Below are 144,179 nucleotides of genomic sequence, written 5' to 3' on the forward strand. Positions count from 1 at the left end.
AATAACCCTTGCAAGAGCATGAAGCCAATATATCAGGACTGACTTAGTACCAGACCAGACCCTCCTACAAACAGTGTAAATGACAATACTACAGAAGGGATGAAAAAAGTAGCTGGAGACTCATGTCCTGGAAGATGGAAAGTGCTGAGGTGCTTCCATTGTCTGGTACAAGTCAATATGGTCACTGGTGGTCTTGGGATGTAAGGTGTATTAAATTTGCGGAGACCATAACGTTGGGAGAAACTGTTGAGTATTTCGGAGGAAGTATGCTGGTAGACGGACTTAGAATTCAAAAATATTTTGAATATTGCCCAGCTGTTGGGCATCACCCTTTACGAAAGATGTGGCCCACACAGAGTGTGATGATACAGAGCCTAGAGGGAAGCAGTGGGAACATCCACTAGCCTAGAAAACATGACCTGTAAGGAAAGAGCAAACAGATTGGTCTTGTTTAAAATAAAGAAGAAAGGACTTCAGGGACACACAGGATACAAATTTCACATGTGACCAACCTCAGCTCCAAATACTAGGACAAAAGACAAAAACCTTCAAAGCTGCAGTGTGCCACAGGAAAGGAGCAGGAGACATCAAGGGCATCATGGAGGCCTTCAGGCCCAGTGCTTACAGGGTACTTTTTAGGTGTGAATGCAAAGATTATCCTGACAAATAGGCCATGTTCCATGCAACTCACACATTAGAAGAACTCTTAACAGCCTTGCCAGCCTCACCTTAAGAGTGTAGGGACTCCTTCTGGGCACAAATCTAGCAAATGATTTAATTTTGACATATGAGCAAGGTACATGAGCCAGGCATCTGAGAAACAAAGACCTTAAAATTAAGAAAATTCAGGTCCAAGTTACACATCAAATGGTGAAAAAAATCCTTTTGGCTTTACAAACAACCAGCAATATAAATATAAAATGAAGTTCTACCACACTTACAATGCATTGAACTAATTTACAAGTATTAAATAACACATCCTAGAACACATCTTTTTAGCAGTCTTTGCATTGGCATTGTGCAAGCACTGTTGGTGATACACAGATCCCTCCTCAATTTCACTGAACTGGGGAGACTCCAAAGTTATAACAAAAGCTCTCATTGTTAGTTTTTAAGTGTGTGAGCTCCACCTCAACCCCTTTCTAATATGCTACTATGCTCCTGCTCCCGTAGTCCTCAGTAATAGCAATGTCTACCAGCTTTGTGATGGTCACACACTTCGTAACCACACATACACTCCTTACACCCAACACCACCAGTGATCTTGCCTCCAGACTGGTCCCTGAGGTGCACCTCAGACAGCCTGCCTCTTTCAGTATCTTGGCTTCCCTTTAGCAATTTCCATACCCACTGGTGACCCATACTTGTAGCTGTCTGCTCCATGTTAAGTCATTTTCTCTGAAGGACTCTATTAAATGTGTAGCATAATCCAGACAGATTTGCTTCACTGCATTTGCTTTTGCCTCAGGAATCACTTACCTTATCAAAGATCTTGTTAGTCTGACATGATCTAGCTTTGATCAACCATACTGTAGTTGAACCCATTTTTCACTTACCTCTAAGACTTTCCTCAGTCAAACTAAGGGGGCATGGAGTTGCTGTTCCCCTCACTCCCTCCGCCTTTTTATTGGAGAGGTTTCCTATTCTCCAGTAATAGTGCTTCGCCTCCAACTTGCTCCAGTCATTGAAGACGTTGCTCAGGACTTGAAAAGATAGCTCCCAATTCTTTCAACATTTGGGGTGCAGTTTTCCTGGGCCTGTCACAAGAAACAGCCGAAGTTATGCTTCCACTTCACATCTACTACTGTCATTATGTTACCTCACTTCCATTAAGTTCTCTGCCAATACACTCCTATAAATAATGTTTTGATTGTGAACTGAGGCAATGTATTCATTCAAGATTTGGAGCAGCCTCAATCTTCATCCCATCCCTGGCATTTATTGACCACACATCTTCCTTTTTTGAATCGTTTTTATTTACATAGTTGAAGCATTCTTTGCTGTCCTTTTCTTTACAACATCTGGCTTGGCTAGATTTTTATCCATTCTTTCTTGCTGGTTCTGCGGTTTCTAACCCTGCAAATTGTAGCTCTCCTATTTCCTCTCCTGTAGGTTCACTCACTACTTTAATATCCTCTTTCAGGCAGTTACTTATCGACTTGGTCTACAGCTGTTCTTGACCTATTCCAACCTCTTTTAGGGGATGAAAGTGCTATATGGGATTTTTCATTTTGGATTTAAAGTAAGTCCGTGATTCTTCGACATTCAAATGCTTGAGTTTTTAGGTCCAGGCAGCCTCATCAATCATTTTTCCATAGTTTCTTGATGTTTGCCCTCTGATATCCAGGACTATAGGACCGGATCTATAACTGATTCTCCTGAAATTTGCAGTAAAAACCATGAGTCATTCATCAAAGGTTATTTTATGTAATAAAATTATTTTTAAAAGGATTTATAATATCCTTTCTCTTTACTGAAAAGAATTCTAGAGCAGCTTCCCTTTGGGCTGTTTTTTCTGTTTGGTGGCTGCTGGTAGAAAAAGTTTATTGCCTATCACACCCAAGAACACATGCTGCATGTGGTATTTGTTTTCCAAACTGTCTGGGGAATTAAAGTCTTCCCCAACCCTCCCTGTTATTTAGTGTTGATGGAAATCTCTACCCATAGCCATCCCTGAACCTGAGGGACTATACTAGATTTGGGGGCTTTTTTATAACTCTTATCAATGGTCAATTTCAAAGAAATGTTTTATTTGTACCATCACCTTTTCTGTCTTCTCAATCTATTACTTCATTAATTTCTATTAATAATTAGTACAAATACTACCTCTATCCTCATTTTTCTCTTTTCTTCAGCCCCTCCAGGTTAGAGGACGGAAAGAGAAAAAAAGTGACTTTGTGGTTGGCCTTAGCTCCTGGCTTGCTTGGCTTCATAGGTAAGGAGCGGTACCTGAGAAAGTTGTCTCTTTCCATCTAACCATTCTCTGGGGAAATCAGCCAACAGCCAAAGAAGTTAAATACATATAGCTGTATATATTTAGAGGTTTGAGCAAAAGAAAAACAAGAATGTTAAATAGAATTGTGTTTGTTGTAAGTGGGAGAACACACCTTAGTGTAACCAAAGCGCTTGGCAGCCTGTCAAAAATACTGTCCACAAAAAAACGTTCTTGTGTTCTCTGCTATGGGGAAGTCCTGCAGAAGGAACAGCAGGCACCAAAACAGCACAGCGGCTGTCGGCTGTTTCTTCTCAGTTGTTCCCAGACTCTTCCAGGCAGAAGTCACACATCCCCGCAGTCAGTAGGACTAGAAGCAGCAGTTAGCAGTTCCTGGGTAGCAGCAGGACGAGCGGCAGGATCTGCTGTGGTAATGAAAACCGAGACAGGAGGAGAGAGCTGGTGAGGTTGAGAAATTGATAGACACCACGTAAGAGAAAGAATAGCCCTACAGTATCGCTTGACTATTGCCACTGCCTGTCTTAGCCTATGCCTCCCTTAACCTCTGTCTTCAAGATGTCTGGTTTTGTTCTTAATTTTATTAATATTTTCATTTGGTGTGGTATTTTATTTCTGACTGATATTGATCTTTTAAAAAAAAGGGAAGAGGAAAGCTGAAAGTCTGATAATTCTGATCTCCACCAGGTGACCAATTGGTCCCCTGCCATCGGCCAACAACAAATCAAGAAGCGAAGCCAAGCCTGGGAGACAGGTAGAACATCTAAAGAATTAAGTTTTTGACCGCTGCCCTAATAAAGACCTAGTCCATGCCCCCCGCTCAAAGGTCAGCCTGGAAATGAGTGCGGGTGGTCCTGAGGAGAAAGGTGCCGAGCCGAAATACAAGGAGAGGCCAGAAGGCAGTGAGGGAACGGACCTGCACCCGCCGGACTTTGTCCCACGTCTTACTTTTTTGGCCAGAGCTGGGTGAGTTTTCACCCGGGGAAGGCGAGGTGATGGCGGCCGAGGGACCCCCGTCCCGCCCTCGGGGTCCCTAAGGCAGCTCGCCCTTTTTCGGTCAAGACACACAGCGCCCGGGCCGCTCCGTTGTCCACGGGCCGTCGAAGGGGGTCCACGGGCACCGGCTGAGGCGGCTTAGCCGGCGGGGGGGTGAGCGAGGGCGGCAGGGCTGAGGCACGGCGCCCGCCGGAGCCCCCCCGTTCCCCGCCTCAGGGCTGTGGCGACCGCCGCCCTCAGCCGTTAACGGTCGCCGCCGTGTCTCGCCCCGCCTCCGCCCCCCCGCGGGGGCGGGCCCGCCGGGCCGCCCGTAACCCCCGCGGGCAGCGGCGGGCTGAGGCGCGGAGACGATCGTGGAAGGTGATGGCGGCTCCGGCGGCCGCCCCCGGGGTGTCGGGTCCGCTGAACGTGCTGGATCCCACAGGTGAGCTCCGCCACCTGCCCCGCCGTAACTTCCCGGCCCCGCCGAGGGCCTCAGCCCCGGGACGGGGGGCTGAGAGCGGGGGGGAGCGGGAACGGGGGTGCGGAGGGGTTGGGACGGGGGGGATTTTTGGTCGCTGACTGAAAACGGGCACTCGCAGGGCTGGAGGCGGGGTGGGGGGGTCAGCAGGGTGAGGGGCAGCCCGTGGCCGTGGCCGGGGCCGGGCCGGGCCGTGGTGGGCAGCGGCAGAGGCAGCCGGTGCCCTTCGTCTTGTTCGTGGTGTTTTAGCAACTCCCTGGTAAAGCGAAGTCCTGCTTTGTAGCGCCAGGCTACGTCCTGAAAACTAAAAAAAACAACAACCCAACCGTGTGGGAAAGCGAGGACAGGTGTTGCGTTATTCCAGGGGCATTCATTAAAGTCGAGGGGGAACGGGACTTGGTGCGAGGGATTGCTCTGTGTAGCGTTGGAATGGGTAAACTGGGACTTTGCTGTCTACCCAAGGATCTTAACAGCCGGTTATAAACCGGATTCGGTCTTAATTCTTTTTGTCTTAAACTTGGAAGAAAAATGGTGTCGGTGTCGGAAAGATGTGCTGTAGCTTCAAAGTGTTTTCAGGTAATCAGCAGAAAAAGAATCATCTGTCTGTGTGCTAGCTTTAAACTAGTGATTAGCTGCTCATTAAATTATTTATTAGTGAAACAATTGCTGCCAAAGCGATGAAGTCATAGTGATACTGCATGATATCACTTACTATAGCTATACTACATAGTATAGCAGTGTCTGTGGTTTTGGGGTTTTGTTCTGTTTGTTGGGGTTTTGGTGTGTTTTTTTTTTTGTAATAGAATTGTAAAAAAGCAATGTTTCCTGTGGTCTTGAATATATAACACACTCATGGATTCTTGCTCAACAAATTCATAATAAAGATAAGGGACAGGCCTGATAAAAGCTGCTATCTTGTGACTTGAAACGAATGCTGTTGCATCTGGTTTAATTAGTTCAGCACTCTGGACAAGTCAAGCATTTAATCAGAAAAGGGAAAGTAATCACCAGTAGCAGGTGTGAATATCTCTTTTAAGCATCTCAGTCCATCACATTTAATTTTGGGAGGCAATGTAGGATTAATTCAATTTCACTGGCATGAACCATTTTTGAAAATACACAATGAAAAGTGTAGCCAAGAGGGAGATGGCACTGAAGTGAGCACTGCAGTAATTAAAAATTATTAATTTAGCTCCAAAGATCTTCCTTTAAATATTTTCTCGATAGCAGCAAAGCAGCAGATACCTTTGATACTATATTCCTCTGTCTATGGTGAATTTCTGCTTAAATTATCTTCTTATATATGGTTAATGCCATTCTCTGAAATGTGTCACAAGTTTTAGTAGTATTCATTAGGTAATAAAAATGCACTGTTCTTTCTGCTACAAAACTTTCCTTCCTTATCTTTTCTCACATCAGGATGCTAATATACATTGGTCTGGGACATTATTTGAAGTAACTGTTTCTGTTTAGATCACCTTAACTAGATCAAAGAGGAAGGTATGAAATTGTGTGGTGCTAATATTCAGCAAATGTGATTGTGATCCCAGCAAATTGCTGCATCCTGCAGTGATTCTTTCCTTGCCAAAAATCATTCCACACTTTTTAACAGGCTTTATGATGTCTGAAGCTGGATTTTAAAAGGAGTCGTGAAGTTAGCAAAGTATAGTTGCCTTGGTCTAATTTTTTTGAGTTAAATTGCAGATCGTATGCAAGCTTTCCAAGGTTGAGAGATGCTGTTTCACTCTATTCTTTCTTTCCCGTGACCATTGGACGCATTCCATACCATGGACACATTTAATCACTAATTTGGTTTGTTCTCCTTTTAAACTCACCCTTTGCTTCTTTCAAATCCAGACCCTGCCGTTCATCATTAGATCCACCACTTTGCATTCTACCTATACCCTCCCCACAAAACCATTCCTTTTCCATAGTCTTCTACAAATTGAATTTATCCCCCAGCCATCGTGAACAGAGCATTGTAAATATAATTTTGTTTTGTGCAACTGATGAACGGACAAAAGATTTTGCTGAGTCCAGCAGAGCTTGGTCTTCAGCAGGCACTTTTTCTTTTTACTCTCTGGGGGATGTTCTCAATTTCTCTCCTCACGGGCCTTTCTGTCCCAAGGAGGCAGCAGTCTAGTGTCTCTCCTCCTTGTCCTGACAGCATTCTCTTCCCTTCCATTGGGGTAGCAGGGCTGAGTGGCTCAAGCAGGTACTTTGCCTGACAGATGTTTAGCAAGCAAAGCAGAGAGCTTTTCTGGGACTGTTCCTTTTTGTGCACAATTTAAGTCTATGCCAGGCAGAGCACAAGCCAGTGATGTGGAAGCAGCATTACCTCTCTAATTTATCTCCCAGTTTTTACTGTAGTGCCCATTGCTGCAGTATCAAAACTCAGTTACTACTTTGCTGGCCAAAACTGCTGAAGAATATTGCCAATAGAAGGTAATAGCATGTTCACACCCTCTGCTGACCCCAGCTCAAGCTAATGCTAATAAGAGTATGACAAGAAGATTTCTTTCTACATGCTTGATATTTGTTAGGCTAGAGATAAGAATTTGAAGCTATAACTAAATTGGAGTAAGGTCCAGACTAAGAGTTTATAATGTTCACACTGAATCATTGTTAAAGAAGTTGAAGGGGATAAATGTCAAAATTATTCTGAGAGTCACTTCAGTAGTAAAAAATTGGAAAGTCAATAGCCTACACGAGCTGTTCCCTGCACTGCAGGAACATTGGCGTTGGAAGAAAATCCAACCTAGAACTACTGACAGCAACATTTCCTCTGCTCTTAATTTAACCGCTCTTCTTGTATGTGGTCAGCCTTTGGTCCAAGCCCTGCCACAGAGGCTGTCAGGGAAGAAGGCTGGGCCAGCCCCTCTGTCTGTGCTGTGGACAGGGCTCCTGAGGGAACAGTCTGGCACTAGGCTTTGGCTGGTAGGTACATTAAAAACAGATCCAAAAAGCTGCATGGCAACTGCTACAAACAGCAGTAAACAAAGACTCAAAAAATCTTGGGAGCCAACGTGACCAAAATAGCAGAAGGGAGCTAATAGTAGGAACCCTTTGCAGCTGTAGCCTTTTTCATCTGAAGACATTATGCTGCTTTACAAATATTACTTAGGCCTTACGATATGCTGGTGAATTATATGCATGTAATTATACACATTTTGATAGCTACAGCAAAGATTTTTATTGGTGTGACTAAGGAAGCCCAGCCAGCCAGAGCAAAAAACCAATTTAGACCTGATTTCTACCCATCTTCTCTGAGCATGTGGCAATCTTTGAGAACAAGGTCTTGCGTGTGTGTCGTGTGTGTCTGAAACCAGGACAGTGTGCTGGTCTCTGCTCCAGAAAGGGCTTTTCTGTGCTCCTGCCTGTAAGTCATCTTTCCTAAGGGTGGACTTTATAGCTAACTACATGTGGTTATGAGAGTTTCCAAACTGGAGTATGAAAAAGAAGAGATATGATTGAATATTTGCCTCTGATTTGAGATGCAGGTGGTAAAAGATCAATGAATGTGGGAACTGAAGGGTATCACATACGTAAATGCCTCCTGGCACATGTAAATTTCAAAGCCAAAATGTAATTCAGTTCAAAAAATGACCCTATAAATAATGACATCCTTTTCTGTTTTATCTCACTGAATCCACATCCGATTTACTCCAATTACAAATAAGAGCATGCTTTTCCTAAGACATTTTCTGGCAAACTGAGTCTGGGCAATCAAACTCATATCTTTCTTTTTTGCACATCATTATTTATAACCAAAACTCTGGAGGGCAGGTTGGACCCTTAGTTTATCTCCATGCAATCTGATTAACCTTTGCCAGTACAGGTGTTGTTACTTGGAGAAAAATGTGGAAGCTTGGCTCCTCACACACTTTTCGTAAAAGCATTCAGTGGTTTCAGAAACACTTGGCTGAGGAGCATCTGTCCCATTGGCTTTCAGAAGATCTGTGTTCCTACGTCCCTTTAGAGTATGTCTGCGTTGCAGCTGCAGTTCCGTAACAGTGGATATGAGTGCACATACCCAAGCCACCTTTAGTCTAGCTGTCTTGACTATCATCAAACCATAGAATCATAGAATAATTCAGGTGGGAAGGTACCTCAGGGAGTTGCTAGTCCAACCTCCTGCTCAAAACAGGGTTAACTATGAGGTCAGACCAGGTTGCTCAGTGCTTTTTCTGGTTGAATCTTGAAAACCTCCAAGGATGGAGATAACACAGCCTCTTTGGGCAATCTGTTCCAATGCTTGACTGTCTTCATGTTGAATTTTTTTCTCCTTGTACCCAGTCTGAAACAATTCTTGTATTTCAGTTTATGTCCACTGTCTTTTGTCCTCCTGCTGTGCACCACTATGAAAAGCCTCAGTCTGTCCACTTGACAATCACCTCATAGGCACTGGAAGACTTCTACTAGCCCTGCCAAAAGCCATCTCATCTCCAAGCTGAGCAAGCCCTCTTCCCTCAGCCTATTCTCATATGGCAAGTGCGCCAGTGCCTGACCTTCTTTGGGGTCCTCTGTTGAATTCACTACAGTTAATTGATGTATTTCCTGTACTGGGGGCCCAAACCTGGGTGTAATATTATATGTGGTCTAAAAAGTGCTGAACAGAGGGGCGTAGTTACTCCTCTGATCTACTAATGATGCTCCCGTTACTACAGCCCAGGATGGTGTTGCCAGGGCACGCTGCTGGTTCATGTTCAGCTCATTGCCCACCAACACCCCCACGTCCTTTTCAGCAGAGCTACTCCCCAGCCTGGCAGTCCCTTCCCTGTATCATTGCAAGGTGTTGTTCCTTCCTTTGCTCAGGACTTTGCAGCTGTCTGTTGGATTCTGTAAGGTTTCTGCTGTCCCATTTTTCTAGCCTGCCTAGATGGCTGTGAATGGCAATACCCTCCAGGGCACTGAGTGGCCCCCCCCAGTTTTGTGTCATCTTCCAGCTTGATGAGCAGGCACGCTACCACTTTAACTAAGCCATTGATGAATACATTAAATGGGACAAGTCCCAAGACAGACTCCCATCATACTCCACTTGTTACTGGCCTCCAGGTAGAGTACAGAGTTAATGGATATTAGCTCCCTCTGAACCCAATAATCCAGCTAATTTTTTAACCATCTGCTTGTCCACCTGTCCAGGCCGTGACATTCCAGCTGGGTTATGAGAATGTTGTGGGATACCATGTTAAAAACCTTGCTAGATTTAAGGTAAAAGACATCCACTGCTCCACAAGGCCAGTCGTTATGTCAGAGCAGGCAGCTGGGTTGGTGAGACGTGATTTGGCTCTGGTAAATCCATGCTGACTGTTGCCAATCACTTTTTCCTTATGTGCCCAGAAATGTCTTACAAGAGGATTTGCTCCACATTTTTGGTCCCAGCCTCCCAGGAACCAAAGTGAAGTTGGCTGGCTTGTAATTCCCCAAATCATCATATTTGCCTTTCTTCAGTTATTGGGGATTCCCAAATCTCCATGACTTTTCGAAGATTATAGTGTGGTGAGGACATCAGATGTTATTTAAAATCTGGTAGATATGTTGAATGAATAATTTCTGGTTTTGGGACGAGCAGCTGATTTGTGGAGTTACAAGTCTGAAGTCTGCTTTCCCCTCTTGGCCATGTGAACTGGCTTCATTGAAAGAACTGCCTTTAATCCCGTATGCTTGGTGAAGAACTGATTGATAATGAAGAACCTCTCCGTTTCCATCTCCCCAGTGACCCTCCATGGATTAGCAGGGAATTGCTGGAGGCAGGCAGCTGGGGCACAGGCTGGAGGGATGTCTGGAGAGTCTTATGAATTATTTCTTGAGCTTCAGCAGGAAGACTTTGTACATGCAGGTGAAAGAGACTTGCGTAAGCTCAATAGATTATATTTGTCTTCAGTAAAGTTGCTTGCATTTCATACTAAAAGACTGGACTCATTTTGGCTGGTTGTTCTACTGGAGAAAGGTTGGCAAACATGCATATTTTTATTATAAATGCACTTATTTATTAATTGAAATTATTTGACTTGGTTTGCAAACGTCACTAATCTAGCCTGGCTTTTGAACTTGTAAACGTTTAACTGAGTTACCTGACTTTAAATTGGCCACGTAACTCAAGTGACTCATTGCACATGGCTTCTGCTCACTTTTTGACTTTCCTGCATTTCCCCTGCTTTTGCTTACAGCAGCGCCCTCAGAGCCTGATCCACACAAGGCTGCCTTCCCTTCTCACCGAGGGCTGTTGCCTCCAGTATTCAGTGCAACACCACAGCCTCTGCCTCATCCCGAGACCGCACACGCAGGTAGCTTTGTGAGGCTGCATTGGGCAGAGACGTTAGCCCCGTGCTGTGGACGGGTTGTGCTCTGGCTGGAGCTCTGTGCTGCCCGGTTGCAGCCTAGGGTAGCACGGCATCGCATCGCCCAGTGCTCCGGGGGTGATCCTGCCCACTCTTGCCTTGCCTTTCAAAGCAAAAACACCAGAAAGGGGGACCACAGTTCGATTCATTTGGGTGCCTTTTGTTAGCTAGGGTGATGCATCGATTGCTGGTTTTAAATAAGCCTTACGTAAATCTGTGCTATGGGCTGGGGCTCTGGTGTTAGTAACCTGTGGTTGCAGCTCAGATATGCAACCACGACAAGGTAAAGTGGCTTGAAGCAGGCTGAAAGCAGTAGGTGAGCCTGCTGTTTTTCACGTTTGGGTATCTGAATCCAAATCCCAGTGAGACTGAATGTATTTCACTGAGCAGCTACTGCTTAAAAAGGTAGGCCCATGTATCGTTACCTAATCAACTATATTACAGCTTTGCTTCAGAGGTACAGATTGGTTTGCTTGCCCTAGTAAATATGAAGAGCACATTCGTTTTCATGACAGCATGCAGAGCTTCTGCTAATCTTGTCTAAAATAGAAATTTGAAATGTTCTGTCCAGGTAGAGCCAAACTGGCACTTCACACAGGTAAGCGATTAAGGCCTGCAGGATTAAGGATGTGAGCGATACTTAATTATAAATGTTACTGAAGACAAGGCATAATTATCATTGTCACTAACTTTCAGTTCAGCTTAATAAAAACTCATCTCTTGCACGTACCCAGTGTGTGTGCATTACGCTGTGCTAAGCTCTAGCTAACTCTGTGGTTTTTAATTCCCTCTGTTGTCTGCCAGCTCTTTTCCTTAGAGAGAGAACAACAACGGGTTAACAACAACAAAGATTAACAAAAGAAAATCTTCCATAATTTTATATTTGTTTTACCATGATTGCAATTAAGAGCTTCCTTTTTTTCTTCTCCCTACTCCCTACAGGACAATTTGCAAAAAGGAAGAAGACTTCGCTTTGGTTCACAGTCTCTCTGCTGGTAGTGTCTGTTTTCATACTGACCGTAGGTCTGGCAGCTACCACAAGAACAGAAAATGTTACCGTGGGAGGCTACTACCCAGGCATCGTTGTGAGTAAAGAAACCTATTTTAGATTATTGGGTACAACCAGAAAAATGATTATCAGCTGGATACGGGAAGCTTTGATTGATTAAAACAACAACAAAAAAAGAAAGTTCAGTCCTGTTGCATTTTACAGGAGACAGATACTCCTTTGTTTTGTTCTAGTTCTAGTGTGTGATAAGGTAGGGGGGTAAGCTCTGTTTTTCTGAAGTGCCCCAAAGGGGAGGCTGTTGGGGGCACAAGGGGTCCCTGCACAGCAGTTTGCTGGGCTCAGGGGCCCCTGTGAGAACCTGTGCTTGACTTCCCACTGATCTCTCTTAAGTGTGGACATGTAAGTGACTGGACAGTAGGCATGGGATAGCTTTAAACGACCTTTTAGAGGTTTACTACTTTGACAGCACAAAGAGCCACTCTGCTCTCATGTCCCTGTGCCAGGAGTTCTGCTGGGTCCATTGCAGGGAAAGCCCTGCGGATGGGCGAAGCTTCTCCCTGGAGCCTGCCTAGCATCCCCTTGTGTGGTCTTGTTGCTGGTCCTCTTGTACGAGATCCCCTTCCGAGATCCTTAGTCTTGTTTTTGCCTTGGGAACAGACCGCTTAAACATGTTCCTGCACTGGGCACAAGGTTTGAGTTGTGTCACCTTCGCCCCGGGGTGCCTCTGTGACTTCTGGGGAAGGGTAGCCCAGCCAGACCCTTGCCGGTTCAACCCCCGTGGCCCTTTTTGGTCTCAGAAGAAGAAGAGATCAGTCATATCCAAAAGCGTGGAAACCCCTGGAGTAAAAAAATTTTTTGAAATACCTGGGCTGAGATTTAAAAAAGAGGAGTATGGGCAGTAAATAGAGGAAAGCCTGTCTGCCTTGTTTGGTTCTCCCCGAACCAGACAAGAGGAGGCAGAGGGTGCAAGGTGAAGAAACAAACTCATGTACTTAGACTTAGGCACCTCCTTAGGTATGGCTCCACCACTACCAAAATGTGTTGTAAGGTACCGTTATTTCTTGTTCTCTATGGAATGAAATGCCCAGAGAAGAGAGATATGTATCTTTTAATACTGTGCATACATTTTGCATTGCCATTAATAATTTGTGAGTTAGAACTGTTCCTCCTAAGCAAGTCCTCTTACATCTTAGTGTCATGCTGAGAACAGGTCTTTCAGAAAGATAATATGGGGATAATGATCTGTAAGGAGTGGTGTTTTAAAAATAGAACAAAAAGTAGTTCCAGGAATAAAATGTTAAAAGAATGAATTTTCCTTTCCTTAAGCTAAAATGGTACATTAATACTGGTAAAGGTCTCTTCTTCTTCCATAATTTGAATTAAAATCTTTTAGAAGACCATATTATCTGCATTCATTCCCTAGAAAGAAGTTTCATTTTTAAACTGTTGTCTTTAATAAGTGTAATATGTGATAAACCCATGTGCATGAAACAGGTTATTTCAGCATTTAGTTTCTTTTAGGAATAACACAATGTCTGTTCACTCAGCTGAAAAATATGATCTACTAAAATATTTTCTTTTAAATCTTGGAGTCATTAATAACCAGATAGAATAGCTAGACTTTATCACAACACTTTGAAAACAAAACCTTTATTAATAATTTTCCCCCTCAAAAGATTGTTAGAGCTAAAGAGTGTTAATAAAAGTCAGAATTCTTTTTGTGCACGTGTGATGATGGATTATTGAAGTAACTGAGAAGAAAGAGTGACGGGTAATTGTCAGTGTAAACTTCATTAGTACACTAAGTAGCCCAAACGTTTAGCAAGAGTTAAAGGTGCTACACAAACCTTGCATGATGTCTTGCCAAAAGCCTAGTCAGAGGTGTATGACAGCATTGCCGTGTTCCTGCCCCATTGCCATTGCCAGGGGTTATTGTCTCCAGTGCAGCGTTGGCAGATGGACCATGGGGTGGCCTCTCCTCCACCTCTGCGCAAAGTCAGCCACCTCTTTCAGAATGAGCTGAATAACCCTCAAAAGGTGCGTCTCTTCTCCGCTGACAGTAGAGGGAGCTTAGAAAACCAACATAGCACTGATCCCAAACTTTTAGATACCTAAAGGTAGGGGAGGGAAGTCAACACTACATATTTAACTGTTGGACTTGAAGAAAAGAAAGATTATGAGGACAGACAGTGTTAATTACAATTAAAAATAAGGTCTAGTTCTCATAGAATTCAGCTGTCAATTATTAACTTTGGAGCTGGTAGGTGAGATCTAAATCTCTGCTGACCTTAGGTAAGGGATTTTGGTCTTAAAAGCCATGCAGAATTAGAGCCTACCTTGCAAACACCTACAAATGTGAATAAGACTATCCACTTGCATAGATTTACTTGCATCTAGAAGCATTTGCAGAGCAGGTCTTCAGGGCTAGATCCATAATATATTTTGTGCTTCTACTTGGTTCCCACTGGCTTCAAGAGAATTTCTCTGCATATGTGGTCACTTGTCATTCATTTTGGAAAAAGCTTTTTTCTAAATACATCTTTATAGTGCTAAGTATCATCTGCATTTATGCATCCAAAGTAATTGAACATAAGATATTTCTGTGTGTAGATGAGTTAGTATAGTGTTCCCCTTTGGAAGGTGTCTGCATTTAGTAGATTACTCCTTTATCATCGGTTTGGGTTTAGGGCTGTCTTTGTGGAACAGGCTGCAAAGCCAGAATTGGAGCTTCTTCAGCATCACTTCCTTATAAATATTGTTTATACTTAAATATTTAATGTAACTTCTCTATGACTACTGCTTGTATTATTTTCATTTGCTATTTTTATAATCTTTCAACCAGGAGTCTACAGGGTCCAATTGTCCCCGTCACCATACTGACCTGGACTCCCAGAGTTCCTAACCCAAACAGCCTATTGTCTAAACAGACAAAAAAAGCAGCGCATATGGCCCTAAACCAATCTTAGCAACGCCATGGCTTACATCGTGATCTCTATCTTTGGTTCTGCTCCTTCTGATTTAATTGCTATTGTTCATGTTTGCTCCTTTTTTCTTCACATGGATAATATTACTCCGCTCTGTGTCCCCTGCATCAGCCATAAATGGGGCTTTATAGATTGTTCCCATTGGGATGAAAAATGGGGCTTGGAACCAGTTGTCATTTTGATGCAGTTATCTTAATTTACAAAGTTGCTGTCCCCTGAACAGAGTGTCCTTGCTCACAGTTCCAAGTCTCTCTCCTATTCGGCTGTCAGCATGGATGCACTTGCATGCTCTTTCTTTTTCAAAGTCTCTGCTTTTAGTCCTTGTGCCTCCCTTTCACATAAATCTTCCCAAAGCACTCTACAGCAAATCTCCTTTCCCTGCATTTGCTTTCCTGAGAGGGAGTGACAGATTCCTGTTGTGATACTGAGTAAAGTGCTTGCAGGAGATTTGCTTTCTGCTGTGAGCGGTTGTGCATAACAGCAAGGAGTTCACGGGCATTGCTCAAGCCCTTGACTGGGACACGTAGTCCTTAAAAACTTAACTTGTGCTTGGAGGAGAGGATTCAGAGACCTTGTTCCAGAAAGGGGCTTGGATTCCTTAGCAGAAATGTCATGTCCCATCCATGGGGTGGGTTGGCTGGAAGGTGAGGGGGGCACTGGGGCTGTGCCTGGGCAGGGTCAGCCCTAGTGAAGAGGGGAGCAAGGAGCGTGGAAGTGATGGGGGATTGAGACTGAGGTGCCCACAGGGCAGCATGTGGCCAGGTAAGACGAGGAGGGAGCTGACACCTGCACTCCAGCTCCAGCTGCTTCTGAGACTGTGACCAGCTACATCTCAGCTGTGTGGCACCAAGGAGACCCTTTTCTCCAAACCCATGTGAGCCCAGTGGGAGTCCTGATGCCAGGAAGGGCTGATGAAAGGCTGGTCTCACCTGTTGCCACTTTACCTTGTGTTAACCACAAATCCAAGGAGTTTCTACCTCTCCAAACCTTCATGGGCCCATCGTAAGGAGGGGGCTTTTCCTGCCAGCCTGGTGTTGTAGCAGCACTGGTAGGAACAGTAAGGCCAGCTTACTCCAGCATTCCTTTCTTCCCTCTCTCCTGGGGCTGTTGGTGCTGCAGCTGTCCCATGTTGAAGCTAACTGTACTGGTCCTTCTGGCATTTTAGCAAGGACTTTTTCTGGGATGTGTGGTAGTGTTCAGTCATTAAAATCAAACAAACCCAACCCTAAGGGTTTGAACTTGAGTCGCTTGCCTGGCAGCAACATATCCATTTTTTGAGGAAAACTCTTTGTCTGTCATTGCCTAAAGCTTTGCAATTTTCCAGAAGAATGATGTATGGGCTAAATGTAAGTGTTCTTTTCTCCTACTTTGTGTAATTTTCACTTTATAGTGTGTAAAGCTATACATGACTGTGGTAACAGTAGCCAAGTTATAGAAGCATATGTCTATACAGACTTTTCCTTACTACATGACAACTTGTGCTCTGAAATATCGAAGAGCTGCAGTTCTGGTCATTCCTCTTTATGTTATATAATTTATGTCCAGCAGTAATTTCCACCCTTTCCCCTGACCCACCCCAGTTAGCCCGTCTGTATGATACATCAGCTCAGATATCACTGTAATGCATTGGTATGTTGACCAAATAAGCTGACCTCATGCATTTCTGTTGGTTTTGTTCTTTGCCTTAGCTTGGCTTTGGATCTTTCCTAGGGATTGTTGGCATCCACCTGGTAGAGAACAGAAGACAAATGGTAAGTAACAGCCCTTTATGTTTTCATTTTTTCGTATCAGAATGTCTTAAAACCATGAAAAGCAGGGATTTCCAGTTGACTTAAAACTGCTGCGTCTCCCTCAAAGTGTTAGTCATTAGTTTCACCATTTCTGAGAAGTTTCAGAGAAGCATGAATTGGGCAGTGACTCCTTCTGTACAAGGGAAGGAATGGTTTGACTTCTGACAGAAGCAGCCTGCTTTTTTATACTTTTTTTTTTTTACTGAATTACTTTCCTTCTGGTTTAGTGAGTTGACTCAACCCAGGGCAGGATCAGGTGAGTGCCAGAGCTTGGCCAGGACCATGTAGCTGTGAAAAGGATGGGGAGAGAGACAAAATGCATGGGTTTGCCAGTTTGGGCAGCAATGAGCCACACAATCAGCTCGACTGGAACAGGTGATCGCATCTTGTGCTAGAAGTTTAAGTCAGGAACACTTTCTTGAAACTGTATGCGTTAAAAAAGAAGAAAAAAACCCAGAGCTCTTGCTATCAAGATTCCCTGGCTAGGTCAGACAGGATCTGACGACACTGTGTGGTTTGATTTTAGATTTAGCTTGGCTTTGCAAACCCCTTGCTTTTATTTTTGTGAGGAAGTCATAGAAAGTCCTTGGGACATCTGGGTAAAGGAAGGTGTGCAGGACTGGATTTGTGGAAAGTCTTACACTTTTCTGGCTCTCAGCAAAAAATAGCAGTGTCCTAGTTGAATAACAGCATGTCCAATGTGCACTTTACAGTAGACTGATTATAGCCAAGCATCATGAAATACGATTCATTTCATAATGCAGAGCCTTCACTGGTATAAATCAAGAGTGGTGTTAAGCTCAGAGGAGGAAATGGTGGATTTGCCTTGCTTTTTACTAACAAGCAACTACTTTACTTACAAGTAGTCTGTCGTGATTTCCTGTTTTCTTCTTCGTAAATGCAGTCTTGTTCTCACTATTTGTAGGCAAACTTCTTTCATAGTATCACTTCTTTTGCATTGCTTTTAAGTTTCAGTGATGTATTTGGAAGTATTCCCCTGCTTTTAACTTCTGTTTCTAGCTGGTTTTCCCACAGGAATGAATTTATAAAGCCATGATGTTTGTCCATGTCTTTCTGTTTCCCATTCCATTTTTTGAACATGTGACCAATTTCAGGTGAAGTCAGCAGGGAGGTAGAGACTTCAAAGGTGTGCAATTCCTTCAAGTTTCATGAAAGTTCACAGGTGGGTAGAGGAGAGAATTAGGAATTAGTTCCCCCATGGTGGTAAAGGCTGCAATGTCAGCTTACCTCTTATTAAACACTAGAGAATCCAAATGCGACATGACCTGTTGAGGCAAAAATCTGCAGCAGGCCAGGCCTCATTAGTTTTGCTACTAACAAAACAGCTTATTTGTTTTTAAGAACTATTGCCCCTGATTTCTATATCAGAGACCAGGATGAACAGCAGGTTTCAAGTTGCAGACTCGGTGGTGGGCAGATGAAAATAGCTTTGTCTTCCATAGCATTCATGCTACTTTACTAACAGGCATAACATTTTGGGGTTGTTTTATCGTTCTGTTTTCCTCTAATCTGCCTCTTAGTTTTCTATCGCTTCTGTCTTTAGCAGAAAGTAAAATGGCTGAAAAAGATGTAAGGTGGGTAAGCAGCAGTTAAACCAACGTGTTGTGTCATTTACACAAGGACTGTGGAGAAATAAGTGTCCAGTATGTTTGGTATTAAGTGCCTGTTTGCATTTCCCAGCATGGAACAAGGAAAACTACTTTCTGCTAATAATACTTCGCGATGATCTGGCTGTTGAAAGATTGGGTTTCTGGGTAACAGACCAAGAAAATAACTAGAAATTTAATTATGCTTCTTGCCTTGAGTACCATCCACAGCAGGCTAAGCCTTGTAACACTGTCTTTGCTAAGGCCGAGCCGCTTGTTTTCAAACATTATGGAAATGAGATTGAAAGGGTTTATGTCATACTACAACTGACGGCAGTAATTATTCCTTGGGATGTAACTGAGTATATTCGATTGAAAGGGTTTAGGGCAGCTTTAACAAATTTGCAGCCCTCGATAAGATTATAAAGACTTATATAAGCACAGAAACGTAACAGAAATGTCATATTCCTGTAACTAAAAATTCTATGCATTGCAGCAGGACGAAAGGTGTTGGGAAGGAAGAGAAATTGCTTCTATTTTAACTGGACTTCCTTTGAGCAGTTACTGCAATGTAATCTGAGTTTAACCCAGTATAGCTCTGACAATTGTCTGGCCCCTGTAATGACTCAGTACTTCGTTTTTGTTTTTTTTGAATTAAGAAAGAATGTAGATTCAATTACAGTCAAAAAAAATCTATTTTAAATTGACCTTTCCTCTGTAAATCTGTTTCTCTCTTTGTCTTGAAGTTCTATTTCCTTGTGACCTATCCTCTGTAAGCCCAGATTTATTCCTGGTTGATGAAATGCTAAGTGCAATACGAAATACGTAATGATTAGCAGAACTAGTACAGCAAAATCCCAGCACTCAATAAATGCGAGCATGGGGTTTGAGAAAGAACAAAAGCACAGTTAGGCAGAGTGGACAATGGTTTGTTCTTAAAACACAACATTAATAATCTTGCACCTCTTTGACCTCGTTCTTGGCATCCCAGGGCCCGCAGTGGGAGTTCAATGTGCTGACCAAGGTATAACCCTTAATTCAAAGGAACTGCTGCTTGCAGAAGCAAGCTTTGCCTCATTGACTAGCATGATTTCCCTTCAGCTCTTAGCATTTGTGCTTGGCTCTGCTATGCAGAACTTGGCACCAGCAGAACAAAATTTCCCTTTGACTAAAGATTTGCACTGATTTGGGATGTTTCTAACTGGCAAACAGCAGAAATGGAAGAATAATATGTTGCTGTCCCTTTTTGCCTCTCTTGCCCCCTGCAAAGCAGGTCATGGATTGAAAAACAGAGTATAGCTGTAAGTTGTTTTGTTCTGAAGGCACATTTAGTCCAGCCAGATGGGTAGAAAGTGTGATACTGCTTGAATCAAATGAGTTTGATAGTAGGACATGAAGTGTCCTTGCTTGTTTGCTTGCTTTCAAACTCGTCTTATTACAGTACAAAGTATTTCCAATTAGAAAACAAGATGCTGAAATTGCACACAGAGGTGGGGAAGGCGGGGTGCGCGGGGGGTTCATGGCAGCAGAGCTGAGCTGAGAGCAGTAAGTAGTGCTGAGGGAATGTTGTAAGAGGTTTCTCTTCAGATAAATGTGGAGGTGGCATGAGCTAGCACCCAGAACGAAGCGTTCTCCAAATGTGCAATGTCGATAAGACACCATATATGTAGTTTTAGCTAACCTGATGGATAAACCAAGCACTGGCTCACAGTTTCCGCTCACACATCTTTCCAATGCCAGTCTCATCAAGCCGTCCTGTTCACAAGACTGAAAATGAGCATGCTGAAACTATTGCGCCTACAAGAGCGATTGGGAGATGCAACTGGGAGATGCAAGGGCATCAAAATAACTGTCAGGGTTTTGCACATTTGCAATATCACAATGCTGCCTGCAAGAGCTCTTGGTAGGGTCGTGGGAGTCACCTTGACAGCAGCACAGCTACGGCAGAGAGCGGCGAAGGCAAAAGCGGCGTGGGAGGAGGTACAGGAGCGTAAAGGACATGGAGAGGATGTGGAGGGGTCAGAGAAGCAGGAGCGAGCCCTCAGGAGGTGTGAGTTGGCGCAAACCTCGGCACCGCTCACGATGAAGACCATTGTCTGCAGCAGGTCTGAGACGTGAATTCATCCTCTGCTGAGTCTTGCATGTTTTTTTCTCATGCTAACACACAGTTAATTTTCTTGCTGACATGTCTAGGACATACTCAGATATAAATCTAATGCTCAGCTGGCTCAATCTGGTCCTTGACTTGTTCAGAGAGAGGGTTGTAGTGATTTTAGCTGAGGAGACGTTGCTTCTAACAAAAGCAGAATTTGAAAACATGAGGGAGGTTAAAACATGGAGCTCTGCACACAAACAGAAGAGGCAAAGCTATTTCTTCTGACTTCTCAAGGAATGCTAAGTTTAGGTGCCTTAATATGGTTGCTTCCCAATCTCTGTCAACAATAGATTTCCAATTAAGTGCTGAAAAGCAACTATAGCAAAGTTGGAGAAACAAAGCAATAATTTCCTCTTCTGTTTATAATTGATAGAGATCCCTGACAATGCATGCGTTCCTATGCTGCATTGAGATGTATGTGAGGTAGTATTTCAATATTATCTCTGATTATTTTCTTGCCACTAGACTTTGCATCTGTTTCAGAAGAAAAGCTTTTTTAAAGGAGTAACATGTGTAAGCCAGTTTTCAGAAGAGCCAAACCTCTTTCACTTTTCAAAAGTGATATATCTTGTAAATAGATTATGTCCATCAGAAAATGCCCACTGGACATTTTGTGTAAAGGTGTGGTTATTAATATGTACACCAAAAAAAGATACTTACACATATACCTACTCTGCTCTTTTCAAACATATTGTGCTTCATCTACTTTTCATGCAAATGGAACATCCTGGAAGAAACTGGCTTTAGTGCAGATTTTGATCAAAGATGCTAATTGCTGATAGATTGCATATTGCATATTAAGCTAATTAAAGCAGCTTGTTTACATAAAGAGAAAAACCATTGAAATTCTGTAGATCTCCTGAGACTGTCTTTGATGTTCCTGCACAAATAAATGGAAGAAGTCTTTACTGTAGTGCAGGGGAAATGCAGATAATGTAAAGGCAATCTTTGTCATTACCAAGGTATTATTTCTCCTGTAAACTCAAGCTTCTGAGAAAGTCAACAGCCCTTCTTTTTTTTAGCGATTTTTTTTGTCTTGTTTGTATTTCACATAGTTCAGAGAAAAACAATTAATGCTGATGTACAAATGATAATAATACAACAAATTAGCAATCATCCTTGTCTTGTTTAGCACCTTTAAAAAAATTAAAAGACCTACTGCTATCTTTTCAGTTGTAAATGCACACTAGATTTTGTGGTGTGATCTAACTGCACATTTCAGAGACAGACAAGGAGATTTATATAAAGATAATCAGTATAGGTTGACACTGACCCTTGCATGAGCTGGAGCGTGGCTTTTCTTTAGGTATCTGCATTCCTTTCCAAATATAATAGTATCTTATTAGCTGGCAAGATCCAGCAGCTTATTCTTTGACAGCATCTTCCTGCTCTCTTACACCTAGCTCTTAGACCTCTGTAAGGAGGTGCCCTTTGGAAGCATCTTGTTCTCTCCTTAGGTTCTGGAAGGAGCCTTGAAGGGTGATTTAGCCTAGACTCTGGAGTTTTAGATAGCTAAGTGTGGCAAGAAGAATCCTGTGTTAAGTGACAATTATATTTCTCTTCTATAATATTGAGGAGATTACAAAAGATATCATACCATAACGCTGCCCAGTTTTGAGTTTAGAGCAGAGCAGCCCATGTATAGACTGTCCAGTCTCCTTTTGTGCGATAAACATGGTGCAGTCTTGGGTATTACCTGCCTTATTTGGCAGGAACCAGCTTTGTGACCCCTTTTAAATCCTTTTTGGGAAGGATTTTGAATGTGGTCCATCCATGGTAGGTCTGGGAAATCTGTGTTATTTCTTGTAATGCAGGAGAATATTCAGCAAAGTCATGGATAGAAGTGAGATGGATAACAGGAGATGTTTTGAAGGCTCAGTTATTCCAGCTGAAGAGGAGGAGGACAAGTATATATCTGTGGGTATGAAAGGACCATCCAAAGTGAAGGCAAGTGAAATTAAAAGAAGGAAGTTTTATGGTCAATAAAAATGTAAATAGCTGAAAAGTTGTTTATAATTCATTTTACTTAGTATAGTATTATGAGAGACATTTTGCTGTTATATATTCCATGAATGAAGGACTGAGTAAAATATTTTGGAATTTTTTTGATGCAGTTCTTTGACATTTATAATAAATATAAATACCCACTGACACAGAGAGGTCTTCCTTTCTCCTCTTCCCTCCTTTCCTCCTTCCTCTATCTTGCTGACTCCTTCTTCTCCTCTTCCTTGCCCCAGCCAAAAGTACTTTCCACTGGATTAGTGAGTTAAAAGGTTCATAGCCAAGTGAGCATCAGACATAGCAAAAGTGACTGATGGGGCTGCATCACTGAGAGCAGAGAGGAGTCTGTGGGAGGAGGGAACAAGACTTGTCCCTTTTGCTAGGAATAAAGTGTTATATCAATTCGCTATGCCGTGAAACCATCGTCTAAGTGCTGTCAGTGAGTTACATGCCTGAAGTTAGTATAAATTTCCCCACAGTGTCTTGAGAATTTTGAAGTTCAGGGACTCAAAGACAAAAATAGATGCTCTCACTGTGTGAATTACCAAAGGAAGTGTGGGGGATGTTTCAGCTCTTCTCTGCCTAGTTCCTTATGGATCAGCATTTCATGTCACTTATCTGCAGGTGTATGCTTTCAGATTTTACCAGTGCAGATTCATCAGCTAGTCATGCAAATATTTATTTATATGTAAATATTATAATACATAAACGTACTATGATATTATAACCATAGAATATATAACATGTAATATGTGTTTACAGATATATATATACACACGTATTTACAGCTGACATGTGCTGGCAAATACCTGGTATAATGACAAAAAAGCCTATGCCACTGACACTATGTCTTTATTTGCAAAGTGCTTGTTGCACTCTTTATAGATGCATCTTCCAAGATGGTTTAGCTAGTAAAGCTGTAATGGGAAGCACAGTCAGGTCTGTAGTATTCTTCCTGTTCTGTCATCAGGGCTGTGTCTGTCTAGGCTACCTAGAGAGATGCCCCCAAGTATTTCTAGCTGCAGCCTAGCACAGTAGTTCTTTCCCTCACATACAACCCTGTGCTGGTCTGTTGGTTGTACCAGTCCCAGGTCTTACCCATCCCAGGTTCCCCAGCTTGTGACCCAACACAGCATTAGCTCAGTCTCAGATAAGAAACTACCATGTTTTCACTGTTATCGTTGGTAGAAAGAAATGGAAAATTTATTACAAAGGAAAAAATTTAGGAAAGAGAGACTTCAGCTCCTATTTGGAGAGCTTTCTGGGCAACCAGAATGGCTTCAGTTTGCTTCTGGAAGCTGAAATTCTATAGAAACAGAAGGGAGATACATACATACATATGTATGAAAATATGCATGCACTAGCACAGCTTATTTTTGATACTCCAATCTTTAAAGGCTGGCACTGTTCTTTTGAATCAGAGACTCAAGCCACCAATTCAATTGAAGTCCTCCATCTTATTAAGTGGAAGTCTTTGGGGATCTGGTTCCTTTAAGATCTGTGCTTGGAAACAGCACACAGAATTAAGTACATAACAGGACACTTTTTAACAGCCAGTTTGTTTTCTTTTGCTGTTTATGTAATGAAAGCATTAGTGTCACACAGCTGAAAACAAAAGTAAACTTTATGATCTGTGAAATGTGTTTGTGGAACAATAAAGAAATCGATGACTCTCCCTAGCAAGCAGGAGCAGGGCATAAAAAGTCTCAGTAAGGAATCTGGGATAAGCGCTCCTGTGTGCATGCTGGGGAAGGTGAGGTGGGGTGTGCCCTATGAAAAGGACAGGCAGTTTCTGATCCTCTTGTTGAATAATGAAATAAAATTAAACAGATGAGTATCCCTCTTGGCCAGATACAATCTTCCAGATTCTGCAGGTAGAACTTCACTACATGAAACCTTGTAATTTAATTGTAATGCATTTCTGATAAAGAGCATGTGTGTCTTGAGAAACCAATGCAGTCACTGTACCGTGAAAGAGGGTTTGTAAAGGCACTAACAGACTTTGGTGTAAAAAAAGTTTCTGCTGCTAAAACAGTGCCAGCTGTAGTAGTCTTGATCTATGTCAATTCCACCATTTTTTATCAGGAAGCATAAACTTTTATGACACATGGTATGCAGTTTATTTCTGGTTTATTGTTCTCATACTGCTCTGAACAGCTACCTCTGTTTAAGTGGTGAAATGAGCTTGTTCCATTTTAATCAATAAACGACCATCCGTGAAAGGAGGTATGTGATGGGTTCCTATAATGTCAGCACTGCTGATCAGTGAATCTAAATTCGTTTCACTTTTGTCCCCTTTCCTTTTAATGCTGTATTTAGTTTTTGCTTCTTGACTGTATTTGATATCCTTAACTCTGTAATCGTTTTTAACCATTCTTAGATAAGTGCTTTTGTTGATGTTTACAAGGGGGAATTCTTACCAGTTTGAAGTGCCTACTGGACTAAAGCTTGCCTAGGCTCGTTCCAAAACCTTTAGTATGTCTCCAGCTGTGAAATCCAGCTGATTTTTAATTTTTTTTCTGTATAACATCACTCCGTCTTCATCAAATCCCAGGCATCCTTCTTTCCTTTCACATTACTCCCCTCCCTCCTTTGCAAGTCCCAGGCAAATGATGAAGGAGAGTTCTGAAGTGGAGAAGAGAAAGCACGCATTAGAGCAGCCAACATAAAGGGAATGAAAGAAGTATTGACAAGAGTTGGTTTTGGCAGCACAGATACTTCCTTATCTAGGCTCCCTCTATAGCCAGTGGAAAAAAAGACAAATACCATCAGAAGGTAATTCATCCCATTCTACAGTAGGTGTAGAAGGTATCTGGAAGTGTCTGGCTCTCCGTTGACTACAGAGGAGCACAGATAACCACCTGAGACAAATACATATATTTTAAGTAGCTGGAGTTACATATGATGAAATCTACCCCTTAGGAGAATTTTCTTAGCAGCTTCACCACATACAGAACACCACAATCCAGCAGCCTGGATAAGAACTACTGCTTCACTTTGGATGGAGCACCACAGTATTCCTGTTTCAGAAATACATTCTGACACTTCACACCCTGTACTTCTACAGAGCGGAGCCTAGCTGGTTCCCGAATACAGACCCATCTGCTTTGTGAAGGTGTGTTGTTCCTGTTTTTGGTATCCCCCAGTCTAAACTTATATCTGCACAAATTAATCAAGTCATGAGGATATAATACCAAATGCTCCAATAATTTTGGTCTGAAAAGTCATCTGGAATCAGTTAATGTGATTTGCCATAGAATATGGCAACACAGCCCCCATGAAATAAAAAGCTAAAGACTACACAGATGTAAAATGAATGAAAATGAATGAAAAAGTACATTGCCAAAAGGCAGCTCTTGAAACAAAGCAGTACTTTGGCGGTGCCAGGAGGAAGGGGTTTGATCATATAGTCCGCGCTCTATTTAATGGGCTGAAAGAAAAGTAGAGGAACTATTTAAACAAATCTCTTTACAAGCAGCTAAAACATGGGTGGAGCAGAGCATAGTATTGCACCTGCTCCGACTAGAGAGGGTCAGTCATTAGGGCGGTTGTATCAGCTCAGACTAGGGAGAAAATACAGCAGTGCTCTTTGAACGAGCTGAGTGAAGCTGAGATGCACTGCTGCTAGAAGGAAGTCGGTCACGGTGGTAATGGTTACTGGGATATGAACAGGGGTCCTCAGATGCTGTGGGAGCTTGAAAGGGCACCAATAATAAAACTAACCCTGCCCCAGGAAATTTAAAAAATTGACCTTTTTAGGTTGCCTTCTGTTTCTTGTCTTGGAACATGTGAACCAAGGACAGTTCAGTCCTTCTCCCAGTGTTGTTTTAGTAACATCTGCTGGGCTCCAGTGGCTGGAACTCTAAGACTCTCCCAGACTACCAAGAGACCTGCTAGTGCATCATCAGTGGTGATGTTTTTAACTGAGTCAAGACAAGTGTTTACTCATCAGTGAATGAATTGTCTTGAATTTAATATGTGTTCATTTACACATATATCAAATTTGTTCCCTGATTGCAGTGTAATGGTGACTCCAGTTTTGAAGTCTAAGTGCACAGAAACTGCTTGATACAGAAGATCGGTCATTCCAGTAAAGATTTGCTTGTAAAACAATTTGAAATAATTTTCTGGCTGATTTAAGTCTGGTACTGTAGCTGATATTAGATTACGAGAGAAGAAGGAATATATCAATCAGGTAACCCTTCTCAATAACTTTGTTTCATGTTTCATAATGCCTATTGATTTAATTCCCACCACTCTTTCATTGCTTGAAGATAAAAATACAGGAAAATTCATCTTTATTTCACATAGCATCTTTCACAGAAACTGTATCTTCAAATGCTTTAGCAGGTTAGAAGAAAAGACAAGATAAATTACAGGAAGAGTATTGCAAAGTGGATTGGTATAAATTAAGGATTAATGCTCCAGAGAGCGTTTCTAGAGGGTGAAATCAACTGAGAGCCCTAGACTAGGCAGCTATCAGAGTTAACATACAAGGTTTTTATTTGGACAGTACAATGTTAAGGCAAAATGTTTCCTTGCCACTTTAGTAGGTAACTGGAGTTGCAAAAGAGATAAGCTGCTGTACTCGCCACCTGTGAGAACGGCACAGCCGCTGCTGGCTGGCAGGGAGCAGGGAAGGAGGACGGGAGAGATGCTCCATGCGTGGATGGCTGGGGAAGCCTGGGGAGGAGCTTAACAACAGGGGTACTAAGGGGCAGTTTTGAACCATGGGCTTTCATGTCCTAAAAAGAAATGGCAAGCAAAGATGGCTGTGTGAGCCACCTCCTTTTGTGGGAGCCAGCACACAACCCTGGGCGTGTGTCGATATGATCGGATGCTGATTTCCTCCATTTCCATAAGAAACTGTTGCAGCAAGTGGTGCAAGTAAAGTTGCCAATAACTCAAGCAGTCTGTTTATCTGACCAGTAAAGAAACAGTCCCTGTCCTAAAGATCTCCGTGTGTGCCTGGAGGAGCTGGAGTAAGCAGACTCAGAACCTGTGCTCCCTTTCTTGTCTTAGCTGTGCTGCGTAAGCCCTCTTGGGCTGGGGCAGAGCTGGGACCATTAAGTCACCCTGTTGCACATTTCCTCTCCATGGGCACTTCTGCGGTCCCTTGCCCTTGTGAGCAGCCTAACTGATGAATTACCTGCAAAAGTTGAGCATCAACACCACTGGAAGAGAAAAAGAGAAAGCAATATGCATTAACTATGCCTACATATGATATAAATTAACTGTGAGTATCTAAGGTGTAACAAAAGATATTGCGAATTCTGCCTTTCACCATTCTGCCCTTCAGGATGTGGGGCAAGAAAAAAGAGAAAATTTCTGAATGAAAATCCCATCTTTATTTTGAAAGTGGATTTTGATCTTCTTTTTTCTCCTTGGCATAATAAGTGATACCTCTCCTGTGGTTCCTGTATTCTTTCCCAACCTTTGTTTATCTAATTAATTCTGCCTTTTTATGCATCTGAGGTTGCTTAAATTTCTCATGGGACCTCTCCCCTGCCTCTGTTACACCAACTGGCCTTTTCATGTTGCTATTTTTCCTAATTATCCCTGACACGATACTGGAAAACATCAGACTTCTTCACAGGCAGTAAAAGAAAAGTCTCCTTGACCACAAACAGCAAAACAACCCCAGTGCTTATCATTTATTCATTATGTCTAAAACCTAGCTTTTACTTTGATAATCCCTAGGAGTGCAAATTACATGAAATAGGTGAGATAACCTAATAGTTGCTGTCAGCACTTCTACCTCCATCCCTTCTGTCTCAGCCACGCGGTCTCACCCTCTTGTTTGCACTGGTTCTAGTGCTTGTCTCTCCTTACAGTTACCTGATTTAACTCCGTTGGGGGAACAAATAGTTTTCTGCCTAGTGAGTGAATTGCACTGGCTTGCTGTGTATTTGGGCAAGCCCAGGAGCTGGTGTGCAGGGACACACGGCTTTGGGAGAGAGAGCAGGAGAGAGGGCTGGATGGCAGGGAATCAGCCTAAGGAGAGGAGAGCAAGACACCGGTTCAGACGGCAGCGAGCAGCCACGTAGGCTCAGCTCAATGCCCTGAGGTGCTATTAACAACAGCGAGAGGGAATAAAATCTGAATCAAAGATCTGTGTTGTTGCTGATAATATGCAACAACGTATGACTGGACTTGCTGAATTCAACAGTGATGACACTGCGGAAAGGCTGCACGTTTCTAACTTGGTCACTGGATCTAAACACAAGAGTTCATCTAAACATCTGACAGCATCATGTGTGCAGCGTCTCTGTCTGAAGGCCTTCCTCGTAACAGAGATATCTGCTGTGGGCATTTGGCTCTGTTATGAGGTGTATTACAGTCCGAAGGAAGTGTTTATGCATGGGATCCCGGCCCCAGTCCTTGTCTTCCTGAGCTGTACCAAAACTGCTGCTCTTAAAACCAAGAGACATCTTGTGTTTATTTTTCTTCCCTCCTTCATCTGGAAGCCAGTCTAGGAAATTGTTCTTCAGGCATAGGTTGGTCAGTCATAAAAGTCTTTCATCATTACGAATTTGTGCCATCGTAACTAGTGCTATGACTGGAATTGGCATTAATGAATAACGAACATGACATAATCCTATCTCCTGTGGTGTGACAACCCTCCAGCAGAGCCTCAATTACAGCAGTGCTATTACTGAAGAACCAACCTTTGGAAAGAATAAACTGGCAGGCCATAAATTGTGAAGCACATTACCTGGCATAGTGAGAAACCTCCTAATTAGCCCAGCTGTGAAAACCAACATAGTAGGAGCCTTGCCTGAGCTTAATTTTGATCACAGCAGCAAAACTTCTATCCCAAGGGCAGGGGAAAATAGTGGCCATTGTGGGAGGAGAAGGAGCCACACAGGAGAGGACTTTCCAAATTAGAGAAAATAAACTCACAATTAAAAGTACTTTTATACTGTCCCACCTCACAAGACAGGCAGCGTTTAGTTGATAGCAGCATCTGAAATGCAATGCAATGAGTTTGTCTTAGTTTTGCAGGCTGTTGATGTACAGCCCTGCTAAGGTACCATGGTAACAGATGCAGCTCCTGGCTGAGATTGTGCCTGGGGTGGAAAGTCATTCTCTGTTTCGGATTTGTGATATAGTTTTTGTAAAATTCTGCTGTTATGTCTTCAACCTCAGTGTACTGAAAAAGTGCAGCAGATTTATTTAAGCCTATATTAAGTTCTGAGCTTGCAGACATAGGGAAATCAAACAAGTAAAAAGGCCCACAGAATTAAACTGTGTTTTGGGGAATGTAATATTAGGGGCAGCCTACAACAAACCGCCTCATGCATTTCTTTTCCAAAAATGTTTGCTTGAACCTGGGTGGGGATAAAAAGGGCTTTAAAAACCTGTGGCAAAACACATGGCCTTTTGCAAAGCCTTTACTTTCACAGAGCAAAAGGTATTGGATGACAGTGTTTCTCAATTTACATTGATGAGGGTAATTGTGATTCTTCCTCTGCCTGGAAAAAAATCCCAGAGAGATTTGATGAACAGCACAATGCCTGGAGACATTGGAGACTGTGCAACGCAAAAGTAGCCATTTAGCATGAGCAAAATGAGCTTGTTAGATATAATGTAACTTACATCTGATACCAAGGTGATTTCAAAACCAAAAATCCATGCATTTTCCGAAGTCTCCAATCTACTTGGTCTAAATGGAGGGAATGAGGCATCTCACACAGTGTGGCTGCAGCCAAGGTGGCTGCATCAGACTCCCTGTGGGGTCTGGTCTGTGGCCAGCTCTTATCTCCAAAACCACCCCGGGAATCGTTGTGGGAGGCTGTTGGTTGCCAAGTACCTGTGCCCAGTGCATTTCTGACAGCTGAACGGTGTCCGTGGCCACGGGACATCGCCGGGCTCTGTTGCCTTCCTTAGGCTCGCTTGCATGGGAGGGTGACTCAGTGCAGCCGGTGGTGCTGCATGCCTGCTGAAGGACAAGCGGTTCTTTAAGAGAGGTGAATTCTGCAATAAAATGCATGTCTTTACTGAAAGAAGGCAGCATGTAAGAATTTAGCAGTCCAGCCTTTCACCAGTTTTGCATTTTTGAGTGTTTTCATATTTCTGTGACATGACTGAAGATAGATAACAGCTCTTCAGTTAATCCTGGGGGCAAAAGTCCCTCATTGCAAGTGCTCTTTTGCTCTCCCTTTTGCTAAAACACCTCTGTTGAACAACTGGCTTTCGGGTTTGATTGTTAGGCCCACGTGGTACAGTTTTCAGTGTTTAGTAACTGGCTTCATGGTTCCCTTGTAAATAACCAGATTATTGTATTTTGTACCAGAACCAGGAGTAAATGTGTTCTGATAATAACAGCTGTAGAGAAGCCTGGCTGCACAGCAGTGGGACAGCAAGAGCAAAACTGTTTCTTGAACAATTGTTAAAATATATTGTTGTAAATAATGAATAGTTTTCCTGACAAAACATACTGCTTTTAAAAATGGAGATGAGATGATGTGATGGATCAGTATTTATTTTTTTTTTTAAAGTGCTGTTTCTTTTACCTGTCAACAAGAATTCTCTAAGTTTAAATGAACTGCACTGCTTTTCTTTCTTGACAGCACTAGGCTCGTGCACTCACAACTCCAGCAATCACCTACCACTCAGGAAAATTAGTTTTTGAATTTACAACAGCTCTTCATTTGGCTGTCTTGGCTGCAATTTTTAGAAGTAATTAATTTTATACATTGTTTGTGTGTTTCTCACATTCTCAATAAGCAATGGGAGGTTTGAGAGAGAATATAAATCTGTATTTTTATATTAAGGATTTTTTGTGTTGTTCTTGTATTATTACATCTTTTATCATTCGAACACATATATAAGGCAATTTAAGTCATAAGAACCTCTGAGTGTCACATTCTTCCACTTCAGCATTGTAATAAATACTACTTCAGTCAAGAAATTGTCCTCTTAATTTCAAAGGGACTACTGACTGAAGTAGTTGCTAGTAGGCATGGATAAGAACAGCAGACTCTGGCTGACAGCCTTTGACTTGCATGCAACTCCTTGAATGTGTAGATGATCACTAACATGACTGAGGAGTGCAAAGCCAACTCCGTAGCTCCTGTCTATACTACAATTTACTGTGCACCTTTGTATGTGGTCTTTTATAGCTATATGGTGAAACTGAAAGGCCAGCATACTCATTAGGTGATTTAAACTATCTCCATGAGTGGAAAACGTTGGTTTGGGGATTGTAGATCATCGATAAGTTGCTCATGTGTGAAATGAAAAGCCACCTTGAGGTCAGCTTCCAGTAAATTCATACTGAGCTCAGGGAATGTGGAAACACCTGGCTAAGCCCACTAATTATTTGATTGACTACTATGACTTGAAAAACAAGATAGAGGTATTGGACAATAATGACTTAATCTGAACTTTTAAACACTGCTGCTTTTTCAGATAAAGAGATCAGGGTCTGTAGCAAATGCAGCTGCCACAGGGCAGCACAGCCCACTGGTCTGCAGTGATAGTAGCTCTCTGCAAGGAGCACACAGCCGCCTTGATCTGATGAGTTGCATGCCAAGATCTGCAGACAACCAGATTCCTGAGACATGACCCGCCATACTGGAGAGCCAAGGGATAGCGGAGGTTGAAGGGTGATGCAACGAACAGTGCTTTCTTAGGGTTTCTGCCTCCTTATGGCAGGATGGAGCTGGCTGCAGGGGGAACGGAGCAGGTTCCCAAGAGCAGCCAGTACCATCAGCCTCAGCCGCTTCTGCGTGCCCCTTTCCTCCCCGTGCCGAGGATTCTGATTACACAGCAATCCCTGGGGCAGTGCTGGCTCACCTCTGATTCCATGATCTAAAAGCCATGAGCTGATGAGAGATTAAAAGAGTGGATCAGAAAGCGTTTAAAAGCTGTGATTCTTCTGCTTTTAAGTTGTACTTTTTGCTGGTTCACTGAGAGCTCTTATTTCCAAGTGTTTGATATTGCTTTGACCTGTGTGTCCAATGCTATGGGCTTATATGGCTGTAATTTCTTACTTGTCCTATATACATTTTTTTGAGGAAGTCACCAATGCTGTGTCCCCTGTTGACACTCTTGACATTGTACTGTTCTTAGCCTAACATAAGCTAAAGAGTCTGTTTTTCAAATGGGTTTGTCATGCCTTACAAATTTTACACATGCAAAACCAGTATTTAGATAATGCAGATACGGATTTTGTATAGGCAAAAGGGATATATGAACTGTATGGATGTAATTTTGGTAATCTATACCTGGGCATTTCTGAAATACATGTTGTGAAGGAGCAATTAATGACTAGTAAATAACAAAGAGGTTCCAAATTCTTAACTGAAACCCTGGTCCATGTGCTCTATCAATTAAGGACGCTGTTCTGTAAGTTTTCAAGGGAATTTTTTAATCAGCTGCAGTTATTAACTATAACTTAATACTGCTGTGAATTAAAGTTAACCTATCATATAGGATGTTTCAAAGGGTTCCTCTTGTGACTTTGCATGAGAAATGCCAGAGATGTGAGAGATGTACATTAAATTATATTAAAAATGTAGCCAGAGAGTGCATGTTAGGTTCACCTTATGTCCTGCAGGTACCCACTCATCCAAACTCAAGGTGCAGAGTCCTCAAAGTCACAAACCCCTCTAATCTGAGAGAGGAAGGAGTGACAGCATCTCTCCCTCATCTGATGGCATTGGGGCTAATGAGCCCAAGGGGAGCACCTTGCCAGGCATACACAGGGTCTCTCTTTCAGGACTCAATTCATCCCACCTTGCTCACAGCACTGCATCCTTCAGAGATGCCCTCAAAACAAGCCAGGGTCGTCTCAAGAGTGCGTGCTAACAGCACAATGACTGCTCTCTGATGGAGACGCGTACCAGCGCTTGGCCTTTCCAAGTCCTGTTGCTCTCTTCAGAGTGAATTGGGCAGTAAGCTTGCCACATCTGGGGTTGTGCTAGCCCTGCAGTTGCTGCCAGAGCTGCAGCTGTAGTCATCCTCGGAGATCAAGTGAGGATGCCCAACGTGCACAGCCTTTTCCCCCCCAAGTCCTCTGTACCACCACCACTTGTGCTAGAGCAGTGCTCTAGCGTTGTGCCATCTGCAGTCTTGTTGATAAAGAATTAATGATGCCTAATGAATGAAGCAGCTTGGGAGGTAGAATGAGGTCTGAAGCTACGGCTGGTAGGCTACAGCTGGTACAGCTATCTGTGCTGCAGCTGGGACATGTACTGAGCTCTGCTGTGCTCTGCTGTGCCCACTCTGAGACTGAGGGGCAGGGGCCAAGGCAGCACACCCCAGCCCTTCCAGAGGCACCAGTCCTACACGTCTCTGGTTTTGTTGTGACGTAAGTTATCATAAGCTATTTGGGATGATAAAAGCTTTCTGAGAGTTCACGGGCTAGTTATTAACTTACTACAATGTCTTCATCTGTATGTGTGAACTACTACCACTGTAGTAAAGCCCTAGAGATTGATGCGAGCCAACAGGAACGTGGCTTTTTGCCATGCTCCCTATGGGCACCACTGCTGTTCTATTAAATGAGTTGATTTAGAAGGAATCACCACTGAATTTAATAACTCTTGCAGCTGACCTAATTTTCTCTAGAAAGATTTCAGCTTTTCTAGTAGACTTGATGGTATGTCAACTCAGCATCAAGAATTTCTGCGTTTTTTCTATTGCCTGACTGGCATCCTGCCACACTGAGCTGAAGTAAATTACAGCAGGGGGAACTGTCGTTTAAGAATACTAGAAAAATTAGTGTAATTGTTTTACTTAAAGAATTATATTGAAAGCATTACTCAATCTGTTTTTCTCTTCTCAGTTAGTAGCCTCCATTGTGTTTATCAGCTTTGGCGTGGTAGCAGCGTTCTGTTGTGCAATAGTTGATGGAGTGTTTGCAGCACGACACATAGTAAGTACAGTGATTTTCTGTCATCTTTCATTTTTGGTTACTTATGTAATTTCTAGCAGGAAAGCATTTTCTTTTGGTTTATGTCTAGCAGTATATTAGTTTTTTTCAATAGTTCTTCTTGTTGGAGAAATGTCTTTTGGCAAAAAATTGACAGGAAAGCCCATCATGCTGATACCCAGAGATGGTGCCAACTGTTTATTAATCTCTCAGGGAGTTCCAAATACAGAGGTGATGTAAAATGATGTAATGACAGGCGTGCTAAAATGCATACCTGCTTAGGAAAGGGGAGCCACTCCAGCCACCACCAGCATTTGTTTCCTTTTGCACAAAGGCTTTGTGGGCACAGTAAGGATTTGGAACGCACCAGATGATGATGAGCACCAGAAGTCCCCATGCAATCTTTAGAGGGAAGTAGATTGCAACAGCACAAAGGGAATGTTTTGTTGGAGCAAAGACAGTGGAGGAAGTAGCAGGCTTTGGTTAGAGGTAGTGTGAAGGGGGAACCAGCTGAGTGACAAACAATCCAAATACCTGCCTGCCATCAAGCGGTATGTGGGTCATTTAACCAGAGTGACTAGTATTTCCAGTGTGTCTTCAAAACCCATTCCTCCCTCTTCCCCCCAACCCATTGCCTTCTCTGCTTCAAAAGGACATTTATAGTCATTCACAGCACTGCTGTTGCAGTAGCATTACTAGTAGTTCATTACTGTCTATGAGTGCCTAGGAGTCTTTCTCATGACCTTCTTGTGTGAGCACTAGACAAACTTAGAACAATGTTTTGTTATTTTGGTTCACTGAGTTCAACTTAAAATATTAGACAAAAAGGTTTGATAGAGGAACAAGACAGACTGGGTTGTGGGGTCATTTGAATGTGCCAATTTACATGTTAGATATGTGTTGTTTGCTGCTCTATCTTTTGAGATAGAATACATAAAAATCAATCTAAACCCAACCTTTTAATTGAGCTTTGATTTCCAAAAGCATCAGGAAAGAATTAGCTATATGTTTTGATAGACACTAGAACTCAGATGTACTGTGCTACATAATACAGCAAGTATGATGGTCTATGACTCCCTCACTGCTATGAAATATCATGAGCCTGTTCATCTTTCTGCTTATGTTTGTTGAGGGGCAGCAGAACACCACTGGCATCAGTAGAAGTCTACTTAATTTTCTGTTAGCAAATGCATCAGAATAATTAGGCTTTGGATCACTTGGAGCATAAAGCTGTAAACTGATTTCTTTTTTACTGTTATTGAAGAGGACTCTAAACCAAATGTGGGCTTCAGAACCTCACGTGCATTGCACAAGGAAGAAGACATTTATTGGTATAAAAAACTGAGTTGTGCAATGTGAGCATGAATAAACCCTCTGGATTGTAATCATTTTCTGTGCTATACAGACCCTGCATTGTGCTGAAGTGGCCTGCTTTTACTTAGATTTGCCCTGCTGTTGCTCTGGATGACACCTGGTATAACTTCGTCTCTTATTAGCATAAGCCCAGGGAGCCTTTCCATGGGAGCTGCTTAAAAGAGGAGGGGAGCAGATTCCTATTTAGGTTTCCTCCTCCTGAAAATTTGGAGGTTGTGCCCCAGAAGACCACTGCCACTTATTCCAATACGGGACCAATCTCCTAATTTCCTGGGAACCGGACTTATTTTTGTCCTGCTTTGTTGTGATCATTAGGAAGCGTTCAGATGGCACTTGTACACTTTTACACCTTAGAACTGCAATGCAACCGTGCGGCCACAGCCCCCGCTGCTGAGATTAGACACAGATTCGCCTTCTCTGAGGCGAGTTACTGTGTCAGAGGACAGTCTGTGTGCGCAATCATCTCAAACACAGAGACAGGCATCACCCCTGTTATCTTTCCAGGCGTTTCCTTTGTCAGTTTGCACTCTTCTGGCTTTAAGTTCCTTTCACATGTGTTACTTAGCTATTTTAGAAACGACACTGCTTCCTATCTAAATCAAACAACTATCATATTAGAATATTATTATACCCTTATATCTGAAGAAACAGCATCTCATATGTAATATCTACAGTTTATATTTGCCTCCTCTTTATTGTAGCATAAATAGCTGCGTGGCATTGCTTGCTGTCATGGCATGCCCTTGATGTGTTGTTACAGACTAAAAGGTTCCCTTCCAATTCGAGATATTCTATGATTCTGTGATTCAGTTCATTGCAGTGCTCTGCGGGGAGAAAGTGGCCCAGCGAGTTGTCATAGGAGAGCATCAAGGCACAAAGTCATTGCACTCACCCAAGAAGAAAGCATCTTACAATCTTGGGTGCAGTTCTGTATCTGGTTAAGTCAGTGACTCGGTATAACTGCATCGTCTGTGGAGAGCTGGAGACTGGAAGGGGCTGGCCACCATCCAGCCGTCCCTCAGAGTGCTGGAGATGGACAACCCAATGACATGAATCTGCTTCAGTCACGGCATGACATGCTTCATGGAAATCTGTTTCCAGCTGTTTACATTTGGGCCAAGTTTTGTTTATCACATCTGTCTCTTCTGGTCTCCTTCACGTATTACAGAACAAAGAAATACTTAGTAGTACCACTTGTTGGAAAACTTAATTTGCATGTCAACATGGTCACACTCACTTCATCTTATTCTCCTCCTCTGTCTAATAAGAAGCTTAATAGGATCAGGTGGAGTAAAGGTGTACATCACCTAATTTCTCTGACTGACACACCTGGGGAAATCTGTAGGGGTGGTAGGGTAAGTACACTCCCAATTTGCTTTACAGGAACAGTGGGGTCTTATCAAGAGAAGGTGTGTCGTGCAGATTACGGTGTCATTGCCACTGCATTACATCCCCTTTGCATCATCACTAATTTCCTTCAGGGAGAGCAGTAACACCACGTTCAGTCCCTTCCCCGCAGGCCACTACCAGCCATTTTCAGACCTGTGTTGTGCTGTTGCTCCTTCGGGCACTGCCTTTGGGGGATAACTGCTGGAGAATTGGAGTAAACTGCCCTCTGTTCAGGGAAAGGACAAAATCAGGGCACGTCAGAGCAGGTGCCCAGGTCTGCACTAAAGCCATAAAGTTTTTGTGAGGAGGAGTTGGGCAGCATTCACATTTCTGTCTCCAATATCAGGGCGCTGATACCAAGGCTCCAGGTCCCTTTTCTCCTGGAAGGAGAAGTAGTGGCTGAAGCCAGGCAGGCTTCAGACCAACAACAAATACAACATCCTTCACATCAATTTGGAATAAGAAATGTCTCCTGTTTTTCATTTTATTTTTAACTTCATTTGAGTTGGGAGGGATGTGGAGAGGACAAATCACATTATTATAGATTTTTCTTAGCGTGTGCCTGCTGTGGAATGGAGACTATTACTGTTGCACATTTTCTCCTGCTCTTGTAAAACTGTGGATAGAATAATAAATACTTCCTCTGTTTTATTTTCTTCCTAAAAGAAGGCATAAAATTGACAAGAATTCTTCCAGGAAAGGGATGTATTTCAGAAAAGAGATATTTAAATTATTTAATACTCATTTTAAAACACTTTGCTTAATAGAAAGCTCTGGAGCACAGCACTTATAAAATTAAGAACACTGAAGGAAAAGTAGCTTGATTTGAAAGAGCAGTAGCTTATTTAAAAAATAGTGCAGATGTAATTTACTGTGTAAAGTTAATTTCACCATTGGTCCCTTCAGCTGTGCTTTTCACCTTAAAAAAACCCCAAGCCAGAATCAAATGAAACAAATGAAAGCTGGCATTAATGTGCAGTGTTGTTATTTCAGAAAAATACGGTGATCACAGGAATCCATTATCTGCATTTGTGTTTGCTTGAGACATTTTGTTATTTAGCGGATGAGAACAGCCCAGTTGTGCAACAGCTAACGGAGATCATCCAACAGGCTCCTCTCACCACACAGGCAGACCCCCTGTCCCACCTCACATACCCATTCTCTGCAGGACCCACTACCCTCCTCTCCATGCCTGCAAGCCTTGACCATTGCCGCATGATCCTTAGCTTTGCAGTTATCCCCCAGGCAGAACCTAAAATAATCAGCAGCAAGAAATCCAGTTATGAAGTGAGGAAATTGACTGCAAGAGCTTCCCGAGAAGGTTAGGAAGATGACAGGTAGCAAAAGCAGGGGAAGATATTTTAAGCTGTGGAGACAAATGCTCTGTGTCATCTTTTCACACGCTCAGCTGGGAATCATGGAACATCGGTACTGACACATAGCCAGTCACATTTTCCTGATGTATGGGATAAAAAGAGCCTCGGGTGTGTCTGAAAGCTCTAGGAGAAGCCAAGGGGTCAGGCAGGGGAAGTCCTCTCTGCTTGACTATAAGAACTGCTTTTTGATCTTTTTGAGTAGAGTTCAAACACCACACCCAGGCAGATTTATTAGAGGGGATCCACTAAAAAGAAAAGCAGAGCTGAAGCACTTGGAATAATACCAGTGAGAACACCAGAAGACACAGCAGTGAAATTGCAACTTGGGACTGTTGCCATCATGCTTTCTCTATGCACCTCTTTGGCTTTGTCTTTTCTAAAACAATTCTTCAGGTAGTTCAATGCAGCAATAAATACACCCCTAAGCCTTCTGTTCTCCTCATTGAACAAGCCCAGTTCCTTCAGCCCGTCCTGGTACATCCTGTCCTTCAGTCTTCTGATCACTTAGTGGCCCTTCACTGGTCATACTGTAATTTGTCAAGGTCTTCCTTGTATGGGAGAGACGTTAAAATTGGACACCATACTGAGATGTGGCATCATGAGTGTTCAGCAAAAAGGAATAATCACTTCCTCCAGCCTGCTGCTGATCATTTCCTAATGCAGCCCAGTATGCAGTTGGCCATCACTTTTGCAAAAGCACCCTGCTAACATATGTTTAACTTGTCCACAAACACATCCGTTGTTTTTTTCTTTGCCAAGCTGCTACCGTGTCAGCTTGAACTGTTGCCTGAGGTTATTCCAGCTCAGATGCAGGATTTTACATTCATGCTGTACAAAACCTAACAGAATACAGTCAAAGAATTTAGATTCAGATTCAACTATTTTTAAAGATGCACTAGATTTCTCTTCTAAATTTCTCTCACCAACAGAAAAGAATAAAAAGGTTTGGATGCTCTATTAATTGCCATTTCATTACCATTTTTGGCTTTTTTCTAAGCATGAACTGGGCTGAATTTTCTGTGTTTATAAAGCCTAAGAGTTTGATGATGACCCTTAGGTACCTTATCATTAATTACTGCTACATCGTCTTAGCTGAGGTTTTGTTTTAATGCAGTTTATGGTCAGGCATGAACTTGCTTTAAAGGAAGTGATTTTTAAAAGAGTCTGATTTTATGTGGTGCAATGAAGGGACAGCATAAATCTAGGGATCAGAACTGCTACACATACACCCTGTCCTGTCCCCCTGTGCTTGGAGCTGGGTTCCTCTGCCACGGAGAGCTGCAAGGTCCAGTGAAAAGCTCAGCCAAGAGCTGTGTAACTAAAGTATCTTAGAAGTACTTCCAAGATGTCACTCTGAAATAGTCATTATTTCAGGGGCCTCCTAAAAGCAGCCTCCATGTTTTTTATCTGGGTGGGTGGAATGGACACATCTTTGGATGAATGCTTGGATAGTGTAATGGATGGTGACCCTTCCAAAGATTATAAGCTGCTTACAACTTCTGATTGTGAATGGTGAAGTGACAAATTGGCAGAATAATCAGATGCACTTCAGGTTAGCTTTTAAAGGTAGACAACAGCATGGCTTACTTCATTACTTTATTACTAGCAATTTGAGAAAACACTATGATAAGGTACTGTATTAGGAACTGAAACCTGAATGGACTATGCTAAGGGAAATCATGTTATAAGAGTCTGAGGACAAGAGCATCCTGCTCTGTTGTTTTGCAATTTCAGACCTGTTTTTATACAGATAGACCCTAGTCCATTCAAGAGTTTTCTTAAGTGTCCACAAATAAGAAACTGAGGAAGTGGTTGAATATGAAATGTTGGGAAAACTGGTCCAGAGAAAGGAAAAGATCCATTTATCCATAAGGTTATCCTGCCCAAGATCAATGGGGGTTTGCTCATCTTCACTAGAAAGCACAAACACAAATGGTTGCTTTGTTTGTGGAGATCTGGGGACTTTTTTATTCTTGCTACAGGCTGCCTTGGATCATAGTAGTGAAGTGGCAGAGGAATAAGAGACCGTCTGTAGTTTTTTCATGATGTAGGATAATTCTGTAAACAGTAGTTATTCTGAAAGAGACTAGATCCCAGCTGTAGTGCCTCTGGGATAAAAATGTCTTGCAGTAGCTTTGAAATCATATATTGTATATACACGTGATAAGTGATCTTGTCTGGCTGAAGCATTTTAATATGACTGCATATGTATAGTGGAGAGGCTTCTTGGTGCCTTAGGCATGATATCACTCACTTCAGGCAAAGGTTCAAATTCCATCCTGCCTAAAAGCAGAGACAACATGTTAGATTCTGATTTACAAGAGCAGATTCTCACAAGCTGTTCTCAACACTTAGATATGCAAGAATTGGAACTGATAGAGAGTCAGGCTCCAAACCTGGGCTCCCATTTTGCACTCTTTCTGACTTCATGTCTATATGCCAGCTTTACACTGATGACTGGAGTTCTCAAAACTCACGTAGATGTTAGAGGCATATGTGTATAAGGAAAAGGAGGGTGCTGTGGAAAGGCAGAGTTGCTTGTCCATCATGAGATCTAAAATGAACATCAAACCAGGCAGTGTTAAGTTGTCCCTTGGATTCCTCTTCTCTTGTGCAAAGCCACTTCTGTGTCACATTGATTTAATTTCATTTTCAGCTGATCTAGTTTCTTCCTCTTGATAGCAGTGGCTTAAAGAATTAATTAAAATAAAACATAGCATCAGGCACTAAGCCCTGAAATGAACCTGTAGCTGAACCGGAGGACACTAAAACACTTACCCCTAGCCTGGGATCTTCACCCACATGGTTTAAGTGCAGCTTGTGGACTGCTGAAGTGTATCAGCTGGGTAATTACCTATAGATTTGGGGATTTAGAAACTAAACTTGAGATGTTTGTCTGCTCTTTATGTATGTTAACTCAAAATACTGTTTAGTAAGACAGGCATTATGTAAACTCACGTTCTGGGCAGCATAGAGACATGGCAGTGAGCAAATGGAGTCTTTCATCTGGGGGATGCTGATGCAAATTGAGCACTGGTTGGTACAGCTCAAAAGCTGCTGTGCTAAGTAATATCAAGATGGCAGCCCCCATCCAGTGAACAAATAACTACATTATAAAACTGCAGTCCCAGCCAACCCTGGCAAAAAATAGTGTGAGTGGGTGTGGGTTTTGGTTCCTTCAGCTTCTCCAAAGGATTCAGATCCATGCTGTTTTGCATTGTACCTTTCTGTGCTACAGAAACCAGATCAGGGAGTTGAGTGCCTCACAGAAACCACGTATAAAATACTCTTAGTTATGTAGTATTTTATGCCTTTAGACTGAGAAGCTGCAAAATCACCATGGCCACTTGGTGCTCTAGCTTCCCTCCCAAGGAGAGAAGCTCCAGAGGAGAACAGGGAAGCTGCAGTAGCACTCTGAGGTTTATCAGCCTTAGCAAACATCAGCGCTTTCAGTGTTTTACGGGTTACAGAGTGCAGGAGAGGTGTCTGCAGTAAAAAAAAATAATTGTGGGATTTTAAATAAGGGTGACTGTCAAAAAGTGGCACCCTCCTTCCCCTGGTTTCACGATTGTGCCTCACGTCTTGTACCAAGGCACAGGAGCCTGCCTAGGGCAGGCTGAAGGGAAAATTCACCCGGAGGGCTTCCCCCCACCACCACCTAAGCTGGCTCCCAGCGGGATTGCCCCATCTAATTTATCTCAGGCAGACAGACAGACAGACAACTGTCGGTGCCAGCTCAAGGCGAGCGGCTGGGGAGGTGTAACTGGGAGCTGGAGGGAATGCAGGACCAGGTCTTGGGGCTGCAGCGGTCACTTGGTTCAGCTGAAAGCCAGCATTGAGCCAAATTAGAAGCAATGAATCCAATGTTGACTGAAACAATCAAACATTATGAGGCCTCTTCTCAGGATGTCAGAAAAGTACAGTCTGAAATGCCATGAAGATCTGATGATTTCTGCTGTAAATGCAGGACCCCAGACAGGGACACCCACCCAGCAGTGAGCTGCAGGTTCCCTGCTGCTTCCCCAGGCCTTGGGCAGAAGAGGCGGGTGCTGCACGTGTGTGCTCAAGAATTGGTGGCAGCATCTGGTGGTTGCACATGCAATGGCCGAGAATGTCAGTCCTCTTCCCATCTTTGAAATTTCTTGTGCAGATTACAGACACTCAGTCAAGAATTGCAGCAGGGGTGCCCAGCAGCTTCGCTGACGACCACTGCATTTTACTACAGGGTGACTTCATAAGCCCATGGCACGTAACATGGCTTATAGTCATGCACCAAAGGCTTGCACACTTCAGGCCAGGTCTCCTAAAAAGCCATTTGAAAATGTTCTGAGCAAGCCTGTTGGCCTTTCCTTTGAAGAAAAAAACAAATAGTTGTATTCCATCTTTAACAAAGTTGTTACCTTGGCGACTGGTGGTAGAAAACACAACTCAAAGAATAAGTAATTTCTCATTGCAATTAAGTTAGCTAGCCTCTCTGGAGAAGAACACTAAATGCATTTTACTTTCTCCATGCTGCTACATGATACAAAATTACAGCTAATTACTTTTAATTCCATTTCCATCCTGTATGACTCATTAATATAATAGCATGCCATAGCATATACCATAAAGGGTTTTTTGGTTGTTTTTTTTTTAGCAGAGTGAGCACTAAACATTTATAACTGAAAACTAGCACTAGTTCAGTAGTGATTTTTATATTGATGGTCCACCGAGGTGAAAAATATTTTATTGATGAACTTCTTAAATATGAAGTTCTTACGTTTGCAAGCAGTGCATTTGGAGCCAATGGTCAACTCTCCCACAGTATTAATACTAGTATTAGGCCTTGCATCTGATGCTGAGATGGGAAGCACAGACTGCATTCCTACGGTACCAATTAATTACAAGAGGGGATTTATTCCTTTTTATGAACTTAATTTAAGAGTTGGAGCAAAAGAGGACTCTTGCAACCAGCTTAAGCCAATCTGCCAAGATTTCTCTTTTGTACTGCAAGATGACCACATTCATGTAACAGTTATGTTCATGCATCCAAATGCAGTTGACTATGCTTTAAATACTCTTCTTTGAACATCACAGTCCAGGTGGTAAAAGAGCTCCTCATGCTGGACAGGTCTCCAGCCTAATTGAGAGCCCTGGAATGAGTTACAGATATCTACAGATGTCTGGTGCTTCCAGACACATCAGAGCCTGGAAGCTCTGCATTGCTGTCTGCTCTGGCACGCAGTCAAAATCACCTCCTTTCAGGTGAAGATCTCCCCCGCAGTAACCGCGGTTACATTGGTGCTGTTGTAAGTTACTGTGGTTTTGTCAGAAGAACCTTCCTGGGCCAAAGGAGGGATTTTTGGATACCTTTTTGCCACGCTAGTATTTTCAGCTGATGCATAAAGAGCAGAGTAGAAAAAAAGGACATCCTAGCTCTAGGATGGAGCCAGTGTGTTTTGGAAAGCAGCAAGTCTAAGGAGGAATGAAACATCAATGTGGTAAAAAATCTGAATGTAAAGTAATCTTCTAAGGAGATACTGTAGCTAATTGAGCTAACATAACCCATGAATTACTGGGTGTCTACTAGCAAGATGAAGCTGGGTTGCCTATAATGACAGGTATTTTGTAAGGTATTAGGGGCCACGTCTACTCTGCTGCTATGAAATAAACTCAAGCATCAGCCCTCTGTCTAATGGTTAGCTGCCACTTCAGCTCAGTTTCAGACCACCCCCACAAGCTCTCTTGAAAACAAATCCGAGCTAGAAGGATAACACTAAGCACGGGGTGGGGGAGAGGTGAGCAGTGTGGATGGGAACATGTGGCCTCAGGACTGGAGGTTGGTCTCTGGCTTTTATTTGGCAATGTAGGTATAGCCTGTGGGACCATTGCTAGATTACTGACTCCAGCTCTGATGTTTCTTTATTATGCTTTGCAAAGGACATTATCAACTTGGAAGGAGTTCAAAGAAACATTTGAAATTTGGAGTGGCACTTTTTAGCAACAGTACTCAGAAGTTTGAGCTATTTTGTTTATCAAAGAAGAGGTTGAGAGGTGAATTGATCTTGGCTTCTCTAAAGTATCTACATACTCAAACATTAACTGGTTACAGAGGGCTTTTAGTCTTTCACACAAAAGCACAAGTAAGTGCAGTGAGTTGAAGTCAATGCTAAACAGATTCAAACCATGAAGCAGACACAGTTTTGACAATGATGAATTAGGGGAACACATTTGTCAAGGGTATGTATTGTTCTCTGTCATTGAAATATTGAAATCCCAAGCTTCTTTTTACACGATCTGAGGAAGCTTATCCAGAAGTTATGAACTTGACACAGATGTCTTGGAGTGAGATTATTTAGCCTATGTTATTCAGAAGGTCATTTTAGAGCAGGGTCTTCAAAGAAAGGTCTTGTGAACTACTTTTATGGTCAGGTGGAAGCTCTATTGCCTCTTGTCAGCTGGTCTCTACGTGTGGTGCCAAGACCTGTTCCCTGCTGGAAAATGTTTAGAGGTTCACAGATTAAAACCAGTTGAAAACCATTTATCAAGATTTCTGATCCAGGTTTGCTGTTCTTCAAATCTGCAAAGGAAATACAATCTTTAACATGATCATAACTGAAATAATATCTCTACTAAAACCACTATTCCTCAGATATCGGATAACTTGCAAGACAACCCAATGATGAATACACTGGATGCATCCAAGGGCTTGTCAGCAAAACTGTCATCTTGCAAATGTTTTCTAGGCTAGAATGCAGAGACAGGGGAGGGCTTCAAGGTGTTTGTCCCCATGAATCTGCAGTCTGATATTCCTCTGTTTCCAGGCAGGTTAAGTACTATGCATACAGCCTGAATATATTGACATTACAGAGGAGCTGGTAGGATGCTTTAGTTTGGTTGCTAGATATTTTCCAGTAAGAAAAATAATGGGAAACCTTTTTTAGGAGAACATCTTAAGATCTGCCCCCTCCAGTTTGCATTGGCAGGGACAAAGCCCACTAGTTATACAGCTCCTTTTTTTTTTTTTTTTTTTACTGAAATTCCTTTCAGGTTTAGCTGAATTGCAAATTCTTTAAAATCCCTTTTTTCTTCCCTGCTGTGACTTGTTTTCCTGAGGGAAAAGGGCTGGTATTGTGCCAACCAAGCAGAAAAGTCTAAACCATTAGGCAGTACACACATTGCATTTGGATGCCAAAGAGTAATTCACACACATTGCATTTGGATGCCAAAGAGTAATTCCCTGGTCGATGGGAAGGAAAAAGAGAGATTCCCAGTTCCTTTCCCAGCAGCACCTCTCTACCTCTACCACAGGATCTCCTTGTGCTGTTGTGCAGCCTCAGGATGGGGGCAGAGATAAGGCTGTCTCAGGTCCCCCGCCACCCCCGGCTCTCCATCTGCACCACTGTGTAGGACAAAAGCCTTCACTGCTGGCAAAAACAAGGACTGGTCCAGCTGCCCCTTGCCCGGTGACACAAACATTGGTCCGTTGGCTTCCCTCGTTGAGATTAACAGCCCACGCTGAGATCCCTCACTAATGTCATCATTTCGGTCACTGAAGCTGCAGTAATGCAGCTTTGAGGTAAAAATTCCTTGAAGATACAGTAGGGAACATCTTACTACAACTGCATGCAATAGGGAGGGAGGAAGACTACTCTTTTATTTTAAATTAGGAGTTTGCACTCTGAGAAAACATTAACCAAATGACCAACATGTTTGAGTATATGAAAGCTAATGGTTAAATGCCACTGCCATTTAATTATATGATCCTGTCTCACAGAGGGGACAAAGTCAATGCACTACAGGGCAGAATTTTTAGTGCATTGGGGTAATAACAAATCTGGCACTTCCAATTTCTTTGGCTCTGAAAATTAAATAATTTTCTTTTAGCTTTGCCTCTACTGTAATTAGATAGGTGAGAACTCCACTGAGTATCCATCAACTCCAGAGACACAGAGGGAAATTATACACATTTTACTTACATTAATAATCATATTATTAGTGTGAGAAATAATATGGGAGGTGAGAAGGGGATCAGGATTTGATCCATGTTTAAAATGACACTGGTATTCTGGTTTCCATAGATTATAGTCTCCTGCATTTGTACATAGAGTATAGCCTTCTATAATCTGCATCTCTTTCCATAGATTATAGTCTTCTGCATCTGTGTGGCTCCTATACATCCAAAAATCAGTTTGGGAGGGGGAGTTTATTTAGCAATGTAGAATAGCAGCTTGGATCAGGGGAGATTTACTGTCTGCTTCCATCTTTAACCTTACTGTACAAAGCACTAGCCACGATGGAATTTATGCAAAGCATACAAAGCAAGTTAATTACAGTTTAATCTTAAGAAAGGTGGGTGACTGGGGCAAAGGGCTTGCAGTCTGCTCTGGAAAACATAATCTACTTCCCTCTGATGTGCTGCCAGCAGAAGATAATTTCCTTCATCGTTTCCCTTTCTCAGGAATGTTTTTAGGCTATCAACAGATGTTTCTGTTCTATAAAAAAGTTTCAAAGCTGCTACACAGATACATAGAGGGGAGAGGGAGTAACCACCTGCAGACTTCAGACTACAGCAAAAATACTTGGCATTTTTTCCATCATTTGTCAAAGGAAAAACAGTGCTTTGAGTTGCCCTGTGCAGAAACTAGTGGAGTAAAAAAAAGGTGCTGTTTATTCACATAGATCTAAATCAGCAAAGCACATAAAAGTCCTTAAATTCTACTAGACTAAAAATTTAGGGTATTTAAGTATGCTGCATTTTGCCCTAGCAAAAGGTTTCAAAAAGCCAATGGTTTTATTTATTTCATCTTTAAGAAGAAACCATGATTAATATGAATAATAATATCATGTAGCAGGAATTCCTCTCTCTGTGAGTGGATGATTATTCAGTCACAAATAATGTCCCTGAAAAAAGTATGTTCCCAGGTATTCAATGAAGTTTTGATTGATGATTATTTATGGCTCTATTAAGAGCTTATTAAAATGTGTTGTACCAGTGTTGACAGATTATGAAATTTCACACTTGTAATATATTTATTTAGTCTTTGATGAGAAATTCCAATTTTGAAAATATATGTTTTTAAGATATCATAGTTCAAAAAAAGTTTTACTGACCTGCCTAGAATTTCCATGGGCGTATGCCTCAATGCAACTCTCTCCCCACTCCCAGCCAGCAGTATATCCAGTGGCTTTTTTGACTCTGGAGCACTGAACGCCATGTGTTTGAACATCTATGATCTGAAATGAATGTAAGCTTCAAAATGACAAGCCAGTGGAGATGGGGAAAAGCTTATTGTACCTGAGCAATCAGGGTATGCATGAATCGGTTCACTAATTGTTTAAACCATCTTAATTTTATAACTCACGTCTTTCCATTCCTCCTAGGGCTTCTCTCATGGACTTTCACTGTCATATTTTGGGGCTTAGTCCTGCAGTCCCTTTGGTTTGGACCAGCCCTGTCAGCCTGGCCTCTGGTGTGCTGTGATGTGTGTTGGTCAGGGTTTTCCCTTTACAGGGATGGTAGGGAGCTTTGATGGCAAATTGCTGGGCATAAACACCTACTTGCTCTGTGTTTTCTGCTCAATAGCTAACATAAAAATTTCATACATAAAGCTGTTATTACATTACTTAGATTATAATGGGGATATTTAAAGGGCCCTGTCAGTGATGTGCCATGCCCTGAAGACTAAAACCAACACTGCAACATTAATTAGGTCTCCAGCATTTTATTTGTATATGTAGATATTCAATATATATTGCTCAACTAGATGCATTTAATGGCAGCCTCTTTTCCTTCTCTTTAATGTAAAATAAATCCAAAAGAGTAAAAAGTAAACCCCCTACATTTCAGTTAGCAGGATATTCAGTATTTCCAAAGTGTAAAGGTTAGTGTCTTGCAAAATGACATTTCTTGCAGTAGTATACTTAAAAGACTTATATATTTCTTATATATTCTGATAGCATTAAGGCAAAAGGGAGGAGGTGGGTTGTATTTCATGTATTTGAGTTACATTACCAGAAACAGAATAAACAGCATTCTTGTGGAAAAGTTAATTACTCACATGGCACAACATCATTATAATCAAGACAGAGCAATCAGTTCATATAACAAACCCTATAATCAAGGTAATGTAATCAATGTAAGTAATCAGCTCTAACAAGCAATTAAATATCTAACTGCATCAAGCAATAACTAAAATTACAGCCTTGAATAATATCAGCTAATTGCATCATTAGAAACTTGCGTAAAAGCCAGTGGTAAATCTAAGTTTTTAACTACGCAAAATAGCTGTTGCAGGTATCATGGGAAGGGCTACAGCCTCATCCTGAGAGACATTAGCTAGCAAAACTTGCCTAAAGAAAAGCAGTCATATTCCAGCGCCGGGCTTGGATTTGCCAGAGATCTGGGCTCTAAGGGCAGGAGTAGGCTTCCTCGCTGGAGCCTTGCGTGGCCCCAACTCCCCAGTACAGCCAGAGCAACTGCCTCTGATGCCATACTGGTTTGCAGCACAGCAGCCCCCAAGCAGGCAGGCACGGTGTCACCCAGCAGCTCTACATACACCTATTTTTTCTTCCTGCCACCACCTACGCTTGCATCAACTGAAGGCACGGGGACTGCTGAGCCTCCATGGGGGTGTGCAGGGGGGTCAGCTCCCCTTTCTTCACTGCAGATGCTGGTGAAGGTTGATGGGCCTCTCCTCCCACCTTCATGCCAGGGAGAGTGTGGACTGAATTCATTGGAAGAAAAAAAACCTATTTGAAGAGGATTTAACTTCCCCTAATAGAACTATGTCCATCTGAGAACAGACCTGTCTTTCCACATCAAGAATAGACCTGTCTGTGCATATCATCTAGCAATGGGGCAGCCCCAGCATCTGGAGGCTTTTCATTTGACTGCAGCAGTACTACCAGCCCAGAAATCTCCCCCAAATAAAGGAGAGTGAGACTGAGGCTACCACTACAAAATATTTTAAATAGAACAAAAATGAATGAGGAAATACAAAGTGAGACAGGTCCATGTATTTGTGTTTTTCAGCCATGACAGTATAGAGGTACTCTTAGTACTTGCTGGTTTGAAAGACCTGAAATGAGTACCTACTGCTCCCAAGCATTAAGAGAAGAGGATTCTGTAGGATCCAGTCTTTCAAATTAAATAGTAAATCTGGTTTGTGAGAGCAAAGAAGTTTTTAAACCATGCCAGCTGGTTTTCCTATTTTCAGCGCTGGAGTTGGGTTATTTCAGCATAGCGGATGAGACATGCAGGGTCCCTAGGCTGAAGCCCAGCATTTCTGGAAAAAGATTAGCTCTTAAATTCATGCAGGGCAGATGGAGAAGCACGAGAAAGGGTAAGTGCTGACTGCAGTCTAGAGTGAAACTCTCAGCATTGTTCTCATGGCATGACCTCACCCAAAGTGTGTAAACAAATACTGTCGGGACTGCCTCCTAAGTATTTAACAAAACTGGGAATGTATTATTTGCACCAGGGGATCACTAATGTATTGTAGTTACAGTAGAGGTATGGCATGGACAGAAGAATCCTGTCTCTCTGTCTCACTCTGCATCACTTTGAAGGTTTGTTCAACTGTACGTTTGGGAACCCTTGACTTTTAAGGCAGGGGCAATACATGTAGAAACTGAATCAACACATGCTAGCCAAGTCTGCAGCGTAGGTCAAAAGAACATGTGAAAACCTAATTCTATGGCTTATACTTTCTCAATGTAGCTTGATAATTAGCGGCTGAATTTTGAAAAAAATGGCAAAGAATTTGAAAACATTCTGTTCCTGATGGTCTGGTCCACTGCAGCCCTTGGCAATAGCATAACCTCAGCGCTAGGCTGCTGCACAGACATAGGACTGTGGGAGTCCAGAAATGGCTTGCTCTTTTTTTTTAGCACTCACCCCTCCAAATCCCAGCCAGCATGCACTGTGCACTCCCTGACAGCCCAGGACATTCTATGTTGTTAGTCAAGGTGATACTCTCAAGAGGACAAAACACAGAAGAAAAAGTAGGAAACAAACACTAGTATCACAGAGGAGGAATATTGCTGAAATGCAGAAATAGAAAGACTTGGAGGCCCACTTGGTGAAGTAAATTAAACTGATGTTCAGATTCAAAAGCTGATGATGAGCTTGGTGGCAACGAGATAAAAGCTGTTAATAACTCTAGAAAAGACTCTCTTGATGCATGGTTAAAATGTGACACAGGTGGGAATTATCACAGAATCATAGAATCATTTAGGTTGGAAAAGACCTTTAAGATCATCAAGTCCAACTGTAAACTTAACATTGCCAAGTCCACCAGTATAGTTCATTTTCTTCCCATAACTGTGCTTTCTCAACTTCCTGAATTTTGAATAAAATTCAGATTTTTTTTTACAATCCCTGTCTTTCAGGCATCAGTCCATAGTGTTCAGGACTTTATTTTCTAGCATCTGGACTTCCTTTCAGGGTCATAGTTTTTTAAAACCTGGGGTTTTGTAGCAACCACAGCATTCCAGATTGCCATCAGCCAAATGCTTACAGCCAATTTATTATGTGTTTTGAGTTTCTTAGTGAATGAGAGAGACGGAGATGCAGTGGCTGGTTCAAGTACCAGCCCCTTTCACATCCCTGACACTGACTGAAAGAGCACATCCACTCAACCCAGTGGAGCAAAGCCAGGAGCTGATGCCTGGCACCCCCATAAGAGCAGTCCCTGGTGTTGAAGGGAGAGGAGAGAAGCCCACCGAGCCCCATACTGGTGGGGGGCAGCCCCAGGGCACTGGCTTGTCCAAGGAGGCACCTTTTCCTGCGGGAGCAGATCCTCCGTCCTGCCCAGAGGCTCCTGCAGTTGAGCAGTGACCCCTCTCTTCCCAGCTGCTCTCTGAAATGCAAAGGTTATGAAGATGCTGCCATTGCTTACAGAAATAATTTTCAATGAGGCATATGAGGAGTGGTATTTTAATAACTATCTGTAAACTATGTGTACAAAAATTTAACATCTTGTGAATTATGGGTAAGGCATTCTGTTGGTCTACCAGGAGGTTAAAGATTTTTTATCAAGCACGAGAGAAGATGCAGGTCTGTAAGAAACTAGCCAGTTTAAAATGGTTATTGTAATTAGTCTATTTTCTTTTCCATTAGTTGATGTGGGTTCAATATTTTGAAATCTGGAATTAGAGAGTTCAGGGGGGTTATTATTTCTGCTCTTTTCTTAAAGTAGTGAGATTATGCAAGATAAATTGTTTTCTGAAAGCCTCTTCAGCTCCAGAAATTGCAAACTGAAAACTGAATTGCATGTTTTGCTGCCAATGGGTAAGAGCCCAAAACAATTGTCAAAAAATCCCACCCTTGTTTCTGATTCCAGAAGGTGTAATCATATGCTTTATGTGAGAGTTGCAAGGCTGGGGAGCAAACAGATGTATAAGATGATGTTTTGTTTCTTAAGGCTGATACCCCCTCACTGCAGTATTGAGCATACTGACCTGTACCTTAGACTCAGGTGTTCCTTTATACCCATCTTGTCACAGCCAATATGGAAGCTGTTCGTAACACTTTAAAAATGCATAATTTTTTTTTGTTTATGAGTGAAAGCACAACGATGTTTGTATTAATCACTCCTATGAATCCCTGGGATCTTCCAGCAGTGGTCTTCCTCAGGAGACAGCCATCTCATTGAGAATGTTGTTGACAAAGACCGAGAAACAGCTCTTGGTCAGAGAGGGACAAGAGTGACAAAAGATCTGTAGCATTTCCTCTCGTTACTTGTACAGGGTGGGATCCAGTCAGCTTCAGCTCAGGTCCCCAGACAGCGATCCAGTCTGCCTGCTTTCCCACACTCCGAATATGTTGGCACCTTCTTTCATGAGATTCTGCTGTCTTTGGTCTGAAAGCTCTTGGGTCTGTATGCTCCCATGTGCTCTCAGATGGTCAGTGTGAGGCAGACACAGATACCTATGCTCCATCTAGAAAAGCATAAAAGCTAGTTGCTAATAACATCTTTTTGTTCATATTTGCACGCGGGCTTTCAGAAAGTTAGCAGAGAGCCTGATCTTGAAGGGAGTGATAATCTCCAGAACACCCAGCTGTTGGAACAAGGCTGAGCTGGCACTGAAGGGTGATGTTTCAGTTTGCTTTTAGGATTAAACTTGAAAAATCTTGGCAGCTCCCTCTTCTATTCATTGCTAGCTATGCTGTAGATGAAAGGGACCTACAAAAGTGTTGTAGGAAGAAAACAGAAAATGAGAAACCTCAAGTTAATGACCCACTAAAACCATTAGTCTGGTTGTGGACTCCTCACTTTTATCTATATTTGTCTTTTACACGTGCACAGGACTGTTCTGGCCAGGCCAACTGGCATGGTGAAGCCCACGTCCTTACTCTTAAAGCCTCTTAGAGTCATAGGCAGCATGGCAATGTCCATATTACTTACTGGGGATGGTTCTTGGCCCATGCTAATTTCCAAACCATACCCAGAAATGATTTTGGAAGAGTGATAGTTTGCCCAGGCCAAAGCCATCACAGGCACAGTTCTAACAATTTAATGGGCTTGATGATCGAGTTTCAGGCCTGGGAACATTCCCTGGCACTGATTATTCTACACTTCTATTGATGCAGCCATGGAAGCTAAGACTAAATAAATACTGTAATTGGAAAAAAATAGCCTTCACTATATAGTTATTTCAATAAATTATTAGCCATGTTTTGTGTCTGTAAAGTATGGCATTAATTTCAGTCAATACATTTTATGCTATATCTCTTGTTTTCAGAAAGTGGATTTACACATAAAGGAGATGGAATTTTCCCTATGTTATCCAAAATATATGTGTTCTCTGAGGAAACAAAAACTGGAATAGAAATATCTACTTTCCATACCTCAGTTAAGAGCCATACAACTTCCTCCCCACAGACATTGTATCAAATCTACCAAAGATACTGTTCAAAGAACACTCTCCTTACACAAATAATGCATTGCAGTGCTCCCACCGTCAAAGAGAATGTGGTTTTTTTATTGTATGCTCTTAAAAGAAAGCAACCAACCCAAACCCCTCTATATTTAGACTGAATTTTCTCTTCCTTGGCATAAAGCCTTCTTTCTTAGCTGTCTGTTCATCACTCCTAGGTTCTAATACACATGCAAGAAAAATACTGAAATAAAAACTGTGCAAGAACAGGGAGAACTACAGATTGCTTTGCAGGGTTCAAGGCTGAGTGGTTCTGATTTGCCTGAAATTAAAGGGAATTACTGGGTGTCCAGATTTTTTTTTTGACACCTATGAAAGTTTTCTAAACTTAGACTGATGGCAATCTGGCTGTATCTGCCCATTAGACACAAACACACTCATACATAATTAGCTAAGAAATTAGCTAAGAAATCATCTTTCCCAGTTCTCAGAAGGATTGAATAAAACCCATCAATTTTTCCTTTACGTCAATAAATAAACCCAAGCATGCAACTACATTTCATACAGAATTCTTCCTCTTTTTGCCAGCCTACTGGTGTTTGTCCTCTGTTTATACCAGCAGAGCTCTAACCAACAGATCTTTCCCACCTGCCCATTTCCAGTTAGAGTTACTCAAAGAAACAGAGAAGGGGAAGGCATTATTTATTATATATTAATATATTAAAATTACACATTAGTGAGAGGTATTGCATAGCTCTGTTCCAATAACAGCAGTTGAGGAAGTTCCTGGTGTCAAAGGATATCAAATTAGTTAAACAGAATATTGTTGCTATATACTTTAAAGCAACTGTTAATAGGTGTAGTATGTAAAAGTAGCTCTGTCTCTACCAGTATTACTATAAGCAATAGAATCGAGTAGAATGACAGACTGGTAGGTATCCTATAGTCGTACAGAGTCTGCAGTGAGCAATATGAAAATATAAAGTATTTTATGAGCAGTCTGTCAGGAATAGTTTTATAGCTTTGAAGTATGTCTCATTTGCCCGTGTTATTAGAGGGCCCTATAAAATCCAATGGGTGTTAATGTGGTGTGACATACTGTTGGATAATTTTTAAACACTTTTTAATGTCTGTGTGGTGCCTTATTCATATAAATGCCTTAGTAGACAGACAGACCAGAGCACCTCTGTGGCATGAAAATCTAATTCAAATGGAAGCTTTTACCAATGCAACCTTTGGCATTCCCCAGTGTACCTCGACTTAAAAGCTGCATGCTTTAGGTGTTGAGTTCTGTGGGTGTCTGGATAACGTCAATGTTATCTAATCTTTGATATTTTTAGACACTTGATCATCACTCATTTATTTTGATTTGGGGTCACCAGACTGATTGCACATACAGATGCATTTAGAAGAACAGACTGAATGCAGAAAGCTGGCTTTACTAGTGCAGCAGGCTTGCTTTTCAAAATTAGGTGCATGAAGGGAAGTCCTCATTTGCTGTGATTGTGCGTGCAGATGTATTAACTGTATTCACCGTGGTCACTTCTATGTCACAGCTCTGACCTTTTTACTGCACAGCAATATGAAGCGATAATAGCTGGTATGGATTAATCAATCACTTCTCTCCCCAGGGAACAGTGCTGCTTCCAGTCACAAGCATACTTGGATGAAAAGCATGTTTGTCTTTTCCCTCAAAGACCAAACCAATAAAAGGACCAATTTCTTTTTTAAGAGGAAGGAGGTGTAAAGGGTAGGAAAGCTGTGTGAGCCAAGAGATCAGGGCCAAGGTGAGGGTCCTCCTGTACTTGTTGGAGGCAGATTAGAGAGCTCTCTCACTGCCTTTGAAAAAATACAGATGTGTCTGAGGGGAGGATCTTAGCATTCTGGACCAGACACAGCCTCGTAGTGTGATGTGGTGGTGTCACTCCTCAGTGACCTGTAGTAAGGGCATGCATGCCCAGAAGGTAAGGTCAGGGAGCATCTGTTTCCAGGTGCTAAGGTATATTTGCTAAATTCAAAACCTATGATACTTTGAGACAACTTGTTAATGTGCTTATACCCTGAGGTAGGGCTGTGACCCTCTTCACAAAATCACAGAGCTGCTGAGGCTGGACGTCATCTCTGGAGATTGTCTACAATACACCCATAGAGTAAAAAAGATTCTTCTTACGTTTGAACGGAATTTCCTGTATTTCAGTTTGTGCTTATTGCCTCTTGTCCTTTTCCTGGCCACCAATGAGAAGAGTCAGGCTCCATCTTCTTTACTTCCCCCATCAGATATTGATACACATTGATAAGGTACACTTCAGCCTTCTCTTGTCCAGGCTGAACAGTCCCAGTTTTGTATCATCTACAGGCTTGTGGAGGGTGCAGTCTACCCATCAGCCAGGTCAGTAATTAAGATGTTAAACAATATTGTCCCTAGTATTGACCCCTGGGGTAGACCACTGTTGAGTGGCCTCCAGCTGGACTTCATGTCACTGATCACACCACCATGATCTCAGCAGTTCTGCCAGCTTTCAGTCCACCTCACTGTCCGTTTATTTAGCCTGTACTTCATCAGCTTGTCTGCGAGAATGAGATCATTGCCTTGTGACTGCACACAAACCTCCAACTGTCTGTTCTCCATGCTGTGTGTGTTAGTGTACAGACACTTCAAAGAGTGCTAAGCAGCCTAGAAAAGGGATGAGTGCTTTCCTTGTGCTGTCCTATGGGTGCTTCATTTTTCCTGTGCATACACTTGAAGTGGGCCCCATTTAGCCCTGTTATGTTGATTATGAGATTTCTCTTGTCCACATCACCCTGTTCACTTCACTTGTCCCATTGGTCCACTATTTCCTCACTTGATTGTTGTTCCTCATCCTGCTCCCCTGTTGCTCCTAATTTAAGGCTCTCATCACCAGTTGACTAGACTGTAGGCAAAAATGCTTTTGCCCTGATTAGTCAGGAGGATCCCATCTCTTCCAAGAAGTCCTTGATCATGAAAGATGCTCTTATGGTCCTAAAAGCCAAATTCCTGTTGCTCACATCAGATGCACAGCCAGTTCTTGACCTCCTGGCTCCGTCCAGCCCTCCTCAAGCCATTTCTCCTCACCAGCAGGATTGAGAACACTTGACCATCGCCCCTTCCAGGATCTTTCAGGATCAAACTGAAACTTGTTATTTTTGTGAATATGATGGACAGTAGTTTTTCATGGATTTGCTCCTCATGGCAGAAAAAGCCATTTCTACTGCTCACGCCCCTTCTCTCTCATTTCATCCCCATGCAACAGATGAAATCAGAGTTGGAGTATAATACTCCATGAAAGAAGGGCAGCACAGCCTTTGGCTGATACTATGCTTGCTGTGCTAGCAGAGAAACTACAATCCTGTTCGTCCTCCCAACCACATCTGTCCCTGGAAGTCATGGCTAAATGCTAATGCTTTCCCAGGCCCATGGAAGAATGTTGTCCTCGTTCAAGACATGGCATGCTGTTTGTGTGGTATTTGCTTTTCCTCTAGAGAAAGAGTTACTGAAGCATTTTTCTTACACTTGTGTAATATAAATAAATATTTTTGGATGCAGGAAGCTAACCTTTCCCTAACCTTTGGGAGTTGGTGTCCAAACTTCCTTGGGTTTGCCAGAGTAATCAGAAAGGCAAACAAGCTGATGGATGAGCTTTATTCATTGACCTGTCTGCATTCCTGCCTAGCTCTGCATTTTAACTGGTTGTGTATTTTGGGTCAGCAGATTTATACAGCGCACACTTCATTATCCAGCAAGCAAAGAATACTCAGAAGTGATCTTAAGTACTGCAGATCTTTCTGCAATTTCTGGGTTATTCCTGAATGGGTCATAAAGGTTTAAAATGCAGTGAAGATGAATCAGCACAGATTTCCGCTAACAACTTAAGTAGCCTTTTGCTTTTAAGTTAGCATGGAAAGAGGGGATGTCAATGGGTGAGTTTGCATCTTCTCTCTTGGAAGTGGTCTGACTGTCATATTGGGGAGTACTTGAGTGCTTTTGAAGGCACAGACCAGGACTAGATAAGTAACAGAAAGTTGAAAAAGGCTTTTTTTGCCAACATAAGTCATTCCCACATTTTGCTCTGGGACAGACATCTGATCACAGAGGACGCTTCAGTCATCAAATCCTCCCTAGGCAAATATGGTCTAGTCCTGAAACTGAGGTATGCAGCCTCTAGCCTTCAAAGTGGCCATTCGCCAAGTTCAGAAACACACATCTTCCATCTGGCCAAGGATATTTCATTGTGTTCTTCCTTTATATCAGCTTGTGGGAACTGTTACAAGCAAAATATGAAATAAGAGCAGTGAATGTATCTTTTGCAGTAAGCATAAATGGAAAATAAGGCAAAAACAAACAGTGGAAATTACTTCCCCTTTATGCCTTCATTTCTTTGTTATTCTTTGTTTTGCTTTTGGGGTTTGAAGTGTGTGTAGTAAGTGGCATGCTTAAAGTATTAGCTATCTTACTTTGTTTTCACTATGGACATTGTTGAAATCCTTTAAAAAGAAAGTCCCATATCTTGAAGACGAATAGCAAAGTAATTCTTTGTGCTGGGTAAGAAACTGTACCATGAAAAAGAGTGGCTGGACCATTCTTATAGAGCAGTACTGTCTGACATCAAGCAAGGAAGTGCTTAAATGCCAGGGGTGATGTCTCCTTAAAAGAGGTGACTGGTACAGAGAAAAATATACATACATAGCTTAGTGGCAGAGTGAGGAAGGAAAATGTAACCCTGAGGAGAGCCATTCTGGAAAGAAAGCCAACATGGGGGTGTGTGAGCCGCTTACCCAAGTGTCTACATTGGCTTCAGCTCCACAGAGCTGTAAGCATCTGGCATGGGGACATGGGACATGGTGCCTTCACGCTTCATCCAGACTCAGTACCTTTTTGGCTATTTTTCTCTTTACAGGAACCCAGACCTTTGTATAACAAAAGGTGCCAGTTTTATTCAAGTGGAATAGGATTCCTATACGATGCCTACCAGACAGAGGTAAACAAACTCACCTCATCGTGTGTTCATTGCTGCTATGCTTTGAGGGGCTGGGGAGGAGGGAGGCATGTGTTTGAGAGCATGTCTGTGCATGTAGGTCACGGGTTGATAGAAACCCGACTGTTTTTTCTCCCACAAGTGACTCCCCGCTTGTCCAAGCCTCTGGTGATTGCAAGTCATTACAACCAGTGAGGTTTTGAGTCATCATCAGTGTTTCTATCCAGTACATTACTCTGAGACTGGAATGTTTCCTAGTCCATCTATACTGTATAATAGCTGTCTGGAATGTATTTGTCACATTGGCATCTTTCTCTTAAGGAGGTTTTTGTAGACTTCAAGTGGAATAGGAAATATCTAAATTAATCCATTTGCATTGTCCAGAAGACTTCAAATCTCCTCTGTATTTATCCAGCACAGGCCAAGAATGTCAGCGGTTTGAATACAGCTTTTTTATTATCTCAATGACATTAACATGGTCGGAAAAGTGCCCATACCCAAATGGCTAGCCTCCTGAGAAGTCCAGATTTAGTTTCTTTTCCTATTTTTCATTTTGTTATTGTGGTAAATTGGTGGGAGTGAAAAGAAAATCAAGCAGAGCAGGATTGAGAACAGCTAAACCCAGATGTCCTTCATCACCATTCCTCCCATGGCTGAGAAACAGTGTATGGGGAATGTTACCATTAATAATTCTAGACAGCTTAGCAAAGTATATTACCAGGGTAAGGAGCTAATACTCCTTAAATCTTGCTGCTAGGGCACCCCATTGTTGATTCCAGAAAATATATGACAAAAATATTTCATTGACCTCCTTGCCTGAAGACCTACCCAGACAAACTTATGATCTGTGACAACACCCTTTCCTGTAAGTTTTAATCCATCCTCTTCTAAAGTGTGCATGCACATTCAGACACAGACATGGCCTGAGAAATGCTTCTGATTCCTGTAATAAGCCTGTAGCTGGTGTCACACTGACCACAACTCCCTGCAGGTGACCCCAGCCTTGGGCTTCTGGCCAGGCAGGCTTCCCCAGCTCTGCAGATTCTGGGAATGTCTAAAGTTGGGCCACCCAGAGCTCCTTGCTCTATTCTGGCAAACCCCCCCCATCTTTTAAAAGTGTAGTTAGTTTGTAATAACATTCTTGTCTGGTTGTCCACTGATCTAGAGTCAGCACGTGCTAATTCCTAGTTAATGATCCGTGGCATTTTAACTTGGCTTTTGCTTTTCCAAAGTTAGCCAGCTAGTGAGCAGGGGACATGCTCTGCGTGTCAGGCAAACACCTAACTAGGAAGGCAGATTGTTTACTCAGTGCAAGTTTCCTTTTGATTGCCATCGCTAGCCTGTGAGTGGTCTCCAGCTCATGCAGTTTGCCTGTTTCAGTTCTTCTCTTTGCTCAAAGCAGAAAGAATTTAATTTTCTTGCAATTATCATGAGGTGAGAACATCTCTTCAATTGGTGCTGAGGGGATAGACAGGCACAAACAGCCAGAACATGAAAAAGCTAAATGTCTGGTCACTGAAATGAAATAATAGATCTTGACATGCAGAATACCCACAAATGGCCTGTTTCCACCACCCTTGCTCACACCACACAGTAATTTGTTTATTTTGGTTTATTCACTGTTCTCCTAAAAAGGAGTGTCTTGCTCTTTGCATGTTTTAAAAATGCAGTGATAAAAATAGACAACTACAGTAACTCCCCTAGCCAATAATGTGTCTTGCAGCTGAGAAGCAGCTAAAAACATGTTTAAGATCTTGCTGATCTCCCTCTTTTGTACCTCTAGCCTTCTGCAGTAAAAAGGGGCAAACTGGCCTTATTGATGCTTGGAGAGGGAAAAACTACTTTTATTTCCTATCAGAAGTGGTCCCCAAAGCCATGCATCAGAACAAACCACCCTTTTAGCAGCCCACTCCATCTTATGAAGCCTTCCGATCCCAATCATGCACGTGTAATGGAAAAAGGGCATTTTAACTATGGAGGTGCTAGCCATTTTGACTGCATACAGAGGGTGAAACCCAAATTCTTCAGTTCCACTCAGTGCAAAAGCACTAGGGCATCCCAACAAAATGGCTGTGGTAGCGGATGCATTGGCACACTCTGCTCCAGGATCAGTTTTCAAACTGCTTTCAGAAGTAGCCAGGTGTGATGTTTCAGGCAGTTCTGAGTGGGATCTTGATTAAGCCGACGCAGTCGTTGATGGTAGCACCCTCCTCTTCTGCAGTAAATTGCAGCTTAGGCTGAGGACGGCTGCAGCTGAATGTGACTTCAGGCCAACAAAGCACTTATGTGAAATTCTGGTAAGTTCAGACACAACAGAACAAGATTGATGAAACGAGGTCCTATCTCAGGGTGAGATATTCTTGTGACAAGTGGATGTACCTGTATCAAGCTGTGAGCTCCATTTCCAGATTGCAACCTAGACTGAGACTGTCCTTTTATAACCTAACTTCCATTTTGGGTTAGAAGAGCTGATTTGTATGAGACACTAACCATAGGTACAGCCTTGTCCTGGGCAGCAAAGCAACCCCAAGGCATCATTTTAACTTCCTTTTAACTTTAGCTTTGTCACCCAACTTCCACTGCTCAAGCAAATCCTGCTAAGGACAAGTGTGGCAAGTCTGACACCAGCTGCAAGATGAACTTTCTCTGGTGCTGAGTGTGTGTGTTTAAGGCTTTGCTTGTTGCTGGGGACAAACACGTGAGGAGTGCAGACTCATCAACAGTGGCAGTTTTCACACTAAAAAGGATGCACAGATCCAGAACTGAGGAGCTGAGAAACATCTGGTTTAACATCTTCTGTGGAGACTATCCCACAGACAAACACATTCATGGCTAAACAGGACTGTCTGACAGAAGCTTTTCTAAAGCAGGCATGTATTCCTAAGCGTACTTCTACTTTTTCATTATGAGGAATTTTCCATTCAATAATACATTTTATTTGCATTTTGCGAACAAAATACTTCTCAGTGGTTACAGTCCACTTTTTTCTATCAAAATAAAAACTATAGAAAGAATGTATTTTCTGACCTGCTAGCTTTTAAAACCTGACAGTTCTCCAGGATTTCAAAGTCAATAAGCTAAAAATCTCAGGGAAAAAAAAAGCCTTACATATAAAATATTTCAATTGGTCTGTAGTGCCAAATAGAAGTGATTAATGCTTACCACACTTAAGGAGTCATTAAAATGATTTCTTGTCTGGATGGAGAGTGGCTTACGTGTGCCTACTTTTATTGTTCTAACATCTGTCCATCCCTGCAATTCCTGCTCACACATATAAACCTTTTCAGTTTTCTATTCAAGAGCCTGCAGCAAATGGCACTTATTTGCTGGAGTGCTTGGATCTTTTCTGAGCAGTTTTGTTTGTGGGTTTGGAGATTGTTCTTCTTGTTGTTGCTAACTATTTCCTTCTTCAGGAGGGTGTTACTGAAAGGAGCGAGCTCCCATTATTGGAAGCTGTTCAGATAAATTGGCTTCTTTGCCCATTTCCCCACTACAATGGAGTGGTATTCTTACCCACTTCAGTGGCTTGCTGTGGTTTATCTCTCAAGACCCATGGTCCCTGCATCACAGCCGTAGGGATCCGCATCTCACAGCTGCAGACTCTGGGTCTCAGCAAAACAGCACCAGGCAGTGCAGCAAAGGGCTTGAAAACTCTGGCAGCCCTGGCTGCAGGTCGCTGCTGGGGACTCTGGGCTCCGTGGGGCAAATGCCCCAAGAGCCTGGGGCTGACGTCCCAAGTGAAAGTCCTGGGAGCTCAGGGATGTCCTTCTGCCCTGCAGTCGTGGATTTTGGAATCTCAGGATCTTTCTGCACAACAGGTAATAAAACCTAACACTGCAGTAGCTGCTTCTTTGTGGTCAGTACGATGATTCATATAACACTGAAACACTGAGAATAAAAGTCAGTCTCTTTTTTTTGGGCAGGTGACATGCTATACCTTAAACAGCAAGTGCCAGCTGAAAGTAAAGAGCAACACGTGCTATTGCTGTGACCTGTACAACTGTGAGAAGTAAGTACCTGTGTGCAGTCAATAGCCTCTGAGAAATCCTTGGCTGTTTGTCCCTCCTTTTAAATGTTGGGGGGGAGCAGGGGGGTGCCCTTAGGCCGGGAGAAGCAACACAAGGGACTTGTATGCTGAGCGATCCAGTTCATCCACGATTGAAGTCCTGATGCCAGCAGAGAAGAGGTCAGGGGTTGCATATTAGTGTTGGCATTATTCCAGTTTCTTTTTCTTTAAATATGGCCAGAAGCTCTTTGCTGTGTGATCAAAATCAACCACTCAGTCATAGCTCTGTCAAGATTTACTGTTGATGTTGTAGTGCAATTTTCCCATTAGATTTAATGAATCCTTTTTTTTCCTAGCAAACTGGGGGAAACTGAATGAATAGGAACATAGGTGTCCATGAGCAGAGATCATGTTGTAGGCATATGCAGAGCTCTTTTGTTACCATAGGCATGGAATTTTGCTAAATTGTCATAGGATAGATACAGAGAGTCTTGTGAGTGTTTTCTGAAGCTGTCCATTTGACTTCATCATTACCAAAGCATGAGATATCAGAAGATAAGAAAGGAAATGTCTGGAAATGCTTACAAAGATCAGCCAAAGGTTAGCACAGGGTTGCCATGCATTAATTTAACAGGAGTTAAAAAGGTGATTAGGAAAACTACATCACAGTAAAGTCCAAGGGTTTATAATGTGGAAGACAGATGAACTAGCACAACTGACTGGCCACCTGGCACACAGAGATTTCAGCTGCAAGCAGCATCATGTCTTGCTGCATACAAGAAACTGGGGAGAATTTCCCAGAGCAGATCTTCTACCTGACTCACCCTCTGCGCACCTCAGTATCATCTTATCATGCACAATCATGCAACCTCTGCAACCCTCTACAGTTCAGTTCACCCACAGTCAGTCTTCTTTCTTTCCCTCTATGTATTTCTCATCTTTCTTCCTTCTTATGTCTCCTCTTTTATTTTGGTTTTGCCTCCTTTTCACATGCTAGCAGCCCTGAATAACCTCAGTCCTCTGTAAACCTTGGCTAGCGTGCTGCCAGACATGAACATTTTAGGTGTAGGGGAATGAGGCTGGCACAATGAGGCTTCTACACAAGGCTTCTGCTCTTGCCCAGATCCTGACTCAACTAGAGAAGCAAAATGAAATCTGGGACTAGAGAGAAGTCCTCTATGCATGCGTATTTCTCATGCACACAAGAGACACAAAGTGAGTGCCATTGTCAGCAATCCACAGTGCACAGCAAGATTTTATGGCACTGGCATGGACAAATCTGGAGTAAAGAAGCAGTCTTGCTGCTCTACAGACTTGGCAATTCCAGTTCGTAGGACAGCTACAGAGAAGTAGGACGAGACACAGTCTCACAAAGTGACTTTGTGTCAGTCATGCAACAGACCGGTACACAGGCAGGATTGCGACTCAGATTTCCTCAGACTCACGGCAGCTGAAGCTAGAGGTTTATTTAGTTAAGCAATGTCTGGGCTCATGATAGGGCTTAAGTGAACTCAACGGTAGTGGATCTGCAGTGCCAGAACCATGCCCCACAACAAATAATTGGACATTTCCAGGAATTGCCGTGCTCGGCTTGGTTCTTCCCAGAAATGTTGTGAGTTTCTCCATGCTGATACCTTCCTCTGCAGAACTTTCCCTAACCACCATCCCCACTTACTGCCCCATGGAGGAACAGAAGAGTGAGCACAAACTTCTCACTTCTGGTTTCCACCATAAGCTGATGGCAATTTCCTAACAGCGCAAAACCAGACTTGGCATTTAAAACATCTTTCCAACTCAAATAGCTGCTCTAGGAGCTCATTAGTGGGCTAGCATTAAGGCAGGTACTGGAAAGAACCACAGGAAACTGTGGTTTCAAATTTTGCAGTAGGGTATTTCTGACTTTCAGCAAGACAATGAGGATTGACTTCACAACATGCCTGATTTACAATAACCGGTGCAATGTAGGAATAGAAACAAAGATTTCTGGATAGTACATTCCATAGTGTAAAGGCACAACTTTATACTGTACTGTTAATTTGGAACCGCATCTGTTAATTTGGAACCACAGACACCATAAACAAATGTAGCCAGCTGGCAAAATCTCCCTTCCTGTGGTTGAATTAATGCTTAAGCAACTTGCCTTTCCCAGTGTTAAAGATGCTAGCAGATTTCCAGGTGAACTGGCAAAACAAGCAGTGTGAAACATGCTTTAGCTGGTAGCTAAATGACAAGGGCAGCATCCATATACCAGGACTATGCCTGTGTTCAGAGACCCTCAGAAAAAAAAAAAAAAGAGTCCCTGCTGGTGCACAACAGCAATCAGCCAAACTAGGGTTGGTATTCGTTGGACTACGTGTCTAATGCTGGCATTAACAGAGCCAGTATTTGTCTACAGTAGAGCTTTCTCCAGTTCATCTGAGCACTCTTTGGTGGGAGCATGGATGAAGTCCTTTGCCAAAGAGGAAAGTAAGCAGGAGGGATTCAGATCTTCTGGTGCTCTGTATTACATGCAAAACCATTCCCACAGCAGTGACGTTGTCTGCATTCCCTTTCAGTTCAGAGCAGTCTGCCAGCTACTATGAATTTCTCGGCGTGAGCGGCTGTCAGGACGTGGTTCACCTCTATAGGCTGCTGTGGTCCTCCACAGTCCTCAACATCATCGGCTTGTTTCTGGGGATTATTACGGCAGCCATTCTTGGGGCATTTAAAGACATGGTAAGGCTCAGTCTTTTGCCTTCTGTGAGGACTTCTGTGCTTGTTGGTGTTATCAAGCGGGTTAAAACCAAGGAAGCGTAAGTGTAAGAAGGAGGCACTTTAAACATGTTGCCTGTGTGATCTGGGAGTCTGGAGTCATATCTTTAGGCTAAGCTGTTGCCAGCTGCTCACAGCTAAGTAGGTCAAGCCTGGTCAAATACATGATTGGAAGGGAAAAAACAGGCGTCTGTTTGAACAGATGCTGGCAATTCACTTAGAGGCTCTTTTTTTCCCTCTAATTCAGCACTATACATGTGGGCCAGCACAGAGTTTGAGGACGCAAATTTGTAGCTAACATGTAAAACTCAAGTCCTAGGTGTGACTATTTAACCTTATGTAGATCTTTTCCCAAGAATGGGGATTAACTCAAGTTTTTATTTAAATGGTTGTAGTCAGGTCACATTAACCTCCTCTTGTTTCCCTAAGGGATGCTATCCTCTAACCGCTCCCTGTGCCGCAGCACCATGTGCTGCTGTGCACCACTGCATTCAGAAGAGGCCGTGTGCTAGGAGGGATTCTGTAATACAGTGCCTCGTCTGCCTACATTTTCTGACATGTTAGAAGGGTTACAGTGCCTCGTCTGCCTACATTTTCTGACATGTTAGAAGGGTTACAGTGCCTCATCTGCCTACATTTTCTGACATGTTAAAAGGGTGAAGTTGCTGTTCCTGGGATTATCACTGTCAGTGGTCATGTTTGCTAAAGCACTGCCTAAAGACCAAGTGGCTTATGATTTACTAGGCACTCAGAAGAGTAGATGGTCCCAGCCCAAAGAGCTTCCAAACTAAATAGGCAGAGGCACGGGGATGGGGGTGAAGTGCAGGAGCTGAAGGGAGCTGTGATAGCAGCACAGGTCATCTTAGATCCATGAGGTTTCTGGTGACTGTTCCAGAGGAGAAAACTAAATGGAAAGACAGGGGAAAGGAAAGAAGAGAGGGATGGAGCAGGGAAGAGAAAGCAAGAGAGACGGGTGAGGTGTGCACTGGGGAGGGGGCAGACTAGAGAGAAGGGGCTGCTCAGAGCTGGCAGCCAGTGAGCCAAGGACCCGGTGAGACTGGAGGCCATCCAGGCCCTGCTCTGACCCCCCAGCATCCCTTAGCAAGCAAGTCCAGGGTATCTACAACATGTGTCGGGTGCTTAAAACCACGTGACAGAGCAGAGCCACATGAATTATTTGAAATTCACCTTTGTTAAGTGTTGCAAAATGCTTGCTGGAAATATCCCTCTCTCTAGCTTAAGGCAAACAAGCACACTGAGCCTTCGCATGTAAGAAATGTGCAGCTGCGCTGTCCTTTATGTGAGGGGACTCTTGCAAGGAGTTGATAACAAATTGCAGCCAGCCAGTGAAGAGTTGCAGCTGCTTGATGGGAAGGAGTGGAAGCAGCTTTCCCAGCTTAATTCATCCCCTCCCTGTGAAAAGAGGAATGGCAGAAGGGGAGCAGAAACGATGACAGTGGGAAACAAGGGGAAGAGCTACATGAGGAGAGGAAGGCAGGAATCATCTACAGTAAGTCCTTGGTAGAACACTACAGCTTTCCAGCGCTGCTAAGTATTTTCCCCTGCCTAGCAGATGGCTGCGAGTGCCTCCACGAAGGGCACCTGTGGGAGTGGCTAGTGCTCCCCTGAGGTGGGGAAGGGTGCAGGGAGCCAGCCGGAGTCCACCTAATCGTCTTACACAAACCGAAGCTTACGTGGGATTTGGGCTGATGCTTCGTAGCAGGGCGAGCTCCCACACCTCTGTGCTGTGCGGCGGTCGTCACTGCACTGCTTGCATGGGAAACCAGGACTAGGAGACGTTCCTGGGAGAACTGGGTTACCCATAGCCTGGCACGTTCCCTTGCTGGGGTGCAGAGCCTGGGTCAAGGATAAAGCTGTGCAAGGAAATTGCAGCAGCTGTAGATGTGCAGCTTCCCCTCAGCTTGGCTAGAGCAAGTCTGTCGGGGCTCCAGCTACAAACCTGATCTGAACAAGCAGTTTAATGTCTCTTCTGCAGCGGGAGGAGAAACAAAACCCTCGCGAGCTTAAGGGAAAGATGAGTTTGTGTCAGTGACCTTAGCACAGGAGCCATGCTATGCTTGTGAAAGTGTTACTAAAGCAGCAATCCAAAATGCAATGATTGCTCCTTGCTCCTGCCTGTGCTTTTCCAGGGTCCTTCTGAGTGACATCCTGGAGCTGGTTTGCTAATCTGCTGCTTGCTTTCGTTATGAAAGGAGTAACTCTTGGGGGAAGACGAGGGCCAAGAAAACATCAAGCTGAAGAGGGAGAGAAGGGGGCATGGGACTGAAATAAGAAAAAATCCCCTTCAAAATGTGCTGGAGAACAATTTTCTTTCTTTCAGGATGTCACCTTTCCACTGAAATGCTCACTGGCATTTTGCAGGGAGAGCTGCAAAGCCCTCTGAAAGGCCTCAGGGCATTGCTCCGAGGTTGGCTTCCAGAAAACACAGAGCCAGGCTGACTAGTGAAACAAAAAAACATCGTGTTTATCTCTGGGGAACGCTGGCAGCCAGAACATGTTACAAAGGGGAGAGTTTGCAAAACAGTGCTGTTGCCTCTAAACCCATCACATTTCCTGGACAGAAAAAAAAAAAAAAAAGTGTTGTTTTGGTTGTTGCGGGTTTTCTTTCTTGTGACAAATTCCCTGCAGACCCTGGCATGCTCCCCGCGGTTTTGCTGCCTGCCAGAGGGCTGTGCTGGCTCAGTGGGAAACATTTCATCCTCTCCTGACCCCCAAGGTGTCAGCTCTCAGTGGCTCCCGTGTCACCCATCTGGCCATCCTCTGTGATCTGTTGGGTGCTGGGGGAGCTGCAGTGGTTGCGATGTACCCTCCTTTTCAGATCTACAGTGTGCTGGGATAGAGGACAGTGGCTAGGCAGCTACCTTAAAGTCACCTTTAACAAAAAGCAGATTAAGATGTAATGTCAACAGAAGTATGTACTTGGAGTATCCAAAATGGTAAGACACTGTGATTATTTCTTACAGAAGACAGAGATGAAGAAATGCATGGAAAACTTCACTTGCTGGTTCTAAGAGTTAATCTAGAAACTGCCTTCCCTGCCCCGGTATTCATCTGGTGACTTGTAGATGTTTTCCTGACACACCTTGCCAAGGAATCCGCCTGCCCTGAGTTTAGGGTTGCATTAATCAGATCTACTGATGGTCCTGGGGGGGGGGGGTTGCTGGCTTTTTTTTGTTCAATTAGTCTCCTGCTTGGAGTCCTCAAGGGAATCTGAACAGATTAAATATCATTCCCTTATCCTCTCTCCCCTTCTCTCACCCTGCTCTAAGAAGGAAAACAAAATGAACTCCTAATTACTGAGCTACTTGCCATGTGTTCCTGTCTTAGCACTCCTGCACCTAAAGGTGCAGTCTGATGTTGAAAGTAGTTGTGGCTCAGAAATAAACACTTTGGCAGCAGCTTGCATGGCCGGGTGGGGGGCGGCCAGAGAGCCCCCACAGCATTACCTGACTTCCCCATGGCTCCCTGGCGGTTCACAGCTCCTTATCTCTTTGACTTGGGTGGTGATTCAGTTTAAAATGTCTCCACCAACCCTTCTATTTTGTGTGATGAAAGCATCTAACCAGCTTCAGTTCCTGCAAATCATTGCTGGCTCCAGGCTGAGACCAGATAGCTTGATAACAAGGTGCTCTGATCAGTGGATTTGGGGTGGGTGACTCCCCAAAACTGTCTTCTAGGACTGTCATGATGTTCATCCTTAGCAATCAGAGAGTGTTGCTGCTGCGGACGGAGAGAACGTAAGAGGACCGAGAGGTTCCTGGGAGAAGGACAGCAGCACCCGAAGGGACCCACACCAGAGAGTTGGTGACAGACGCAGAACAGGCATCTGTGCATCACGCTGGGCAAAAAAGAGCGTTTCTTGCCACCTTTAGGTCCATAGCCAGAAGGATCTGATCACAGCAGGGCCTCCCTCCTCCCAGGACGGGCACTGCCGCTCTGGCCACGGACCTTTGGTCTGAGGCAAGCTCATTAGCTGCTTCTTGAAAGGCAGCATCTCTCTGTTTCTCCCCACCGTATCCACCCAGCCGGGCAGGTAGGAACGTGATGTTTTGAGGAGGGTACCTTGAAGATAAGAGACTTGTCTTCTGCCATGAAATAGGCTCTCTGCTTTCGACCCAGCCTTTCTCTGCGCCAGCTCCTGGGGTGCTAAGTGTCTTCAGAGAGCTAAGGCATAGATAGTCAGGTAACCTCATGGGGTACGTCAGTGACCTAGACGATGTTTTTCTTCTACAGACACAATTAATGTACCTCTTTCTCAATCACAGAGATCTCACGCTATCCCCAGAGGATGCAGTGATTTATGTCTCTCACTGATAAAACTGAAAGGAAATGCCAAAAAAACCCCCCAAACCACCCTGGCTGCTGCTTTCAGCATTTGTTTGGCAACCACCATATTTTATTATTTCAGTAAAAAGAAAATTCCATGCTCTCATGTAGAGGAATCTGCTAACAAAAACAAAGGAGAGAAAAGAAACCACTGGATTTGTCTCACTTTGCAAAACAGAGGGACATGAAAATCTTTCACAGAGCTCTACTGTCCTTCACAAATGGTTATATAGCACAGGGTTTTAGGGTTTAACACAAGCCCCCTTTCACATTTAGCTTTTGCTCTTTTTTTTTTCCTCCCCCAGTTGTATTAGCTGGTTTAATATGAGCTATTACTTCTTCCTGCAAAGCTCCTCTCACATTGCAGTTAAGGGACATGCCGATAAAGCCATGGGATACGATGAAGGATTTTCTGCGGTAGGAATGAGATATGCACGTGGGGGGTGGTATTGGACAGCCAGCAGCGAACTCCATTTCACAAGCGAGAGGGAGCTGTGAAAGAAGAGCAAATGGTCTGGAAAGGGAGACCTTTGTAGATCTGTGTATGAAAGCAGAGGGAAGAGAATGAGGGCATCAGGTAGTTGCTGTTGGAAAGAGTCTGCAGCAGATTGTGAAGGACTGGGTGTTTGGTGCTGGAGTGAATAAGAAGAGGCGGTCAGAGCTACATGCTGTGCTCTTGAGGGTGTCTCGGGTCTGGAGTCCTGCCAGTGCTTCTGTAACTGGTGCTAGGGAAGCACCAGCCGTCTTTTTCCAAGGGAAGAAGATTAAAATAGCTGTGTATTTCTGGTCAGAAAATTCACTGCAGATACACCCTCCTCTCATTCTGTCTGCTCCTTGTTTTCTTGTAGTACTGGTATTGTGCTGGAAAATAGCAAGTTGTTAAATTGCGTAGCTGCTTGTGTTAGGACCAGTTCCTGCTCCAGCCCCTTCTGCACCGTGCTGATAAATTGTTGTCTTCTGTGCTCAACAGGTACCTCTGTCCCAAATTGCTTTCAGTGCTGCGCCTCCTCCTCAGATCCTGTACAATCCTGCCCAGCAGATCCTGACATATGCTGGCTTCTGTCCTTCTGCAGCAGCTATTTCTACGTATCCGTCCTACCCGTTGCCTCTTCAGGTACAGTACAAAACGGCACCCTTCCTCCTTCATCAGAAAAGCATAAGCTGCTACTGAGTACAAACTCTGCAGTGGTAGATCTTGGCTCCTGGGCGTTTGAAACAAGGCAAGGAAGTTGGATCCCAACTCTGGGATGACTTAGTCTGGGCCGAGTGCTCAAAGTCTGTTCTCAGATCTCAGCTTTTCTCTGGTTGTCCTTTGGACTCTGTCTGCTGACCAGGAATCCCAGTGTGGGATTAGAACCGGGCTGCAGCAGTCATGAAGGTGAACACAGCCCCCATGTTGGGCAAGATAAAGCAGCAACAGAGGCACTGAGGAAGCCAAAGGAAGCATCTGATACACACAGGATTTGGCAGAAAAGTTTACACACCTTAGCCCACCTTACTCTTAATATGGAGATAAGTAGACTAGGACTCATCAGACAGAAAGGAGACAAGAAAGGGGAGGAAATAAGATGTCTGTGAAATAGGGAGTGTTTTTACACACCAGAGAAGATTCAAATGCCACAGAATGTTGTGGAAGAGTATAAATGAAGGGTTAGGAACCTCAGCTGCTGTTAAATACAGGGATTCAGGTGTCACTTGCAGCCCAGCAAGTCCCCACATGGCTGCCTGCCACAAGAACCAACGGGGCCTCATCAGAAGATGGAGCCCTTTTTCTTTTAGCTTCCTATAAGCATCTGCTACACGCCACCGCTGGGAGACAGGTACAGAAAGCTGTCAGAGGTGCAGCTTTCTCCCCTTGTGGGAGGGGATGCGACATGAGCTGAGTCAACACTGCTTCGCCTCTTTCAGAAAGATGAGGTGCAAGTCGGGCTCCAAACCTGTGCCACGTCCAGCCAGAGCTGGCCTGGAAAATGCAGGGAGTGGTACTGAGGATGGTGTTTGCTTTTTTTTTTCTGCCCCCAAGTGAGGTGAAGAATGTCGGGTGAGCTGGTAAATAGCTGAATGTACTGGGACCCTAAAGCAATTGTAGGAGTTTAGGGTTTTTAAAGCACAGTAAGACTGTTTTGTTCTGTCCAATGGCTTCTTATACTTTGGCTGTGTAGTGCTAGACCAATAGGTACCACAAGTTTTGCAATACTTGTTAACTGAAAACACTGCGTGTTTAGCATGAAGTAGCTGTGGACCAGCTCCCCACAGCCTCCTGCGCTACATCTGCTCGGGGCCAAGAAGCTACCAGGCACAAGTACTGGGACATGATGATCATCCACACCAGTGAATTGTTAGCATGCTCCTGGTATGGGTTTGGCCCAGACCACCTAACAGTCTCCCAGCAATGCTCAGGAAGGGGTCAGAAGCCGGCAAGGGCAGTTCCCGGTAGGTAGTGCGCATACAGTCACGCTGGTTCGGTGGTAGGAGTTCAGCCGTAGGGATGTGATATGTGCTGTGCCAGTTGGCTTCACAGCCAGAGAACAGTCCTTGGCACATCTTATTTATTAACATAAATGGGGCCAGGCACTTTTGGAGACCATGGGTTGAGAGGAAAAAAAGAATATCTCTTTTTGTTTGCTTTTAGCTGAAAAGCTGTGCTGTTCTGCAGAGTTCAGTTAGCACGTAGCCAAGAGTAGAGAGAGACGGGGATAAAAACAGATGAAAGAAAGCAGTTAAGCTGAAAAGATGCATGTAAGTACTCATGAGGATCAATTGTAACTGTTCAGTCCTGTGTCCACTGAGAAACAGAAATATATCATATTTACCCCAAATTCTTAACTGCATTCCAAAACAGAGTTCTCTTCCTAGATTTCTGCTTTTTCTAAGAAGTGTGTTCATTTGTCTTCTCTCCGTTTCATAACATCCAGAGGCAGACACCACCAGCTGTCCCCAAGCCAGGAGAGGTTAGCAAGAAGCACTGGGCTCCAAAAGGGAAAGCGCTTAATCCTTTTCCTGGGGAGGGGGGGAAGAGGCAAGCCGCCTTTCTGCATGTATGAGCTCACTATGTTGTAGTTTGGAGAGAAGTAATTTCTGCATCAGTATATGAGTTAAAAAATCATAATAACCTTACTCAAAGCTACAAATAGTGAACATTAGGAGCAGGCCAAATTAGGAACAGCCAGAAGCTTAACCCTTATCCGCTTCCATTACTTGAGAGCTGGGGGCTGAATCCATGGGGCTGGAGGTCTTCATGACCCATCTAAGTGCTCCAAGCAGTGCCCAGCTGCTGGATTCAGGCCTTCATAAGCCCTGCTCAACTGGTCCTAGTCCTTAAGGCAACTACGGGCCCTGGGGCTGGGATTCATCTGGCTAAACGCAGGGGCTGTCGGCACGTAGGGATCTAGGGCTGCCTGATCATGAGATCAGGTAGCCACACGGCCTCTGCTGCCGCTCCGGGAGGGTCCAGGTCCTGTAGTCCCCGTGTCACATCTGTGTGGATGTCTGCGATATCCCGTGGCATCCCAAAAGGATTGAATGAATTGAGCTCTAGCTGTCCATAGTGTAGGAGAGCCTGCCTGAGCTGGTCTACCCTTTAAAATCCAGAGAGCGCCACACGTGGATAATCTCAGGCTAAAGATGTACAATATGAGTGCTACGAATGCACCCCAAAGGCCTTTCCACTGACGAGGGGTGGGATTCAGTTGCTACATGTCACTATGTTGTGCGCATAGATATCTACATTCTCGAGCCTTCAACTGAGACACCAAAATCCGAGGCTGAACCCTGTGTCCTAGGGGTGCAGTTCAGTTGCCTAAAGATACGGCTGGCTGATGTGGGCTAAGGTCTACACGAGAGTCACACATACTTCTGGAGCAGCTGGCAGAGGGTGCCCTTGGGCATCTCAAAAGGGATAATGTTTTTGCTTCCACATAGACCAAGATCCACACAAGGGCCCCGAGACACGCTTCTCTTCTCAGCATTCCCTTTGGCTCACCGAAGGTTTGGCTAAACACTGTCCCTAAGCCCCTGCATTTCACGTCGTCCTGTACCTGCCCCCAGCTGGGGCAGGGTCACACGTGCCAGTTCTGTACAACAAAAGGAGCAAAACCTTCTTCATCTAAGAGTTAGGGAAGAAAAAAAGTGGATTGATGCCAGTTAATGAAGTAAAGCAGTTAGCAATCAATTACCAACTAATAACTCTAGTTTGAACCCTCACCCTAACCAGAGGAAATCCACAGCAGTAGTTCTTCCTCCTGGGAACATATCCCACCTTGGCTTAGTCTGGCATGCAACACGCCTAGCCTAAGCGCTGCCCCCACTTGCCTGGACCGGAGCTCCGTTACCTCAAAGACTGTGAACCCGAGTTCAGCTGTGGCTCCCACCATTGAGCACATTCATTCCTAATCTTCTGCTGAATCCAGTCTCTCACTGAATAACTGCTTGCTGGAGGGGCAAACAGTCTTTAAGAAAACCACAACCTGAGCTGGGGGAGTAAACGCTCCTCAGTTCACCTCATGCTTCCTCGTCCACAAGCAGACGTCAGCCAAATGCAAAAAAGAAAGGGTGGTAACAGGAATGCATTTTTGACAAGGATGTAACCAGCATTTCTTTTGTTTACTGTGGCGTGTGCTAACAAAATCACTCATCCCTTACTGGTACAGTTCAGTCACAACCAGTCTTGGGAACAGGCCTGCCAACTGGTCAGGTAAATGATTAGCTGTGCAGGGACTGGTGGTGATGACAGCAGTAAGGGTTGTGCCAGTCATCCCTGCCAGAGGAGAACGCGTTACAGAAGCAATTCCAGGCAGACAGATGGAAACAGTGGCTGCAGTTTGAGGGGGGAGGGAAGCAACAACTCCAAAACAAATAAAAAAACTCCTCAAACCACCCAAAAGCACAGTAACTACGTTTGGAGCTGACTAGCTAGCAGGTCTGTCTGTACCTGCACTGCCTCCTGCAGAGTTAAAGAAGGGCATCACTGACCTTCCTGCCAGGACTCCCCATTCTGTGTCACCCTGTTGTACAAAGGCAGGACAACGTTCTCCTCGCCACGGGGGTCTGACCCACGGCAGCAGCCCCTGCTCACCTGGAGCCCCACAGAGAAGCCAGGCCCCGTGGGCAGGGGTCTGCCAGCTCTGAGATGCCACTGCCCAAGTGCCAGCCCTGGTACTGGCCTTCTAGATGGTGACTATATGAATTTTTTTAGCAGCAGGGAGCAGCACTTACTTGCCCGGATTTTTCATTTCCCTTGAAAAAGATTCATGATTACTACTTTTTGTTTTGTTTTCTTAAATTCCAAGCACTTTAGGCCTGAACCTGCGGGGAGCTGAGCACACCTCTTCTGGTGAAGCCCATGGACTGGCATGTGAGGGGATGAGTGAAATCCTGACCCTATTGAAATCAATGACAAAACTTGGTTTAAAGCAGTGGTAGGATTTTATCCAGAACATTAGTCCCTACATGCATTCTTTTGTTTTAACAAAGTCTGCTTGTTCCTGAACATGGGCTGCTTCCTAAGCTCTATTTTTCATGCCTCTTTCAGCCAAGGCCCCTTTATAGCTGAGACAGCCAAAGTGAAAGACCTACAGGGAGACACATGCCTACCTGTAAAATTTTCTCTTAAGAGGAGTCTGCATTTGGCACAGGAATAAGACCTTGAATTTATGCAAGTATTATAAATGAGATTAATTATACCTGGGATAATTTAAATTTCACAGTGATGCCTGGAAGCGAGCAGCTACACGTAACCTAATCAGCCAGTCAGGTGCAGTGCCTCACCCAGGAAGCCAGAGCATCTTTTCCTGCAGAAATTCCTGTTCTGCTCCATTGCCTAGCTGTATGCGCAATGTCTGTTAGAAGTGACTGGGTTACAGATGGAATCTGTCTTGTTTCACTAGACACCATCATTGCTATACTTAAGCAGGTGCTTTAAAACTAAAGTGAGTGTTGTGCTGCAATACATGGGAAATTTAATCATGGGACTTTTATATAACACGTAGATGGCAAACCCTTAACGCAGGGCTGCAAATCGGGTTGTAATCCTTTACTGAAGAAGGTATTTTTCTTTGTCTCTCTACAGCCTGCCAGCAATTTTCCAGGAACATCATCTACTGACATTTCTTTATCAGAAGAAACTCAGCCTCCATCTCAGTCCAGCTCCAGCTATGGTCTTCCCCCCAATGCTCCAGCCCTCTATACACCAACTTACTACTTGCCTGGAGAAAAGCCTCCACCATATGCACCATAGAAGAAAGAATTGATTTTAGGTAGCTGGTAGGCTTTTCTTTTGTTTTTAAGAAACCTCTGGAAACTGTGCTGTGCAGGCACTAGACTTCCCAAAGAACCCACCGCAGGGTGTGTTACGGCCACTCTGCTTTTACCCGCATCTCACTGTGAGCAGAGCAGAACCCTGGAAAAGGAAGGGCAGGCACGTCACTGGGGGGTGACCAGTCACCGCCCAGTTTGCCCGCAGTCAAATGCAGTGTTGCTTTCTGGCTACCATAAGCATGAGATGTTTCCTTCTCAGTACACTGCCGAATGAATTTTCTTCAAGAGGAGAAATGAAGAAAACACTCTGGATATGTGTTCTGCTTTCATAAATCAGTATAAAGGGGTTCTAGTCTGTGTTGTCCGAGTGGGTAGTTGGGAGCTCTCCGAGTCAATATTCTGGGTAGGAAGAGACCAGGTGTTTGTTTGCTTGTAGCATTTATTTAATAACCCTTTTTGGTGAAAGTGTTGTACCAATAAAAGTGTGGCGATTATTTTACAATAAAATTGACTGTGTATATTTATACTGTACCTAAGGCTGTGTGTATTTGTGAGGACAGGAAAACAAAAGAGAGGAATAGTTCCCTCTTTCAAGTTTCCAACAGAAAGGTTAATTTTGTTGGGACTATTTTATCAGAACTTTGTGCCAGTCTAGTCTGCAAAGTAAAATGTCATGTCAGTGTGCTAAAGGTGCAATTTCCAGCCAGGTATTTTAAGCTGCACTTCAGTGTTCCAATTAATTCCTTTCTAGTCAAAAGAGGACCGCAACCAAAACCATCCTGTGTTAAACTCCAGTTATTTAAACTGATCAAGACCTGATCCAGGCATTTTACAATGACTGAAAGAGAATGGATGAAGAGTCAGAATTCCTTCATATTGTTTTAAAATTTTCTCCTATTGTATAGAGACAAAAATATGTTGACAAGGCTAAGCAGCAATACCTGTCGCACTGCCACTGACAGGAACAAAGTCTTGTCCCCGTTGTGTGCACCCTGCGCCCTCGCTGTGCATCACATTAGCTGGGATCCATCCGTCTTAGCACACGGCTCCGTATTTCGGAGCAGGAGTGGCTACACCAGCATGAAAACCCATCAGACCACAGCATCCCTTCGCTGCATTTTGCTCCTGCAGGAAGGGCAGTGGTGCTGCTTGCTCTATAGATCTTACAGTCTAGACAGCCATGAAGCTATAGAAATTTCCTGAAAGGCCAAAGAGCAAAGCAGAGAAAGGAAGGTATTTCTCATTAACTTTATAAGCAGCTGCTTCATATTATGAAAATATTAAAAAAAACCTAAATAAACAAAACCAGTGTACTTGACAGTTTCCTTTGAAAGGAAGTGACACCATCAGACCAGTTGAAAATAGAACAAAGAATGATCATCCTTTTACATAATACTTTCCACCTTTCAAGAAATTTCTGTCAATTCATGTGTTGTACCTCTATGTATAAAAAGCAGATTCAGTACTAATACACATAAGATCAGAGGTTAATTTATATGGACTGTAAAAGCCATATTTTGTTCAATTAAGAAGGTTTTTCTGAGATGCAAAGTTTTAGGCCAGTGCTGTTAACATCAGTGACAAGGTGCCTTAGGTGAGGTGAGTATATGAACCTGGTTGAGAGAAACAGGAATTGGAGAGGAGACCATTACTGTCCTTTTAAAAATTTAACGCAACCAAAATGCTTAGTTCTTGTGCAAATGCACGCTGTGAAGAGCACAATCGCCCTGATCATGACATAAGTGGAACTACACATTTACTTCTTATTACTTGCTATGAATACAACCAGGGGACCCACCTGCGTTCCTTTTGGGGTTTCAAAGCCCAGAACAGACTTGCTGCCTTTGAGTTGAGCACCTAGACTGCTAACAGAGCAAAAACAAAATCAATGTTTCTCTTGGGTTGAAGCACAGTGACTGAGGAGGAGCGGAGGAATGCTTATCACTTCTTTCCTCTTTTCAGTGGTATACAGAAGCAGCTTCCTCTTCCTCCAGCGTGGTACTGCTGTAGGGTATTAAAAACAATCCAGCTTGACACAAAAGAACCCCCCCTTTTTTGTCATTCTCCAGACTTACAAATTCTGGCTTTCTCTTCTAAACCACACTTTGGGTCAGGGTGCATTGTGGTCTATGCAAAATACCTTCACATACATGCACACATATGCAAAGTCCTGGAGAAATTTTTGCTCTGAATTAGATTGGTTTAGAAAATGGAATTAAAGTCTTATACACATAATATTAAGTCTGAAACTGGAGAGTACCATACTGTACCACAGGATTCACATTTCCAGGATCCAAAATAATTCTGGCCTCATAAAGAGCACCACTTACATTAACACAAAGGTCAGACATGTTTGTGATTCATTTATGCCACATGGTAGTTTTTTGGGATCTACCACAGAAATTATACAAAAATGTCAGACATATAAGACTATTTTGCTAACATGCTTCCTCTGAAAAGAACAAAGTGAAACAGGGTTTGCTTCATCTACTTGGTTTAAAAAATAGGTGTCTTCCAAGTTTGTACTGTTTTCATTAGAGCTACTCCAAGTTGAAAAGATGTGAGATGTGTTTTGGTAAAGGACTAAAATATCCATGAAAAACACACAGAAATATAAACCACTGCAGTGTGGAAGTGCCATTAACCACAGTATCTTCAGGATTCCCGGCTCTCACTGGAGATACTAACTGATGTTTCTTGGCTTCTCCATCACACAAGTTGATCCAGAGTCATCAACTCTAACAGAAAGCACTCTCAGGAATAACATGGTTTCCCTTGCTCAGTAAAAAAAAGCAAAACCATAGAACTACTTCTGGGTTTTCCTACCCAGGCACACTCTGCCGGTAAGGTATTACTGGCTAGTGAGCAACTATCCTTTCAAACTTGCATCTGGTCACACCTGAGCGTAAGAGTCTTTTGACAGGTCCTTCTGTAAGTGTAAATGAGTACGTTGGTTGAAAGCGATAGAGCTCTGGTCTTTTCTGCCCTACTGCATTACTGCTGACTGATTTGGTCACGATATGGAGCTACGATGTCATGCTGTCTAATGGCTAGTAGAGTACCTTCCATTTCTCTGCTAAATAAAGCAGGGATCCTTACCAGGAAATATGTTTGGGATAGTCTTCCCCCTCTTCCATCCTTTCCTCTGGGACCATTATATCTCCACAGCTTGGTGACAGATGTTGTCACACGGGTGGATTATTAGGATAATCTGTCATCTCTGTATTTGATTAGGCAAAACATGGTGTAGAATGACCAGGAACAACTTACAAAAGACCTTGTAGAATTAGACCTTTTCCACATTAACTCTCGGAAGCATGGGGTAACTTTAGCCACCCAGTATTCAGATTTCCACCACAGCATATACCTATCTTTCTCAGTTCATTAATCTGACACAAGACAATGACCAAATAAAGCAGGATTTAAGCGACTCAAAGCAGGCTAGGCAAAGCCCACCCCAACTTCACAAGGACAGCTTAAAAGTTGAATGCATTTTATGGCTCTACAACCTCTCCTGAGTAAACCCCCACGCATATTCTCACCACACTGCAATTTGGCCTGGCTAAATCTCACGGTCTCAAGCCTCTCTGCTCCCACTAAGCTCACAGTGAATGAGCCAACCTAAAAATTAAGCAGCAAAAATATATCATTGCCAGATAATATTCCCCAATTCTTGACACCTCATCATTTGCTTCAGCAGTTATTGACACGAAAGCCATATGGCTTTCAACTTACTGAGTCTTTTCTTCTAATTGTTTCCTGCTGACCCAACTTTGTTTTCTGTTTTCTGTTGACCGAGTTTTTCTAAAGGTCACAACTGAGTCTTCTATCTGTGGTACCAGAAAGAGAAACTCTAGCAGTAAGAATAGCAGCAACCATTTGCTCTCCAGCCCAGAAGATACACAATATTGACATAAGCACGTAAACCCCCCCACCTCCAAACAAAAAACCCAAACCAACCAACAAAAAAAACCCCACTAGTGTAATCTCCACATCGGGCATAGCCTGAGTCATTATCTCCAAATAACAGAATACAGAATAATCTCAGTACAGGTAAATTAAAAACTTGTATGTAAATATTTTATTCTCTCATATTTTGCAAATCAGAAAGCAGTGTTTGGTAATAAAAAATAATACAGAATTATTATTTTTTTCTTCCAGTCCATGCTCATATATTACCAGGTTTTCCACATTACAGATAAAACTGTCTCTTACAGTCTGAAGATAACATTCACTTCCGGTATATTCTGTACTTCTGGCTTATTTAATATTAGTCTTCTGAACTATTTACAAATATATTACAACCTTTAAACCTCAAAGCAAAGGAGTATTTCAATAATCAATCTGACATAAGGATCAGTAGCTCCTACGTAACTTCAGTGTTTAAGAGAAACTATACACGCAGTGCGGTAGGTCTGAATAATTTATATCTTTAAAAAAAAAGAAAAGCATTGAAAGTTTCTGAGTATAAAACTTTCGCATTGCAGTGGTACCTACTGACCCGCCTCGACTGGAGGACAGGAATGTGAGGTGATGTCACTGTGCTTGTAGAGAGCCTCGTCTAAGTCCAGTGCCTTGCTGCTCAGCTTGACGGTCATGCAGCCGTGGTAGGACGCGGTGACCGGAGTGGAAGTGACAGGAACGTCTGTGTGAAAGGGGAGACAAACATCTCTGATGGCTCGTTTTGAATAAATACCTGCCCTACCTATGCTCAGATGGCTATCACTTCAATGAATTCAAGCTCTCCTCTTCACTCTGGGATTTCTACCTCCCCCCCACGCCTCTCACCAGAAGGCAAGAGCACGATTCCAGACGTGGGGAAAACGCCATCTGCTCTCGTGCCCCAAAGCCCTCCTCCCAGGCTGAACCCTTCCTCAGCTGCTCTGTGTCTCTGCAAAGCCTCCAGTCCTGATAAAACTATGTGCTGCACAGCAGCAAGGCTTCACTCCAGTTGCACACTGTGTTCACGCTGCTTTCCGTCTCGATGCTTTCCCTGTCTCCATCTTTGGACCCTCTACTTTGTCGTTAGTGGAGTTGTTATACCTTCCTCTAAAGCTTTCCCTCTCTCTTTTCAAAATATCTGCCAAAAGATTATAGGAAGAACTTCACAACAGGAAGGATCCTCCTGTATGCAGCCTCTACCACTTGCCAGACTCATCTTTACTGTGATTATGCTGTGTATCAGCACAAGGAGGTTGCTGGCATTTATCAGAAAGGTGTGGGAATGCATCAGTTGAGTTGGTAACGCTAACGCAACTGATTTTTTTCTATGGAGATCCACTGGTGACATCATTTTAATCAGTTTACCAGAGGCAGAAAACAAATAGCAAGGAAGAAGACACTAAGTACAACCCAACAGACTAGAGGAAATTAGTCAATCTTATTACTAACTTCTGTAACATCATATACACCCTGAACTTAAATGAACAAAAACCCCCGCACAGTAACATGAAAATTTACGTGAACTGTGTCCTCTACCCTTCTCCAAAGGTTATTAGTTTATTTACAACCCAAAGCCAACCCAATCAGGCTGGTTGTGCAATGGAAAGCAATGAACGTCTCAAAGATTATTTAACTTCACAGTAATGCAGGTAGCTAAGTAAACCCCTTATCTTTACACTGAAGCAAGGACAACTTGAACAATAGGTTGTCCTGTTGACCTGAGTTTATATGCAATTTAAAGGGTTCTGCCTGGAGACACGCAAGGCCAAATTTGAAGCTGATGTGATCAAACACAGTTCAGACTCTAGGACTGAGTGACAGAAAGAACATTTGTGTGGGATCTGTAAGCCACAAAGAGATACAAAGAGATTCCTGGCTGAAAAGTACCATTGCTTGGTAGTTGCTTAAACTAATCACTTTAGCTATTTCCTACTCCTCCCCATTTACCAGATTTTATCTGTGAAGTCTGCTTAAGAGAAGGGGGCATCTGTATTGTAGCACTTCACATGAATGTAAACTAAATTTTGACCCAGAAGGTGATGAAGTGTTTGCTTAATGGCTTGAACACTCGTCTAAGGAGTCATGCAGATTGCTGTTAAACATGCCACAGGGCTGACTGAAAGACAGTGTGGGCTTTCAGATGGATTTGTAAGATACTACCAAAAATAACTTAAAAAAAAAAATTTCTTTGTGTTATAATTGCAAATCAGGTCAAATATTTAATTTCCTGTTATGACTAGAAATGGATCTGTCTGAAGTGTGGTCCTGTAAAGACTCAGAAGACTTGTTTAAATGCTCCTTCACCAGGTGGTATACACATTGCCTGGAAAAACACCTATGCTTCATATAAATTACATTATTTTGGATTTACCAGAACTGAAAATACCATAGAAATGGTAGCAAATGCCTATATGGTCCCTCTTCTCTCTTGAAACTCTAAATAATATTTCTTCCACATCTGCAATATTAGCTGGGTGGGTGGGACATAGTACATATTTTGACACAGAATTCTTTCTTTATTTGCAGCAAATGGAATAAAGACATTAAGTGTGACCACTATACTTTGTTTTTTCCACAGGGTATGGAAGCAGGGAAAAACCAAAAACGACGTAATGTTTTCAAAATTTGAATGAGTGAAACTCACTTAGATCTGACCATTTGGTATAGTTATTTAACCCAGAGTGATGAATCCAACCAAAGTGCTGAAATGTTTATTCGTTTGGCAAATGACAAGGTTTCTCGATGCAAGTGCTGGGTTCTTCTCAATGGCAAAAGCAGACCCCAGGCAGAAATTCCCATTGCTGAGCTGAACAGATCAAAGGGGGAAAGTAGCTAAACCTACAGAAGCCAGCTGGGTCTAAACAGCCATAGCTATGATATCTCACACTTAGTTCTGGCTAATTAAAAACTGTGCTTCACCCAGCACGGTTAGTCCAAGTGAACCACAGAGAACTCGGGACAGCGACAGAATGGGATTGTTTTCTGAGCTGTGAAAGTCTCTGCTGTGCGTTTCAGAGCTACTTGCAAGAAAGTAGGCGATCTCTCTTGCTTGTGCAATGGCCAGCTCAGCCAATTCAATCTGACACTGGAAAATGCCATATTTGGGGGTTCAGCCTTGTTCCTGCCAATGTGTGAACGTCCCAGACTGTGTGGCCTCCCCCTTTTAGGTGTCACTAGGAGCCATTTACATCATCGGCATAAATACTCCGTAAACTCTTTTTCCTGGTGGGAACAATCACGCCATGTGTCCCAGCACACAGGGCACTGCTTCAGCCCCTACCAAGAGGCCAACATTGCTGCCTCTCCCTTGCTTGGGCAAGCAAGGGCAAGATTTTGCTTAGCTGCTGGCAACAAATTAGGATGTACTTCTGTGCATCAGAGACATAAGAGTTTCCTTAACTGCATTCCTCAGCGGTAGGGACTGATGAACCAGTTCAGCCAGAACAAGAAACAAATCCCCAAACTTGGCCAAAATTCATGATTCAGATGAAAGTTCGATCTTCCAGGTTCGGAACAGAGGAGCAAACTGACCTCCCATAAGAAGCCCTGTTGTTGCTGAAAAGCCAGCAAAACTATAAACGGCGGTAGACCCTTGGCTGTGCCCTACATACCCTCTGCTGGCAAGAAATCTGTTAATTGTGTAGTGCTGTGATCAGTTCAAAGAGAACATCAGCCAGGGAGAATCACCACACTGGGCTTCCCAACCTTCAGTCAAAACAATGTGAGGCCCTGGTACTCCCCTCAAGGAGTGCTCACACACGTTCATTACATTAATGAAGCACTGCAGGAGCCTGTGGTCCAGCTCCTATGGATTTTACGAGGTTTAAGATAATGACCCTGCTTACAGCTATCCTTCAGATAAATCATTCCTATTGCTGACCAAGCAAAACCTCCTCTTTCTACTTTTGCTTCCAGCTGTCCTCAGGAGGACACAATCATTCAAGAAAAAAAAATGATTGTCAAGTGCACCCTGACATCTGTTAAGATCATGTGCCTGCATGGCAGACAAAGCCTACTCAAGCAGAAACAGAGAACAGACAGATTTCCCAACTGCCAGCTCAGCAAGGTGAGTTGGGAGTCTGTAGTCCATGCTGCAAAACTGGATGCTCACCTGGCAATCCTCCCACGTACGTCTTCACCGTTGACTGCAAAGAGCTCTCCAAGATGGACAGACTGTCCTCTAACTCAGAGATGCTTAGTTCACTCTCTCCTGCTATCCCATCTACCCTCAGGGATAAGTGATCTTTCTTGAGGAGGATGTCCACAGAGTGTTCCTTCTTATCGCAGAGATTTATTGCCAGTCTGGACACAACTGTGTTCTCCAAGGCCACGATGATAAACTGGATAGCAGAGGAAAGAAGAAAAGAGGCAGTAGAGCAGATATATATCTAGCCACGCTTAACCAAGACCAGGATGACCCCACTGTGGCCTTATTTACAAAGATTTTGCAGAGCCACCAGAGAATTAGTCTAAATTACTATTGTTGGTTGTGTTCTGAGCTCATTTGCATAGATGAAAAACCAATGAACCGGTGGAACTAATTGTTAGTCGTAACCACTGTCTTCTCAGAGAGAATTCTTAGTGGGTCTTACAGAGGTTGTTATATTGCACTGGAACCAAACAGACTAGAGCTGATGTGTTATAAATGAAAAGTTGGCTCATGGGTTTTAGTGAAATAATTCCTGATTTACACTCATGTAATGCCAGAATCTAGCCCTTTATTATGAATACCATTAAATCAGGAGCTTCTGCCCTCCATCATAACTGGCCTTTCACAGCACCTGGAGCGACATGTAAAGCCTGTCTCTTGACTACTTTGGGACTCTTACTGATGAGCTCCAGAGAATGGAAAGTCTTTGCTTATGGCATTAAACAGCTTCTGTGCCAGAAAAACATAACAAAATATGCCTGTATTCAAGAGATCAGTTCCATCTTTTACCTAGACCACATTTGCAAAAAGCTCCTTAGTAGCATCTGACATGTACCCTTAAGAGGCAGAACTTCAGTGTCAGCCAAGCACCTCAGTCTCAGATTGTGTTCTGAACCAGTGGGGGAAAATAAGCAGGCAGGCAACAGACCTGACAACTGATTTTTGAAAATGACTTTCAGTTCCCAGGGAATTGCAAAGAACCTTCTCTAGAAAAATACTTAAGTCTGTACCTGTTGTTTCAGTTTCTTTGTGGAGTGATAGTCAATCAGAGATAGTGAAAAAGGGACAGATGCTTCTTCTGTAACTAGAGCAAACAGCACACCAGTATCTGTTGCTGGTTGAATTGCAGCATTTAATTCTATTTCCCAACTTGTCTTGGTTTCATTTCCAGAAGAAGGTTGCACTGCAGAAAAAGAAATGCATAGTAAGTTCTTTATAAATCTTACCATTGCAAAGGAAAGCAAAAAAAAAAAAAAAAAGGTATTATTGTTTGTAGGGAAAAAAAAAATGCAGGTGCTGAGGGCCTCATCTCTGCTGAGTACTGTCATCTGCACTTCAGATGCTGCCTTGTCTCTACTTTGCAGCTTTTTGAATCCATGTGGTAAGCGAGACAACAGACACCTGATAATCCCTAATTTACAATGGCACAGCAGAAAAATCCACATAATGATGCACAGAAGGCTTCTGCAGAGGAGGACTTACACACCAAACTAAAATAGATCGTTGGCATTTGTATGTGTTTAAAAATACTGACAGTTGATCACACATATAAACAAACAGAATAATCTAGAACAAAGAAAAGGTGCCTTTCTGAGTGCTACATTAGTATGGCCAAGTTTGGTTTGAAACTTGTTATTACTGTATCTAGGCCAATTTCATTCAGCTTGTATCAGGGATATGCTTAGTGTGTTTGTCCCAAGTGTAACTAATACCACCCAATGATTAAAAGTGAATCCAATCTTGGACATTTTGCTACAGACAATATTGATCTTCTGTCCATCATACACTCAAGATACAGCACTATGGCTTGCAGCTTTCCCTATTTAGCAGAAAAACAGTGGCTAGGGCTGGAACCACCTACACTGCTGACAGAGAGATGGGAAGCTGAGGATGAGCTGGAACCAGCCTGGGTGTGAAATGCATTACTGGAGCTACACAGAGAAAACCTAATCCGTGCTGGGCATATTCGTACTGGTTCTAACCATCATACATAGGCCTTCCTTCGCTATGAACCACAAATTTAGCTATTCCCTCTCCATTCACAGCTGCCAGTCTTTTCTGCATCAATCAACACAGAGTCTGGCACACATCTAAGTTTTAAACTGTTTATTAACCATGTATCGTTAATGGCGGGACAACAGGTCAGAAATAAAGTACTTACCATAAGTAAGATTAAACATAGCAAAACCTCGACCAGGATAGAAAGACCCTCTTCCTGCTACAGAAAAGCACTGCATCTTTTCATTCATCTTTATGGTCTCTTGGATAGTGGTATCCTCCCCATTCAGCCAGTTCCATGCCCGCATGCAACCATCCAGCCGAGGGTTTATCTAGGAAGATAAGGCAGTATCTCATGCCTCAAACTACTGTTCAGTGAAAATAGCTGATTTTCGGTGCAGAGGAATACCGAGTTAGATTATGATACTAAATAGGAGAAATCATTTTGATGTGTTATGCACATGCAAGCCAAGTGGTGGCAACCCCAAGCAAGTAAGTGGTCAGTATTCCCCAGAAAACTCCCCTGAGCTCAGCTTGTCTCCACAGGACAGAAGGGCACTAGCTAACGCAGGTGCTAATTTGGTTGTATTGATTCTGTTAGCTCCTCTACGTGCTGCACATCATTAGCGCGATTTACTTCTAAAGCTCTGTAGCCAAAGCTATGTGACTCCCATAATTCTGCATTGCGAATGCTGGAGACTAACTTGAAGTTAAAAAACCCAACCCTTTGTGTCATTGCAAACAGCTTTCATGACACACAAGATGTTGGACCTGATGATGGTATAAGTTGTTGAGTGCTGGCTTAAGGGAGGGTTGCCTGAGCCACAAGACAGGCACACTGCTCTGTGCACACCTTGTTCCTTCCACCTTCTAGTTACGTTATCCTGTACCAAATGTCAGCACTAAAATGTGACAGTACGTAAAGAGAAGGCTCCTTGCAAAGTGTCTAAATCAGCACCATTAGCTCCCATTAACTGAAGCAGAGAGAGAATTAAGTGTCTGAGCCAGGATAAAAACCTCAGGAGTTTTTGGCGCTCAATCCTATATTCAGACCACACCCCGAGCTTAATGTTTCAGACAAGCAGTGGCCCTGAATGACTTCTTGCGAGGAACAGGAGCCTTCCTCAGCAGCTGCACTCCCAGTCACAGAGCCGCAAGCTTGTCACCTCATTTAGAAATAAAGAGATGCCAATTTGGGTTTCAAGGTGCCAACTCTGTGTGTGGTGGACATTCGAAATAGCCTGAGCAGCAGCTATTTCACAAACACAGCAATCATCCAATCTCACCCAAAGAGCACCTTAAAGGCTTAAACTTCTATTCATATGCCCTATCTACTTGAATTAGGAGGAAATAAAGAAAAATAAGCTTCTGTTTTCCCTTGGGTCTTACTAAACTGAAACAGCAAACACAAGCAGCAAAACTGTGATAGAATATAAGCGAAGCACAAACTTTGGTCACAACACAAAAAGTGCCCCCAACATTGTTTCCAGACTTAGTGGGCACAACAGTACCCTCACACAGCAGTGTGTCCACTGACCCCCAGGGCCAGCATGACCACTGTTAATTTTGTCATGTCCTCCAGTTTTGCTGTGTCCTAATTCTGCAGGCTGAGGGTGGGATATATCTCACCCAAACTTATCAATTGAAAAATCAGGAGTCTCACCTTTGCTACTGGCTTAGGCTCCCTCTACAGTCAATGGAGAGAAAGCTGTATCCAAGAGGTGATAATTCCACCTGTTTCAGGGCAGGCTGAACTGCTCTCAGGAAGGACCTACATTACCCCAAGAGAAGATGAAATCAAGCCCTTCAGGCATGCAAAACAACATGAGCGATCATGCTATACTTACTGGTAGAACAAGGTCCTTTGTTTTGAAAGGAATGCCTCCTACTGTCAAATTCAGCTGATACAGTCCTTTGTCTAGAGTAAACAGATCCCCTGAGACAGCTATTTTCATAACTGCATCCCTGTTGACCTTTATAACCAAACTTCTTTCGAGTTCTTCAACAGAGATCTGAAAAAGTAAAATTGCAAATAGAATAATTCAGTATAAAAAGAACTTAATGTCTGCACCCTCAACTAAAGGACAGACACCACCAGTGAAATCCCCATGATGGAGAAATATTTTCTGTCCCTAAGCCTCTTTGTCTGCCTTTTAAATTACATTCCACCTTGATATGTAAATCTTTACCCTACAAAGCAACCTGGAGTTGACCTAATGGTGAAGACAGCCCAGCTACTTCAAAACAGCTACACAAAAATACAAGTGGATTAACTACATGACATCTGTAGGTTGCTCTATGCAAAACATAAATGCAATAACGAGTTATTAATGAGAAACTTCCTATTGCAGCTGCACGTGAAAGGAAAAGCTGGAAAGACAGGTAAGATGTCTTTTGTTGGACCAGTGAAAGATAATGCAGAAGCCTTCCAGCCACAGCCTTTGAATACTGACCCCTGAAAAAAGAACAACAGAAGATAATAATTTTTGAGAGGGTAATAAAAATGTGTAATAGGCACTAATTTTTCTCTCAAAAGATCTCTGCAAGTTTTACCTCCAGTTCTCTGAAGAGCTACTTCTAAGAAGATTCTATCACCACTGCAATTTCAAAAAATTTTCATAATTTTAATTATGACCAGGCTGCACAGAGAAGCACTCTAAAGCAGCCAGCGCTGCAGAGGGAGAGGAGGAGGCAGAGCACAAAGCTGACACGCAGCAGGCTGCTGAACAGCAGCATGGATTCTGCTGCCTTGGGACCCGGGTCCTGCTACCAACGGGGCGTTCTGTGGCCATAGCAGAAGACACCTTTCTTCCCACAGAGAAGAAAGGAGCGCAACTCCTCTATTTCATTATCTTCAACACAGCACTCCTTCTTCCCACCCCATGACAGATACCCCACCTACCCACTCTTCATCCGTACAGCTCTGCTCCCTGGGACACCCAGATGCTGCCTCCATCAGTGAGCCACTGTATAGAATCAAATATCTATTCCAGCAGCTGTTTAGATTTATTCTTGTCTCTCCCTGCTAGTAGGCCAGGTCATGAGCATTTTTCTCTTTGCATTTTGAGAGTAGCTGCCCCAAAATTGTTTCCATCAGCCACACTGAGCTCTCACCCTGTGGCTGTAACATACAGGATGATAGGGTTGAGCAGGTTTATACCTGGACACTCCCTTTGGATTGCAGTTTTCAGTAATGAAGATTAAGTGAATTTGACAGTTGAAAAGATTGTTCACAGACTATCAAACTTTTTTCTTCTCCTGTGGATTCCAGAACAGTCTGGCTTACATTGCTAAAACACTGTTTACACCTGGTGTGTTGCCCTGTGCTCTATCCTACAGGACATGAATTTACTTGTCTGAAGCTTGCTTGTTTAAAGTGGCATCTACACCTCCTGACTGCATTCCGCGGAGACACACAAGCCAGTCTCAAACAGGCTTTTTTGGGCATTGGCAGGCTGTAAAGTCCACTCAGTGGGTGGGAACATAAGCCCACAGGTCCTGGCAGCCACAGCCCAACTGGCTTAGCTCCACTGGCTGGCTAGCTAAAAACTCACTCAGATGCCTCTGCTCGGTGTCGCAGTCACCACTGCCCTAATGCACGGGGGTATGGAGCACCACAAAGTGCTGGCACAGACCATCTCCCTGCTCCTAGCAGAGATCGCTGACAGCCACGGAGAAAACGGGAATGAGGAAAAGCTGGCTGCAGCAATGCCCATGCTGTGCTTCTTCTGTGGAGAAATCCTGCAACTTGCAGGGCCACCAACACTCAGGGCCTTCTAAAATTTTATTAGATTGCATAGAAAGGAATAATACAGAAATTTTAAAAATTAGTCTGAGTTCTTAGCTGCTTCTGATCATTGATATAAACAAACCCAAATCAGTGGAAACTTCCATAGGAGAAGGGGTTAATCCCCGTGAAAGCTCTTAACAAATTCCAGTTTAGGAAATCACATTCTGCCTACTTCACGCTGCCCTCTGGCAGTTTGAGCTGCAGTTCCTTATATTCAAAGCTTAATTGCTGGTGCACCACCATCACCTACAAACCAAAAGGGGAAGCATTTTGGTAGTTAGCAGACTGCTCTAATTCCCTCCTCTTGTTGCAAGGAGAAGCTAGCTGCTGCCTGCCACAGTGCGCTCGGGGACACTCAGGCAGGCAGTTCTCGTAGCTAAGAGTTCCCATATGGTTAGCCATAAGGGCAGTCAGCCTTGTGTTCTGGATTCACGCCCTGGTTAGCTCGGAGCGCACAGCCGGCCCGTCCGCTCTCTGCTGAAAAGCAAGTGGACAGCACTGAAAAGGGACGGGACTACAGGCAGCCGCAGGGTTAAAGCCAAATACAAACCCGCTTGTGATTGCTTAACCTTCAGTTCTGACATTTAACAGTGCAGGTGAGTTATTATTTTTGCTAACCATACTGTCCTCAGAGCAGTACTAAACTAAACATTGAAAATAAGACAAAATGATTACTTTTTTTGGAAAGGCAAAACAAACAGAAGGTGAGTGTGTTCTCTACTATCATCAGTTCATACGTGCCACTTCATCCAGCTGAATTAGACACAAATAACTACATTAGTAGTTTTTCCTGAAGCTTACTTGTTTGTGTTTTCAGTGCTGGGAATGATGATTTAAAAATAGATTAGGAGGGATCAACATCAGAGAAAATAGCCTAGGTAGAAATATTTGCCTGAAGTTTTGAAAATGTCTTCATATTTCCATAAAAGTATGCAGCTTTTGCTCAAGAGACCAAAACACATACACTGCTGGTGCTTTTTCTCATGTTTTGCTTTTAAATAGCCATTGTTTTTTCATCTGCTGAAAGTTAATTAGTAAAATTATTATTTTCTCACAACCCCTATAAAGTTTTCCCAAGTATCCAAACTCTGCTGTTCTAGGTCTAACCAAAACTAAGGGCTTGATTCTGTGCGTACTGAAGTCCAGACTAAAGCTCCCAAACTGCATGTCAGTCTGGACTGTGACCTCTGAAAGTTGTTGGGGTTGTGCTTCACAGAAGGTGAGGTTGAAAAGCACACACGAGTCCATACTTAAAATGAAATGTTTCGCTGACAGTAAAGGAACTGAATTAAACATCACCTCATCTGCTGGAAACATTACCAAATGTCAGTAGTTGACAGTGAATGCACTCAAGGACTTCTTTATTTATTCATTAGAAATAAAGTTTTTTCCCACCTTGCTTTTTTCTTTAATGTATAATTCTGAATTTTTTATACTAAAAAATTTACAACAGAAAACTATTCAGTTACCAGTATCTGTATTTGTCTCATAGGCGAGTTAGCTGAGAACTTCCCACCCACTCCCCAAGAGACACATCAACTTAAAAGTCAAAAGATCTCATTAAGTAAAAAAAAAAATGAAAGGAGAGGCAAAGGCAGAAGTAAGAAGGCGTATATAAATTGCTAATCTACTGTAGATCATACTACAGGATGCTTTTCATGATCCTGTCACAAATGGTAACACCCACGATGCTTCCAGAATCGCCAGGAGATGTTCTGCGAGAGTGTCAAGAATAAGAATCCTTACAAGCTCCAAGATGCAGTGCATTGTTTTGCGAGATTGCTGGGATTATGTTATTAGTAAACAGAGAGGTTCTAATAGACCCCAATACCATTACAAGGGAAATGGTCTATTTGGTATATAAACAAGCCTGAGACTTTAAAAAAACATATAGTGTAGCATAAGAGATTTGTCAAGGGCTCAGATTGTCTGAGCCCTGTGACCAAATAAACAAAAGCAACCACACACACACCCCATACACCAAACACCCTTGGAAACTTCCTTAAAACAGCTACAGAGTTCCTTCCCTCTTACTCCCTTCTAACCCTCAACCAGAGGACATCTTCTCAAACTGACAAGAAGTCAGCTTAGCACTCCTGCATCTCAAAGGCACTGTGTCTGCTCTGGTTGTGCAAATTAGTGATGTAATCTAGTTTACAATGGATATAAAGTATCATTCAATTTGTTAGGAAAACTATCGCATTCTCACCTTAGAATGTATAAGGTACCAGCTTGCATCGAATGGATAGATAGGTTGGAAAAGCATCTTCTCAAAACACAACAAAAGTCTAGCTGCACTTGACAGAGCCCATCAGGCACAAGCCAAGAAAGGGTACGATCTCAGCAGCGGTCTGGACTCACCATTTGCCACATGCCGTGGTTGATAAGTGGTCCGCTGCTGGTCACACGGCCTATTCCGTTGTATTTCAGCTGCAGCTCTAGCCGTCCTTTGCGCAGAGCCAAGACTACCCATGTGCTGTCTTGATGGCCTCCAGCAAAGAAAAGGATACCTTCAGGATCAAAGGTTCTAAAGTCGAACTCGGCCACAAGTCTGACCGCACAGGTGCCAAGAAATAAATTAGTTATGCAGAGTTCAAAAACCACAGAGTACTTTCCATACAGATAGCATCAATTCTAGCAGTTACAAAGCTCTGTTAAAACATACTAGCTTTTAATGCACTCCTGAAAGACTTAAGCTGTGAAGATGGGTTTTAAAATAGCATCAAGAATAAAGAATACATTATTGTACTTCAGTAATTACCCTAGGAGCTCTGCGGTCAAGGCTGCCTTTCTTAATTACTGGTTTGGATAACATGTCGCCTTACAGGACTCCATAATCCAAATAAATAACAATGATCATACGACTAATTGTTATTGTAATGACCTAACTCCATTGCATGCATTAAAGCCTGACAGTGCATTCGACTGTCATTCTAAATTGTCCTCACCTCGTCAGTTGTTTCCTTTTGAAGCGCAGCCTGATAACAGGAGTGCCGCTGAACATCCTCCCCAGGTACAAGGATTTAATACTTTTTCCAACAGCAAAAGGCACACATGGGATTATGTTCTATAATCAAAACACATTTTTGAGTGCTTATTCTCCTCACACAGCAGAAAGAGAATCGGAGAGTATGCCTCCTCTTCCTTTCTCATGTAGTTGCTATATATACAGTAGGTTAGAGCTCTTTAATGTTCATACCCTCAAAATACAGTTGTTCTGGTACTGAGAACATTTCTTCTTTCCTTCCCTCCTCCCTCCTATCTGCCTTGTAGGAATGATTTCCTTTTGCAAAATGAAATCATACCCATAATGTACAGCATAAGGTTTTCTACTGCAGCATCGTGCCTACAACAAAAGATATGCTAAGAATTTGCTGGTGGCTGGTTTCCGCAGAGGCAGCCTGTGCCACTGAAGCCCATTCACCTCAAATGCCTGGAAGACAAAAGCGTCAAGTGCAAGTGCTGGTCCATAACTTACATCATACGCCCTGAGACCTTTGCACCATCCTACTGGGACTGACTCATAAAAGCTGGTGCAGCCAGAGGTAACTTATAGCCAAACAGAGGGCTGGCAGGGCTATCACTGGCATGCTCTTTTTGGAATGGGGACAGGAGGAGCCTGAGAAGAGAGACTTTCAGGAGAAAGTTTTTTTTCAGGAGAGCTACCGTCCCCAGCTCACATGACTTTGCCAATATGATTCCCTCCTGCTGGTCACTCAGCTCAAACAGCTTTGGTCCAGAGCTTCATCAGCTATTCTTAATTGCAATGTAAAATAAAGGCCCGTTCTGCAGTTATGGCAATGAAGACTAACATACCTCACACGTATTCATGTCCCGGGAAAGTTTTACTCCCCCTCTGCCATCGCAATGACAGGTATAACTCCCTGGCGAGTTGACACAGGTCTGTTCACAGAGCTTTTCTTCACATTCATTTATATCTACACAAAACCAGCAAAGAAGAGAGGAGAAAACAGCAGTTGAGTTTGTTTAAACATGAATCATCTGGGGCAAAAAAAAATGTTATCAGTGCTGTTTTGTAGCACCTTTCATTTGAGCGTGCCCAAGTGCTCCGTAGCCAGTACTTACCCTGTGCCACATCTTTACAGGAGAGAAGAGTTAGAATTAGCATCTGCACAAATCTGTTTTCACAGACAGATTCCAGCTGCCCAAAGATACACAGCAAGTCAGTGGGAAGGCTGGAAGCAGAGCTCAACTCCTTGTCTGCTGGTGCAGAGCCCTGGGCTTTAACTTCTAGACAAGACTTCCTCCCTTCAGGCCCCTTCTGCTACGCCTGTGCTGACTGGCTCCTGCTCCTTCAACTCAGGTTCAACTCACGGACTGCTTCCTTCATTGCTACTCAGCAGCTGGATCCTCAACAGACAAGTAAAAGCTGAGTTTCTCATTCATTACTTTTTTTCCCTTTGGCTTGTTTTTATCCGCTTCACAAACAAATGCAGGAAAACAAATTGCGATGGCCCCCAGGGATCTCTTCAGGCAGGGATAAATACTTAGAGCCCAGTAGGGCTGGTTGGTGTGTGATTCAAGTCATTATGGTAACTTAGAAAAAAGGCAGGGAACAATGCTAGTTTTGGAATACTTTTAAAACTTACTCCGTTGAGAAAGCTTGCAGGCAGTGTAGCCAGCAGAACTGTGCATGGTTCCAATGCATATTAAGCTCCTAGTTCAGAGTAATACCACAAGACAGGTTTTGAAAGAACAACAGCTACTGCTCTGTAACTTTTCTTGTCCTACAAAGAGAGACAGCAACATGCACAGATGCTTCTGAGCTTCCACCAGATCTTGTGCTTATCATAAATTCAAGAAGTCTCAGTACTCTGGCTCGTACAGCTTGATTCAAGTCAAAGATGACTGCAAACTCAATGAACTCAAAGATGACTCCAAACTGCAAACTCACTCACAACTAGGGAAAGGGAACAGAAGTCCAGTGTGTAAGCAAGATTAAAAAAAAAACCCAAAACTTTTACTGAAGCCTGAAATTAAATTTCTGGGGTTTTATAGCTTTAAATCATGTAATACACCTTAACATGATGTTATTTCATGAGCTTACCCTGGCAAGTCTTTCTCACATCATCGTACTTGTAGCCTGCATCACAAAGACATTCATATGAGCTTATTAAATTTTTACAATGAGCTTCTCCACAGATGTTTGCTGATGTTGCACATTCATCTATGTCTGCAAAACAAGCAATTAAACAACATGAATTCAGATGAGGATAAATCACTTCACTGTTTGTACACTGGAGTGGGCTCAGGGTCAAGAGATCTCTATATTATTTTGGTAACTGAAAAACCAATATCTTTAAGAATCTACCTTTAGGGTTAGCTAGCTATACAAAGTGACTTCAGGCTTTCAAAACCAGTTGATTTGTCTTTCTTTAAGCCATTAACCACTATTGGAAAAAAAATTTGCAAAGTGAGCCAAGAGAAAAACTGTAGAACAAAACTTCAAACCAAAACCCAACAAAACCCAAAAGGCCCACTCCATTCAGAGGGCTGAAACTGGGTTAAAAAAGCAGCAAGCAGGAACTGAGGAACAGCAGTATGAATTTTACCAAAACACAGAAGGAACACACAGCCTGTGGAGCATCACAGATTTCTGTTCTCCTTCCTCAGACAGGCAAACAATAATTTTTCATGCATTCACAAAACTAAGATCTAAATCTGTTGTAAAGGGGAATTGAAGCAGCCCTATTTGTCACAGAGAACAAGTCACATCTCTCAGATGTTATGAGGTTTCACCATGAAGGCAGGTCCATAAAAACAAACAAGTGTTTTTCTAACATGTTAACTAACACCCAACAAAATCCTGGTGTTGACAAAACATTTGCAGTATACCGAGAGTCTAATATTTACTTTTGCTTTCTAGTACATGTTAAAGCTACAATTACATGTTACACTTTGTGATTTTCCCTCTTTTGAGTGAACTGGCCAATGGTAGTCTGTCTAGTACGCTATGTAGCCTAGTCTACAAATAAACAGACAAAACCTAACTTTTTAGTGTGTGCACATAATGACAGGAATAAATGTGAAAGAAAATTGAAATGTAATGATAAATCTCAGCTAGCATTAACCACAGCTGACAGTAACCTCAGCAACCAGAGGGTCACACATTGAAGCTACAGAATGCCTATATGCTATGTTCACAGTGCTCTAATAGACAGTACTAGGGTATTAGACAAATATATGTACATAAGAAAACAAATGGAATTGTGAGCCCACTTGCCATCCACCTGTCCATGCCAACTGGCACCAGAGGACAATTCAAAAGTGAAGTTGGCTCTTCTAAGTGGCTGCTCCCTTTAAGCTGCTTGCTTTATCCTTTATGGGATACCAAATAATCCATACAGTCATCACTTTTTACAGTGGAAGTGACATAGAATAAAATCCTGCTCTTTGTCTTTTTGCTGGTAGCATTAATATGTTGTTCACATCAGTTATGCAAACTGTTTAGAAATATGTCATCACATCCATCTGTAAGAGGTATATACACAGACTTGCCTGTTTCTTCATGAGATGATACACATAACTTTAGCAGCCACCTGTGATCATTAATGAGTCTGTGTCTCAGCATACAGTTTCTTAACACTTTTAAAATCTCAGTTGCTTAAGTTTTGGTTATGTCAATTCATTCTGCAGTTTCAATCAGATACTTCAGATCCTCACTTTCTGTTCTCAGCTGCTAAGCAAAATAGCTGCCAACCTTCACTAGGGCCCTTCTACAGCTATTAATACTCAGTTGCAGTGAATTTATCCATCTGTACCTATCTGAATTCCTTAGCTGCTGCACATAGCCAAATTTAGAAAAATAAAATAAGAAACACACAAAAGAAAAACAAATGGCTCATATACTACGACACCGTGAGACTGGAAAGAATCATAACAACGCACCTGGCCAGGCCTTCCTCCTCTCAATGTCAGGATATGAGGACTGAGCAGCTAAACCAATTTAGCACAATCCAAGCCACAAACGCTCTGTGAATCATGCCTGTGTTATGATATCAGAGAGCAGCATGGTGTGACCACTGACAAGCTCAGGCACGTAGCGCTGGCTGGAGCACCCAGCACAACCCCAGCAGAGTGCAGCTAACAGGAGCTACCGGCATGTCTCTGCTGGGCTAGGGAGAAGACCAGAGCTGCTCTCTGAAATACAGTCACAAGTCACTAAGCATCTGCTGAAGCAAACTGAGAGGCCCAGCAAAGCTTACCTTCACATGTTTTGCTGTCTTTAAGAGTGTAACCACTGTAGCATGAGCAACGGTAGCTGCCTAGCTTGTTGAGGCAGAGCTGGTTACAGCCGCCATTCTGTGTTCTGCATTCATCAATATCTGCATCAAAAGGAAGTGTTACAGTCAGCTTTTCACCTCTGTAAATAATCTAGAGGGTGGGAGTGGGACAGGCATTGGTAAGGAGAAAGACCAAACAAGAAACAGTATTACAGCTGCAACACAATGATTACAAAAGCACAAAGATTTCATTCAAACACTTCAAGTACATTTAATAGAAAAAAAAAAAAAAAAGAGAAGGAACTGTAACCGAGTATCTCCTTCACAGCTCTGAGAATGCAGAAGAGTATCTTTAGTCACTTTGGAGGTGAAGAAGTTTGTTTGCAGAAGGAAACTAATTAAAACTGATGTATTTTATATCATAACCAACTTTTAAAATTAATACTATGACCAGTAAGTTCAGGATGAAAGCTTTAAATAAAACAAGAACAATGTATCCTTACTACTACAGAACTCATGAGAACACAAAAAGTTTTAGGTTTGCAACTATTGAGTACTGTGAGCTAAGCTGTGCTCCACTGAACTTGGCAGCAAAAGCCTGTTACATCCAGCAGAGCCTGGATTTCACCCTCGATCTGCCTTACCTGTTCATTATGTCCTGCTTGTACATGGGACTCTAGAGTTAGCTGATGGGTAGAACAGCACATTTCATGCCATTTCATAAGAAAAAAGAGGAGATATGCTTGAGACTGATCAGTTGCTGAGCTCTCAAAGCTGACTGCATACTGATCAGTCAACTGTCTCAAATGCTTAAATAAGCTGCTTGTGAGTGATCCTGTAATCTCCCCACAATATTTACATCAGAAGGAAAGGGTTTGGATCTCCTGCTGTCTTGGTGGCCACAATTCTGGACTGGCTGAATGCTATTTCTGGCAATTACTTAATATTGGCAGGCAGAAAAGCAGTGGCCCTGACAGGAAGCCTTGCAGGCAGAAGAAAAAAAAAAGAAACCAGAAAACAAGAGGAGGGAAGATAACTTCAGTATTTCATAAAGGAATAGAGAAAGCCTTCTGGGGGCCTGGAACTTCTTGCACAGATAGTTTCTGCCTGAATATTCTCTTTGGAGGTGACAGAGATACACAGTGGGATTAAGCGGTCATGAAATAAGGTCCTACTAGCAAGGAAGCTTTAACAGACTAATTTCATCAGTTTGTGCATCATCACAGTCAGATGCCAACTTGCCTGCTGAAAGTCACTGTTCCCATTGCAGGGATGCTAGAAAGGAAGATGGGCCACCTTCTCTGGCTCTGCAGTCTGTGCTCTATTACGTCAGGGTTCAAAAGCCACTATTACTCTATTTCTGCTGCCCCTTTCAGAGGGGTGAGACAGCAAGTTAGAGCATAACTTCTTAGATTATCTTGCCAAGATCAAGCTGAGATCCATTAAAGTCAGATAACAGTGTTGACGTGAAAGAGTTAACCAATTCACAGAAGGGTAAAACTACAAGTGGTGTGTAATCCAGGTTCAATTCTGTGACTTTTGAATTGTGCAGCACAGTATCAGTGACCATTGGAGAATATAGCAAAACCCAATACATCTTTGTTCCAAGTATGAAAGATAATGAAACTCAATTACCTTTTTCACATGTTTTTCCCTGCCAGCCACGCTTGCATTCACAATAGAAGTCTCCCTTGAGATCTTCACATTTGACAGTCCCCTCTTTGTGACAAGGATCAGGAGAACACTGGTTTGGCAAATCTGATTTACATAAAGAATAAAAAAAACAAAACAAAACCAAACAATACATTGAAGTCACTCACAACCAGGTGTTTCACTCTCATTAAAAGTCAAGAACCTTAAACAGTAATGGGGAATCACTATCAGAAATACTCACACCTGGCAAAACTGGAAGCTAGTTCCTAGCACTCACATGCTGAACAAGCTGTGCCAGGCATTTTGCAGAGCACATGCAGTGGAATTAATTTCATTGCAAAAGGGAGTGAGCTACCAACCCTTTATCTGAAGGGCACATCCTGAAAGAAACAACTCAAAGTAGCTCATTTTTAAGAAAGTTAATTCTACTCTCCCCAGTTTTGGAGAAAATAGAAAGCAGGTAGCAACTACAGTACTCAAGGAAGGATGGGTACTCTTTTCAATTACTTTTGGTAGTTCAACTGAGGATCTTACCAGGGCTGACAGATTTGTGGCTAGCAAAGGTTTATATCTGAAATTTTTGTCAGAGCTGTCCAACTTAGGCTCTTCTATTATGCAGAATGAGAATAAAAAAGAAATACCAATGTTTTAACAGCATAAGAATAGCAAACCACTAATCCAGTTTACAGACAGCACAATGTTCCTATGGGGCCAACACAGAGTAAAGTCTGCCACTGATTTTTAAGCCAAGTTCCAATAGCTGGCAGTGGATTTTCTCCATAGGAAAGCAGCAAGAGAGTAGTCACCATAGTTTGGGAAGGATTGGAAGAACAAATATCAAACTATTGTATAACTGCTCAACGAATGGAAGTCACCTGTCCAAATTCACCTACCCATCTATCTGCAGAACACCCAGGGACAGTGGTTTGCAGAGATAGCTAAAGGAGGGATGAGAGAACACCCTTGTCCCCACAAAAAATGAGTTGGTAGTAGTAACCTGTTACTGTGTTCTAGACCAGTGATCTTCAGAAAACATAAACGTGTTAACAGTTTCCACAACCTTAACAAGAAGGAGCAGTGCAGAAGCTCATTCTGTAGACTGCAACGCTCACCTAGACAGAGGGCTTTTCTGTTTACGTATCCCCTCCCAGCAGCGGGGTTCAGCAGAGACAGGGTATTTCTGCAGACCTTCTACGCTTGGGTGAACTTTAGTCACAGGCCAGTTTGCCACAGATGCCACCTTCTACAGAGAAGATCTGAACCTGACCAGAGCCTTAGCAAACCTGGATGAACGTATATTCACAATGGGACTGACCTTCTACACCAGAGCAGTTAAACGGTCGGTCCCACTGTCCTCTGGGCTCACCAGCACATGGAGTGCATTGGAAAAGGAAGACCTACGACATGAATGCATGATGTCCAAGCTTCTCTTCTGATGAATATATGTGGCAGCTTCTTGTGCCTGACCAGCTGTACCCCCAGAGTGGGGGTGGCACAGCTACAAAGCAACGATTCTGCCCAGTTCTTCTGGTGCACGATACAGGAACTGTTGGCAGATGTTGCAGGTAGCAGTCTTTAAAGGAAGAACTACTATCATTAACAATGCCTTCTGCAACCCTGCAATCTTGGCAACACATCCTTACAACTCAGCGGAAACCCCGTTCAGTCCAGACAAAAGGAAGAGTTTATGAAAAGTGGACCAGACAGGTACAGTTAGAGCACATGATCTGCAACAGCCCTCCGCAGACCAAGTTTGGTCTGTGATACTGGATTTGCAGTGCAAAAAGTGCTCAGTGGATACACGTTAAGCGAGCAGCAGCAGCAAAGACCCCTCTTCATGCACTGGTTCTGCTGAGACCAACGTTCCGTAGACCCACATCCAGTTCAGACTCTTCACGATATTCTGAAACATGACTTGTGAATTGATGGGCACATGGGGTGGCAGGGGGGCATGTAGGGAGAGGAACTGTTTGCAGATTAGCAGCCCCATCACACTTCTCAAATTGAGAGAAGTTAAGAATTGGATTAACTCCTACTTTTGTCAGGATTATACTGCTTCTACATGTCTCTTCTTAACTTCCTCTGTGTGACCCTGAAAGTCACGTTCATGACAGGCTGCTTTGAAAAAAACTTTAACATTCCTGTAAGTGTAGGCAGAAGCAACTCCCTTTGATGTCTTAGAAAGCACTGAACAGCATTTTTGTTTGCAATGACTCCCTTCGATTTGAATCCCAGTAATCAGACTGGTTGAGGTTGGCAGGCACCTCTGGAGGTCATCTTGTCTGACCCCCCCAGCTCAAGCAGGGCCACCGAGAACCAGTTGCACAGGACCATGTCCAGACAGCTGTGGAATATCTCCAAGGATGGAGACTCCCAACCTCCCTGGGCAACCTGTGCCAGTTCTGGGTCACTGACACAGTGAAAAAGTGTTTCCTGATGTTCAGGCAGAACCTCCTGTGTTTCAGTTTGCCCCACTGCCTTTTGGACTTTCAGTTTGCCTTTGGACAGCCATTGAGATTGGTGCTATGTTAGGCATAAAAAATAAGGCAAGAGCATATGCCCAAATGTTGGATAGCATTTGTGTTATAGTTATCAAGAAAAAATGGTCAGATTCTTGGGCTGCACTGCACACTGAATTACCTGAAGACTGAAGTTAGATGCACACAGTGTTGCAGTTTATTCAGATTACCATGGAGTACTAATTTCATATTTCTTTACATTTATCACATTGTACAATATAAAAGTTTTCACCAATCCTTTCTCTGTAGGCTATTTAACTGAGCTTTGGACATAAGGACTGTCTAGTGCCAGTTCAAAAACTATGACAAACATACCTGTCCACTATGCATATGTTTATAATAAAGATTCCACTGTTCTTCTGAAGAGGACTAACAGATGTCAGAAATCAGCAGATGATTGGCAATGGCTGTCATTAAATATAGTGGGCTGAATCAAGCAGGACAAAACAGATGAAGCGAAGAATGGAGCTCTATAAAAGGTCATAAAGGATCACAAATCTCCACAACTGAAAGAATCTGCATTTCAAGTTGTGATTTCATCCACCTCTACCAAAACACAGTGGTTCCATCCACTCTCTCACTTCGGGTTCTCCTCTGTAACCAGCACAGCTTCAACCTCTAGCTAGGGCTACGCCATTGAGATGATAAGCATTTATCCTGAACCTCAGCAAGGTGTTCCATCGTGGACAAGGGCGGAGAGAGCCAGAGGGCTGATCAGGAAGGGAGTGTGACTTGGCCAAAGAAATGCCAATTTTCAGTATTTCATCCTGATGCTCAGAAGCTAGTGCCTGGGAGAAGTCTACAGGAAAAGCATGGGTACACAATCCTAAGAGCTTCACAGAAATAACCATTCCCTCGCTGCAAAAGAGGCCTAATTCTTTTTCTTCCTCACCACTCCAGCTGTGCAGAGCTGGGGCAAAGCCACAGCCAAGGTAGAGGCGAGGCCACACAAAACAAAACACAGCTACACGGGCTGTCTGAACATCCAGCTGCCAGAACACCTCCCGGTAAATCACTGCCCTGCTGACACACCACTGGAGGTGGAGGAGTCAGGGAAGGAGAGGCCAGGCTAAGGTGGAGACGAGCCACGACAGAGCAGCTCTGATCAGCACGTTTCTTTTCCTAGACAGACCAGAAATCTGTACACAGTAACGGAATGCTTTAGGTATAGTAAGCCAAGTCTGTTTTTTTGAAGCAGCACAAGCAAAGTCTCCCAGACACAGCAGTGTTTTCAAAGTCCCTTGATAAACAAAACAAATCAACAGGGTTATGCATGACTTACCTGGTGTAACCTCAAGCTTCTGATTCTCTCCCTCAAACTGGATTCTGATGTGCCTTGCAGAGCCAGATGGAAATAACACTGGCCAGCAGAATACCACCCTATCGCAACCCATGGTAAATAGCAGGAACAACCACAGACATTTCCATCACTGTGCTGATAGTTTGGTCCTCTTATCACGAGAGTTTGAGAACATGAGACAGTCTTATACTCTCCTGGTGGCTTCACAGCTGGGTAATTCTGCCAACTTCATAGAAGGTGCTCCTGATTTACACCATTGCAAGAGAAAATAGAGCTTTCGTTTCCATTCATTTACATGGCAGATTTTAGTAAAGCTTTTAAAAGTAATGAAGAGCATGTCCTTTTTGCATGCTTTGAGCTATGTCTGATAGCACATATATAGCTCGTAAGCGCGGACAGAGAATGGAACTACCAGTTCCATTTTTGAAGTTTGTATGGAAAGAAGACTTTACCTGAGTACACTGACTGCTGCTTCCAGTTCACTACTCTGTACTGTGAATTTATTTTTTTATATTCACAAAATGGTGCAAATTAAAACTTCATTGGGTAAATGCTAGGTTGTGAAGATTATGACACTCACTATTAAAAAGGAGACACACACAAACTGACAAAAATCCCATTGTGTTTTTTAAGGCCACATGCAGCTTCATTTCCAAAAAATCCTGTAGAGTTTTCCAAACACTTACAGAATCAAATCCCTAATTCCTAGCTGACCTACAGGACCTCTTTTAGAAAAAGATCCAGATCTGCAGACCAAAGTACAGGTATTTGTGTGTAAGGTAAGCATCTATCTGCAAAGCAATTATCTTAAATTCTCATTGCAGTCAGTGGAGATCTAGTCAGTACAATAAAGAGTCCGTAGCGTGATTCAGCTCTCCTCAGAGCAGACACAGTTTGGTCAGTGGAATCCCTCTACAACCACCGACTGCAGATTAACTCTCCACTGACTGTGATGGGAATACTGGTCATGTAGGCACCCACGCTGGAAACACTTGCATCTACCTCTCTGAATTGGGAGCTGAATCCTACCTGTAACCCTGATCCAAAGATCTTATGAAATTAAGAATCCTCAAACACTCTGCTAAGCTGTCCAGTCGTTGTCACAGTTAAAATTTGTACCTTACAGTATAAACTGGTCTAGCTAATCACCCTCCAGCCCTTAGGCCATGCAATGTCTTTGTATGCCAGATTAAAAGAGCCTTCCACTACCTTGTTTTGAGAGGAGAAAGGCTGTTAAGAAACAAAATTTAAATGTCTTGCAGGCACAACCCCACAGAGCTATATAGCCTTTTGGCAGCATCTGTGAAAAATTAAGACACGCACTGGAATTGGCCAAGCACAAAGCCTGTCATTCTTCCAAGCACATTTCAGGCTCCTTCTCCATTACTTCTCCTGTGAATTGACAATGGCTAGCCAAAACTCAGCCATTTAAAAATACTTTAATATTTTAATGGGGGAAAATATTATAATTTTATTTCCAAACCACTGCATCTGCAATGGGCAAAAATCCCTAAAATCAATTATTCAGCTTTTACTTTTTCAGATTTTTTCATCACTACCCTTTAGACTTGCATTTCTAAAATACTGATTAGCTGTTTGAAACAAGTGTTCCCAGTTAATACCACCATTTTCAGCAGAAACTCCTGCCTCTTTTCTGTGCCATACACAGGAGCAAAAGGAAGCATTCAGTCTCTCATCCCACTCTGAACTAGCTGGCATACCGCACCCAACACGGGTACCACAGGTCCGAGAATTCCCAGCTCAGAGGACTCTAACATCCATAAGTGATACTGGTGCATTATATGAGGGCAAGTCTTCACATACCGCTTAACCTTGCAATTCACTCTTCAAAAAAGGTTGCTGTAATGCAGTTTATAAATGTGAAATGTCGACTAAATCCTGATCCTGCCTTGGTAGCATGGGTATGAACATATGACTTTTCAAACTCAGTCACAGTTAAGAGACTGAACCACAGGGGTACAAATGAAAATAAATAGACATACATGTGTTTTTCTCCCCATTTGAACTGATCTGCTTCCAGAACTTATTTAGAATATTTATGCAGCTTTATACCTTTAGCACTGCTAAGCTTCAAGAGGGAACAGGAAAGGTATTAAGACGAGTGCATTAAACTCTGATCTCTAGTGTTCTTGATGAACAAATATATCAGTCTGACTTCCAAACTGATTTGAATTTTTAAAGGTTGCAATATTTAAAGCAGAGTCACGCGATACGTAAAATTGATTTCCTTAATGTAAAGAAGTCTGACGCAAGCCTGGGTTTGACTTTAAGCTTTTTTAAGGTTCTTTAACAGGGATGAGCCAAAGTTAGCATTCAAGAGAAAAGAAAATGAAAGGCCAAGCATAGCGTACAACCCTATGGTAAATCCTATTTCTCGTCCCTCTTGCTTCTCAGATTATTCAGACCTTGGAAACTGGTGGGAAAGAAATGCCTTGCATCATAAAATACCAAAGCACTGAAACATGACAGTGAGATGGCAATAGGTTATAAAAAGGAAAAGGTCTTGTTTTGCTGCTCAGATAGGACAAGTGATATGGAGTCTCAAGCCTAGAGAATAGGAAGACCAATACTAAAATACTATCAAAAATGGAAATAGCTGAGCTGGTCCCACTCCTTCAGGTAGAATGAGAGAACATTTAACTACAACATACAAAACAAAAATGCTTACTATGAACGCATGTAAGGAAATCTGGACTTCTTGTATACGACGACCCATATTTCTGAATACAAGCTGAAGAACAGAAAATGAAATTGTTGTTATTATTATAAAGATGACATGGCAGCTGTTCAAAGCATGTAAAATGATACCTGGCCTGCTGATTCATTAAGCAAGGCTTTGGAGGGTGGGTGCAAAATCTATGCAATACTATAATCTCCCAGATGCCTTAAAATTCTTGAAGTTCATTAAAATTTTTTAGCTCTGATGTAGAGTTATAAGCCATCTGAAAAGGATGATCACTTAACCAGATGCTACTATGATTCTAAAAGCATGTTAGTAGCTACTCAAATTTGACTTACTAAATCTCTTTTAAAAAAAATCTAAAAAGCACATGGAGTTTTCTCAAACTGTTGGCATTTGTGATCTTAAGTACTACACATTAAACACAAACAGAAAACAATATAATGCCATGACTATGATACAGTCAATAGAATAAGCCAGTAGTTCAATCAGTAAAGGCACTTTTTTTTTAAGTAAGGAGGTTAGTTAATAGCTAAGTTAATTATAAGGGGACAAAGGTAGAAGACTTCAAATTATTTACTAATGCTGCAAGCTACGGATATAAATGCAACATCAACATTTCAACATGCAGAAAACACATAGAGGATCTCTGTAAGCAAATCTATACATAAGCAAAAAACACACCTCAAAACCACATAAGGAATGTACAGTCTATCTTAAAAGCTAGCAATGCATGTTTATCATGATCAGATTTCCATCACTTTCCTTAGCAGAGACTTCAGCTGTGACAAGCTCCAGTGTCAGGCACCACATACCAGCACTGCTACAATGTGAAAGTAAAAACTGCAACTCACCCAAGTATTTCGGGTAAAAATATTCCTGTAGGAGGAAAAAAAAAAAAGCAAAGATTTATTGAATAATAGTTGCTTCTACTGTCATAATATTTAAGAGCTGCTGTTAGTTTGGTGGTCTTGCCTGGCAGTTGTTTAACAAGGTCCAAACACCAACATCCTAATTTCTTTTTATTCAGAGCCAGCAGCAGCAGCACAGTATCATACATGCATTTTGTCTTTTGAAAAGGGAAGAAACATTAGCTCCAGTCTCAAGGTATTTTCTGACGACAGCTGACTTGGTAAGTGGCAGTGGCTGAGCGCGAAGCCACGTAGCTGCTATCCGAGTGGTAAAGGTGCTGATGATGGCATGAGGTAGGGGAAGGAAGAGGAATCCAGAGACAAAACCCCAGAGGGAAAGTACAGGATGATTTAGTCACCCAGCACCTCCTTGGAGGCACTCTGCTGATGCAGAACATGGGCAGCACCCTAACACCACAGCCACTAAAATAAAAGGGTACCTTTTTGCTGGTACAATGAGCACCCTACAACTCTAAGAGCACCCATTGCCATACTACTCACTCCATCACATCGTGGAGACAGTCAGCTCAAAGAAAGGAATAATGAAAATGTGCAAGCGAGGGGAAAATTGACATCCATTAATCTAAAACCAGACTGCAAAAGGCATTCCCGCTCCTCTCGTGGTACACGGCCATGCGTTACTGTTCTCTACCTTGTGTCAACAAAGTGTAGCCATACAGCGAGAGCAGCAGTTTGCTGATGGGATGTGGATCTAACCTTGCATGTTTGAAAAATATTTAGCCTTGTGAGCTTGCCAGTTGCACGATTTGTTTGCACCAACACAAAGAAACAGCAGGAAAATGCAGCTGTGCTGCATGGAAGGGTGGGAGATTGGCCTAAGCTGATCATTAAACCACATCCTTAAAAAAAATACAAAAACGCATGGCCAGGAAAAAGCATTTCTTTCCAACTTCATTTCATACTGGATTTCATAATCTATAAGTCACTAGTTCAAGTGCTGTTAAAATTGTAATTGGGGCATGCAATGTGGGAAAACTTGTGGATGTATTTTTTTTGTTAAAATAAACCATTTCTCAGCTAATTATGAAAGCATACGCATAGTATAATTCTCTCTCATACAACATGATCAGTTTTCGTATAACACTATCTGCAGTGAGATTGGGACAGTAAATATCCTGTATTCTACAAGATTAATTTGGTCTATACAATGTGCAAGATAAGAAACTATTTTATCTTCCCTTCCTATTACAGATGTTTGGTTAAGCTCATGCATATGTACAGGCATGTACATACAACAGAGACAGGCACACACCGTGATTCAATTTGACCTGGACTGTCTAATGCAATCAATTACATTGCTGTCATTCATCAGAAAAAAAACCAATCACTTCTGGCAAATATTACCCAGTTACTGAAATGCCATGTAAATATTCAACCTAAATCATGAGAGCATCAATAAAGAAGTAGAAGAATTAGCTTACACTTATGCTAATTTTCAATTCTGACATGAGGGTAATAGACTTGGCATCTTTGGGGACTGAGCTTTGTAATATCTCTTTGGGTTAACAAACTCAGTGAGGAGCCGAGGAGCGTACAACTCACTATGGTCCCCTCTCCCTCTTTTTTTTTTTTTTTTTTGGTTTAGTTTTGGAAAAGACAAGTCAAAATAAAATCTAAGCAGTCTAAGTATTCAGATGAGTTCCCAGATGTGCTATAACCACAAACTGAACTTCAGCCAGCACTCGAGGAGAAAAAGATAGCGGTATGTGATGAAATATTCCAAATATTTTTTTCATTATTTCCCCTTTATTCAATATACGTCACAAGAATGTGCAGATGTGTTCAACCACCAACAGGATAATCCAGACACTGGCAAGAACAATGTTTTCTGCACTCACAGGACAAGAAATAGGAGCTTTCATATTCATTTTCACCAGCCTAATTGCTCAAAGTCAGTGATGGCAAAGGCATAAAACTTCATTTTCTCCTTGACCTCTGATGAATGAGTTGAGTGCTAGAAAAGTTGTATAGAGTTTACATTTGAATGAAAGATTAAGGTAACTAGTTATTTGCATTGCACAGATAACCTTCCAAATGCAAACTGACTGTACATGGATTCAATGCCAGTTGAACAGCAGAAGAGTGAAACTCCAAGACACTGTACTACCACAAGCTTCATTTCACAAGGTGCATAACAGAGATAAGTGATTTAAGCAGGAGGCTATTAATAGAAAATTAACCCTTCTTTCCCCATCTTCCTCATTTGCTTATGTTATACAAAACTACTTGCTAATCAGTAGCACCTCTCCAGGTCTACAGGACCTGCTGATAATACCATTCTAAAATAAAGCATCATGATTGCAGGTTCTAACGTTACTCATTCTTGTATAATTAACTTTTCATTTTTCTCCATAATCAATTTTCCTTACAACAGGCTTCTGGAAATACAATGGCAACGTATTTCCATTCAGCCAAATGATTAATCAAGAATGAAGGAGGAATGATTATCCACCCTGAGAAAAGAAACTTGCTTAAACTGAAAGTAGCAGTCCCTTTTCAAAAAACACTGATGAGAAGTTTTTCCAGTAAAAAATTCAAGTTGTGCCTAACCTGCACAGAAAGACAGCCAGACATGCATTACGTCTTGTGTGAGCGCTCAACTCTACAATGCCTTTTCAGTCTTCTGTGCTGTACTAAGTCTTAATGACCCAGAGATTTCAGGGAAGATGAAAACCTTATACAGGGTCAGGTCCCTGTTAAAAGTCTGAGTCTCATCTTCCCTCCACCAGAAGTCTTCAATTGTATTTTCAGGATCCAACAAAAATGCCAAGAGAAACACTTTGAGGCTTGCTAAGAAGGAGTTAGCAAAGATTCTCTGTTACTCCTTTGCTGATTTCTCAACTAGTCTCCTTCAATTTCAGGCTCACCAAACATCTCAGCATCCAGAACGCCACCCAGTATTCACAGGATCAAAACACAGGAGGTTGTTTAACTGTGACCACAGAACTACTGTTAAATTTTCAGCTTGGACTCCAGTAAAAGAAGTCAACATTTAAATGTTGTCAGCCCTTCCCCTTTGGATTTGCTTTCCTAATTACTGCTGAAAATAGAAGCAGGAGCAATGGGCTTTTTAAATACAAAACTATAAACAAATACACGGTGGACATAAACATCCTCTGGATAGGCTGCTATACAGACACTGACCTCACCAAGCTCTCTAACCAATCTGTCCAGTAGTAAGGTCCCAGTGCATGCAAGACAAAGACAATACCTTGGCAGAAGCACCAACCTCCACAAGAGACCCAACCTTCACAAATGTAGCTCCCACAATTCCAACCTCTGTGCCTGCTGCTACCAAAAAAACCTTAATGTATTGCCACCCCTCCTCTCTGTGACCCATCACACCTTCTGTCTGATTCCCACGTATCAACCAGTAGGACTCGGATGCCAGAAGCTTCAATAGTCAAGGGCCTGGCACCGAGACACCCACAGCCTGCGGACCGGCACGTAGTACGAGTTACACACCACACGCCATGTGCCAGCAGAACAGCTCAGCAGAGACCTCGGGTTAAAAGGGAGAAACAGGAGAGTCTGGGAAGTGCCTCCCATCTACACGTCTCCACCCTTTCAGAGAAGTGGAAAGGGCAGCATGAGGCCAGTCCCTCCAGGCAGGTCCTGGCTTGCTTATTTCAGCTCAGTTCAAGACCTTTCCCTTGCTGTCCAGGAGACAGAGCTGTGCTTTAACAGAAACGATTTAAGCTCTACAGCCCCCGCTCCTTTCACACGAACACATGGACATGCTAGAAGCAAGTCTTTTGATGCACTCAACACAATTACTGGTTTCCACAACAGTAGTGCAAGACCTAAGAGTACATGCCTTTATTTCAGGGTAGAGTGACACCAAACACTTTTTCATGGGGTTAAGAAGTTTCTCTCCCACCTACATCCAGAGCTTATTCCTACCTTCTAACACAGCCACTACAACACTTAGTGTGGACATCTAAAACAAGAAGAAAGCATGAGTTTAAAAGTGCCCTCCAAAAAAACAACCCAAAAAACCACACTCCCCAAACTCCAGGTTGTTCATTTTTTCTATTTGCTTTTTCTTCTTAAGGGTTGCAGTGAAAGTTAAGAACAGTTTCTGTGGAGCCACCCCCAATACCCTGCATTGGAACAACTGAGGAGAACAGCAACATGAAGGTAAGAACTCATCGGAGGGCTGTGGAGTCGAAGGGGCAGAAGTCCCTGCCAAAGGAAACCTACAATGTGACTGGGGTCGCCATTTATTTTCAGCTCTATGGCCAAACTCTCCCTTAGTGGTAAAATCCAGAAGTTAGTGAAATTATGTGGGGTATGCATTAGTCCCGCTGCATTTTTAGAGAAGATGGAAGAACACCAAATCAGAACAGGCGTTAACATGAGTCACTGTATAAAAATAGCCCTTCTGAAAACATAACAATGACCCTGTCTACACCAGGAAAATGTTCTCACTGTTGCTTGAAGTAATTGGCAACACTGGAAACCTCAGCCAAAAGGGCCTGCCAACTGCTTCTGTTAGTTTTTCTTGAGTATTAGGTCAGGTAAGCCTGATCAGCACTGAGTCTAAATAAAAATCATGTTTGAGCTGTAGCGGCAGCAGATAAAAGATGTAGTCTGCAGAAAGACTGTTCATGGTCCTGGGCAACTGGCTCTTGGTGGCCCTGCTTGAGGTGGGGGCTTGGACCAGATGACCTCCAGAGGTGCCTGCCAACCTCAACCAGTCTGTGATTCTGTGACTGCAGCACTGCTAACGCCGGAGGATCTCACAGACATGTCGTAGCAATGGTAATTTCTAAAAAGCACTTCCTTAGTTACCTAGTTACCTCTTAGAGAGCAGTGACAACTCCCACGTTATGCCTTTTTCTCATTTCCATATAATGACTCTCCCTTTTCCTCTTTCCTTCAGGACTGAATGTTTGTCTTGGGCATGGCCTGACCTCCCCATTTATAAATGTACTGCATATTTCCACACTGCAGGCCTGCACTATCCTTGCAAAGAAATAGCTGCTACCAACCATAATTGGCTATAACTTAGTTTTTGACAGTTGTTTAAGTGTTATGACCTGAGCATGCAAATCTCATTAATGCTCAAGAGTTCTCTGCATTTTTTAAAACTCAGCCCTAGGCTTTTGATGCATAGAAAAAATCATGCTGAATGATTAGGCCTCCCTGCCGTATGGTGTAATTAAACAGTCCTGCAATTCAGAATTTTAAATATGTAGAACCTATAGTTATAGAGGTTATGCTCAAATCAATGCCATGTTGCTTGCACAGGCTTTCCTTCTCATTGTGAGGAACCCTACACTCAGGTTAGTTTGCTTCGTATTTTGCTTTGGGGGGATCTGCATTCTCCATGCAAGGAGCAAAGAGTACTTCTCTCCACAATTTGGCAAATGAGGCTTTAGAGAAGCAAGCAGGTCACATTGCAGTCCAAAAGCAGCCTCCAAGCCTCATCACCTACCACCAAAGTTACAGCCACTCAGGGTAGCTTTTAGATTTTGTGTCCGTTTGCAAAGTATCCACTTCACAATGTCCAGCTATTCTGGTGCACACAAACCGTGACTGTCCCTTCCACCAAGTTGCTGATCTTTCCAAACTAGAAGCATTCAAGACCACCCTCTCCAGCATCACCCATTTCATAGAGACTAGGCATCTCTGCAGAATCCCGAAGGCTGGAAACAAAAAACATCTATTGTCATAGCTTCCCTTGCCCTCTTCTGAGAGGCAGGACTATTTCCCAACAGCTTACTGAGGTGCCACTTCAGCAAAAGATGTTGCTCTGCAATGAGGAAAAACCCAGCAATGATTAGAATGCACAATTACAGGGAAAAAAAGTAATGAAAGAAAAGAAGGAAAAAAAAAAATGTTCCTGCATGTCACAGGCAAGCAAAACACATATGTTTGTGAAGATGTGGGGGCACAGAGAGGTGATTTCTATACGTGGCTGAGGCAGGGTTTGATCAGACAGTAACGGTGTGAAATGGATGTAACTGGTGCCAAGGACCAAATATTCCAGCAAAAATAATTTGTAGAGTGATTCCAATGAGTTCGTTGCACGTGCTTTTAAGTTACTCTTAATGCAATCCAGTCACGAACGCCTTGAGGTTTCCACCACTGCTTCAGGATTGAAAGGCTGCTTTCGTTCCAGCTGCATTAAAGTGCAATTTGAAAAGGGGATCTTGATTTGATAACAGACCTTCACTCAATGTTGCTTGTTTGAATCCTTACTTGTTGCAAAAGTTACAATATTTGTAGGTGTGGTTAAACTATCACTCACTTAGAAACTTCAGTCAAATTAAGCAAACTGGGATCTGACAAAACACCTAGCATAAGTAAAAGGCTGCCTCCCTTCAACATCCTATATTGTGTCATGACTCTGCAATTATTTAAGCCGTATTTAAAATAGAACAGATTACATATTCCATCCAACATGATTTAAATGTTTGTGATCTCTTTTATAGGCTCTGTAACATTTTATCCACTGAAGTGAAAAAATACTGTATTTTTCCCCTTCCTATAATCTAATGATATTGTTTCTTAGGATTTTGCTTACCTGCAGAGGTTGCAACTCACAGTAACAGCGTTCAGCCACTTTAAGGCATCGCTGGATTTGGCCTCAGAGGGGACAGGCAAGCGAGGAATAGGGAAGTGACATCTGAGACAACACTAGGCTCTTGTGACAGAATCTGACCTCATACTTCCCTGTTCATTATTTTAACAACTAAGTAGATTTTGCTTTTCTGTTCCTGTCCTAAACGTTTTCTGGAATTGAACTAGGACTCCCTGTTCCAGGAGTCGGCCAAATGTGGTAGCTCTCCAGATGCACACGATCTCGCATGGTGCAAGCAAGACCTGTTCTCCTTTTACCTCTTCATTTATGCACCCTTCTGTCCTGGCAGCTGTGAAGACTGAAGACAACACCAACACTTGTCCCCCTCCCTGGGTATCCTCCTTACTTTCCACCTTTGCTCTTCCTCTGTGTCCCACTGCCAATGCTCAAAGGAACAGGAAGAAAACCCAAAACAATAAATACGGAAACTTCCCCACAGACATGTGCATGTGCGGAGAGCCTCTAGAACAGCCAGTCATAACAAAACAGTGATGCAGGTAGAGATACAGAAGGGAGACCTGCTGAAAAACTTCAATCAGATTCTCCAAGGCTTGGTTGTTCAGTCACTTTGACAGCACAAGCCGTGATGACCCTTTCTGCTTCTCCCCTGGCACCTGGCCTTCCCATCCTAAACCCACGCTGTCCTTTCCACCATGTTGGTGCAACCCTTTGTGAAGCTGTGTGGTGAACTGGACCAGGCAACTGATCCAGCTGCAAAATGATAATTTTTCTCTCCAGACTACTTTTCTTTAGATCGGTTACTTAAATCGGTCCATGCAGTTGCACAAATTGCTGTGCAGGAAGGGTGAACAGAATAGGCAAGGGGGTTACTTACTCCAAGTAGATCAGCTGAGCTCCCAAATGTGAAACCAAAGCCTAAAAAACAATGTGAGTGGAGGAGAAGTAAACCTCCCTGCTATGTTCCTTCTCAGTTTCTTCTAAATCTCTGACGGTGGTTCCATCCTTGTTCTTCATACTTATCAGAAAGTAATTGCTTGTAATTCATTAAGTTCACTTAGAGCATACATGAACCACAACTGCCAATTGATACAGATTCAGTGTTTCTCTTACCTGATTCTTATACAGCTGCACTAACAAACTGTATTAATTCCCAGTAGGCTGCTCCTCTTTTTTTTTAACTGTTTTCTTCATTTTTTAATTGGGTTTTTCCCCTCTCACATATTTATTTAACCCTATTGTATTCCTCTGAAAAACTGACTTACCCGAACTTTATCTGCTTTTTCCATTACCTTCCTTCTTGACCCAAACCTGTATAATCCCCCTGCTTCAATTTACCATTCTTAGCATCTTTTTCCATCCTATCTTCAAAGAGCCCCTCAGCGTAATATTAGCCACTTTTGTCTTCTCTTGTTCCTTCCCTCCTGCTGCACAGGAGGTTTAGCATGTAGTACTTTTGTGATGCAGTGTTTCAGTATTTCCAGGTCTATTCTGAACTTCTGGGCTAAACTCACACGAGTGGAAACAGATGACGATCTGGTAGGCATGAGTCCAGCAGAGTTGATGGAGCTGTGTCTGCTTCCACCAACAGCAAACTTTGTTCATCCGTCTCTTTTTATAACTTTTGATAAAGCAGCATTTAGCTAATAAACGTACGACCTGCCTTCTAAGGCAGGCACGAGTGTTTTGGTCACCCTCCTGCTACTGAAGTCCACCACCACAAACAAATGCTGTGTCTGTACCGCCAAGTAGACAGATGTACCCTGCTCCACAGTCCCAATCTGTTTGCCTTCCAGATCAGTTAGATTCACTGGATTTTGGTATGATGCTGTCCCATCCTGCGCTTCCTTTATAAGAAACTACAGGGAGAAGGAAGAAAGGGAAGGGAGAACACCTGGTGGACACCCAGATCCCATCCCAGCTTTCTGCTGGGATGCCACTGTGGCATAAAGCTGGACGCTCAGACTTCTGTACTTCCTTCTTCTCTCCTTCAATCCATTCCTGGCCAAAAGTCTAAATCTCCCCCTATTTTCTTTCTCAAAAATCTATTAAGCAGGTACCACTGTGCCTGGGAATCCATTCTTCATTATACTGAGTCCAAGCAGGTTAAACCATCAGCACAGAGTTTTCCGGTAACTCTTTCCCTCTCTCAGATGAATTCTGCACCAAGAAGAAGATATGTAGAAATTTACACCAGCTATAAATCTAGCCCTTCCTCCACAATCTGCCAAAATGCCATAACAAATCAGTATATTGAGAAGAATTTTCACAGCGAATAAAACCAGGTCTTTGCCTGAATCCAGAAAGGAATATTCTATACAGGGATGATGACATCTGTATTTAACGATGATATCAGTATTTTGTATGTCTAGACTACACAACATTCACTAAGTTACTCAAAGAAATTTTACACTGCTTAACTCTCCCACTAACCCCTCTCCTCCCCCTACATGCCTTCATACTTTTCTGATTAGTATTTACAAATGTGTATCTACCTTGCTATTCTTAGAAATAAGACCTAAATATTGTCTGCCAAGCACCCCTCCTAAAAGATCAGAGTGAAGCTTGGATGACTCTAGTCTGTGCATGCAGCTCATCTGTGTTGTGTCATGTAATGGAACAAATAAAGAAATAAAACCAATGAGTCAGTAACACTATGAAAACCAACCAAACTGACCGTTATCACACCCTATACATTGCTTCATCTGCATTTCAGTTTCTCGATAAACCCAGCCTCGCAGAAAGAATGCTGACGTTGCTGGATGTTTTGTTAGGATCAGTAATTTTCAAGACATGACAGCAAAAATCCCCCAAAAGCCTGGTCTGGTCTCACTGCTGCCCTTGCCGTGAGTGGGAGACTGGACTAGATGAGTGGACTAGAGACCTCTTCAGCCCAAGTTACCCTGTGATTCTCTAGCAGCGTTTTGTTATCTGACAAACCATCAATTTTAACAGCAGTTTGGATGCAAGTCCCGCAAAAAGCAGAAGAACTCTTCGTGTGCCTGCCTGTGAACGGGATGTTCATTCTGCACACATATGAAAAGCGGCTGGCTTTCCAAGGTACTCTATTGAGGGACAAATCCATAAACAGTGAACACAGGTGGCCAGGCTGACCTACGTCAGTGCTTCTGGTGGGCCTAACACCTTTCAAAGTATTCAGCACGGCAATGTCGACGGTGACCTGCAGGAAGAGCAGTAATTCTTCAACAGTAACAAGAGCAAGAAAGATGCGCAGTGATGGATGATGTACTGATAAACTGTGGTACCAAACAGTTAAGTGGCTGCATTCAAACACCTCCCCTATGCTCAGCCTTTCAAAACAAAGAAACTTCTCACACAAGGACACTTTCTTGCTGTATTTATTCTTTGGTGAAATCCAAAGTTTCCAAGAACACCAGCAACTACACTCCCTTCTGCCCTTTGTTTTACATGCTTGGATGGCCACATTTTGAGAATAGGTCAACCAAATTCCAGAGCAGTTTTATCAGTCAGTTAACAAGCTGTAATACCTTGACTGCATACCAAGGTCAAATATTTCTGCAGTACTGCTTTTTATAAGGCCTCATCAACATTTTAAATAAGATAACATTCTTATCTCTACATCCAAGATGTTTTGCAACTTCATCCCATCTATCACACCTAGCATATCTTTTTAATAGATCACATTTAGAAACAGTCCTCATACCTCCCACGAACATGTTTTCCATCCTTATTTTTTCCCACCATATTATCTTTTCATTTTTCTGTTTGGTACCTCTAGCATAAATGAAATTATAAAACAGGAACCATCCCAGAATTCTGCAGTAATATCCAAGGATGTTATAATCAGCTTCATGAAAAAGATAGGCTGCAAGACTCATTAACCCAGGCTCACACTTGTTTTTACCATGTATAGTCATACAAATGGCACAGACTGAGTTTTGTTCTGCCTCCTAAAAAAAACCCAAAAAACCCAACAGTCTAAAAATGTTTCAATTGATCTTCCTTCCTTCAGTCTGGGCGAGCTGATATTTATATTTTCCGTAACATAAAAGACAAAAGCTGCACTGGCCTGCAAATGAATGGGTATTTAGCCCCGCCTAATACACTATTCTTAGCAGTTGATCTAAGTAATCACACACGTGGCAACACCCGCATTCAGGTTTCAGAGAATGTGTATCTTCTGCTGACTGCCTGCAGATGTTGCTTTGGAAAGCTGATCCCTGAAACAATGGAAGGCATGGAAAAAGGGTGCTCTGATACAGGTACACAACATTTCATTTCTGTTTACTGGTCTGTCTAGTAAATGGGTATCTTTCCGTAAAATGTTATTCTTGGCTAGATGTTATAATTGTCTGGATCAAGCTCTGGTTTTACCTGGGAAGCATCACGCAAGCTATGCTACAACCTTGCTTCATCTTACCTGAACTACTGCAGCTGATGAATCAGTTAATGCAATTTCCTATCACATCTTTAAGTCATAGTTCTTGAAATTAGGCCTTGGAATTCTCTTCACGCAACCACAGGAGAGCTAAGAATGGCAAGGTTTGTAAGGAAGACTCATACATTTCATTAGATCATCTGATGGGGGAGACAGGGAAGAGAGACAACGCTTCTGTGATCACATCACAAGCCTTTCCTGAGGTCGAACAGAGAAGCAGCAAGCTATTAACTAATCTCAAACTAACCTTCAGCTGTCAAGGCTGAAAGACCACTGCTCCCATGGGACAGTAAACAGCCAATCCCTACATTCGTGCTCATCTGGCGCTTTAAAGCATAAAACCTGGGAGATGCAATAGCACAGATCAGCAGTGCACTGATGCGTTCCTCACTGCTTGCCTACCGCGAGGGTAGCCACAAGGCTCAGCACAGGACAAGAAGTGCTGCAGCCGTTTCTTTCTGCTACAACCTAAGTAGTTAATCCCTGTGACCAGGTTCAGCAGGCAGAGACAAAAATTTCAGCCTTCCTCAGGAATCATCAGCTGTCAACAGCAATCTGTACATTTCCCTGGTCAATAAAAAGTCCTCACTTTACCAGCATAGATCAGCTGCAGCCTGACAATAGGCTGAAGCATGACTGCAGTTACTGTAATTCCTCAAACTGCTAGGCATTGTTCATCAACAGTTTTCATCTTCCCTGAGTCAAGTCTGTCTCAGCTACCTTCCTTCTTTTGTCAGTCACCAGGACAGGACATACAACGCAGCATCGGTGAAATGACAGCATGATAACTTCCTAGTGTTTAAGAAACACTTCCATTACCTCAGGTGCGTATTAATACTCTGTCCATCAAATCCACAAACGCTGCCAGAAGAGTAGTCACCTATGCCTTACAAAGCACTGAAGGCTTCCAACGGGTAGAGTAATAACAGCCCGCATACATGACCTCTGCCACTGTGCATTAGAAAACTGCTACTGAACAGCAGCTGCTGCCTTCATGTCACATACTGATTGCAAAATGGATAGGAAGGGCCATAAATCCCCCTGACGGTGGCACACTTGCTTCCAGTCAAATTGAAGCAAAGTAACAGCAAGGAGTAGGACACACTGCACGTAACAAGCAAGTTCACAGCTCTTGGGAAGTTCGTGTTTCAGAAAAGGTAGGATCTTATGTCACTGCAGACCTAAAAGTATTATAAAATACAGCACTTTGGTGTAAAGTGCATGTAAAATAAGCAAGGGGGCACAGACACTAGAAGCTCATCTAGCCTTAGTGGTATTTCTCCAGAGGCTTCCAGAGCTAGAGAGAGACCTAGCTGCAGTAACAAAGGAAATGCACCCAAAAAAATCAAAATCATTTGCAATGACAGAAAGATTGCATTGTCCTGCAAAACATGCCTAAATGGCATGACTGGATCTTAGAGAATTTATATTACATATTAAAAGATTTTAAACCAAAATGATATCATTATTTTCATTACAGTAGGAAAACTGTATATTTTTTCCAATACACAAAATAAGTACCAAATACCGTTAAAAACCCCTGACACATTTACACAGCCTACCACCCCCTAAACTGATCTATTGATGCATCGCCTTTGGCTACCTTCTTGGCCAGAAGCCAGTTAGCAAAACTGGTGACCTCAGATCACCTTTTATCCAGAATGCTACAAAATCACATTTGGGATATTTTTTCCTGCATTTGCTGCTATATGGTGAATATCTATACTGAGCTTAAAGTTATGTTATTCAATGTGAATATGGAAATAGTTGTGCCAGCCACTCTCACCACATTACAGTTATCCACATTCTGTATTAGCTCAGTTTTACAGGACAGAAGCAAACACTGCTGCATGCAGATGTGACTGCACGTACACGTAAGAGGTGCACCATTAAACACTGCCTGGGCAAGTGCTCCGTATTAAGCTCTAAATTAAAGATTGTCAAAAAGAAAAGCCAGCATCACAACATTTTTTGCCGTACTTACTACTGCCTTGTGACAACGAGCTACTGCACTCTATATCCAGCGCTGAGCCTGCTAATGAAGCACACATGTCAAGACTTGTCTGACCGAAGCATAAAACATCTCCTGAGTCCCTCCCTTGCCTGTGGTGTGTGTGTGTGTGTCTCTGTGCACTCTCTCTCTCTCTCCTATCTTCTCCCTAGAGCACCATACCATTAACAGGAACACGCTGTGCAATATCAAGCTTCAGTTTGAACACCAAGAAGAATCTACTTCCCACTGCTAAATCAATGCCAGATAATCTCAGCAATGAGAGAAGCCTATCCAAAACAGCGTGGAGAGGAAGTGTAAAGTAACTGGAAGAGTAAGCCAAGCTTAGTAAAGCAACACAACTGCATCCACACGCTGTCCAAAGTGCAGAGAAGACTGAAGTGAAAGTCAGCCTTGAGAAGACTGGGAAAGCCAGCTCCACGTGCGGTGTGCAGGCTGTAACTGCGTGAATCCACGCTTAGTGTTGGGAGTGCAGCAGTACCACGTTCCCGCACACGTGCTCTCCTGCTGTTGTAGTGTCAGGTCCCGAACCTACTGATTCAAAAATGCTGACCAAGCTGAATATGGCCTAAAAAAGGATTAAAGTGTGTTTACGACATACTTCTTCTGAGAAACCCCTATTCTGACGTGCACCACATCATCAAGGGGATTTTAAATACAGCTGGGATGGGAGAGTGAAGGAAAGAGCGATGGTAAGGCGTCCAGACAGAGAGGCCCATAGCGTTAGGTCGCACTTATCTGACTTTATGGATTTACACCGCAGGGGCACAGGGCCCTTCTGCTCTCCAGAGACAGCGGTCATGGCAGCAGGCACCAGGCTGGGATGCTCACCCAGCCCACCCTCACCCAGGCACTTCTAACTGGACAGGACGGACAGAGCCCTTGAGCAGGCCGAGAGCTAGTTACGCCCTGTGGCTTCCAGTCATTCCCCCCATGATTCTGGTCCCTCCTCCTCCTCCTCAAGGGCTTCCCCAGCTGCGCAGGCAGCCCCAGATGGCGGGAAGGAGGGCGGGAGGGCAAAGCCGGACAAACCCACCCAAATCCCGGCGGCGGCTCTGCGCCCTTACCGTCTCGGGGTCGTTCTCAAACACCTCCCGGGCCTCCTCCTTGCTGCAGTGCTCCTCCACGCACTCCCTCTCCAGGTGCCCTTGCTTGGTCTCCTCGAAGATCTGGTACGCTCGCCGCTGCCTCTGCCTCAGGAACTGGGCAGCCTCCGGGGCGCGCAGCAGGACGGCTGGGCCGCCGAAACCCGGGCCGGCGGGGGGGGGGGGGTCGAGGAGGAGGAGGAAAGGAGCAGGAGGAAGGAGAGGCAACGGCGAACAGCTGAGCCCGCCTGGCCGCCTTCTACACCCGCACCAAACCGCCCGGCCAGGGGTCACCGACCGCCTCGCTGTGTGGTACCGAGCCCCTTCCCTCTCCGGTACCCACCCCCCCCCTATACCGTGGGTCGGCGCGGCCCCTCTCACGCCGCCGGGCCCCCCTCACGCCGCCGGGCCCCCCTCACGCCGCCACCACCGCCACCTCCGCCGCCTTTCCCCCCCCGCCCCAGCCACGAAGCTGCGCATCCCCCGCCACCTTCCCCTCAGCCCCAGCGTCCCCGTCCCCCCCCACCCCGCGCTCCCACCACACGGGGCCGGTGGGCGATGTTGGGGCGGCGTGGGCGGCAGGGACAGACCCCCCCCTTCCCCTCCGTGTGTGTGTGTCCCCCCGCCGCCATCCCCTCAGTACTCACTCTGTGAGGAGTCCGCCGCCAGCAGGACGAGCAGCAGGGCGGCCCCGAGGGGAGCCGCGGGATGCGGCATGATGCGGCGGCGGCGGCGGCTGGGGCCGGGCGCTGGCGGAGCGGAACGGAGCTGGGCGGCGGCGGCGGCGGCGGCGGCAGGGCGGGCGGGGAAGGCGCTGCTACTGCGGGAGCGCCGAGCCGGGGAGGGCTCGCTCGCCCGTCCTACCCAATCGTTCGGCCAAGTCGCCGCCGAGCCCCGGCTGACGGGACACACCTCACGGCGGAGGCTACGGCCCGGCCCCTCGTACCTGCCGGGCCAAGGCCGCGCCGAGCCGCCGGGGGGGGGGGGAGGGAGTATTTAACGGGGAGTCGGGCCGATGGGCGGACGGCAGGGCCCGGGGAGCGGAGGGGAAGGCGGGTCCCTTCACCTCCGGCCCGGCTGCATCTCCGGAGAGCTGCGGGGCTCAGCGCCGGAGAGGGAGAAGCTGGCACCCGACCCGGTCCCGCCTTAAATTAGGAACCTCTCCCCACACCCCGGTAACGTTATTTGCCTCACGACCACGTTTTTGGTTTATTCCGCTCTTTTAGGGTAAACTCCTCAGGGAAGAGGTGGGTGTGGTGTACACCGATACGTTGCTACGCCGTCCTTTGCTGTCCTTCGTCCGTCCGTAGGTACACGGGACGCGGCCGATGTGGGAAGCCCCGTTAGCTGTCAGCCGGGTCTGCGCTTCGACCGCCTGTTGCCACCGCTTCGTTCCTCCGTGCTGCCCTGCAGGTGGGGAAACGTGACCGGCAACTTGGGTAACACCAAAGCTATGCGTTCTTCAAGGTGACTTTAATCGTGGAATCATTTAGGTTGGAAAAGACCTTCAAGGTCATCAAGTCCAACCATCATCCATGCCCGCTAAACCATGTTCTGGAGTAATGGCATAACCGGCGTGAAAAAAAGAACTCGTCTAGTATAATTTTAATATTTAGGTGTATCTAATACAGACTTTGTGTCTCCACAATAAATTGCTGCAAACATAATGTGACAAGTGTAAACAATGTATTTATATTACATACAGTTGAAGTAAAGCACATGAAAGCGTAAGAGCTAGCCTACTCGTTCAAAGCAACCATCCCTAGGCTCGTATCTTCTGCCTGACAATGGCCAATAGTAGACATATAGGCAAGAGGTATAAAAACACATCAACCACCATGGAGTGGTCTTTTCCTTCTGTTTTCAGCTTCTGAAGTGCAGAGGAAGAGCTCTCTCTCGTAAAAACTGTGTCCGCTGTCACGTTAACAGCCACAAATGTACCTCTTCTCCATGAATTTGTCAAACAGGTTTTTGATCCGCTGTTACTTCTGGTCTCCAGGAGTGGCAGCAAGGTCCGAAATGTGCACAAAGGCTAGACAGGAACTTTTCCCCAGCAGTTTTAAATCCAGTGCTTAATGATTTTCTAGGGTACTTGAATTTTCATCATCTAAGAAATAATGAATTATCATGCCCTATCTCTTTTCACCATGCCATTTTATAGACTTCTCTCATATGCTTTCAGAACCATCCCTTTTCCTAAACTATGGAGCTTTGGTCTATTATTTGTTTCCAAAGCCCTTTGAGCTGGCATTGCTCAAAGAGGCAGTCCCACCAGTCCCCATTGCTTGTTCCTGTCCTTTGGTCACGTCCGCTTCTTGCTCTGGCATGCAGTGAACCTGATCAGAGTAACCCAACAAAAACGATTAATTTTAATTCAGGTCAGTTCCCCCGCTGAGTTGCTGCACAGCTGCACAGACACCAAAAGGCAGAGGCTTTCAGGGGTGGCAGCGAGTAGCCATAAGCGAAGGGAGTGTGGCCCTGCTCATTTCAGCAGCAGAGCTGGCCGAAACGGCTTGTGAAGCTATAGCTGCAGGCAGAGATCTCCTAGGACTGGCTGCCACTTTCCTCCCTCCGTCGTGTGTCCCCCTGCCCACACCTAGAGATGTGGCTGTGCCGTTTCAGCTCGCTCACATGGCAGAAAACTTTTCCCTTTTTTCTGTGCGTGTATGGATTCTACCAGGTTACTGTGCTGAACCAGCTTGGCAACAGGACAAAGAGGCGTGGAGTGGGATTGCAGCAGTAAATCCGTAGGCTGCTGTGGCATTGCAGCCGGTGCCCCTCATACAGAAGCCATTCCCCATCTTTGTTTTCATGCTTCTCTGTATCTTATCTATTTATACTTCTTTTCAGACGAAGTGGAGAAAACTACATGCAATATTCAAGATGTGGGTTTGCAGCAGCACTGTTCTGCTTTTGTCTTACTTTTTTTTCTTACTATTTCCAAACATTCCGCAGGTTCCTTTTTACTCCCTGACCTGTTCTTTTCAAAGAGCTATGAACGAAAGGTCTGAGACCTCTTTTCTGACTAGAGTTGCTGTTTTCCCAGTGGATACATACGGTGAGGGTTGCCTTCCATGGGTGCATCACTTTGCGTGTCCGTATATTAAATTTCACTTGTCATTTATCACCCTGTCACATTAAAAGTGCTATCAAGCGATACGGCTGAGCTAATCTAACAGCTTCTTGCTACCCAAACAGGTTGTGCCACTCACTCTTCCATCCCTCTATGCTTCCACCCTAGCCCTGGATGCACAGTTCTCCCTCCCCGATCTTTGTATGGTTTTGTCGCTGATGGGACCTCACAGCAAATCAATTCAGCTCACTAAGCCAACAGAAAGTATTTCTTTTTCCTAAAGGTCTTCTGAAATTCTTGATTGCCAGTTTAAGATTTGACTGTTCAGACAAATTTTGTATTATCTGCCAACTGTCCTCATGGCATTAAACTTCTCCATAAAATTTCTGAAGATGTTGAACAGCAGAGATTTTTGTGGGTTCTGGAAACTGATTGTGTAATCTAATGATGAGTTTCTTTTCTTTTAGATGTTTTTTTATCCTTTTGCTTTTATTCCATATGAATACACTTCGTGAGTCTGCGGTGAAAGACTAGGTCAAAAGCTTTCTGAAAATCCAGCTATGTAATGTTATCAGAACCATCCTGATCTATATAAAAATCACTCCTTGAACCTCTAATGGGTTTGCAAAACATGACGTCCTACTTGATATGCAATGCTGATTCTTCTCCAACATGTCATTCAGTTTATTAATACTATTCTTTATTATAGTTTCCAGTAAGTTGCCTGGCACAGACATCAAACACTGATCTGGGTGAGCCCAGAAGTCCTTTTAACAGTCACATTTTCCACCTTCCATTCTTCTGGCACTGTAGCATTTAAGGCAGATTTAAGCAATGAGTTGCATAAAGCACCGGTTTCATTTTTTTCAGAGTTCATGGCTTTATACCATCTGATCTCAGCTATCCCAGTGAGGTCTTAGGGAACACAGAAAACAGGATAGAAAAATAATGCAGAAAATATTAAAACAACATCATATGAACTGCTTGTACTCTCAGCATGTCCCATTTTAGGCTCCCTTTTGTCTTTGAAGTAGTCTAGGCACAGAGCTTTCCAGATGTAAATCTGAACCTGTAGGATTAGATTCCATTGGTTTCTAGGCACTAACCAGAAATATGCCCCAAATTTAACAAATTTCGAGAGAAGTGAATAAAAATACCACTAGAAGGTGTTTGTTAAAGACCAAAAATAAAAAAAAAATAATTTGCCAGGTAACAGAGCTTGAGTCAGTTATTCCGAATTCTGATGAGTATCAGTTGGTTCATCTTCCATACCTAATCCCAAACCAAAAACCAAGGTAGCATTTGCCTGTTAGTGCAAACCAGTGCGTAGTACGTAGCCAAGCTGCAGAAGTGTAGTGAAAGAAGGTAAAACTGAGCAAAGTTACTTTAGGTTGCTGCAACTAATTACATTTGTGGGCACCATATTGTAGAATGAAACTAAAGTGCCCTAAAAGGAGTAAATAGGCCTCACAACTTTAGATACTGAGTTATGGAGAAGAGGAAGGTATTCCCAAGTGTGCCCTTCCTTCCTTCCATCCATCATTCCTTCAGCCAGGGGCACTATGAGGGGGATGGTTCTTGTCGACTTCAGAAGGACCAGCTTTTCCCTGTAATGTACTTGTTTGTCCTCAAGGAAAAATTGATTAGACTTGCATCCTACTGCCAAAGTATCTCAGATTTTAGGGACAAGTGACTGTTTCACATACTCATTCCACATTCATTGCTTGTCCTTTTTCCTTCAGACGTGCTCCAAAAATGACATTCCTTTTTTTTTTTTTCCTATTCTATGAGGAGGGAGGAGTAAAAGGATGTGAGATTACATCAGAATATTTAAAGAATTAAATGACTATGGAAGGCAGCATACTGAACCAGCACATCCCTGTGAGAGCAAGCAAGCTGATTCCATGATCCTTGACCTGAATGCCCTACAGGCTGGGCACATGCCAAATATGCTCAGCACATTGAGATCTGGAACTTGCTGCTCAGTTGTGTGAACTACAATTCACAGCCTGATGCCAGGAAATAAACTGGAGATTTCAAGGACAGGAAGCGCTGAACCGTCGTCGTCCCCTCCGCGCCTGTCTTGGTTCCAGGTCAATGGGATTTCCTTTCATTAGAGGTCAAAATGATGACCGAAAATGACTTTAGGCACCAGCAAAACCAAATTGCTCACCTGGGCAGTGGCACCCCCTCTGCAGCAAGCGAGGCCACGTGCAAACTCCTGGGCAGAACATGCCACCGTCCTCCATGTGTGATCTGTCAGACGAAATGGCACTGAGCAAAAGCACCAGAACTCCTGCCCCAGCCTACGGTACATCGTGGCTCCCTGTTAGTTAAATACCACTGCAGGTCATCGAAGGGATGAGGTGGGCATGGGGGAGCAGAGGGTCTCTTTTCTGTGCAACCTGAGTCACCACGATGCAGTTAGCACCGAGCACCTGGGAGGCAGGAAGCCCAACGAGGCTGTTTTATTTGTCATGGCAAGAAGAGGTTGCAAAGGAGGAGAAACTGGAAGAGGTCCTTACATAACTGACTCTGCTTTTTACTTCTTACTCCCTTTGAAAGAACAGCTTTGAAAATAACAGCTTTGGAAAGAACAGCTTTTAAAAGAACAGCTTTGAAAAGAATAGCTTTGAAAAGGATAGCTATGCTTTCCTCCATTTAGGAAAAGACCTCTGGATCCCTGGGATCCAACCATTAGACTGGGCAGTTAACTTCTTTGTCAGGGAAGCCCAGGTCCTTTACCACGCGCCTGCCTTTGCGTGTCTGTTATCCAGTTAAGGATATTACGTTAAGGTGTAATAGATTTCTTGCTTGAGGATAAAGCGCCCATTGTACCATCACTAAATGCTTCTATCGTGTCTCTTTATGTTGCTATTTGGCGTTAAAATTCTGTAGAGAGCGAAAAACGTCTTGATTTTCATCCACATGTGAGCAGGCAGGGAAGGGAGCTCAGAAACTGGAACCACTGTGGGCAGACAGATTATATATAGCTCTGGGATGTCCCTGACAGGTAATTTACATCAAAAAAGCAGCACTCCAAATATCCTACTGTCTTCGCGCGCGCGCGCACACACACACACACAAATTTTGATGGTATGGAAAAATCACACAGAAAATCCTTACTGAAACAGCATCATTTTGAAGAAGAGCTGAAGATTTGTATTTCTGCTTCACCCAAAGATGAAAAAGCTCCTATAGCAGTGTGTGGAACTTCCCCAGATGGACCTAAGTTAATGAGAAAAAGTATGGGTTACCAGGCTAAAGATTTAAGATTTCTTCTCATCAGCAGCAGGAATTGAATGCCGAGTGCAAGACAGGAACCTTTCATGGTACCAATGCAACCCCTGCTGTTTGGGAAACCCCAGTGATGGATCAGGCTGGACCTTCTCCTAAAGTGCACTGACACAGATGAGCTGGGGCTTTTTGCACAGCCCGCACTTTCCTTTTTAAGAACAACAGAGTTTGAAACACGTCAGCTTCACTTAATGTCTGGCTGTAAAATGAATCAAAATAAATCAAAATTGTAATCTGTTTGTATTAATGAGAAGAGAAAGCTGGAAGGGTAAAAAAAGAATAAGATGCAAGCCTTCTAAGAAGATTTCAAGGCGCTCAGTGTAATGACGGATGGTCATGCAGCTCCATTGAAAGATGTTACTAATGCATGTGTGAATCCTTATTCAAAGATACAAATTGATGTAACATGAGAATGGTGGTGAAAAAGGATCCATCAGAAAGATGGGAAACTGCAGATAAGAACAATTAGAAGCCATGCTTTGATTCAGGCTATTTTCACATCCCTGGATAAATATGAAAAATTACTCTCTCCTCTTCCAAATATAAATCCTTCCTGGAGCCACACAAACATGTGTCTTTGTTTAGATCAGGCCAATGTTTTTGTGGGAGGATGTGAAATTTCATCAAGAGGTCTCCAATAATGCTAATGGCATAAAATTCCTCTTATCCAGTATGTTCAAATTAAACATTTTCTAATAATAACAAACACAGAAAAGGTCCCATTATACCGCTTAGCTCTTTTGAGTGATTAGTATATATTAACTCAATAAGAAAAGGGTTAACTTTCAAAATATGCTTCATTTTAGTGGAGGAAGAAATGGATGAGAAGAATAAGCAAATGTAGATTAGAGAGAGAAAAAAAAGTCTTGGATAAAGAAATGGAGCTGGATGCATGGAGAGAGATGTAGAAGAAAGGTTATTCCTCTTTCACACATCATTTACTTAAAAAGAAACTTCATAAGAGACTCCAAAACTAGTATCACTCTTCAATGAGGGATCCAAAACCCATTTTCTGACAGTGATGCATTATGCTGGAGGGAGAAAAAGAGAAAAGCTCCTTTTCCTGCAGGTGCTAGTCGTGCCCATGTCCATGTGCTGGACTGAATGACCAGAGGAATAACCTTTGCAAGGGACCAGTTTCTCTTCAGGGCCATTGGTTTGCCTGCTGAATGCTGCTCTGCAGCCAACGCAACTGAACCTTGTGTTGAAGCATTGCACCAACATGGAAGGATCTGTTTCTTCTTCTCTATTCTCTACTGTCTTCATCCCACTGGAAATGTGCTGAGTTAAAACATGAGGCATCCCAGTGATGAAGAAACTACAGCGACCTGTCTGATTGCCTGGAAAGAGTCAAGAGAAAAGGCGGTGTCAACATTGGAGCACATTTCTGACCTACACTGAGGACAGGAGTTCAACAAGCCTGAATCCCAAACCAGACTTCGAATATGAATGAACTTTTGAGTGATGTAAGGTGTTTCATAAATATTGCTAGTGATGTGATTTGTGTTTTATTAGGCCAGCTGTATATTAATATACTATGTATGAGGTCATCATGGTTTCTATTCCTATGCGTTCCACATGTGCTTCTTTTCTAGGGGATTTTTAGTTGCTTGAATAAAGCCTAAAATACATATATATAAATTCAAGGGTGACATGAGGAGTAAAAGAACATTGCAGCAAAACAGTAAGAACAAATATAAGCCCATACAGTGCGTTATGCCCTACAAAACTGCACCAGGGATAGCAAAACCACTGAGTTGGCAAGTGGACCTGCTGAGAGATTATGTGAGTGTGAGCTGTCTTTCTGAGGCAGGAGGGAGTGTACTGATAGCCATTAATGCCTTTGAAATGGGCTTCTTGGCGGAAGAGCATGATGTATTCTTTATTGTGCTCTTTAACTCAAAGCAATAAACACATAACTTAAAAATCACTTGTATATTGAAAAAAGTTGTCTTGGAAGTCAGTGGCTAAACTCCCAGCTACATGACACAATATAATGGGATGCTGAGAGTCGAAACCGTAATTTTCATGAGATGTGGCTCTTGCAAATGCTCTGAGCTCTTAGAGGGGACCCCACGCTGAAGCAGCCTCCGTGCATCGATCCGGGAGAAGAGCTGTCGCTGCAGAGCAGCTCCCAAACCCGGGTCCCTGGGGCAGCTGCTGGTGGTTGAGGAGAGTTGCCTGGGAACAAGGAGCTGCCGCCTTCTCATTTCCAGCTGTTAAATTGTATAGAAAGGAGCTGAATAATACCAGAATAGAAACCTAGCTTATCATTTGCCAGGTTTAATAGAACAAAATAGGAGCCATTTAATGGCATCTTTAAATTGTTTGCCGGGATAACATAGTTCCTTCCTGGCAAAGTAAGCAAAACCATTTCAGCCTGTTGCCACAAGGACCATTTCTCCTGTGGCTGCGTTTTATTTTAAGCAGGTGGAAAAGCTGGTAAGTCATCAGTAAGCTCTTGTGCTGATCAGCGCAGCAACGCTTTGGTTTTGTCACCCACCTTTTTCCTATTAGCAGCAGGAAACACTGACCTCCTTGCCAAAGCCAAGTCCATCCATTCTTTTATTGTCCCTAAATAAAGGCCAAAGAAAAGGGGTAACATAAGTAAAAATTCCACAAATATGAAGAGCCTTAAACAAAAGCCAGTCGCTATTTCCATATTATGTGCACATACACCCACCCTCGGCTTCCTGTTTGTGTGTATATATAGACATATAGGTTCAGTGGCTGAAAATACGTTTACTAAATTTACTAAATATGGTGAAGATGACATTTTGCCCTCTGGACTACATTTTTATCATTTTGTATTCAAAGGAGACGAGTCTTTGCAGCAGAATTCTAGCAGGTCCGTGTTGCAAAATGAAAACAGGTCTTTCTGTAATCTTTTATTGATTAGCTTCTTGTTCCAACACACTTGTTAGTTACAGTGGGATGCTGTAACCTCTGGCGTGTGCGAAGGATGGTGAAAAGGTAATAACAGAGGGGATTGTACCAGAGCAGGATGAGAAATAGACATAACTGAGAAACTGAAAAGTCATTTTTGGAAAGTGCATGCAAATATATGTATTAAAATATCGAAATTTAGATTTACTTTTTGAATGGAAAATAGAATATCTGATGTGCTGTTTTCTCCATCCAAATGGAAATTTGAGTATTTATATTTTGATAATACTAATAATACTACTACTAATACCAATAATAATAGCAAGAGTTCTGAGTTTATTTCTGAAACAGAAAGTGTTCTGGTTTGGTTTAGTTTTTTTCTGGAAGGGAAATTCTAGCTGGCTGGTTTGGGAGGGAATGAGAAGTGAATGAGGCCTGTTAACATCTTTGTGGGAGACAAAGAAAAATGGAAGTGGTGGTCAGGCCAGAGCAGATGGTTATCTTGCTGTAAGCCTGCCATCATCGAGGGAAGGAGTTTCCAGATGTCATGTTGTTGAGCGGCCTGTGATCAGCTGCCATGAAATATCCATCTCCCAAAGCTGGAGGGAAGGAGAACGCTTTCGAAAACCCAAAGCAGCGAACCAAAAGGAGGTGTGAGGTTTGAGGACGGCTCGCAAGTCCTGGGAACGAAAGGTGGCATTGAGAGGGGCTTGGGTGGGGGATGCAGCCCAACGAAGAGCTGCTCGCGGAGTCTGCGTCCGCTCTTTTGGAGGGTGCTGGCAACAGAAAGAAAAGAAGACCTGTTTTGGTTTAAATTCAAAAAATCATAGTTCAGCAACATGTTATTTTAACCAGGAAAATTAGGGAGGGAGAGGGATATCTAGGTGAAGTATTGCTTCCTTTTTCAATTATAGATTACTCTGAAAGATAAGGGAATGGGACAATACTTTACTAGTGAGGGCTGGTTTTGAGCCTGTGCTGTGCTACGTATATCAAATACCAAAACTTTCTAACATTGGTACTTAAAATGGGCAAGAAGTATATGCCAAGAAACCACGTTTCATTCCTGTGCAAGCTTGTCTTCAGGTAAACATATCGATGTTCTCTTCTCTGTAAGAAATCTTTGTGCTTTAGGAAGAGAGTGATGTTGTGAAATTAAAAACAGGAGGCATACACAAAAATAAAAACAGTCTGTACCTCCATCCATAGATGCATCCAAATATTCACATATGTGTATCTCCATATCCACATACGTATTGCCGTGTCCCAGTGTCCTACAAACACGAATCAGTTAAGCTTCTTATAACACTTCTCTGAGACAGGAAGGTATTATTCCTGTTTACAGACTAGAAAGCTGAAGCCTCGAGGTGAGGAAGTTCAAACGTAAAACCCAGGAAAAGCTGGAATTTACTTTATTTTTTTATGTCCAAGGCTTTTTTTTTTTTTTTTTAATGTCCAAAGTTTAGAATACCATCTTTTCTTTCCAGTGTTTGACTTGATTTCAAAATTTCTACGGCAAAGAGAAAAACCATGGGATAGAATAGCATTCAAATAAAAGGAGAGAATTATTGTTTCCTTTTAAGTTGAGAGAGAAAAAATCTTGTCCCCATCTCAGCTTGTATCAGAGCAGTAATTTTGAAATGAAAGTCTGATTCTTCAAAAAGCAATATATTTTGCTGTCACTGATGCCGGCTGGATCTGCAAGCTCTACCACAGGAAGAGGTGAATAAGCGGTTGAGAAAACCTCTGAACGAATTACACTCAGACCACGATAATTAAAGACATGGGCTGGGGGCTTTCTTCAGCCTGTGGTGCCGACCCCTTGTCCCTGAGGAACGCACCCTCGCCTCCTATAAACAACGCTGTGAAGCGGTGGAGGTGATGGAGAAGAGAATTGTGATACTGTGGCGTATGGAGAGGACACTCAGCAGGATCAAGGGTATCTCCTATGTTAGCTTCTTGCAGTATTTTACCCAGTGACTATATATTGTATGTAGGACCCAGCCTCACACTGGATACCGGGCTCTTCTGCAGATTCTTCTCTAGATTTATTCATAAATGACTTGTGTTGACTCTCTCCAAAGGAAACGCGGTCACCCAGTGGTTGCTCTTTGCCTATTATCACTGTGCTTTCATCTATGGTTTGGCACCAGCTGCACCAGGAAAAGGCACATAATTATAGTTTGCTTCTAAGTTATTTAACCAGAAATTCAAATTTTAAGTCCCAGAAATTACACATTGGTTATAACTAAGAAAAAAATTCAAGTACCCCTTTAAGGAGCCAGTGTTAAGCAGAATACTCCCGAGTAAGTCAAACCTATCGCAAGAAAAACACCTTAATATCTGGAAAGAAAAAAAAACCCTTCAGTTGTTATCTGGCTAGAAAATTAACTTCAGCTGTTTTCTTACTAAAGTCTTCCAGTTCTTATTTTTATTGAGTGTGTGTTGTTTAGACATTGTGCTCTAGAAATATTTTATTACATAAATGTTTGTATTGAGGGAGGGAGGAAAGGGTGGGGAAAAAAACCAACAGATAAATCCAGCCTACTTAAGGCTTTCAGGCTGTGTGTGTGCTGCAGGGAGGATCCTCACAGCACGGCTCACTATATTCCAGGTGCCTTTGCTGCCTGGAAGCGTAGCTCAGCTTTCCATACCCCCGGCACCTCTGTCAAAACTAGAAATCTGCGGTATGTCCATCACTTGCGCAGGCACCAGCTCTTAGGGCAGGTGCAGTAAATGCAGAGCCAATGCAGGTTTTGGGGGGGAAGCCCACGAAATCCCACACGCAGCATCCCGAAAGCGGGGGACTCGCCGCGTGTGGGCTGTACGCGCTCCACGCCGTCAGCGGAGGAGCTGCCCTTGCCGTGCAGCGTGGTGGGGTTTAGCGAAGCCCAGCCAGAGCTTCTCAAGGCGTTTGGTGGGAGACGAAGGGGAAAGATGCTGTCCTCCGCAGCCCTGATACCCACCGCCGGGAGCCGGGGAGAAGCTGCAGCACAAGCTGTTCCCATGGGATGGGATGATCCCAGCAGCCCGATCCTCCGTGTCCACATCCCACTCCCCGGGGACACACACGGGGGGGTCCTCTGATACCCACCAGTTGCAATGGGGATGCTCAGGTCCTCCTGCTGTGCCTTGGAACGCTGCCTCCACCCCAAAAGGGTTCCCTCCAGCCTTTTTCCTCCCTGGTGCTCAACTTTTTAAATATATATTGCTATAGCATTGTGCACCTTCCCATAGGGGCCGATAAGCAGATTGCAAAGGCTCATTTTTTTCTGGAAAGGCAGAAAACTAATGCAAATGACATTCACTGTGGGTTTTGATATGTGCGGCGTGATGCTTATCAGCCCGATTGTACACCAGGGAAAGAAACGGCAGGATTGTTCGCCTTGTCTTACATTCAGTTTAACAAGAAAACCCGTGAAACTCTTTGTGTTACAGTCAAGCGTAACAGAGGCCTCCACATTTCCAGAAGTAAAGTGGGTTCTCTGGCCAAATTAAAGAAAGTGGAGAATTGCCAAAGAAAACATTTTTGTCCAGCTTAGCTTATCTGATGTTACCAGCATGTAGTGATACTTTATCGTAGCGAGTTATTTCCTCTGTTAAACATAGAAGCAGGAGCAAGCATGGAAAAACAATGCATGCAACCAAACCCCAAATGTTTAACTATTTTAGCTTACCGTGGCGGGAAGCAGGGGCGGAGGGGGAAGAGATAAAATTAAGCATTCCTCAGAGCCCAGCTACTGCTTTCTGTACTAGAATTGCCTCAATCAGAGCAGAAAGCCTGAAGTGGCTGTCCGGCACATAAAATTTTATGCTCCCAAGATAATATACAAAGGGCCAAAGGGTTTTTCCAGGATGAAGGGCTGAAATAGGTTTGCGTGGCTGAGACAGGGGGGTTGTGCAGTAGGACCCCAGTGTCCCTATGGCTGGAAGATGAGGAGCAGATCCAAGGGCTCTTGGGACATTGGGAGGCGATGAGCACTGCGGCGCGAGGAGGGAGGGCAGAGTCTGGTCCTCCCCACCCGGGACGCCGTGGCCAGGCTTATTTGATTTACGATTGCTCGAAACTCTTGTTGGTTAATTATGATTTAGTGGGATGCGTGCACGGTGAATTATGTGGGGTTATGAAAGGCAAGCTTTGGCTAATGTCCGGAACAAGGTCTGAGTTGTGAAATCTCTGTGTGGTGGGGCAAGGACTGCCCGGCCAGCCTTCAGGGCTGGCTCAGGTAAGGCTGTGTCAGCACCCTGCCACCCATCCCACTGCCTGGAGAGTGAGCCGTGACCCGGGACGTCATTTCCCCGCTGATAATCCCTGTGCCAATGGGCCATTAAAATGTACTTTGACATGTTAAGTTCCAGCTCCTGCCTGTACCTTTTCAGTTAAGTTGGGCAGGGTGAGACACAAACTCTTCCGATAGCATACGCTGAGTCATAAGCTAGGACGTTCATTGGCACAGCAGCAAAAAACCGTGTTTGCTAACCCTTATGCACATCAAACAGGTGCTGATGGCAAAAACATGTTCTGCAGAAGGTCCCAAGGAACCTCAAGGCTGAACGGAGCGCTGTGGAGTTGTCTCATTCCCTGCCAGCAATCCTTGGACGTCATCCAAAATTACCTGTGTCTTCTTGAGTTTAGTTCAGTTGGACTTGAGGATTAGCAAGAGAAACACGTGTAAACATCTATGTATATAGAGGCAGAAAAAGCAACATATAGAAGACTATATCTTGGTAGCCTATACGTAAGTCTAAGGGAACACTATAAAGAATATATGTATTTAAGCATTTATATATTTTCCAGTAGACACTTAAGAGCCACGGTTTAAATTCGTGATGCTGAAAGTCTTGATTCAGAAGGAGATCAATCACTCCTGAGACTCTGGCAGGAGCCAGTGCTTTGCATTTCATTACATTGTCACATAGTGGTGTTGAGCGGTATCTTATCAGGCTTTCTGAACTAAGCCCAGTCCAGAAAAGCTCTCAGGTGTGTGTTGCTTCAGGTGTGCAAAAAGTCCTTTGTACGTCTGTGATTTGAGCCGGGCTACTTATGTTCTTCCGTGGTTTGGAGCTATACATTTAGATTCATGAGTAGGATCCAGATCCCAAACAAGAATTGAGAATGTCAATACCTTCGTGAAATTAAACTCTCGGTCAAGTCCTGGATATTTTCCTCTAGACAATCCTCAAAACTTAACATTAAAAAGAAAGAAACCAAACAAATCATGAATCTAGATGCAGTCTAATGAGATTCGAGTCTACACCAAACACTCTTCTTTCATCAAGAAATGGAAAGGAGGATGAAATCTGCAGAAAGTACCTATAATCCTAAGTTTCTTAAAACTCGTTCAAAAATAAACTCAGCAACATAAAAGCCTAGTCTAAGCAATCTCTGGTTCTCTTTCGGGGCATTTCTTTAACTAATTTATAGAAATTCAGTTAGAATAAGCCCCTGCAGTCTGAAAGGCTCCAGATCTCACAGGAATTTGCCAGTGGTTTGCAGTCAGCTGTGATGGAACTCGTCTGAGTAGGACAAGGCAGGATAAACAGTACATGGATATCCAACTCCATAACCATTTTCCTGGTGTGCTTGCAGGCATGTCCATGTAACATCTAAAACTGAGCCTTGTGAATGCCAACAGCTCTGTGGGTGTGAGCAGCAGAGAAATAAAACTAAACCAAACAAGGCAGCAGACAGATTGCATTGTACAGGAGAAGCTGTTCGCCGTTTCGGTGGGGACACAGCAGTTGCACCCACGCCAAAACAGCTCATCCCCACGTACCACGGTCCACCTGCCAGGTACAGTGTCCTGAGTGGCACATCTCATCTGTTCTGATGTTCAGAACATCAGTTCGGAGCTCGTGTGGAGCTAGGAGAGGGGCATGGAGAATCCTCTGCTTTAAATGTATTTTGACATCGGCACAGTCAACTTTAACAGGTTGTTTTATGGATCCACTTATAATATCTGTGGGAAATCTCAGGACCAGGGTCATCTATGATCAGGTCAGATCTTGGTCAGCCAGCACTGCCGTGCCCAGCAGCTTGGCTGCTCGCATCCATCCGCCTAACAGCGACACAGGCAGCGACAGCAGAAAACCCAAATTGGGGCAGTCTTTGCTTTTGTTTCTTCATCTGTGGGAAGTGTACGGAGGACTGCGATTGGAATCAACGGGTTTGCAGTGAGGAAAATAAAAAAGCCCAAGGGACGCTGGCTGGTTTGAAAGACATCAAGGTTGTTTACATCCACTCCTTTTTCCTTTCTCCTCATTATCTGGGACTTTGGAGGACTGTAGCACGGAAACATCTTAAAGTGGAAAGGTTAGGACACTGTTGGAAGGATACATGCTGAACGGGGTTCCAGCATCAAATGAGGATCTTCTCACAACCAGCAACAGTAGCGTGCTCAGGGCTACCTTCGTGTGTGGGCTTCAGACTTATCTTGACTATCTTGACTCAAAGGACCTTATGGCTCCCTGCAATTATAAATGGGACCGACTGAACTTTTCGGCAGCCCTGTTTATATTTACACATTCTTGTCTGGTTAAAAATTGGGATTTTTGGGGGTTTTTTTGTGGGTCCTTTGTGTTTTGTCTCTGTGACTGCCGCGTATTTAAAGAAAAAACCCTGAAATGTCAACTGTATCAAGAGGAGACAACAGTGACTGTCTGGGGTTACTCTAAGCACTTTCTTTCCCACAAAAGAAGAATGATGAATTTATATCTACTTTTATACATAGGGGAATTTCTTAAGTCCTCCAGGAATTCTCTACCATTTAGACAATTTTTGTTGGGGGAAACAGCAAAGTTTGGTACATTGCTAAGAGGTGTTTGTGTCTTCAGAGTCTCCTGAAGACTCACATGCAGTAACTGATCTCCCAGCTTCTCCTTCGATCACAGCCAGGTGCACCTTCACTACAAGACTTTACGTCGGTATGGGAGTCCCATGTCCGTGCAGTGAAGTTTTGAGGGTACTCTATTTTTCAGACGGGCTCTCACAACTCTCCCTCTTCTGCTGCCTCTGTGGCAGAGCCCAGGGATACCTGGCACATCTTAGAGTAGTCACAAAGTTTAGATCTGCCTCTTCATTTTGAATAGCTGGGTTTCTTCTTATTTTTTTTGACTTACAGTTTTAAAGTTTATTTGCTTGCCAAAAAAAGCAATGTGACAGCAACGTGTACTTCTCCCATTATGAAAACATGTTCTCCCATAATAAAAAACATGTCTTAAAGAGATGAACTTGTTTCTGCTAAATCTATGTTAATTACTGACACCAGCAAAATTGAGATAACTTCTTCAAGTGTTGCGGTTTCCTCTCTCTGACAGCCTTTCCACTGTTATTCCATCAAAGTCAATATAAATAATCCATCTCAGAGCACACTAATTGAGACTTTTCTGACATCTCCATAATGCAAGTGAAGATCTAAAAATGAAATGTTTTTCAACCCTTTGTTGAAAAACCTATACATTACCACAAATCTTTCTGCTTCTGTCTTTTTTACAAGGAACACTACTTCCATCCTTGCTTAATTCTCTCTTGAAGCTTGTTTTTCTGTGTTTCTTCCCTTTTCCCCTGCAAGATGCCAAAAGCACTTTCCTTTCCCCTTCTGTCTCTATTTTCCCTTCTCTTCTCTCACAACGGCTCTCCAGTGACTCAGGAGAGAAGGAGGAGTCTGTCGTCTGTTGTACAGAAGAGACATGTATAGCCCAGCATGCTCTTTACTATTTTTCATAACAGCTTGACAATATTGAGTCATTGCATCCTATAAGGCACTGAAAGTTGCAATCCGAACTGTGAAATTTCACATTCCTCTTACTGAATTATTTTTTCAAACTAGAGTGCTCATTTATCAAGATCTTTCTGAATTCCAATCCTGTTCACCAAAGTGCTTGCTACCCTTCCCAATATAGTGGTCTACAAAATGAGACCTACTAATTACTAAACATACTCTTTAATGCGTTATTGAAGTTATTCATGAAAAAATTGAATAGCAAAAGACTTAGGCCCTTGTAAATGTCCATTTCACACATCCTTCTATTCTGATCACAGACCACTGATAACATCTTTCTGAATACAGTTTTCCAACCACTTTTTTATTTCTTTTCATTTACTGTATATATGTAACGTGCATGAGGATATCATGTGAGCTGGTTGCAAGACCTTGCCAAATTGAAGAGATATTGCACCTTCCCTATCTACAAATAATATATTGGAATAAATAAATAAATCTATTATTTCCTTCTTTTGGAAAGACATTGCCTTATTTTGGCATGACCTGTCCTTGAAAAATTTGTGTTAATTTATACTTTTGTCCTTGGTTTTTTTTCTGAGACTTACAGATTTCTGGATTGTGTCTGGCTGTAAAGCCTTTCATGAGTAAATGAAATTGCCAATTCAAAGCCACTCAGAAATAAATAGAAAGCTTTTCAATAGTTGAATTGAACAAATTGTGCAAAATAAGCAGGATGGTCCCAATCCACGTTCCAGTAGGCAGGTGTACAGTGATGTACAACAGGGATGAAGAAGCAGAGCAAATGCTGATGCCAATAGGCATCCCTTCATCTGTACCTCCTCAGAGCTAACCTTTTTGTCAAAGCACACTGAGTATAATCATTTAGTATTTACCAAAACACCAAAATTCCTAACGGCTAGATGTTATTTGATTATATTTGGCTTTCAAATTGCAGCCTGTAGTAGGAAGAGTTAGAGGGTACACCATATGGGAAGGATTTCAAAGTCCTGCAGTCTTTGCATCCCTCTCCTCCAGTAAAATCAGTGGCAAAACTCCTGCTGACTTTGGTGAAAGCCAAGTTGGGTGATGTCTCTTTGTGTTTGAAAGCTGTTTTGTAGTTGATCCACGCAGTTAAATGGCTGAACAATACACACGTTAAATAAGAACCTACCAGACAGCTATTCCTTCTCACGTACCGAAGCTGGTCTGCTGGGAGATGTAAAGTCCTTCACCCTCCTCTGCAAAGGATGGCATCAGATGCGGGAATCGTTGTGGTCCCCGATGGCAACCTCCGCACCGGACCCCGTCCCAGCCCACCCCAGCCCACCCCTCCTGCCCGCCGTGCCGTTCCCAACGGAGCTCCGGGACCTCCAGGGCTGCTCCGGGGGGGAGTGCTGGAAAACACAGCGGTCTCTCACCCCAAGTCGAGGTTAACTTTGAGAGTAGAAAGGTTTAAAAATGCAAAAGGTGTGGCTGCTTGTCCTTAAACCACCCCTGCCAACCCCAACTTCGTGATTTACTGTCCCCTCCACACCAGTCACCGCTAACGTCTCAGCAGGCGATACGCGGGGCACTGTGGCAGGTCACAGGCAGTGTAAGATGTATTTTGTACCCCCGAAAAGGGACATAGCCTGCTCACGTGCATCAGAGTTGGCAGAATTACGGCGTTTTGTTGTACACCAAAGTGCTCCGTTCGGCAGGTCGCTTCAAGCCTATTTCTGATTTTGATGGGACTGCTGGTAGTACTAAATACTCCCCCTGGTAGCAATGAGTATAGCACATTCATTTGACTCAACAAAAGTAAAATAAACATAATATTTTCCTTCTGAAAATAAATGGAAATAATGTCTTAAAAAATGAACCCAAAATAGATATTTAAGTCATGAAAAAGACCTTTCCTTTTTGTTATTTCAAACCATAAGAATTTGTATTCATTTTGGCTCCCTCAACAGCAGCTAGTGGTGATGAAGTAACTGAAAAAGTGCATAAATCACTGAATCAGAGCTTGGTAAGTCATGCAGTATTGTGACCTATATATTCCAACTAGGTGACTTGCTACACTTGCATGGTTGCAAGTTGAAAAGAATGTGTGTTTCTTTAGGAATATATAGCTGGGTGGTTGGAAAAAAGCATATAGATGATAATAATAAAAAGCATGCAGCTGAACATGGAAGGACAAGGCTGTGAGTTACTGCTGTTGTACTTTTTCTCAAAATCCATCTGTTTATCATAAAATTTCATGTCTGTGCAAGCATATTAAGAGATATTCAGTGATGTGGTAGTTATTGGAATCATTACAGAAACAACAAACCTGAGGAGAAAGCCAGTTTTTCAGCATTTTCTCTACTATAAAGGACAAGCAATAAAACGCACTTGTAAAATTTTGAAACTTCACAGTTACACTGAGCAAGCAGTCGGTAAGAAGAGCCCAGTTTTGCAGCAGGTTTCAATTACGTCTATCGTGGATTTCAGGGCAGTTACATCAGCTCCTATATGCTGGGCAAATCGAGAGGCTGATTAGCATGGAAGAACTGTGGAAATAGGCAGCTTGTGATTCTTCTCTCAGTTATTTCACCTCCATTTTCTTCTGCTAACACACAGGTTTCTCAAGAAGCAGTCAGTGTTTTCAGAACAGCCCTGTAATGAACTGTCAGCAGGATTTTGCCTGTTCAGAGATCAGCCTGATGACGAAATTGCCTTTCCTGACAGACAACCCAGGAGTCTACGAGCTTGTTGGCTGTATATTCGGGTTGTCTATTCAGATTTATTTTAAATTATTACCTTATGCAGGCACAGCTTCTATTCCACTATTTAGCAGGAAAAAAAACATTAGCAACATGAACATTTTCCCAGTTTAATCATTAAGAATCAGGCTACGGTGTTTGAAGAATAGGTTTTTAAATGGGAGGAGGGGGAGACTTCACAAAAGATTAAATGATTTGTTGTTTGGTGATGTTTTAAAAGCAAACTGAGCATTGGAAAAAAACAGCTGTAGGCTAAATATGGCCTCTATGAGCTTTTAAAAAACCCCAGTAGAGTCCTGCCAGGCCTTTAGGAAGACAATTGCAAAATCAGCACGCCAAACTCCATAATCAATTGCTTGTCTAGACATAGTCCTCCCACCTCCTTTCCAGCCCTCCTCTGTCTCCATGGCCATTCCTGAAATACCTCAGCAGCAGCTGCCTGCGCATCCTTGCAGACAAGCAAGGAATCCCCCCGCAACGGTCCAAACGTCCCGGTGATTTATTTCTTCCTGCCATTTGACTCAGGGACAAGAGGAAAGTGAGGCGGACATGTAGGTCCGAAACCATATGCTGCCTGTAGGAAAAGGTGAATGGAGCGCAGGAGATGTTCTACGCAGACCTGAGGGGGCTGGTGTGCATGTGGCTGTGGTGGAGGGTGGCCAAGAAGGTGGTGGAGGGTGGCCAAGAAGGTGGTGGAGGGTGTCCATGAAGACAGTGGAGGGTGGCCAAGAAGTTGGTGGAGGGTGCCTGTGAAGATGGTGGAGGGTGGCCAAGAAGGTGGTGGAGGGTGCCTGTGAAGATGGTGGAGGGTGCCAAAGAAGGTGGTAGAGGGTGGCCGAGAAGGTGGTGGAAGGTGCCCAAGAAGGTGGTGGAGGGTGCCCATGAAGATGGTGGAGGGTGCCCAAGAAGGTGGTAGAGGGTGGCCAAGAAGGTGGTGGAGGGTGCCTGTGAAGATGGTGGAGGGTGCCAAAGAAGGTGGTAGAGGGTGGCCAAGAAGGTGGTGGAGGGTACCCATGAAGACAGTGGAGGGTGCCCATGAAGATGGTGGAGGGTGGCCAAGAAGGTGGTGGAGGGTGCCTGTGAAGATGGTGGAGGGTGCCAAAGAAGGTGGTAGAGGGTGGCCAAGAAGGTGGTGGAAGGTGCCCAAGAAGATGGTGGAGGGTGCCCGTGAAGATGGTGGAGGGTGCCCAAGAAGGTGGTGGAGGGTGACAGTGAAGGTGGTGGAGGGTGACAGTGAAGGTGGTGGAGGGTGCAAGCAGCTGTAGGAGGACTTTTTGGCTGTACCCCCTTTTCCTGGCCTTCCCCCTCTGCTCTCAGCAAACCTGGAGGCGAGAAGAAGACTGCAGGAGCTCCAACCCAACGGTGCGGCTGAGATGGAGGCAGGTGGGGTGGCTCCTCCTGCCCACGGGGGTGTCTGGCTGTGGCCGTGGGGTTCACAGTGGCAACAGCAGATCCCAGCTGCAGGGAAGGGGTGGGCGGGAGGAAGGCTGGGTACCCAAAAGGTCCCAGGGCTGGTGGACGGCACGGTCCTTGCACGGGCACGGGGAGGGCGAGGGGCTGGTGGAGGTACAGGGCTCGAGGTGGTCAAGGAGGCCGTCAAAAGAAGTTTGCTGGGAGCTGGGGTTGCTGGGACGGCAGGATGGAGATGCCGAAACCCACATGGCCATGGAAGGGGAGCACGCTGAAAGGACTTCAGTTGGTTGAGGACTGCAGAGATGGGGTGAAAAGCAGGACAAACTCCCGTCCCGTCATCGCATGGTTGGCCAATGACTTAAGACGAGATTCAGTGCGATTTCTTTTCCAAGAGAAGATGTTGTTTTGAAGTAAGCCCGTACATTTCACATATGTGCCAGTAAGTATATTGGCTGACACAGCTCCTATTCCAGAAGAAGAATATATTATTTCTTCTTGATAGGAGGTCAAATAAAGAAGGGAATGGACTGAAACCACATTCCAGTATATTTGTTATTTCCAAGCTCCTAATTGAGAAAAACAGAGTTGCACAACGTTTTTTGCGATTTCATCCATGATTGTTCTCCGAGGGATCAAACATTACGAGAGACACTCATGTGGACAGCCTGGGCAAATATCTCCTTAAAAATTCCAGCAGGCTGAAGAATAAGATTTTCTGGAAATCACTTGGTGCAAAACACTGTCCAAATTCCATTTGAACGAAAAGGCACGTCCACAAATGAAGCACACAGACAGCTTTCAGGCTTCAACGGCAAGTCCTGCTTAGCTCAGCCCCTGCTCTCAGGTGGGAACACTCCTGTATTCTTAAAAACACTATAAGCACCAACACCTCTTTTTTTTTTTTTTTTTCTTTCCCCGACAGGATCCTGTGGTTTTTGCTTCTTGCTTTCGGAGTCTTCGGCGTGAGATTAGTTTAGCTGTGAAGGACTATCCTCCAAGTCCTGCTTCTCTGGAAGAGCTGAGCATCCACAGGCTCCACAGCAATTCTTTTCATGACATACTCATGGCATTTAGGGATCCAAACCCCTTAATTTCCTTTGAATGCTCTCATCCGGCTTTTTAAAGAAAACGGTGAGCTCTGTCATGTGCATGGAGGATGTTGGGTTAATGGCCGTGTTTTCTTTTAATCCTGCGGTTCAGCGCCCTGCTGAAACACACAGCATTTAAGTTTTGAGAATCCAAGGTAGTTCACTGCTCTGTATTGCAGCGTTTGGCGAGACAGTGCTTTGCCTGTGTCGCCTGTGTGCCATGCGTGTGCCTGAAGGGCTGGATGGCTAATTTCATGATTATTTGCTGTACAAGACACAGGAAGAGGAGCACACGCGTGCCTAGCCAGAGGGAAAGAAGTTAAACCACTGACCCCGGACAAACACCGTTTAGGATGACTTAACTGGGTATGTCAGCAGAAATTATCTTCAGTTCTGGCAACAATGCTGCAAAGGCAGAGGAATTTATAAACAAAAGTTGTTTCATGCCTGCAAAAGAGGGGGACCTGCAACACATGTTTTGGCTGAAACTAGCACCGTAAAATTCATATTGCGGGACTATTCTTCCACAGAATGTTAGGAGAGTAATTACAGATTAGAAAGACCAGCCGGGCTCTCCTTCTGCCCATCTTCCAGGCTAACACAGGATCTTGTTCTGCTTTCAATTTCTTCAGCCCTGGGGTTGTTGGGACGGTACCCCACCACCTGAAGGACTGTGCTGGGAGCAGTTTCACCCGACTCCTCTGGCTCTAGGAGTCAGACTCCATTTCAGAAGCGCAGTTGTATCTCATTATCAGGCAGGAAACATAAAAAGTCATTGCTTTTCTTCACGAGCATTTGCAGTGCCTAAACAGCAGCTGCTCCTCCCGCTGCTGCCATTTAACCACGCTGCAGATTGATGATGATGATGATGATGATGATGATGATGATGATGATGATGATGATCTTGCCCCAGAAGTCACACCGGCAGGCCCTGTCACCACTGTCAGTCAGCCCTGGTCTAATCCTGAAATGCCTCAGCTGGACGTGTTGTTGCAGGGTCTTTCGCAGAGCGGGGGAAGCTACATCCCAATTCTTGGACAAGCGCGTTCGAGGGACACCAACGCCTGGCTCGTGTTTCTCCTACTGCAGCACTTCAAAATCTTGTATCCCAAGTCACTTGTTTCCGCACCATGTCTAGATGCCCCTTGGCTTTGGTTCTGAGCTCTTCTGCCTGGGATCCAGCGATGGGACGCGTGGGAATGGCTCAAAGCTGCGCCAGGGGAGGTTCAGACTGGACGTTAGGAGGCATTTCTTTACCGAGAGGGCGGTCAAGCCCTGGAACAGGCTTCCTAGAGAGGTGGTCGATGCCCCGAGCCTGTCAGTGTTGAAGAGGCGTTTGGACAATGTCCTTAATAACACGCTATACCTTGGTCAGCCCTGAAGTGGTCAGGCAGTTGGACGAGATGATCATTGTTGTAGGTCACGTCCAGCTCAAATAGTCTATTCTATTCTAATTTTCTTCAGGGCTCATGCCTCTGGGATTTTGCCTTGTGTTAACTTTCAGTTTATAAGGCCGAGTGCCGTTTTTGATCTCACGATCTGACCCTGTTCCACAGATTTCGTGGCAGTTAAAGGGGAGATCTTTTCTCTCAGTCTGCATCTGTCTTGGTGGTGCATCCGCAGCACAGAGTGTGAGATTTACACTCTTTACTGCTATGTAAAGAAAACAAATAGGTCATGGCCTCTCACCAGTCACCGTTCTCCAGCTCAGGTTGGACCGCGTTCACTCTGCAGGGACTGCACAGTTTAGATGGAAGCAGACATGGTTTGAATTGGCTTGTTGCATTTTCTGCTTGTGGTGTCAGATGTATAGCCCTGCACCAACGAGCTCTCAAGAGAAATCTGCCTTCTCTGCGTAAATTTGCAGCAGTCCAATTCTGCGTGTATCCTACAGTTCAGCCTTTAATGATGAGACAAGTTTACAAATGAAAGATCATTGCTCATTCAACAGACAGTGATTTTGCAGCTAACACACTCCTGCATGCTTGAGGAAATCCAGCAAAGTATAGTAAGCGAAGGAGTCAAACAAGGGGAAGAAAAATCTGCAATGCTATAATTAAAGTAGCCAAAGAAAACAGAGTCCTGGAACAGCAGTTATTTAAAGACAAAAGCTCTTATACACACAAAAATTAGA

At 43.4% G+C, this 144,179-nt stretch overlaps 2 protein-coding genes across 5 annotated transcripts; one reads left to right on the forward strand and one right to left on the reverse strand.

The window, feature by feature from the left end:
* The first annotated feature begins 4,236 nt into the window (after positions 1-4,236).
* On the forward strand, positions 4,237-76,057 carry TMEM255B (transmembrane protein 255B). 4 transcript variants are annotated; one of them, XM_075057237.1, is made up of 10 exons: positions 4,279-4,370; positions 10,123-10,260; positions 11,690-11,832; positions 16,429-16,491; positions 34,088-34,177; positions 58,092-58,172; positions 62,093-62,178; positions 64,731-64,890; positions 70,244-70,387; positions 75,341-76,057. In XM_075057237.1, exons 1-10 carry the CDS (start codon positions 4,310-4,312, stop codon positions 75,506-75,508), a joined length of 1,134 nt encoding a protein of 377 aa, XP_074913338.1. In that variant the 5' UTR covers positions 4,279-4,309; the 3' UTR covers positions 75,509-76,057. The 4 variants fall into 4 exon arrangements, with proteins under 4 accessions (XP_074913342.1, XP_074913341.1, XP_074913338.1 ...); XM_075057239.1 differs by having other exon boundaries at positions 10,123-10,245; XM_075057241.1 differs by lacking the exon at positions 10,123-10,260 and having other exon boundaries at positions 4,237-4,370.
* Positions 76,058-79,576: 3,519 nt separating this feature from the next.
* GAS6 (growth arrest specific 6) lies at positions 79,577-120,706 on the reverse strand. The gene is made up of 15 exons (XM_075057361.1): positions 120,468-120,706; positions 119,803-119,969; positions 105,680-105,704; positions 104,814-104,876; positions 98,288-98,410; positions 96,635-96,754; positions 94,477-94,602; positions 93,225-93,346; positions 92,357-92,475; positions 91,770-91,959; positions 87,466-87,630; positions 85,782-85,950; positions 84,631-84,803; positions 83,582-83,810; positions 79,577-80,173 (listed from the first exon to the last, which is right to left on the reverse strand). The coding sequence occupies exons 1-15, from the start codon at positions 120,535-120,537 to the stop codon at positions 80,022-80,024; spliced, it is 2,013 nt and encodes a 670-aa protein (XP_074913462.1). The 5' UTR covers positions 120,538-120,706; the 3' UTR covers positions 79,577-80,021.
* Positions 120,707-144,179: the final 23,473 nt, after the last annotated feature.

The sequence above is a fragment of the Buteo buteo genome, chromosome 25, assembly GCF_964188355.1.
Source record: "Buteo buteo chromosome 25, bButBut1.hap1.1, whole genome shotgun sequence".
NCBI classification, from domain to species: domain Eukaryota; kingdom Metazoa; phylum Chordata; class Aves; order Accipitriformes; family Accipitridae; genus Buteo; species Buteo buteo.

What these genes read in the sequence shown, in the direction of transcription:
- TMEM255B (XM_075057237.1), top strand. Translation starts at nt 4,310, where the DNA reads ATGGCGGCTCCGGCGGCCGCCCCCGGGGTGTCGGGTCCGCTGAACGTG. An exon ending in TGTTTGCAGCACGACACATA is followed by an intron (nt 34,178 to 58,091) that starts GTAAGTACAGTG and finishes TTCTCTTTACAG; the next exon opens with GAACCCAGACCTTTGTATAA. An exon ending in ACGATGCCTACCAGACAGAG is followed by an intron (nt 58,173 to 62,092) that starts GTAAACAAACTC and finishes TTTTTTGGGCAG; the next exon opens with GTGACATGCTATACCTTAAA.
- GAS6 (XM_075057361.1), bottom strand. Translation starts at nt 120,537, where the DNA reads ATGCCGCATCCCGCGGCTCCCCTCGGGGCCGCCCTGCTGCTCGTCCTG. An exon ending in TTGAGAACGACCCCGAGACG is followed by an intron (nt 105,705 to 119,802) that starts GTAAGGGCGCAG and finishes TTCCTCCTACAG; the next exon opens with GAATATTTTTACCCGAAATA. An exon ending in TTTTTACCCGAAATACTTGG is followed by an intron (nt 104,877 to 105,679) that starts GTGAGTTGCAGT and finishes TCTGTTCTTCAG; the next exon opens with CTTGTATTCAGAAATATGGG.